General features: G+C 41.6%; 4 protein-coding genes across 6 annotated transcripts; 1 reads left to right on the top strand and 3 right to left on the bottom strand.

Annotated features, from left to right (window-relative positions):
* Positions 1 to 3,056: 3,056 nt before the first annotated feature.
* b4galnt3b (beta-1,4-N-acetyl-galactosaminyl transferase 3b) lies at positions 3,057 to 52,613 on the bottom strand. Of its 2 annotated transcripts, XM_041255311.1 has the most exons (21): positions 52,122 to 52,613; positions 38,925 to 38,977; positions 37,487 to 37,534; positions 27,015 to 27,110; positions 26,633 to 26,723; positions 26,018 to 26,118; positions 25,353 to 25,420; positions 23,176 to 23,251; positions 22,779 to 22,845; positions 21,917 to 22,048; positions 21,707 to 21,819; positions 21,326 to 21,426; positions 19,270 to 19,355; positions 18,514 to 18,602; positions 17,744 to 17,913; positions 16,304 to 16,566; positions 15,857 to 16,010; positions 15,267 to 15,339; positions 14,080 to 14,233; positions 13,267 to 13,393; positions 3,057 to 7,820 (listed from the first exon to the last, which is right to left on the bottom strand). In XM_041255311.1, exons 1-21 carry the CDS (start codon positions 52,252 to 52,254, stop codon positions 7,718 to 7,720), a joined length of 2,298 nt encoding a protein of 765 aa, XP_041111245.1. In that variant the 5' UTR covers positions 52,255 to 52,613; the 3' UTR covers positions 3,057 to 7,717. The 2 variants fall into 2 exon arrangements, with proteins under 2 accessions (XP_041111245.1, XP_041111244.1); XM_041255310.1 differs by having other exon boundaries at positions 17,744 to 18,602.
* Positions 52,614 to 72,053: 19,440 nt separating this feature from the next.
* On the bottom strand, positions 72,054 to 86,248 carry fkbp4 (FKBP prolyl isomerase 4). 2 transcript variants are annotated; one of them, XM_041255309.1, is made up of 11 exons: positions 86,108 to 86,248; positions 85,361 to 85,509; positions 82,689 to 82,833; positions 78,570 to 78,712; positions 78,137 to 78,257; positions 76,141 to 76,297; positions 75,657 to 75,747; positions 74,891 to 74,974; positions 74,107 to 74,292; positions 73,080 to 73,319; positions 72,054 to 72,757 (listed from the first exon to the last, which is right to left on the bottom strand). In XM_041255309.1, the coding sequence occupies exons 2-11, from the start codon at positions 85,454 to 85,456 to the stop codon at positions 72,671 to 72,673; spliced, it is 1,350 nt and encodes a 449-aa protein (XP_041111243.1). In that variant the 5' UTR covers positions 85,457 to 85,509; positions 86,108 to 86,248; the 3' UTR covers positions 72,054 to 72,670. The 2 variants fall into 2 exon arrangements, with proteins under 2 accessions (XP_041111243.1, XP_041111241.1); XM_041255307.1 differs by lacking the exon at positions 86,108 to 86,248 and having other exon boundaries at positions 85,361 to 85,759.
* An 89-nt stretch (positions 86,249 to 86,337) lies between these two features.
* On the top strand, positions 86,338 to 112,785 carry ddx11 (DEAD/H (Asp-Glu-Ala-Asp/His) box helicase 11). The gene is made up of 27 exons (XM_041255306.1): positions 86,338 to 86,431; positions 90,307 to 90,450; positions 91,115 to 91,336; positions 91,921 to 92,007; positions 92,343 to 92,494; positions 93,625 to 93,670; positions 94,023 to 94,130; positions 94,554 to 94,644; positions 94,989 to 95,194; positions 95,962 to 96,114; positions 96,698 to 96,744; positions 97,339 to 97,418; positions 98,079 to 98,123; positions 98,645 to 98,712; positions 99,142 to 99,180; positions 99,626 to 99,746; positions 99,998 to 100,132; positions 100,726 to 100,838; positions 100,988 to 101,060; positions 102,015 to 102,118; positions 103,320 to 103,469; positions 105,397 to 105,465; positions 105,769 to 105,869; positions 109,165 to 109,249; positions 110,325 to 110,400; positions 110,890 to 111,044; positions 111,367 to 112,785. The coding sequence occupies exons 1-27, from the start codon at positions 86,360 to 86,362 to the stop codon at positions 111,400 to 111,402; spliced, it is 2,778 nt and encodes a 925-aa protein (XP_041111240.1). The 5' UTR covers positions 86,338 to 86,359; the 3' UTR covers positions 111,403 to 112,785.
* Positions 112,786 to 112,903: 118 nt separating this feature from the next.
* On the bottom strand, positions 112,904 to 136,962 carry wash1 (WAS protein family homolog 1). The gene is made up of 11 exons (XM_041253937.1): positions 136,835 to 136,962; positions 127,056 to 127,206; positions 126,345 to 126,399; positions 124,699 to 124,850; positions 119,569 to 119,705; positions 117,715 to 117,847; positions 116,928 to 117,132; positions 116,223 to 116,387; positions 115,138 to 115,368; positions 114,534 to 114,602; positions 112,904 to 113,778 (listed from the first exon to the last, which is right to left on the bottom strand). The coding sequence occupies exons 2-11, from the start codon at positions 127,203 to 127,205 to the stop codon at positions 113,621 to 113,623; spliced, it is 1,455 nt and encodes a 484-aa protein (XP_041109871.1). The 5' UTR covers position 127,206; positions 136,835 to 136,962; the 3' UTR covers positions 112,904 to 113,620.
* Positions 136,963 to 137,508: the final 546 nt, after the last annotated feature.

Below are 137,508 nucleotides of genomic sequence, written 5' to 3'. Positions count from 1 at the left end.
TGGTCCACCTCCAAATGAAGCACCACTGCAGGGGAGAGGAAGAGGATGTGGAAAAGGCTGAGGGAGAGCTAGGGGAATTGGCAGTGGAGTTGTAGTTGCAGTAGATGTGGAACAGCCAAACAGAAATGATGTCATTGGATGCAATGGGAAGATACGTAAATGTCTGCCTGCAATGATAATTACCCGGACACTAGCATAAAACTGCAGTAGAGTGAAAATGTGTCCTGTGATGAAAATTATTTGAATGTGAATGTGTTCTGTTTTTATTATAGGTTTAGAGTCTGGAACCTCCTCCTCAAGGAAGACCCCAGGCACAGAACATAATTTGGTCTCTTCCTGGTGTTACTAGAGATGGGCAAGTGACATCCACCAAAGCTGCATATGAGCTCTTCATTACCCCTGATATACTGGATATCATTGTAAGACAAACAAATAGAGAAGCTAGACGTGTGTTCAAAGAGGGCAATGATGTACAGCCAGAAAACCAGAAACAGCGGACTGAGACAAATATTACTGAAGGAGTCGACAAAGGTCACCTGGAACCTCTGTCTTCCCTTTGGTCACAGCAAAATGGGCAACCCATTTTATCACCCGCCATTCCAGAAAAAAAAGATTCAAGAGTATCTTGAGATTCCTAAAATTTGACAACAAACAGACAAGACAGGAGAGAAGAACAACTGATAAACTAGCAGCAATCCGTTATGTCTGGGAAATGTTTGTTGACAGGCTGAAGAAGCCCTACATCCTGGGCAACCTTTCTGATATGACATGAACCACTTGTCCCGTTCCGAGGGAGGTGTCCTTTCAGGCAGTACATGCCCAGTAAGCCTTCAAATTATGGTATCAAAATGGTGGAACTGCAATGTAGCTACATCCTATTCCTTTGAAAAGTGACATGTATCTAGGTAGACAACCAGGAGACGACCTTTGTATGCTTTGTAATTCATTTTCTGTTAAACCACAGGCTTGCTATTTATCAGTTTTTTCATTCAGCCATTTAATCTTGTGCACATGGAGTGCAGTTGGAGCGTATTCCTTTGAATAGGGGTAGGACTGACAGTTATGTGAACCAATCACATGACAGACAAATAGTTAAACTATTTTTGCTCCTATGATGAGGTTCTAACAAATCATAGGTCGGAATTTCTTAGCACTGTCCAGCCTCTGAAATGACCATTCAGGGTCATATTGTTAGTTTGTGCAACATTGCATTCAGTTACTTTGTAGAGATCAGGAGCTCAAACACAATGACATATTTTAAGATGATACCTTATTTGGCAAAGGTTTAATAATTATCGGTACTGAACAGTTTTGTTTTCATAATGTTAATACAACAGGAACCCAGGAAGCCATGGTATGGCAAGTGTCTTCATTATATTTTATAGAATGCCTGCCTCTCTGCTCTTTTATTGGCTCCAACATGGAAAAGGCGGACTTCAGCCTTTGCATCCACCTGTGTGACTTTGTGCTGGGGGCTGGATCATCAACTGGGCAGAGAGCAGCTATAAGACCCTGTTTGTGCTCTCCAAGAGCTTCATTCAGAGCGAGTGGTGTAACTACGAGCCCTTCTTCGCCCTGCACAGGACGCTCACTATCCAGCAGGACTCCCTGGTATTCATCCTGCTGGAGCCTATTCTTGCAGACTCCCTGCCCAGGAAGTTCATGAAGCTACGGACCCTGCTCAGGCAGCAGACCTACCTGGAGTGGCCCAGGGAGAAGAGGAAACAGCAGGTCTTCTGGGCCAACCTAAAGAGAATGTTGCAGGAGGGCAATAAGTACATGGTAATGAAGAAAGCAGCAGTGGGGATAGCTGACTTGATGTCCGATCTTGTCATTGATTAAAGTTTCAGAGTCTTAGCACTTTATTCCGAGTTGCTAAGTGACTTGACAAAGTGGAAGGCTTTTAAATCATTTAAATAAATAAGTCAATCTGGGCTAAAATCTCAAAGATATTGACTTAAAAGTGTTAAAAAGCATGGGTGACTGGGAGTGTCTCACCTCAAAAATCTTTCAGATGAAAAAACTTTTAGAATCTAGTGCTTTATTTCCTATTTCCTGGTGCTGTTTTTTGTTAATTGTTTATCGCATTTAAGAAAATCTTTTATTAGATTTTAAAACAAACACAAGGCATTAAAATGTTGATAAAATGACTTCAAAACAGCACTTTATTATTTTTAATTGTTATTATGTATTTCTTAGACACCCTTATCCAGGGCGACTTACAATTGTTACAAAATATCACATTACATATAAGAGCAGTTATCAAGTACAATGCTGTCTGTATAGGTGTGTCTTGAGGAGGCATTGGAAGGTGGTCAGGGAAGGAGCACTCCTGATGTCCATGGGTAGGCTGTTCAACCACTGAGGGGCAAAGGTGGAGAAAAAGCAGGCTCTGGAAGCAGGATAACGGAGGGGGGTACAACTAATCTGCTGGTGGTGGAGGAGTGGAGGGGGTGTAGGAAGAAAGGAGGGAGCAGAAAGGTCAAGACAACGATAGGTGAGTACAAGAGTTTTACCTTTTCACAGTTAATTACTGTAACCAATAAATTTAAATGTACATTTTTGTTAAGATCTTTGCATCAACATTGATTAAAGATATTGGACACCAAAAGGAACACATTTGTCTTCAATGGGTTTAGAATTTAAGTTTTAGCGGGATTGAGACCACAAATCTCAGTCAAATCTCAGATACCTGATGACATACACAGCTGTAAAATATCCAAGACCTGGGAATTCCTTCCTTTCAGTGACTGAACAACATTAATGGTTAGTTCCATGTGTGTGTGCTAAATTACAGTAAGAAGTGCTGTAAATTAAACTGCTGGGTTTTCTAGAATTGTGAGCTATATATTATGAGTCCATGTTCGAAGGCTGGGACTGAAATTAGTTCACCTCTGGACCGTGTTAATCCAAACCCGTATGTTACTGTTTTAGTGTTTTATTGATGGTTGGACTGTCGTGTTGGTTTATCGGGTGTTTTGTAGTTCAATTATGTTGTAACGTGTCTGTGTTCAGTCGTCGTTGCGGTTTGGTTTTCGTTTAATCAGAAAGCATCCTTGTACTTCCAGGTTAGCCTTTTTATTTATTTAACCAGGAAAGTCCCACTGACTTTATCAAGGGAGACCTGGTCAATTAGGTGGCATACAATGCAAAAATCACAAATTCAAATGAGCACAACCAATGCCATACAAGTTAATCAAATTGCAAGAAACAATTCAGCAGCACCGGCCAAACCAAAGAAATTGTCAATTTTTTTTAACAGGACAGTACATTTCAGTTCTTCCTGAAGTTTACTCCAAGACCACGGAGCAAGCAAACTTAATGCCTTTTTCTTTCCAAGTTGCATATGGACTTTAGCAATGTATAACAGTCTGATATCTAGATTATAAGTACTACTAGAGGTAATTAGCAATTTATTAGGATCGTTTGGGTTTTTCTCAAGGACAGCCTTATAAACAATTATATAGCAGTACTTCAATCATTGTGAAGATAAAGAATTCAGAACAGCCAATCTATATAAATCACAAGGATGACCCGAGTAGCCAAGGCTGGTTATAGACCTCAATTCAGGATGGTGCAATGGATCTGCTTTTCATAAGACAATGGTAGTAGATGGTTTATAAATAATGTCACCATAGTCAATCAGAGGCAAAAATGTACTCAAGATCAGTTGTTTTCTAGTTTGCTCTCAAAAAAAGGATTCATGTCTATAAAAATAACCCAAAATTAAATTTTAGGGTTTTTTGAGAGCATATCAATAGGTGTTGTAATATTCAAATTCCCATCTAACCATACTTCCAAATCTTTGTAGTTATTCACTAGTTTAAAAACTTTGCCTGAAAGCTGGATCACTGACTATGGCTGATTTATGGCCTGCCTTGTACCACACCATCATATGCGAGCAACAAACTTAACAGAGACCCGAAACAAGTCAACGCTTTGTACTACCAGATCTAGACAGGGTACTTTGATGCTTTTAAATTACCAAAGAAATATGCATTTAAATCCTGTGAGTGAAATGTATTTCTGGAAGTTCTTTGCTGCAGTGTCTGTGTGCTAGTGTCAGTTAATAAGGATGAACAAAAAATATTATATTATCTTACAATCAATGGCATTCAATACACCCACACAAACTGGAAATGTGTATTTCTGCTTTAGCAGGTGTACATACAGAACACACAATGCTCCATTCACCCATATCAGATGTGACGTATTCAGTAGTTCTGTCCCAGTATTTAAATAGACCTAAAAAAAAAAAAACAATTTGTACCACCTATTTGTTTACATTTCATCTGAAAGTTATGGGAAACTGTTACTACAACTTGTTGCTAAGTTCATATGTCACGTAAGAGATACAAAGATGTCATGCAGCCTTGGTTCGGTCTGCTCAATCTCTATGAAATTACATCCTTATATATGAAGAGACACCCTACACTCGTGTCTGCCTGAGCCCACGGGGTGGCTGCTGGTAGGGTCTGCAGTCACTGAAGGTTTTGCCTCCCTAACCTGTGGGAGCGCCAGAGCCAATGCTCCATAATCTCCAGCAAAGATCAGCAAATTCAGAGAGCCAGGAACATGAACTCCCCTGATTTATATGACTCGCCCTGCACACTACGCGACTGTGCCTTTACCAGGGGAGACCTAGGGGACCCCTGTGCTCCCATGACTATGACTCACCCTGGGACTGTGTCTTTACCAAGGAAGAGCCTCTATGACTTACCCTGCGACTGTGCCTTTATCAGGGGAGACCTAGGGGACCCCTGTGCTCCCATGACTATGGCTCACCCTGCGACTGTCCCTTTAGTAGTGGAAACACTAGGGGACCCCTGTGCTCCCCTTACTATATGACTCACCCTGTGACACTGTCTTTACCAGGGGAGACACTAGGGGACCCCTCTGCTCCCATGACTGTATGACTCGCCCTGTACACCATGCGGTTGTGCCTTTACCAGGGGAGACACGGGGACCTCATATGCCAAGCACACTATTGCTTGGAGCCCAGTTCAAGGTTTTTAGACAATGAACCTCTAATACAGCAGAAGTCTTCTAATGACTTAAACAGAGGCACATTTTCAACCAGACTCCTCCTTTGAGATAGTAAAGCCCATCCCAGTGTGGAACAGTTTTAATTAATAAAATCATCTTTGAAACTGACTTCCTGTTTTATTTGATTAGCCATTCACGTTTGGGATTGCATTTTCATTTAAAAAACACAGGACAGTTTCTCTCATACTGCCTTGTATGTCCACAGCTCTTCCCTATTACAGTATCAACATATTTCCATTTCCTTTGCTTAATATCAAAATAATTTTGATCAGTGGAACTTCCTGAACCCTGTTTTAATACTACACACTGCAGCTGCTTGGACAGTCCCAGGCTGTCAGTCATTTTCCTTGAAATCTTTATTACATAGAAAACAAACACATAAAACGATTAATCAGTTTATATGACATTTAATTTGAATGCAAATTATGACTGCACACAAATACTCATTTTCACAGAAATTATACATGCCCAAGTACCAAAACTCAGCCCAAGCCCTGAGTATCCATAGAAACAGGTCACTGATACAGAATAACTTCTTGAAGCATCTCTTTAGAGCTAAAACACTCTTTAAAACAAAACAAAAGAAGATAGCCATGTTGTGTGAGGGGCTCCCCCTCACCTAGCTTGATTACAATGCTGCTGCCCCCACACTCAGACCAATTGCAATGCTCATCCAGCCAGACTGCAATGCTGCTGCTGCCCCCACACTCCCCTCACCCAGCCTGATTGCAATGCTGCTGCTGCCACCATACTCCCCTCACGCAGCCTGATTGCAATGCTGCTGCTGCCTCCACACTCCCCTCTCACCCAGCCCGATTGCAATGCTGCTGCTGTCCCCACACTACCCTCTCACCCAGCCTGATTGCAATGCTGCTGCTGCCCCTACACTTCCCCTCACCTAGCCTGATTGCAATGCTGCTGCTGTGCTTCCTGAATCATAGTGTGCAAGACTGAACTTTCTTTAAAACCCACTCTGTCTGTACTGCCTGATTCATAGAAGTGCAAGACTGATCTTTAGGCTCTGCGGGCACCATCCTGCTCAAGGCTCTGCTGTAAAAGCGGGTGGATCAGCCCTCACGCACTCCTAAACAGTGAGGCCTGTTGAACTAGCAGTCCTGGCTGTATCGGCTACAGCCCTTTAGACCTCAACAGAGACTGTAACTCATACAACCCAAGGCTTTTCAATTAATTTTATTAACATTTATTATCTGCATTATCAGAGCCCCCTTTCATTGTGCTGAACATTGTTTGGTTTTTTGATTGTAATTGAACTATTTAGTTTGGGAAATGGAGATTTAGTTAATTCCTCAATACTGACCAGTTCCTGTGCTGTAGGACATGTGGTCCAATTGCAGCTCGACTACTGCAGAGAACCAAGTGCACAGGAAGTAAATCTATAATTTGAAAAACTGCCCACTTTAATTGTATTCTGTGCTTAATCAATCAAAGGGAGTAGTACATCTTCACACAAAGTGTTTTCATAAATTACTTTTCTTAAAATAAAATACAAAAACATATTGGACAGTGTTTAGTTGCACATCATATAGATAGATAGATAGAGATAGATAGATAGATAGATAAATACAGAACACACAGAGCACATACAGAAACACAAGGGTGTGTGAAGTAAACACTCCCACAAGTCACTGCAGCAGTGTCCACGGATAGAACACAGTCTCTGTAGAGTCAGGTCATCTGGACAGGCATAGTGCAGGCCAGTCCTGTCAACAGGCTCTCCTTTCGGGGGAGACGCATTCACTGTGAAATTGACACTCACGTAGCGCTTGCACCAACCAATCGTTCGATTATTAAGCTCTGCATTTAAATCAGGTGCGGGTCATTGGTGTTGACTGGGCTAATTTAGCATTTCAAACAAGTGAAAAACAGCCGCTTTGGTTCGTGATGATGGCTGCTTCACTTAGACTGTAGAGAAGAGCGATCCACACAAACCCAAGCAGCTGCTTCTTCACTTGTTTCAGTCTGAATGGTAAATTAGCCTGATCGACAGCAAAGACCCTCACCTGTGGACAGCTTGATCCCAGTAATCACTTTGTGCCGTTCTACACCCATTAGGCTTTCTCCCAGTTCAGTACCACTAGCACCACAATTCATTAAAAAGGACCGTGTACTTGCAGTCTACATCTAGGTGTAAACAGTGCCAGTACCTTAGCAGGACCTCAGTGTTTATGTAGGACACTGTGATGGTGCAACAAAATCTCCTGCAGAATTCTAAGCATTCACGTTAAAGTAAAACGTCTGAGAGACTGACAACCATTGATGTAAAAAAGTTAGAAAGTGAACCCAAATAAATGTTCTTGTGCCATCACCTCCTTCCTATGTCTCCTAAATTTCAAGTATTCACCTTGAGCATTATTGAACTGTCTTAAATGACCCAGAGAAGACCCTGGGCTTGAGCATTTCCACCAGAGTCCAATGTGTCCACTCAGCTTCCAGGTTGTGCTGTAACTCAGTCACATGGGCAGAATGCAGATTCTCCAGCTCCCCAGTTTTCCCAGTACTCCCCTGCAAACAGCACACCAGCCACCGGTGCACCCCATCTATAGACAAGTCGAAAGCAGCATTGTTTTGTTTTTTTTTGTTTTGTTTTTTTGTTTTTTGCAAGGTTGAATCTGCAGTCTAAAATGTCTAACAGCCATCTGGTTTCCCTCAGTCAGGATCGTAGTCTCCGGTTCCACATCCCCCTCTTGCTGTGGAAGTGATGGAAGAACTTTCTCAGGTAAATCCGCTCCACGTCCAGCCCTGCCTGTACAATCCTGCAGGGAGGAGAGAGAGAGTGGGAGAAGCGCCAAACCAGAGACCAAACATAAATATTCAAATACAGTAGAATCAGAACTGCACCCATTTGTATCAGTATCATTTTTTTAAATCATATTTTAATCGGTGTCTCCACTTGCATGGCAATACCTCTGCCTAAGAACCTCTGCCTCAGCCTTGTTGTACTAAAAAAAGTGCCCCCAATTTAGCACACTGTGTTATTTGTGTCCCACCTTATAATGAGAACACTGAAGGATCACAAATAAATTGTGCAGATGACCTGTAGGGTCAGTATTAAATTACTGAGCTTTGGCTAGAAAGAATAGCACTTATACTTTGACTGATGAAATTGTAACAATTTTGCATAGCTTGCAGGAACTGAAATGAAGTTCAACGTTGTTTTGCAGGAAGCATGGGGCACAGGCGTGGACAGGATTTGTATGGCTTTTAGTGTGTGCTCAAGGCCTGAACCAAGGCTGAAGGTGTGTGAGTGAACATTATATATATATATATATATATATATATATATATATATATATATATATATATATATATATATATATATATATATATATATATATATATTTTAGTGCTGGGATGAACACAGGATTTTCATGTTCGCTCATAATTTAAAAATTTGTTCAGATAATCATTTGTTTTTCAAAAAGTAATAGAAGCCATTATATTGCTCTGAACGCAGGCAGAGACAGCATAGTAGCAGGGGCAGGGGGGCGTGGTCGTGGCCCTATAGGTTGTGTAGGACTTACTTTACCCCAGGGAACTTACTACAAAACAAAGGATACCAAATAGTTCAAGTAAAACATTGTTTTGTTTATTTCCAAAATAAATAGTATCTAAAGTTGACAATGCATGTTATTTTTATTTTTATTTTTTTCATTCCTTGCCATTGCCGTTTCTACACAGTAAACAGTGGCCATTGACATGTTTTCATAAAGTAATAACATGAGCTTTACTGGTGCCTTTTTGTAGCTGAACAAGCAAACGAAAACTGAAATTTAACTTTAAACACTTCAAATAAACAAAACGTGGAAATGGCGTTGTAAAATGAAGGGGAAGGGGACTGTTGTGGTTCGTTTAAATTACATTCCATATAAAAAGTCGCAACAAAATAAATACAGAGCCTATAAAAAGTCTACACCCCCTTTCAAAATGTTCAACTTTTGTTGCCTTATGGCCTGTAATTAAAATGGATTAAAATAGTTTTTTTTTTCATTTATCTACACATCCTACCCCATAACTTCCAAGAGAAAAAAAAAATTCTAGAAATTTGTAGAAAATTAATTAAAAATAAAAACTGAAATAGCTTGGTTGGATAAGTGTCCACCCCCCTTGTAATTGCAATCCTAAATGAGCTCAGATCACCTTCAAAATCACACACCAAGTTAAGTGGCCACCACCTGTGTTAAATTGTAGTGATTCACATAATTTCAGGACAAATTCAGCATTTCCTGTAGGTTCCCTCTGCTGGGTAGTGCATTTCAAAGCAAAGACTCAACCATGAGCAAAAGAACACCGGGACAAAGTTGTTGACAAGGTACAGATCAGGGGATAGGTATAAAAAAAAAAAAAAAAAAATCAGAGGCATTGAATAGCCCTTGGAGCACAGTCAAGACGATTATTAAGAAGTGGAAGGTATATGGCACCAGCAATACCCTGTCTAGATCAGGGAGGTTATGAAGAGGCCAATGGCAACTTTGCAAGAGCTACAGGCTTTTATGGCCAAGACTGGTCAAAGCGTACATGTGACAACAATATCCCAAGCACTCCACAAATCTTGCATGTATGGCAGGGTGGCAAGAAGGAAGCCATTACTCAAGAAAGCCCACCTTGAATCCAGTTTGAAGTATGCAAAAAAACACTCAGGAGATTCTGTAGCCATGTGGCTAAAAGTTTTGTGGTCTGACGAAATTAAAATGGAACTTTTTGGCCTAAATGCAAAGCGTTATGTTTGGCACAAACCCAACACAGCGCATCCCCCAAAGAACACCATCCCTACTGTGAAGCATGGTGGTGGCAGCATCATGTTATGGGGATATTTCTCATCGGCAGGGGCTGGGACACTTGATAGGATGGAAGGGAAAATGAATGGAGCAAAGTACAGAGAAGTCCTTAAGGAAAACCTGCTACCCTCTGCAAGAAAGCTGAAACTGGGACGGAAGTTCAACTTTCAGCATGACAACGACCCAAAGCACACAGCCAAAGCTACAATGTAGTGGCTAAGGAACAAAAAAGTAAATGTCCTTGAGTGGCCCAGTCAGAGCCCCAACCTGAATCCAATTGAAAATTTGTGGCATGACTTGAAGATTGCTGTCCATCAGCGCTCCCCAAGGAACTTGACGGAGCTTGAACAGTTTTGTAAAGTAGAATGGTCAAATATAGGTGTGCAAAGTTGGTAGAGACCTATCCCAACAGACTCACAGCTGTAATTGCTGCCAAAAGTGCTTCCATCAAGTATTAACTCAGGGGGGGGGGGGGGACTTATCCAATTATGATCTTTCAGTTTTATATTTTGAATATATAATTTTTCTCAATAAAAACTTTTTTTCCCCTTAACAGTGTGGAGTATGGTGTGTAGATAACTGGGAAGAAAAAAATCCTCATTTAAATGCATGAAACTCTGAGGCACTGACGCAACAAAATGTGAAAAAAGTTCAAGGGGGGGTGTAAACTTTCTATAGGCACTGTATATATAATATATACAATCTATATAAAAATCAATACACAACGTTTTCATGAAGTCAGGAACTGTTTAAAGGCTTTCCATAGAGAGCACTATCCGTGCGCACGTATAGTATGGTTTGTGTAGTTTTTTCTGTCTAAAACTTTAAAATAGAGGCACAAGAGCTGTTGTGTTGATTCTGTGTTTTTTAAATATTTTTTTCATATATATATATATATATAATATAAATATATTTCACAAATCTCACATATCACACAGAGCTCTGGTCCCAAAAGAACATTTCTAGAGACGGCAAGCCAGAAATACGCAGCTTCAGATCACAGTTAAGTTTTCTTTTTTCATTGTTTGCTATTTCTATCATTTTAAAGTGTGTTGAAATATATTTTGGAAATACAGTGGATTATTATTTTAAAAAGAAAGATTCGTGTCACCGATATACAGTTTTAATGTCAGAATCGGTGCAATGTTACTGTTAATAGTCCCAGGTTAAAGAACACGGTACAAAAGTGGAAAGGAAACCGTGTCACTGTCAAAACAATGTAAAGGATTAGGCAGTACATGAACACCACTGCAAACCTATTTATTATTTAGAAATCTGAAATGACGTTTTTTCATGTGGGACAAGTTTGGCAGTCATTGATTACATTTTTGCCTTACAGTCAAGCAATTTGTATTTGTGATTATGAGATTAATATGAACAATAGGTACAATAATATGTTTTATTTTTGGGTAATTCCATGCATACACTTGATCATATTAGAACAAAAACATACTTTGTGTTCAACCCACTTATTTCAAGTGACCATAAGTATTGGGACACATTCAAGTAACTTTCAGGGTGTAAAAGTCAGTATTTGGTTTCATATCCCTTTGAGGCAATAACTGCATAAAGTCTGTGACCCATTGAGCTCACCAAACTCTTTGTGTAATCATCCGAGATGCTTTGCCAAGCCTTTGCTGCAGCCATTTTGAGTTCTTGTCTATTCTTGGGGTGTTCTGACTTCATTTTTTAATTCAGCATGTAAAATGCATGCTCAATTGGATTCAAATCTGGAATTGACTTGGCCAGTCTAAGATTTGCCACATTTTTCTCCTAATGAACTCCCTGGTTGCATTGGCTGTTTGTTTTGGGTCATTGTCATGCTGCATGGTGAAGTGCCGCCCAATAAGTATGGAAGCATTTTCTTCTACATAAGCAGACAAAATGTTTCTGTAAACTTCAGAATTCATTCTGCTGCTGCCATCATTACTTACATCATCAATAAAGATGAGTGAGTCAAATTCCAGAAATGGCCATGCATGCCTAGGCCATGACATTACCTCCACCATGTTTCACAGATGAAGTGGTATTCTTTGGAGCATCTGCAGTTCATTTCTTTCTCCACACTTTAACCTTTCCATCACTTTGGTAAAAGTTTATCTTCGTCTCATCTGTCCATAAAACTTTGTTCCTGGCTCATCTTTGTACTTCTGAGCAAATTCTAATCTGGCTTTTCTGTTCTTGGTGCTGATGAGAGGTTTATATCTTGTGGTGTAGCCTTTGAACTTCTGCTGTTTCAGTCTTCTGCAAACTGTGGATTTTGTTACCTTCACCCCTTCGCTCTGGAGGCTGTTGGTGATTTCACTGTTTTAGGGTTTTCCTTGACAGTTTGAATAATATTTCTGTCATCAACTGCAGATGTTGTTCTTTGCCGTCCCGGTCTTGGCTGATTGATAATTATACCTGTGGTTTCTTTCTTCTTCAGTATATTCGAAATTGTTAATTTTGGTATGCCCAATTTCTGTGCTATGGTTCTGATTGAGTTTTTCTTTTCTTTCACCTTCAAAATTGCCTGCTTTTCTTTAAGAGAAAGTGCTTTGGTTTTCATACTGATTTGACTCTTATGAGAGCCTAATTACCCAACAACAAACACCTGACCAACAAGAGACACCTGTCAGCCAATTATCCCAATACTTTTGCTCCTTCAAAATAAACAGGTTCAACACTATCAATTTGTTTAATTGACCCAAGACGGTAGAACTGAATTGACTATTAAAAATGAAACACTTATCAGTCATGTTTTTTTTTTTTCCCCCAGGAGAAATGATTATTATCAGAGTTCATAGTGAAAATCCCAGTTTAGACTTCACTGTCCCAATACTTTTTGGAAGGCAGTGTAAATATCTATGCGTTTTCAAATAAAATACATGTCTTATTGCCTTGTGAAACAGTATGTTTAACTTGTTTACAGTGTTGTTAAGTGGCTTATGTATTTCCAGTGTGGCTAAAAAATGTTAAGTTACTTTAGCCACAGTGGCTAACTAAATGAAAGTCTTAGAGGGAACGTAGTCACACAGAGCTTTTATTTATTTGCCATTTTTTAAAACTGTCGCACAACTTCTGGTGAGACGGTAAATAAGTGCAAGGTATTTTTGTCATTTGTAGTGAATACGAACATCTGATTTTTGTATCTGAATACATGTCAAAAATATTCATTTGAATATTTGTCCCAGCATATTATATATATAACCAAACATTACTTTGGTGTTTCACGGTTCATAAAGGCCTTTGTTCCAGTCTTCTTGGATGACAACTTTGCACTACAGGAAAACCTGCACTGAGCCTTGGCTGAATAAAACTGCAAGTGCATGGATTCATACTCAAGCTCTGTATAAGTGAATGGATTGATACTCAACCTCCATTAAGTGAACGGATTGAGACTCTTCACACTGTATTCCTGTGCTGTCTTGCTCTTGCTGGTTACCTGTCCAGCAGCTCCCAGTCTTCTCCCCCCCAGCGATCCCGGAATTCCCTGGTGTTCATCCCACCCACAGAGTCCAGGTCCGACTTGTAGAGTCCCAGCAATCCGAATCCATTCACCTCCCAGTAACCTGCAAGCAGAGTGGACACAGCCTGTTACTTTACTGACCTGCTGCCCCCTGCTTGTGAAGAACATCAGCCTCACACGTGGGGCTCTGTTTTAATGATCTAAACAGTGACGGAGCTAAGCACCGCCGCTTTAACACTAATGATCTGTCTAGTGTTTTCCTCCCATTGACACAGTTGACTTCACTGCATATTAGGAAGACATGTTTGGATTTAAAATTCAGATCATAAAAATGAAGGCACATTTTATTAGAGTAATACAACTCAGGAATGGAAATAAGACTCCCGTTGCAAAGCAGTTTGACCCATTCCTGGTTTGGCTAGGAGTTTAATAGGACACACCTGAGCTTTTACCCAAGATCATTTTTTAAAAAGTATTGGTAAATATGTTTTAATGAATGAATGAATGAATGAATGATTAATCTGACTGGGTATGCTCAGAGCATTTATAGCATGCACAAAATGTTTCATAACAGTTTTAGACAAAACTTTTTAGAGATTTATGAGCAGGCATAGGAATAAGACTCCTATTGCATAGCAGTTTCACTAATTCCAGGTTTTACTATGACTGTGATTAGCCATAGTGCATAGGTAACAAGCTCAGGGGTGTCTTATTAAACAGAAAGGATCAGGCTGCTCAATAACAGGAGTCCTGTTTCCAGCCCTGATAAGCGTGTGTGATGCGCAGTACCGTCTGGCTCCTGTGCAGAAGCCCCGCAGTTCATGCGTAGGACTATGGGGGCGAAGACCAGCCTGCCCTCCACACAGTGCTTGCGGATGCTGTCAAGGATGGAGGTGGGGAAGTGGATGTGAAGATCACACAGGAACACGATGCTGCTGTTGTCCTGAGAGCAAAACACACACACACACACACACAGAAAGAGAGAGAGAGAAACAGTTGGAGAAACAAGATTGAAGCCCTGGTCTCCCAACAGCAAGGTGCTGAGTTGTACACTAGACCTGCCAGTGTGGGTTTAATACATTTTTTATGGAAATTCAAAACCAGAGCAGTCAGTATCACTGAAAACAACCCCATCCCCCGCCCACCTGCTGCACAACCATAGTTTGCACAGGGAAAATATGTGCACCCTCCCTTAGAAACTTAAGTAGTTTTCCTATGGATCCCTATGCATTTACCATAGGTTTATCAGTTTGCTTTACTATGCTTTATTGTGCTTTATTACAGTTTGCTATGCTTTTACTATGGGAGTATTTTATAAGGGTTAGTTTACTGTGGTCTGTTTTTTTAAAAATATGCTTCACCATACCTCTCTGTGCTTTACAATGCTTGGCTATGCTACAGCATGCTTTCACTGTCATTTAATACACACTGCGGCGCTCTTGCTGTGGGAAACCCCATACACATTTCTATTCGGAAACTGAAGAATGTCCTCAACCATAAACAGATTTCTCTAGATACTGTACACAAGAGAAGTCATAATTTACAATTGTGCACGGTTTTCAATTCTCCTTTACTGTTGATGTTACTGAACTACCCCCTGGTGATCAAACAGTGCATCACAATATCTGTCACAGACCCTCTCTCATCCTCCAGTTTTCATGATGCTCCAGCAATGTTGCATAAAATATGAATTACCCTGCACTTAAAAAGTGTAACAGGCCAAACCTGCTGTACAGAGCTGATGTTTCAACACTTCATTAATGAGAGTTCTGAACCCTAGGACTGGGTGCTACAGCAGTGCTAGTGTGAGTTTCTAAACCTGCTCAAACTTCTGGCTCCGGATCACAATGTTATTAATAATAACACTAATAATAACAGACTTCACTGAGAGGAGTTCTGAACCCCAGGATGCAGCAGGGCTAGTGCATTGCCGTCACATTGCCCCCTGGCTGGTGATTCCCGCCCCTCTCTCCTACCTGGATGAGATTGATGCCCGCCTGGAGGCCCGCAGAGCGTTCAAAGTTCCCCCCCAGCTTGACATACTGGAACCTGAAGCAGATAAACCAGTGACACCAGTTACAGCTGCATTCAGGTGAAAGCAACACAGCACGGAGCCGCAGAGGACAGCACAGCATTTAGCATTCCAGTTCAGATATAAAACAGTTTTTGGGCCTTCTTCAGGGATCAGTGCAAGATGTTATACTGTGTGTGTGTTTGTGTGTGTGAGAGAGAGAGAAGAGCCCATGGAGAACACTGATTAGGGAGTTGTTTCGCTGATTTGCTCAGAGTGGCTCAGTCACTTAACTTGATAACCAGTTTGAGTGCAGTCTTACACTGAAACAGAATGAAGCAAGTGTTGTGAGTATACACAAGATCAGAGTGCAGTTACCATTTCCAGGTCTCTATACAGGTCTGTGGCGTCGGGAAGCAACTTGTTAGACATGACGCTTTCAATCAATTTCTAAATATATTACTTCAATGAAAATGGATGGAATACAGCTGCTTGGATTCTGCGCTCCGCAGATCTCTAGAAACGTCTTGAGGAGCTGCCCTGCGTTTTCTGTACCTGGGCAGTGCTGCTCGTCTCAGTGCCCTCCCCACATCCATGTCAGTGCTGCTGTAGTCAGTGATGATCACGTTGAAGTTCTCGTCCCCAGTCTCTCTGTACAGCTCCTCCATGTCTGTGATGAACTGCTGAACCCAGCGAGCCTGGTCCTTCACTGTGAGAGAAACACATTCAACAGCTCCTCAACAGCCCCCCTCTGGCTACCTCTGCCCTTGTCTTTGAATCTCCCCCCATTCCTCTCTCTCCCACCCACTCTAGCTCCTCCCTCTGCCTCAGCCCCTCCCCCTGCCGCAAACCCACACCCTGCTCCACCCCCTACCTAAGGCGATCACATTGTTGCTAGGAGGTTTAACTAGATAGAAAAGTCAGAGGCAATAACACCCTCACTCAAACAGACTGCAGTGTAAAATTTGCAGGCGACAGTGTGAGAGGACAGAACTCACTGACCTGGCACAATGAAGTGGATCATGGCCTCGTTCCTGGGGGTCAGTCCCAGCGGCCGGCATAGCAGCGGCTCTTTGGGGAGTGGGGGGTGGAGCCGGGGGGAGCTCCCATGGGCCAGGGACAGGGGGTTCAGAGCAAAGACAAACTGCGAGAGGCGCACAACCCGCGCCCCACCCTCCAGCAGCTCCAGATCCAGCAGGTAGCGGCTGCCCTGGACCAGGTCAAGGCGCTTCTCCACATTCACAACACGCTTCAGAGAGTAGAGCCTGGGAGAGGAGAGAGGGGTCAGGACACTGAGATACCAATACATGAAGACAAGACAGGGAGTAGAGCCTGGGAGAGGAGAGAGGGGTAGAGAACACTGAAATACCAATACATGAATAAGAACCCCATTGCATAACAGTTTGATCCATTCCTGGTTTCGCTATGTGTTTAGTAAGACACATATGAGCTTGTTACCTGGACCGTCAAGTCATATGCCAATCTGTGTTTACTTGCATTCACATTGGAAATGCTATGAATTTTTCAGACAACATTGCTCTTATGAGAGTGTGGTGCATGAGGGTACAGTAGATGTTGCTGTGATAGTAAGTAGCAGATACAGTGAATCGCAACAATGAAACAAAATGTACAACAGTACTAGAAGCTCAAATTAAGTGAAACTGTGTGCGCTGGCTGGTGTCGCCTAGTTTGCAAGCCTCAACCTTTCCCATCTCTATGGCTAATAAATCCCAAAATAATTTTTTTTTAAATTTACAATTCAGATACGATTGTCATACCTTATGGTTCGAGTTTAGAAAAATCTCACAAAAACAGACAATAAATCAATCAGTACCAGTACCATTTTTGTTAAGTAGGCTTTCCAAGCCGATTACAAATATTACCAGTAAAACCCAATATAATGTTTTTTAAAAACGAGTACAACGTGTATTTGTGTCATTCTGGAGGAAAGCACACGTTGTTAGCGTTGTGTTTTGACTGATGCACATCTTTACACCTCTGCTTGCTCTTACTGATCTCGCCTGTAACTCAAGCCCCTTGAGGTCCTACCACGTCTCCCACTTAAGTTACTGTGAGTAACTGCCGATTACAGATTAACTGAATGTAAGAAGAATACAGTAGTTATACAATTCTATAGATTTAACAGGGAAAGAACTCATAGAAACAAGTTAGCAAAAAAGGCAGACTAGTGAAAAAGACAAAAAAAAAGCAAAAAATTCCTATAAACCAAGTGAAGAACCAACAACATGCGTAATAATTATATTTGTGTAGTTATGTGTTTGTTTGTCGGTAAAATGTGCTCCGGACCTTCACCTTGCTGTAACTAAGAATTTTGGACCTTCACATAAAATAAAAGAACTACCCCTGCTATAGGAGTTATTTCCATCTCTGTCGGTCTGACTTCCATCTCTACCCCCATTAACCCACCCCCATCCTCCGTACCCCTTGTTCCTGGCGTTCAGCTTCTCCATGTAGCTCCGCACCACCCCCAGGGCCTCGGTCTCGCTCAGGACCAGGTTCCCGGACACATTGCAATGCAGGTCCATCCAGTCCGAGCGCTGGCTGGCAAAGTCCAGGTTCTTCACATCGAAGGTCTGCTCCCAGTCCACAGCCTGGTCATAGAAAGTCGGGTTTATAAACGGCTCATCCCTGTAGTCCATCTGCTCTCTGTCCCCCTGCAGGAGGAGAATATCCTGGCTCTTTCCAGCGGCCCCTCTCATCACCCTCTTCTGCCTGGACTGCAGACGGCGCGCCCTGGCTGTGGGAGCGAGATCCTTGTGCTTGAGCCTCTGATTTACAGGAATCAGGGTGGGTTTCACCCCTGGTGCTGATGCTGCTGCTCTCCTGCTAAGCTTGTTTCGGGCTGAGACCCCATCTCCCCTGACAGAGTGCAGCTTACTCCTGCGCTTGGAGGTGTAATCATCAAAATCATCTCCGTAATCCAAATGCTTCGCTGGCTTGAGTCTCTCCTCTTTCACCGTTTCCTGCACCACCTCTCTCTGCTTCACACTCCGTCTCCTCCTCACTCCCTCCCCCTGCCTCATCCTTGTCCTCTGCCCTGGCCTCTGCCTCACCACCACTTGTCTCTCTCCCTTCCTCTGCCTCTCCAGCTTCCCCTCCTCACGCTGGCCCTGAATCCTCTGTCCAAGCCCCAGACTCTGCCTCCCCTCCCCTCTCTCCCTCTCTAGAACCCCCGGCTTCGCATCCTGGACCTGAATCCTCTCCCCTTCTCTCTCCCTCTCCAGGACCTCCTGATCTACATAGTCAAACAGCTGTTCCTCCGAGTCTGGCAGGATTCCTCCTGTAGAGCCGGAAAATAGAAAGAATAAAAAGTAAATAAAAATTAAAAGCTTGAAATCATAAGAAATAGATAAGAAATTAAAATATTACACAACACGACTCGGGTGTATTAGTAACAATAAAGGAACGTGGAACGCAGAACAACAGTAAAGCCAGCTGCTACAGCTTGCTTGGAACAGGACCATGCAGGGCTGGCATATACTCACTTGGGTTGGGGATTCTTTACACATGCTGCGGCTTATCCAGCCCATGCAGAGTACTGGTGCAGAACAAGTGGCTATGTGTGGATATATTATTTACACTTTACAGGATTTCTGTAACCAATCAAAAGCCACCATGAGAAGCACTCCATTAGACAGTTCTTACTTTAAGATACAGCATTAATGTGGCTGAGACTCCATGCACTCAACACTGATGTGTCTGGAAAAGACTTTGAATACATATTAAAGAAAGAACCTCACACTGCATACACCTTACTGTATAACTACTCCAGCTGATCTCTAGACAGAATCTGACATGCATACACAGTGATTCAGAACCTGTGCAACATAGTCGGAGCACCATGAACTTTATGCCAGCCCGTAACATAAGAATAATACAGCTTTGAGTAACTGTCAGAGGAGTAGATTACACACAGTGGGGGGGCAGCACCTCTTCAAAATCCTAACCTGGGCCACCCCAACCCGGCCAGCTCATCCTCCACTGCTTCGGATGCTTTGGAGGATCCATCCTCATGAATCTGGAAAATCCTAACCTGCAGGACCAAGCACAGAGACACCTTTGTTCAGAGATACACAGAGAACTGCTGAAATAGAACATGGAACGAGAGCATTGCCTTGTGGTGATGAACAGTAATGCATCTCAAAGAATCCACACTGCTCAATATGCATGCATGCAGCCAACACAACAGCTGGGAGAAGCTTCTAGAATTATAATATAATTGTATATTGTATTGAGATGGGCTGTGTGTACAAACCTTAATTAGAGCATCATGGGAATAGCCAATTCCATTTTTCAAAATGACCAATTTTTTTTTCTGTTTTTCGAAAAAAACAATTGTTTGTTCTGTTTTTACCAATTTATTAAGAATTAACAAAGCAATTTGAACATAAATAACACTTTTACATAAAAAAATCTATTTAATTTTTTTTTTCTATTTCAGTCCTGAGATACTGAAGTTTTCAGGAAAAATCTTTCTTAAAACAGTACGCTAGTAACAATGTACTATAGGTCAGTCAACAAATAAAGGTGTTTTGAAAAAACAGCTTATTTCCTGCATTACAATATACAGAAAAAAGGGGCATTATTACAAAAATATACAATTTTCATAAAATTACAAACTAAATACAACTTTGAGAACACCTCTCTCTCCCATCTGTAGTTTTATCTGCAACAACGCAAACCGGTTTATGCTGTACTTGCTGTAAAACTGCTTGCATGTGTTTCTCGTATACCCTGGACAGATAGAGTTGCCTTAGTTAGAGCAGGGCTCTTCAACTAGTTTTTTTTTTTTTTTTTTTTTTTTTTTTTTTTTAAACTGAAGGGGGCCAGATTGGTAAAAAAGTTAGGAGTAAGCGGGCCAGAGTATTTTACTCTGCATATTTTTACACAATAATAAATATTACATAACTTAATGTTCATATATTGAACAAGACTTACACATTTTACCATATGAATAGTACTTACAGATCAATAGAACAGTGGGAGAATTTAACGAATTATCATTACAAACATTAAAATGTATGTGACATATTAATGAACTGTTAAGTGTTATCAGTGCTTCTACTTTTGAGCTTCTAACTACTGTGCCCTCTGGATAAGTGTTTGCAAAAGCTCCTTGTTCGATTTTAAAATGCCTTTTCATATTGTATTCGTTAACTACTCACACACACTCATTGCACAATAAACACACTGGCTTTGCATTCGGTACAGTTGGCAAAATAAATAAGTATTTCTTGGTCCACCGATTTTTAAATCTACCTTTTCCACCATTTTCTGTTCTTACTACAGTAGCTAGAGTAGAGAGAGCCATGCTATAGCAACATGGGTAAAAACAAACTAAAAATCACTCTGTGTAAGTAGTATTATTAAGGAGTTAATGATAAGTTAGAATAATAAGATACAAAACTAAATGTTTCACCTCAACCACTGTGTCGTTTCTTTGTGTTGAGCAGGTGATGGAGTAACAGATTTGCGATAACTAAATAAATGAATACATCAATTCAATTACATTTTTTTTCTTTAGTTTTTTATTTAAATCGGGGGGAGGGGGGTGTTTTTTCAGGTAGTTTTCACTTTTCTGATACAACTCCAAAATTATTCTACAGAATAGAACTCACAAAACAGCTAGTTGCTTTTTTAAACAACTCGACACAGGCAGCGCCGCAAGAGAGACAGACAGTCCAACAGCGTAACACCCACAAAACCACCTGTTTTCTCGTTATCCAATGATTCAAATAATTCTGTTCCCAATACCTAATTCCGCCAGTGATTCCACGATAGTGGAAAATCAGTAACCCCATTTAATGTCTCCACGTTCAAAATATAATGAAACCTAATTTCAATACTACATAGTGCTCTAGTAGTATAGGGATGAGAACTCCATTCAACATTGCAGAGCTGTAAACTCATCAGTCCCTACATGTGTACCTGACAATGCTCATTGCACCCACCACTCCCTGGCACACTCTTACTCTCCATCTAACATTCAGGATCACACGGTACCTGTCTGAATGATAGGCGCTCCCGTGATAGAAGCACTTGTTTTCAGCCTCCATGTGTGCGAGTCTGGTGTAGTCGTTTGGGTAAATGTAGGACAGATGCACCTACAGAATCACAAAACAGAGGAGAGAGGAGAAAGGAGAGAGGAGAGAGGAGAGCTTATACAGAGCACATCTCAACCCTGACCTGAGCACCCCCTGCCTTCCATTCAGTCCTGGGCCTCTCTCAAGCAGATACTGAAAATCCTGTCAAGTTGTGTGGTGTTTCTTACATCCACCAGGGGCAAGGGAACAGGTGAATGGAAGCGCTCCACTATTCCAGCTATACTTTGCAGGTTGGACTGAAACAGGAGAAACATGTCAGTAGAGCAGAGTTTATACTTACAAAGTGCAACCCTTGGTAGCGCGACAGTGGGGAGCCCGGACTCAGGAGGTAGCTGGGGCTGTAGACACAGTCAGGGAGGACTTGCTCCAAGTGGGACTCTTTAATGAAGGGGACTAACGAGAGAGAGAGAGAAAAAAAACTGCAAGTGAACCCAAAATCTTAGATTATTGGCCATGCTGTGCTGGCAGTACTCTTCTCTCAGGGACTCACGCTGGAAGAAGGTATCCCGCGGCTCTGGCTTCAGCATCTCCACAGCGTGAGTGGAGTGCCAGACAGCTCTGCGGTGACTGGCGGGAGACTGGGGGATGTGCAGCACCTCATCCAGCAACAGAGAGGACTCGTCTACAAAGCAGAGAGCAAACACTGAGTCTCTCTATAAAGAGCCCCCGAGAGGTCTGAATCTCTCTATACTGTACTGCACCCTGGAGTCCTGCATTTTTTTCTGTCTCAGTATTGTACTGCACCACAGAGCCCTGCATCTCTCTCTCTATATTGCACTGCACCCTGGAGCCCTGCATCTTCTCTAAACTACACTACATCCCGGAGCCCTATATCTCTCTCTCTGTATGGACTGCACCCCGGAGCCCTGCATCTCTTAGTGTACTGTACTGCACCCCGGAGCCCTGTATCTCTCTATACTGCACTGCACCCCGGAGCCCTGCATCTCTCTATACTGCACTGCACCCCGGAGCCCTGCATCTCTCTCTCTATACTGCACTGCATCCCGGAGCCCTGCATCTCTCTTTGTATGGACTGCACCCTGGAGCCCTGCATCTCTCTCTATACTGCACTGCATCCCAGAGCCCTGCATCTCTCGCTATACTGCACTGCATCTCTCTCTCGGTATGGACTGCACCCTGGAGCCCTGCATCTCTCAGTGTACTGTACTGCACCCCAGAGCTCTGCATCTCTCTCTATACTTTACTGCACCCCAGAGCCCTGAATCTCTCTCTGCGCTGAGCTGCACTACACTGGGAGTGGAACTGACTCCAGCAGTAATCCGAGCCCAGCCTTTCTGTTCTAAATCCTCCCCGGTTCCCATTACCCTGCAACCCAGAGCAACAGAACTTACTAGTGTAGAGAGACAGAGCGATGGAAGAGATCAGTGTGAACTGGGAGCCTGCCTGCTTCAGCCTCCACTTAAAAGAAAAGAAACGCAGGTCAGTCTGAGCAAACTTAACAGACCAAACACAGCAAAGCTATTCACTTCAATTTGGCATTAGCTGTTAACTCATTAAGTGCCACTGTCTATTTGAGGACATGTCATTTTTAAGAGCATTTTTAACCATATATTTTAAGCATATCTACCTGTTATTTTAAGTTTCTCTTTAACTATATTGTTATGAGAATTTTGGGAACACGTAAAAGAAAATGTAATGTAGCAAATTACATAAATCCTTGTGTTCTGATTTTCAAAGAGAAATGAATTTGGTACTCAGTGGGTTATACTTTCATTGAAGAACGCTCACCGCTACTTCCACATGGTCTGTGCCTCCTCCGTCCTGCTTGTGGAGCACTTCGAAGTAGTACCTCTTCATCGACAGACTGGGAAGAGAGGAGAGGAGAGGTGAGAGCTAGACTAGAGACTCAGATCTCGGCGGTAACAGCAATGCAGGTCTTAATCAATGTTTTTATCCTGGTGTTGGTTTGTATTGTAAACGTCATTTTGTTCCAGGGGGTGGACTGTCACTACAATTCCATATGGGACTTTCAGGACAACGTGACGATTAACTCTCAACTCTGCAGACTAGTACAGAGGTCTAGGAAACAACTCCACTTTCAAAGTATTTATTTATTTCAGTAGAAGAAACTGACTTTTTTTATATTTCTGTTGTCTAAGTACTGAGATAGCTGGTATACATAGATACTGTGCGTATATCAAACCTTCTGCATCAGACTACAGAGCACTCAGACGACAACCGACATAAAAGACGATTATAAAGTCGAAGACAAATGCACCTCTCAAATAGTGCTGAAGCAGCAAGCTGTGTCCAACTTCGGACCCAAATTGTATTTTGTAAATCAAAAAAGGGTTAAAGTTAGGTTTACAGTTCTGGTTATACCATGCAAAATAATTTACACATTAAGTACATTGTAACTAATAACATTATAATTATGTGCAAGTACATATATATTTGCTAAGTAACTACTATGTAAATACACAGTAATTAGAGACACTTAATGTAAAGTGTTACCATGCTTTGCAATCCCTCATAGTTGCACTGTAACAGCAGAGATGGAAATAAGTCTTCCATTGCAAAGCTCTTTGATCCATTCCGGGTTTTACTAAAGGAATAATGCACAACAGAGTGTGTGTTGTGCTGGGATTACATCACGCCTCGAGTGGTTGGACACGAGGCCGCAGTTACAACACATAACCCTGAGTGCATTAATCTACTATACAATGGCTCATATTGTTTCATGTTTAAAAGTGATTTTAAAATTAGACAAATGTGGAAATAACATTCCAACCTCATAAAACAATTCCTGTTTTCCATTTCAACTGTTTAAAGTATTAACTATGACGTTCTAAAATGTTATTTCTGTTGAAAGTGGATTAATTACAATAGGACTTCTCAAGTGAACACAATGAACTCTGCATGTGTATTAATGTTACGGCTCGGGGGCGGTTCATTTAAGTGTCTGTTTAAGCCCGCTCTGAGCCCCAGGTTACTGCTTATGGCATATGCCTCTCTGGAGCTTTTTCTGAGGCATAAAATTGTAGAAAAACTGTATTAAGGTATTCTATCATGACCATTTAAGTCTATATTTGTGTTACTCTCACTCACCCAGTCATAAAAAAAAAAAACTTTGACTGCCCAGTTGGTTTGTTGTTTTGTGGATGTTTCATTTCTGTCAGATTCTATCTTGTCTAGTCCCTCAAAGTTGATCTCTAGGTGTCTTTTTAATGTTTTTTTTTTTTTTTTTTTTTTCTCTCATTGCGAGGTGCTGTCTGGTGTCCTGGCTGCTCTGTGTTTGAAGGCTCTTTGCCAAACAAGGTGTCCACTCTTGTCATGTTGTTTAAGGTAAAATTCACTTCAGGAGTTGTGTAATTTATTCTGTGTTACTGACAGTTGTGGCAGATTGATATGTCTGTCTAGGTTTTCAGTGAGGAGGTTGCCAGTACTAGATCCATGATGTTATGCTGGGATAAAATCATGGGTCAAGTGCAAGGCTGATCAATCACAGCTCAGGAATTTCTTGCCATTGTACAATATGAGTTTAATAAGAATCGCCCGAGCGTGATACCACCACACTGGCTAATCAAACTGCTATGCAATAGGAGTCTGATTTCCATCCCTGTATCAGCCACCTGTGCAATTGCAGTGTAATGAAGTGTAAATTACAAGAGTAACTTAAATAACTCGGTAATGAATATCGGTCTCTGAGTTCACTTGAGTTGTGCCAGGAAAAGATGAAACAGGTGATTCACCTCCAAGGTATTGAAACTCTGAAGATCTGATTGCTATACATTTACTGTACAGGCAGAGAGATCCGACTGCTATTCACTTAGTGTACAGACAGATCGGACTACTATTCACCTACTGTATAGACATATCTGACTGCTATTCACTTACTGTACAGGCTGAGAAATCCATCTGCTATTCACTTACTGTACAGACAGATCTGATTGCTATTCACTTACTGTACAGGCTGAGAGATCTGACTTGGATATTTTCCAAACTCCCCAGGGGCTGCCCACTCCCTGCCTCTCTGCAAAAGACAACAAAAACACAGAGATAAAGCCAGCAGGCACACCTAACCCATGTTTCTTTATAGTACAGCTTTACTGTGTAATACAGTTCACATCAAAGTACAGTGACTTCAATTCCTAAGAAAATCAAAACCCATTTAAAAACAAGATACAAGTCAAGTAAATAAAAGTACAATTTTAACATGGCTTGTTAATAAAAAAAAAAACTGTTAAGATGGTATTCCTAAGCAAGTGTTCAAGGGAGCACCATGCTAATTAAACAAACTGGAGTGTCAACTCAAGCTGTTTGTATTAAGGGGTGTATTAAGAATCGCCAATAGAAGTACTGAACACTGCTACAAGAACCAAAAGGCAGAGACGCTGCTTAAAATCTAAGAAAGGAAGACTGTAACTTGAAGCTTTTAAAATGAAACAAGCTATGGCTATTGGGGAGGGAGGGGGGGATGACTAATTTAACAGCACAGAATCTTTTTATAGATGTTCCCAGCATTTTAGATCCTGCTACATAACCTGAAGGGCATTTATAACTGTGTGTAAAGCATAAACTCTGATCAAGTTCATAGATTAACGAGAGGCTCGAGGAGGGTGTGCCGTACCTTCCCTACAAAGGCCAGCAGCTGCAGCTCCTCTGGCTTTTCGTTTCTACTGAGCCAGAACTCAGAGTTATCATCAGAGGCCACAGCAAACTGGAACTCCCCTGAAACACACATAGAACCCCTGGGGTCACGGTGAGGTCATGCATAGCTCAGAGGCCCTGGAACTCTGAGGTCATCTTCCATTGTTATACTGCTCTTACAATATCCATCAGTCAACACACACCCATTTTAAAAATGATTTTAAATGTAGATAAAAAAAAAGTGGCAGCTTGTTCGGGTTTAGAGTGCACTTTATTATATTTAACAAATAAACTGCAGTTTAATCTGCAGTCTTCCCATGCTTTTCACATGGCTGTAGTATACATTTACCATACTTTGCTATTCTTTACAATGCTTACCTATGCTTTGTTTTCACTGTGCTTTATTACACTTTGCTGTGCTATTACTACGGTGCATTTTTATAAGGACAGGCAGACCTCCTAATCTGTAAAAGCAGAGGATTAATTAATCTCATTAATTTCAGATCAAGGCTATAAAAGGGATAACGTGATGCATTTCAACCTCTACATTGTGTGGAGACTAATGGCATGACAGAGAGACAATGCCTGAGCTTACCCTCCTTATAGGGATGGATGTAGCCGAATATCCTCAATCCATAGTCTGTCCACCTCGGAGCCACAGCCAGCTTTCTCACCATCGTGCGTTTCTGATACAGCAAAGCAAGAACACAGTTGTAAGTTGTGTCTTACATATTTAATTACTTCATTCATATGGCCTAACCTAAAGTAGAACTGTACTTTCTTTGTTTCAACAGACAGCCGTGTTGTCTTGATTTGTGGCTCTGTTTAACTATCACAGCATTTAGAACAGGACAAGCTGACCAAAATAAAAGGCCTTGCTGATACAAATCCTCCTGAAACACAATATCCTGGCTCTCAATCAGCACCTTGTAATGCAGGGAGGCTGGCAGAGAGCGAGCGCGGTGTGTGTTACTCACATGGGGAAACAAAGGGAAGTGCAGGTTCTTTCTAAGCTGCTCCACAGAGCTGCCACACCAGTCTTCAAAGATGTGCAAATTGGCTTGACCTCTGAACTGTGAACAGAAAAAAAAAAAAAATCATCCCACCTGCACCACAATAGGGTCTTGTGACAGGGTCTTCCTCATGTCACGCATGTGGGTAGCCGCTGTTCAAGCACACAGAGAGACAACGGGGGTGAAGCTGAAAATGCCGGCACAGGCGTGCAGGTTTTATTAACAAATAAACAGAAAACGAAAGTAAAATAAAGGTGGTCATGTGACGTTACCAGCGATGGTAACGCACAGAGGACTAATACAGCAAACTGTACAAAGTGCAAAATAAAACACAGTACAAACTATAAATCAAAGGTGCTGTGAAAACGGCAGGCCTTGCAGCAGCCCCGAGCTATCTCCCGCGGATGTTTTTAACCTGACTGACACTCTGTCGAGACCCGACCACCTGCTGATTGAGCACCAGCACAGCCAATCACTTGCTGCCCTTCCCCTCAACCAAGCATAGCAGGCAGCAAGTCTCAATCGAGCGCCCGTCTGTAAACAATAACTCAATTACACAAATCAACTCCCAAAATGACACAAAATAAACCCATAATCATAATTGGATAAGTCTCCACCCCCATGAATTAATACTTGATGGAAGCACCTTTGGCAGCAATTACAGCTGTGAGTCTGTTAGGATAGGTCTCTTCCAACTTACACACCTAGATATGGCAATATTTGACCATTATTCTTTTCAAAACTGTTCAAACGCTGTCAAGTTCCTTGGGGAGCGTTGATGGAGAGCAATCTTCAAAAATTTGTGACATGACTTGATTGATTTAGGTCGGGGCTCTGACTGGGCCACTCGAGGACATTTACCTTTTTGTTCCTTAGCCAATTCAGTGTAGTTTTGGCTGTGTGTTTTGGGTTGTTGTCATGCTGAAAGGTGACCTTCCATCCTAGTTTCAGCTTTCTTGCAGAGGGTAGCAGGTTTTCCTCAAGGACTTCTTTGCTCCATTCATTTTCCCTTCCAACCTGACAAGTGCCCCAGTCCCTGCCGATGAGAAACATCCCTATAACATGATGCTGCCACCACCATGCTTCACAGTAGGGATGGTGTTCTTTGGTTGATGCGCTGTGTTGGGTTTGTGCCAAACATAATACTTTGCATTTAGGCCAAAAAGTTCCATTTTAGTTTCCGTCAGACCACAAAACTTTTAGCCACATGGCTACAGAATCTCCTGAGCGTTTTTTGGCATACTTCAAATGGGATTCAAGGTGGGCTTTCTTGAGTAATGGCTTCCTTCTGGCCACCCTACCATACATGCAAGATTTGTGGAGTGCTTGGGATATTGTTGTCACATGTACACTTTGACCAGTCTTGGCCATAAAAGCCTGTAGCTCTTGCAAAGTTGCCATTGGCCTCTTGGTAGCCTCTCTGATCAGTCTCCTTCTTGCTCGGTCATCCAGTTTGGAGGGACGGCATCATCTAGGCAGGGTCTTGGTGGTGCCATACACCTTCTTAATAATCATTTTGACCATGCTCCAAGGGATATTCAAGGACTTTGATGTTTTTTTATACCCATCCCCTTATCTGTGCCTTTCAACAACTTTGTCCCAGAATTCTTTTGAAAGCGCCTTGGTGCTCATGGTTGAGTCTTTGCTTTGAAATGAACTACCCAGCAGAGGGAACCTACAGGAACTGCTGCCTGAAATCATGTGAATCACTACAATTTAACACAGGTGGAAGCCACTTAACTTGGTGTGTGATTTTGAAGGCGACTGGTTACATCTAGAGTGGGGTGGACACTTATCCAACCAAGCTATTTCAGTTTTTATTGTTAATTTTCTACAATTTTCTAGAATATTTTTTTCACTTGGAAGTTGTGGGGTAGGATGTGTGGATAAATGAAAAAAAAAAAAAGCATTTTAAACTCCAGGCTTGTAATGCATCGGGTCGAGAGGTTAATATAGGGTGCAGCACACAAACAAGTAAGTCGTAACTTTTCTGGTTGCTCAAACAAAAAGCAAGCATACATACATATAATCAATTAACGCCCTTTCACACAGTATAAAACACACAATGAGCATTCCCTTGCTGTACAGCAAGATCCAGTTGTGCGCGCATACCCCTAAACATGGCCGCGCTCTGGAACCGCTCGACCCAAAGACCAGCTGAACCCGCTAAATCAGGTAAGGAAACACTTTATATTTAGTTATTGTAATACAGACAAAACAGTTAAAAACAACTGTTAGCTATTCTATATCACTGCAAACAATATATGCATCTGTGACGGAAACATGAGTTCTGGTGATGAATCTTCCTCCCGACCTGTGAGGGCGCTAAAGAACGAGAGGAGAAGTATCTGGAAGGGCTGGCCTGACAGTTCATTTCCGGGTCAGGAAAGTGGGTCAGCCTGGAAAGAAGCGAGACTCTGTTGTAAGACCGTATTGATTTGAAAGGTAAACGAGAGGCAGCTGCAAGTAATAAGGCAGCTGCAACCGTTTACCTAGCTATCATGCGGGATTACATATAGGGGCCAGGGTAACGCTGATCTTTTCCTTTGTTTGGGTAAAATGATCAGAGAGAGAGAAGGATTGAGAGAGGAGCTCTCAGTGTGTAGATATTAATTTGTGTTGTGTGTTATTGTGTTTGTCCTGATAATTGTCTGTTCTTCACTTGTAGACAGTTAAAGCACACCTCCGGAGCTGTCGAGTAGGGTCAGCACTGTCCGGAGCACCACTGTACTATCGTCACGAAGTACCGTTGTTTTCACTCAGCACCAGCACGACTGCACTCACCCAGGACTGGTGTGTTTGGTTTTTGTTCGGGACTGTGCCCAGTTGTTGTTATCCCCGCACTTTACACATTGTTGTGTATAGACGGGGATTTATTATTTAACGGTCACCAGACCTGGATTACAAATAAAAGCACTTTTCCACTGGATATCGTTGTCTGCCTGTCACTCCTGCATCGCATCACAGCTACACCTATTCCCCGCCACCAGCCACTTTGCTACAGCATCTAAAATAGCTATCACGTTTTAAACTTGGCATGACTTTATGTATATATTTGTATTTCAAATAAAACCTCACTCGCATACAGGCTGCACTCAACCCTTCTCAGGCACGTAGATCAAGTAAATATGCATTTTTAAATAGGTAGTAATTATTCAGCAACAGCATGCTATATAGTGACATGTAATACAGATATTAAAAGTCTATTGATTTTACTCCAGGACGGTAAACAATGATACGTGTGTGTTGATAGAATGCACTGTATCACATTTCCTCCTACTTATGTATTTTTGTCCTCGAAAATCCTGGACAAGAAATCTGCAGTTACATTTTAAGACCCAACACTGTAATTGATTTCAAAGCGGTATGGTTACAAGAACAAGTATCATCTGGTAATTCGTGCATTTTAGTCTCTCATGTCACTTAACCACTGGAGAGCCTGATGGTCAGTCTACAGAACAAAGTTCTTTCCAATCAGGTAATACCTGAGAGTATCCAGTGCCCATTCTATTGCCAGGCACTCTTTTTCCACGGTTGAGTACCTGGTTTCTTGAGGAAATAATTTCCTACTAATATAAATTATGGGATGTATATCACCTGGTTCTCCCTGCAGCAATACTGCCCCCAGACCAACCCCAGAAGCATCAGTCTGGACAGTAAAAGACTTCAAAGTCGGGACTTTGTAGAACTGGCTCCTGGCACAAAGACTGCTTAAGATCGTTGAAAGCTTTTTCACATGCTGTAGTCCAATTTACCTTATTCGGACTCGACTTTCTCGTCAGATCAGTGAGAACAGCTGCCCGGGAAGAGAACTCTGGTACAAAACAGCGATACCATCCTACTAGGCCAAGAAATGACCTCACCTGTCGCTTTGTTTTGGGAACAGAACTATTAAGGATGGCATCCCCATCTCCTAGGATGTAGCCAAGGTATTTAACCTCCTTTTGCACCAAAGCACTTTGGATTAATCGTTAATCTGGCTTGTTGAATGTGTTGCAAGATGGTGGACAAATGAAGGGGATGATATTCCCAGGTCTCGCTGTAGATCATTACATCATCGATATACGCAGCAGTGTATCCTTCAGCGTCCCAGAGCACATTGTCCATCAAACGCTGGAATGTCGCTGCTGCCCCATGCAACCCAAAAGGCATCACTGTGAATTGATAAAACCCAAACGGTGTGCGAAAAGCCGTCAACTCTCTTGAGGCAGGCTCTAAAGGAACTTGCTAGTATCACTTACATAGATCAAGCGTGCTGATGAACTTGGCCTTTCCCAGATGCTCAATAAAGCTCATCAATCCGGGGCATGAGATATGGATCAAAGCAGGGGATGGCATTCACTTTCCAGAAGTCTATGCAGAATCTTAGACTGCCTTCTTTCTTCAGTACCAACACCACTGGACTGTACCACTCGCTTTGCGAAGGCTCAACCAATCCCATATGATCCACCTCCTCCAGCTCTTCCTTCAATATAGGCAACAACCTAGCAGGTATTCGGTAACTAGCTTGCCTGATGGGCTCCTCCGTTTTCAGTGGAAGAAGATGTTGCACCAGATCTGGCTCTTCTTTGAACAGTCTAAGTGGGATATACGCCAGTACCTGCTCTTGTTGGGTTGTGGACAGATGATCAATCTCCACCTTGTGGCCTTGCTCTCCCACTGGAAAATACTGCTCTATGGGCTCCTCTTCCTCGGTAATAACTCTTGCAAACAGATGATATTTACACTCTCCCCCTCGTGGAAACCACTCTTTCATTAAGTTGATGTGGAAGGTCTGCTTCTTCCTTTGTCGTTCTGGCATATCAAACTCATAGGTAACTGGTCCCATCTTTCTGATTACCTTATAAGGCCCTTGTCACTTACCCAGCAAACTGCTCTCTTTGGTGGGCAACAACAATAGTACCTCTTGCCCTGGCGCAAACGTCCTCTTCCCGGACAAATGGTCGTACCAGCTTTACTGAACCGCTTGAGCTTTCTCCAGGTTGTCGTGAGCCATGCTGGACATCTGGCTGAATTTATCCCTCACCTGGAGCACGCAAGAGATCTCGCTCCGTTTCTGCGACATCTGCTCTCCCTCCCAGCCCTCCTTCAGTACATCCAAAGACCCTCTGACTTTCCTATACAACAGCTCAAGGGGTGAGAAGCCTGTTGAAGACTGTGGTATCTCCCGGTAAGAAAACAAGAGATATGACAGCCACTGATCCCAATTAGAACCTATATCGGAGACAAACTTGCGCACAATAGATTTCAGGGTCTGGTTAAATCTTTCCACCAGCCCCTTTGTCTAAGGTGTGGCCTTAACACCCTCAATTCCTAAAAGCTGATATACCTTGATGTAAAATTCATGCCCTGGCCTATAATTCTCACTGGGAATCCCCAACCTAGCAAACATTTGTACTAGCGCATTAGCAACTTGCCGTGCCTTTATTTGTCTAAGGGGAAATGCTTCAGGATATCTGGTAGCATAATCACCAATATAAACAGATTACCAGACCTACTTCTTTCCTGTAGGCCTACAATATATATTGCTATTCTAATGAAAGGTATATCTATAATAGTTAGGGGTATCAAAGGTGCTCTATTTCCATGGTGCAGTGAGCAGACACTCAGGGCAAGTTTTACAATACTCTATGACTTCCTGGTACATTTTGGGCCAATAAAAACGATCAGCTATCTTTGACAAAGTTTTAATATGACCTGCCCAAGGTATAGAATGCCCCATGTCCAACATCTTGGCTCGCAGGGAACTAGACACAACCAACTGCTCACCCTCGTTACTTTTCCAATACAAAATATCTTGCCTCAGGAAGTATGTCTCAGATTCTATCCTGTTTCTACTCAACTTATTATACAGAGGCTCCAAGGTCTTATCCACCCTCTGCAATTCTACAATATTAATGGGAATTTCATCCTCCCCCCTTAAGGTAGGTATAGGCAACTCTTCACTAAAATGGGTTCCCCTAAATTTGTCCCTACGCCTCTCACTTCTTTATTTTCTAGGTTGGACAAGTCCTAGGATATCGTTTGAGAATGGAAGTGCTTGCAGAAAATTGGCTTTGGACTCTAGTCTCTTACTACTCTTGCTCGTCTGTGCTCTAGTAACTACCAAATTACACATTTTTAATTGCTTTAACAAAACAGTCAATACAGGCACATCTTGTCCCATGACCACCAGATATGGTAAATCAGCTACAATGACCAATATTTCTAAATAAAGGTCTGCTGAAGGATAATGCTTTATATCTCCATGTATGTATTTTATTTGGACACTTCCATTAGAATTCCATAACTCCGTCGCAACACACTGCTCTTGCACCAGGGTCTGATTACTCCCTGTGTCAATCAAAGCCTCCCACTTCCTCCCATTAAGCCCAATGGTGACTACTGATCCCTGCTGGATTTTACTAGCATTATACCGCTGGGACCTAGGAACATAACACACATTGGTGGTTTTAGACTTTCTTAACAGACATCCTACCTTAATGTGCTCTTTCTGCCCACAATAATAGCACATGTATTTACTTTTATCAGGTTTTACAGGAGCACTATGAATCGCAGGGCTATTGTCAAGACCCATACCAACACCCAATCCTGCAGACTTACTCTGGACTGGTGTACCAGATTCTCTACTGAAGCGATATCCTTTGGACCCTCTTCTGGCAACCATAAAGGCTTCCGCAAGCTGTGCAGCCTCTAGGCCCAAGTTGAGCTCATGCTCCTTGACCCATTCATGGACCTCAAAGATAAGCATTCTGAGGAACTGTTCCATGATCAAAAGTTCTCTTAGCTCCTCCTTTGTACGGTCTTGTGGACGAATCCATTTTTCATACAGGTCCTTCAGTCGGGCATGCAACTCTTTAGGGGTCTCGCCTATCAAAACATTGGTTGCTCCAAAGCGTTGTCGGTAGGTTTCGGTGTTAATTTCAAATTTATGAAGCACGGCCTCCTTGACTATCATAGTCAAGCATGTCATTGATGTCCATGGCAACATATGCAGTTCTTACTTTGTCCATTAGCAAAAGCACAAAATAAATTGCCTAATCTTCTTTTGGCCATTTACATGCAATTGCTATGCACTCAAAAGTTCTCAAATAATGTTCAATGTCCTCATTTTCTATGTATTTTTGCATTTTAGGACCTCTCCAGCTCACCATTTGACTTCTTTCTGCTGACTGGCTGACTCATTGGTGTGTACATTACCCACTGCTGGACTCTCCCATCTGCTCCTGTCCACCTCCTCCTGTAGCAGGGTGAACTGACGTTGCAGCGTCTTCCAGTGCTGTTCCTGCAGAGACACTTCTCGCTCCATCCTTTCATATCTCACCTGCTGACTGCTCATGAAGCTGCTGAACATGACCAAGTCTCATCACTCCAGCCTCTTCCTCAGGTCAGGCTGCCCCTCTCGGCGTTCCTGATCCTGACTCGCCCGCCATCACAACCCTCTCTGTCGCCTCCGCCTGGTCGTCTCTTGTTTTAAGAGCCATTTTGTTCAACTTCTTGATTATAGTGGCCCCTACTGGCCTCTGGATCCCACCCTACCACCAATTGTAATGTATTGGGTTGAGAGGTTAATGTGTAGGGTGCAGCACACAAAGAAAGTCGTAACCTTTCTGGTTGCTCAAACAAAAAGTGAGTATTTACTGAGGCCTCAAGCATTTTGAGAAAATAATAAGCAGTAAACAAATAATACCAAAAAAAACAAAACTATTTGCAATTTGCAATATAAATTAAACAAAACAAAATAAAATTTACAAAAAAAACATACAAAAATCACTAATCTGATTTGCTTTAACAGACTCACACCAAGTACTCAACTACTTATATGGCTCTTTAAATAAATACATGCATGTCTATACAGGACCCCTATTGACCTAAACCTGAAACAAATGTATGATCTGCATTTCTTTTAATCATTATTAAAATTCATAATATCAATTAAAGCCCTTTCACACAGTATAAAACATTTACATGCAAACTAACCTCTCCCATTGCCTACAATGAGCACTCCCTTGCTATCCAGCAAAATCCAGTTACGCGCACAAACCCCTAAACATGGCCGCACTCTGGAACAGCTTGAAGCAAAGACCAGCTGTACCCACTAAATCAGGTAAGGAATACTTTATATTTAGTTATTTTAATGCAGACAAGACAGTTAAAAACAACTAACTTATCTATTCTATGTTATTGCAAACAATATATGCATCTAAAATAGCTATCATGTTTTAAACTTGGCATGACTTTTTTTGTATATATTTGTATTTCAACTAAAACCTCACTCGCACACAGGCTGCAACCAACCCTACTCTATTTCGGCAGTAATTATTCAGCAACAGCATGTTAAATAATAACATATAATACAGATATTAAAAGTCTATTGTTGATTTTACTCCGGGATGGTAAACAGTGATACGTGTGTGTTGATAGAACACACTGTATCACAAGGCTATAAGGCAACAAAAGGTGAACATTTTGAAAGGGGGTGTAGACTTTCTATAAGCACTGTATAGGAGTGTTGACATGAAGAACATGACTATGAACAGGACACAGGAATCAAGATAATCATTGTATTCACTTGTGGAAGAAAAGGTATATTGTACTGCTCCTGAGAGCCCTGTAGCTGAAATCTAAAGAAGAAAAAAACTGCAACGGCTGACTGTGCTACTGCCTGCAGATCACCGACAGATCCAGCCTTTGTTCTAGAGTTTCATAATCCCAGCATGTGTCAGGGTCCGTCAGCGAAGATTACACTGTCTGTCTGCAGCTGCAAAGCTAGGCTCGACTCAGGAGCTCAACATCACTGCGCTGTGTCCCAGGGAAAAACAAACCACCCACACACACAACTGAGAGGATCACTGTTAGACTAGCTTAATCTTTTTACACACTTGTAAGCGCCAGGGTTATAGGATATAACAAGCACAATTTAAAAAAAAAAAAAAAAACAACATCTGCTCTAAACTCACACACAAAGAACAGTAAATGCATGGGAACAGTTTGGAGATTCGGAAACAAACCTGTGCATTACAGAGTAGAAATAACGCTTAAAGCAGGTACAGCACCTGTGCACAGTGAATGGGACAGGGCACACTCTCTGATCTGTTAGGTGAAAGATCGCTGTTTAAAAATCAGGTATTCGGGTATAAAAATCGGGTTGAATTTACCTGCAACCTTTACCTCTGGAAGTGTCTCTAAATCAGTGGGAACACAAAGCCACTCTGTGACTTAGAACTTGGTTTCAGGAGACTAGGTTTCAGGCCACTGCATGGCACTCCAGGGGAGACTTGGGGATTTGATATAGGGCTGCTATGATTAAATCGAAAATCGATTTTTCAAATCAATTCCATTCCTCATTAGATACATCAATATAAATACTGGGTAATCGATTCAATAATTACATGCGTGCTCTTCTTTTCCTGCTCGTGTTAACTAGCATCTGATTTGCTGGTCCCATCCTACCAGCGAATCAGTTTTGAAAATGCTTTTTAAGTATGCCCCTGTGTGTATTCAATGTAAACAAACAAAAAAGCGCACCGCCTTGAAACCAGAGCAGGATGACAGGCTTGTATTCCTGGCAAACAGCTGTAAATAAATTGTGCACATTAAAGAAAACTGACTGTATATAGTGCGCAAGTCTTTTAAGTTTCAAAATCAACTGTTATATAATGAATATTTAACAATATTCAATAAAGTTAAAAAGCAAACAAAAAAACATCAGTGATGTATGCATGTTGTGGTAAGTAAATCAATGTATTATTATTATTATTATTATTATTAGGCAAGGATTTCCACCCTGTGTGTTTCCCAGATAGTGAAGATTAGGTGGTACAGTATTAACAAGATGCAGTATGTGATGCTGCAGCTGTCACTGAATAAAAAAAAATTTTACATTTTTTTTTAAAAAAGTACGGTTTTCATAAACTCACGTCTAGCTTATATAGATTCCACTTCAAAGTACACTCTGTTTAGAGTAAATATTTTAGTAACACTCCTGTAGTATGTTAAACTTGCTTTAGGCTTGTTGCGAATGTTTTGTTTTTTTTCTTCCCCTGATGCTACCAAGGCATAATTACCCCTCACATTAAATTGTTGTGCACAAACTTACTTAACTGCAATGATATTAAAATAATCACATCAGGGGGACAGCAATGGAGTGAAACTGATGTGGGCGGTACAATCACCGATACTTGCAGCATAGGAGAGCCCCTTTATTTTACTCTGTGTTTTCACAGCGACGGTCATTGTTTGGTACCCCTGTAATTAGAGGCACTGGAGGAGTACAGCACACTAAATGAAAGTAAACCACCGAAAACGGTAGTTTTGTTGAACCTCGTCTGGTCCCAGATATCATGATATAAAGTGAAAGTTCACGTGTGCTAGAGCATGGTGAGGCCTACACAGTGACAGCGACAGGGACAGGGAGAGGCCCACACTCACGCTACCTCAGGACTCCATCTCTGCTCCAGGTTCTTCCACTGAGTAGTGTGCGGCTCCACGGATGGACAGGAAGAGAGAGAGAGAGAGAGAGATATATTAGCATTTGCATATTTTATATAATGCTGCTTGAGAGAGCTAAATGAAATGTGTGCGCTCGGGCCCCGACTTGCTATAGAGCATAAGGAGTCCACCTATATAGAGAATACAGAGCAGATCGCACAGAATGGCTGCCGATGTATTCTTGAACATGTCCCTAAAGATGCACACTGTATACAGCATGTAATGTGCAGGCTGATTAATGTGGAGCTGCACTGTAAACAGCATGTAATGTGCAGGCTGATTAATGTTACCAGGGAACAACTCTATTCTATCCTTTTTCACTTTAAAACCTGAAGTTACTATTCAGGAAGAGTGCAAGGACAAAGGGCAATTTTCACTTGTAGTTTTTGCTAAATATGTTTCGTAGGATCCCACTGACCCTTAAAGCCCATGGGGAAAGTAAGGATGGAAATAAGACTCCCCTTGCATAGCAGTTTGATCCATTCCTGGTTTTACTATGTGTTTAATAAGACGCACCTAAATTTGTTACTGTGGATAATCAAGCTCGGAGTAAACTGCTATGGAATAGGAGTCTTATGTCCATCCCTGATATACATTTATACAAATATAAGGTGTTAGCCTTGTAGTCAGTGTTTCTTCACAGTCTGTTTCATATTCAATTAAATGCTGTAGACACGCAGCCTTGTAAACAATGTGTCAGAGAGCCCGCCCCTAAGTATAGTGTGCGCAATTTTTATCATTTGTTTGTATTAGTGTTATTTTTATCATTTATAGTGTATGTTGTGTTTTGTGCGGACGGACAAATGCCGTCCAATTTATTATTATCTGTTACGAAAAGCCAGTCTCAAAATAGTCACATGAATGGGGTTAAAATCCTCATTCATAAAAACCTTGTGGAGGTGGCCATCTCCAGAGTTAATTCATTGATTAATTGCTGCTAATCGGGAGATGGTCACCTGTATAAAAGCCTGCAGCTGTCTGCATCAGTTTGGAGAGTGTCAGGAGTGACCCAAGTTTGTGAAAGAGGATTTAAAAAAGTAAACAATTGCTATATGTGCTGACTAAAACCCAGCACGCTACTTGTTTGTTTCGTTCACTGCGGTTTTGTTATTGTTTCTTTGCTTGACCCTTGTGCCCTTTTGTTTGGTGTTCTGTACAAATTTTTATTATGTTTTATTAGTTAATAAATAAAACACTGAGCGCCATTGCGCTTCACTTTTGCCCAGCCCTTCACTTGTTTTGGGTCTGTTTCTGGTCTGACGTCACCCCTGTAAAGCAATCCTGTTCTCAACAGATACCTGCGCCAGTCATTTAGTAGACATGATGCTGGAAATTAAGCATTAACTAACACCCCCAGCCAGTGGAGGAGCTGTGGTTTCTTACCTCTCTGTGCTGCTGGTCTGACCGGACTTCTTTCTTCAGAAGCACAGGGTTCCCTGCCGAGAGACACAAGCAGCCTTCAGTTACAATCCAGCACAGTACAAAGCATTCTGCAGGTCAAGGGCATAGGCAACCTTAGAAAAACATCCCATAGTAAAAGCATAACAAAGCACAGTGAAAGCATGGTAAAGCATAGGCAAGGATTGTAAAGAATAGTGAGGTATGGTAAAGCACATTAATAAACGTGGCAAACCAAGGTAAAGTATGGTAAATGCATAGTATCCATGGGGAAAGCATGGTAAAACTGCAAAAAATAAAAGTAAAAATGGTATGGTAAACTTTTATAAGTGTAAAACTAGACAGGAGTAAAGATTTGCTGCTTGATTAGTTTCTTACATGAAGTTAAGGACATTGGCTCAGCTTCAACACAAAGTAATTTTAAAACTTTTTTTTTTTTTTTTTTAATAGATAAGAGTGCAGGCTATTTATGGATCAGTTTGCTGTTGGGTCGAATAACTAAGGCTGTATCTTTTTCACCGTTATCACGGATTTCATGATTTCTCTTAAATGTACCCATTACCGGGACCCTGTGAAAGTTCCAATTTCTGAATTTAAGCGTTTTCCTTATTGACACACTATCTATTACAAAGCCGGTTTAGTTTGCTTCTGGTAAATGAATGAACTCACACTGCATAGAGTTGCATTTTTTTAAATGTCTTGAAGCTGCATCAAAGATCGGAAATATTTCTGCTAACGATTGCTCTGCCCAGTACAGGGGGACATTTCATGTCTTATTTTTGCATGTATTTATGGCTGATAATTCACTGATTGTGAAAACCAAATATCTTTTTAAAAAGGTGTATATAAACAAAATATTTTACAATACAATTTAGCATTTACTCTTTTCAGGTAAGCATTTAAATATTTAGGAACATTTCTTCTATAATAACAGAAGAATGATTTTGGATTGCTGCAGCCGGAGAGGCCAGAGCCCTTTCAACACGCCTTGTCTCCTGGCCAGATCAGCAGCACCCACAACAGCAGATGACTTATGGCTGCTGGCCTTCAATCCAGTGTGGAGCTGCACAGCCCTTCTCCTTTAGACTGAGCAATCTGACTGAACTGAGCCCTGCAACATAATGTCTGCAGCTGAATGGTTTACCTACAACTGGTTTGTTTCCCTGAGAAACTTCAGTGTTTATATAGAATTAAATGTAACAAACTTCAGAGAAAATGAGCCATCTGTTTAAGAGAGTTAAGCTCTTCACATTCTAACCCAGTCTCCACTCCACTGCAAGTCTAGACTCGCATCACACAAATCAGTCTTATTCTTAGGAATATAACTTACGACAAGATATAATTACAAGAATGCAAAAAACCACACAGTGGATGGGAGAACAGGGCACGCTAAAACACACCCAGTAGCTTTGTGAAAGTTTGAGAGCGACTGATGAGGGACTGCAGAGGAGAGGCAGCAGTCCAGACGGGCTGCCACCCAGTCACTTTCTCCTGGCCAGAAGCCATCTGACCACCCCATTGTCACTGGAGCTCAGACACACACGAGGACAGAGCCCCCGTCAGAACTGGACTGAGGGATACCTGCAGTAACCTTCACCCTGTCTGATATGGGGACTCTCTCCTCCCCTACTCACACATGCACAGCCCTGCCTGCCTCTGCTGCAGAGTTCCAGGGGGCTGAGATGAAAGCACTGGAGCCCTAATTGTACAATATGGTGTGTGGCATCCTGGAGGCAGCCCTCCTCTTCATGACCCCCAGCAATTAAGAATTCCTCCAATAGCCCAGTTTTAAACTACTCGAGTAAAACTATAAAGAAATGGTACAAATTGTTTGTTACCATGGTTGGGTCAATTCATGTTTTTCAATAACAAGTTAACTTCCAGTTCCTTTTTAAAATCACTTCCCAATTCCAGTTTCCCTTTAATAAATTCCAACACGTCACTGATCAAAATTGCCTTCTCACAGTGGCAACAAATTACTTCAAATGAAGTTACTGTTTGTTAGTCAATTAAAATTGGCTTCCAAATGAAAGCAGTTGCACAAATACAACAATCATCAGGTCTCTAAAACATTGATTCTAATTCAAACTCCTTCAAAAGGATTTGATTTTAAAATGGGGATTGACCCCAATCATGTATCCTGTATTAATTATGAGCACCAAAATTAATTAAAGGTACTGAAATCAGACCCCAATCTTTTTTTCTTGAAGGAATAAAAACTATTTGAAACATTTATTGGACTTGCAACTAAGTTGCTTCATGTTTGTATTATAAATCATTAGCAATGTTTTAGTCCTACTTTAGCACTCAAGCTCATGTGTGGCCAACCGGACAAGCCCAGAAACGATCCTTTAATGTATTTTAACTAAAGGCTCCTGGTTTGGCCCCACTCAGAGTACTGCTATGGCTCACATGTTACTACACCCATCCTCAATACCACACAGCGCAGGCTGGAGTCACACTCTCAATACCACACAGCGCAGGCTGGAGTCACACTCTCAATACCACACAGCACAGGCTGGAGTCACACTCTGCCTGAAGGCTTTAGTTGAAAGGAATACTACATCGCTTTATCATTAACAATGTAGTAAATTATATCACAAGCACATTAATAGATTTAAATAGTAATAAGCAAGTGTTGTTACCATGGCATCAAAAGCCTCCAAGTGCCTCCAAGTTTGTTTTCAAAATACACTTTCCCTTGACTAAGGTTTGTTACACATACTGAAATGTTGGGAAGTTGACTCTTATGATCTACAATAACTACACCCAATATTTAACTTTTAAATTATCATTTGTGTTATATTATATACAGGTAGCCTTAGGGCTGGAGAGTGTGGAACAACAGCAGCTTCTCACCAGAACGAGAGAGAACACAATGCCTTTGTGTTTGTGGCAGATAGAACTCCACCCGAAGTCTTACATCTCTTGCATGTTTCAAAGTGTTCGGTGGCTGTCTCTAATCATCACTCTTTGCTGTGTCAGGGTCTGTCTTACAAAGAGTGCAGGAGAAACTACACTCAACATGATTAGAAGCAGCCACCGAAGACTTAGAAAAATACAGGTCATTAAATCTAAATTTAAAAAAAATGACAACATGTATTGATGTTTATGTAGATTGAAATGTTTCAAATGCTTTATTAAAAGCACCTTTATTAGTAGTGATGCATGGCTTAGGGCTGTATAGTGCTTTAGCAGCTGTTCACAATGTAACACAAATTTATTTTTATACAGCTCAAAACAAAACGAGAACTCACATGTACAATACACGCCAGCTACAACAGAATCCAATGTTTCAACCTGCCTAATGACAACGGAATAGAGTTCCACAAACTACACAATTGGTAGTTCTTGCAGATAGGATGGTCCTAATCCATGAAGGACCTATTACGGCGACTTTAAAATCAATTTGGTAGCTCACTGGCAACCAATGTAAGCATGGGTGTAATATGTTAAGAAAGACAAGTGTGAACAAGCAGTTTGGCAGCTGTTAAGCAGAGGTGAAACAGCTCAGAGGAGGGCTCTGTGTAAACAGAAACCCTGAGGGCTCAATAACATTTCAAAACACAGCATTCAATACAGTATCTACTGCAAGCTGTACCCAGAAGCACAGAGCGTGTTATAACCTGCATCACATAGCATGAAGCTGCATCATCCAAGACATGGGGAAAGACTTCTAGTCCAAACGCTTGTCATTGAATTGATCAGTTTTATTTTCACTTTAAAAGGTTCAGAATTCTGAGCCCACTGCCAAAAAGTCATTTTACTACCGTGGTTGAGAAGAAATGCAAACAATTAGGATTTGAAAACCCTGTAAACTCTTGACTCAAGGGAATCTTGATTTTTGCAGTTTTATCATTCAAAACGAAGCCAGCCTTCAGAGGGCTGGTTAATTCCAGCACGCTGACAAGACTCCCTACAGAGGTCACATTGAACTTGGTCTGTCTGCTCGGATAACGGAGCCCTCTGAATCCGGGAGCTCAGAGAGACACACCGGATCGCATTGCGCTGCGCTGCGCGACACCTGGTACTGGATCACCAGTCCCTGCTTCAGCACTTACGGGTTGTTTAAGTCATACCCTGTCAACGGGTTTGTGTCAAACCTGCAACCCCTCCCACATAATCACAGAACGTTTATCCTTGACAAATCTGCCATGATTGAAAACTAGAGTCTGCAACATACAGTTAATTAGACCGCTGGCTACCTCTAAATCAAGTTGAATTTTTCACACACTCTGCAAATAGTGCAAGAGAAAGTACACCCTCAACTTGATTAGAGGTATCCGCTGAACATATTAGAAGTCATTAAATCTAAATTAAAAAAAAAAAAAAAATGACAAAAACCCTGATATTAACGCACCTAATCTATTTTTATATGTTAAACCTGTTGTGGTTTAAATGTTTCAAATGCTTTGTCATTGACATCGAGTGCGTGATCTACACTCAGCAGAATTATAAGTGTAGCTGCTGCTAAGACTTTAAACTGTACTGTATTTAATTATTAATCTTGCATTGTAACCCTATACTGCCCTGTAAGTCATCTAGGATAAAGGCGCCTGCCAAAATAAATATATACACAAATTAATTAGGTTCCAAATTGGGAACGTGACTTCTGTTTACTGTATGTGCAGTTTTGAAAGAATCACATTTTAATTTAAAAAGAAAATATCGCCAGATATTGGTTTGCATTTCCTCTTTCATTTCACCTCAGCAGATTCTTCAGGGGTTTAAGCATGCCAGCAAACAGGGTATGGAGGTGGTGGGATAACTGAAGGGTCAGGATCATTTCACCCTTTAGAAAAACACTGACGTCCATGACGACCTGAAAGTAAGGTGTGTAAACTGAGATTTCTATAACCAGGTGTAGTACATTGACACACATTTGCTTTTGTGTTTCTTTGAGACTTCATATGGAATGAAAGCGAGGGTCAAATTTAATGGAATGATTTCATGAGCTAGAATCCCTTTAACAAAAGACCATGTATGTTCTTCAAATGCACAACAGAATCCAATGCAACAAGCTCAAATACTACTACCACTGGGTAGAAAATGAGGACATGTACAACACTTCATATGAAAGATCAGACTACTGTTTTGTAAAATATTGCAGTAAAAGCTGCTAAATTACAAGCAAATCAATACAGGTCATTACTGACTAAGTCAATGACAAACGCTTGGACCAAAAGTCTTTCCCATCTCTTTGATGATGCAGCTCCATGCTTTGGCTGGGGCGCTGGAGCCCCGACTCACCCGTACACTGAACTCTTATCAAAAGAAACATGTGCGCAGAGGGAAAAAGGTGCTTGTGTAGCGCACAAAGTTTAGTTGCAGTCATAGGCGAAGGAACAACAGGTGCTACGGCATCTAGAGACTCCAAAATGTGTCAGATCATGACTGCAGTAGGACTGCGGGAGAAGGACAGGTCATCCAGTTCAGTGGCAGACACCCTTTCACTGTTCACAGCCTTTACTGTGAAAAACAGATTACATTTAAAATGTGAACTATACAGAGAACTTGGATAATTAATTGAACAATGGAAACGTGAAGGCAATAATATTGTGAAAGGGGCTGCGAAAATCATATTTTCACCGCCAACAACAAATGCAATAAAACAACATAATTATTTCTGCAGGAGCCACTCTCCACAGCAAAGCAAAAACACTGACAGCTTTCAATGCAGTGGCTTTGATAAGCATACATAAAGACAGAACCAGCACAGAGAATGCTGAAAAAAATAAGGACATGTTTACAGCAAAGAATGAGCGCAAGGAAGCCAACTTTGGGCGCAACAGCGAATGTTTCTATATTAGTCATCTTGTAACACTATAGAAGACTGTTGAAACATTTGTTACCATTTCATGTAATTTGTGTCTGAAGCAATAGATAACTGTAGAACACTGACCCCATTCACACTTCCTGAGCTGGCTTTGGGCTGTCTCTGGGCCACCTCAAATTCCTTTTTCACAGTTGAGGTTTTAGGGGGCCTAAGAGCGTTCACATATGTGGCTGAAAAGGAAGCCTAAATTGTTGCATCTTATTTTTTGCAACACTGTTGGTACTGTACTTATTGCATAAGATACGATAAAGGCGTGTGTTGACAGTGCATTCAATTACTGTGGAAAGAAGCGATTGTGTTGTATCTTGCGTAAATGCAGCAAACATGACGTGTACAATACATTAATCACAATACAGATTATTATATTAATGGTGACTGAATGTGCAAAGTCGGATGCATTATTTATCAATATTTATATAATATAATAATTTTATATAATATATATTTATATTTACAATCTTAGCTACAATCTGAAATTTGTGTATATAATCCAAGATCCGTGGTGGGTTTATCTCTGGCCTAGCTATTCAGTATTTCCGAGAGTGCTCGGAAAAACTTGCAGGCACTCAAAAGGGCGAATCTGTTAGCCCTTTGCACCACAGAGATAACACGGACATAAAGGAGACAGCTGCTACTGCATGCAGCGCTCAATGAATATCAGACATTTGCAGAGCTTTTTGAGATGTTATAGTAATAAAATTATGACTTGGATCGCATTATTGAGAAGTTTGGTGCTTCAATATTTGACAGTTATATTGCTTTAATTATTTGTAGAAATACTGTATTCAAATTACTTTTGTGATACTTTTTGCGATAAATCTGTATTACAAAATACATCAAGTAGCCTATTGCATCTTACACTGATTTATGCTAATTTACCATTCCAAGTGAAACAAGTGAAGAAACAGCTACTTGGATTTGTGAGGACTGCTGTTTTTCTTAGACTCTGTGGAGAACGATCCACACAAACCCAAGCAGGGTTTCGAATGAGCAGATTTGTAAGTCTGCAGTGAGTGATTCAGCTCTTCCAGAGTGTGCAGAGAGTGATTCAGCTATACAAAATGTGCAGTGATTCAGCTATTTAGAATGTGCAAGTGATTTAGCTCTTGCAGAGTGTGCAGAGAGTGATTCAACTATTCATAATGTGAAGAGAGTGATTCAGCTATTCTGAGTTTGTAGACTGTAGAGTGATTCAGTTCTTCCAGAGAGTGATTCAGCCATTCAGAATGTGCAGAGTAATTCAGCTCTCCCAGAGTGTGCAGAGAGTGATTCAGCTCTTTCACAGTGTGCGGAGAGTGATAAAGTTCTTCCAGAACGCGCAGTGATTCAGCTATTCGGTGTGAAGAGAGTGATTCAGCTCTTCCAGAGTGTGCAGCAAGTGATCCTGCTATTCAGTGTGTAGAGAGTAATTCAGTTCTTCCAGAGAGTGATTCAGCTACTTGAATGTGCAGAGTGACAAAGCTCTTCCAGTCTGCAGAGAGTGAGTCTGCTCTTCCAGATTGTGCAGTGATTCAGCTATTCAGTGTGCAGACAGTGATTCTGCTCTTCCAGAGAGTGATTCAGCTATTCAGTGTGCATAGTGTGATTCAGCTATTCAGAATGTGCAGAGTGATTCAGTTACTCAGATTGTGCAGAGAGTGATTCAGCTCCTCCAGTGTGTGCAGTGATTAATCTCTTCCAGTGTGTAGAAAGTGATTCAACTCGTCCAGAGTGATTAAGCTATTCAGAATGTACAGAGTGATTCATCTCTTCCAGAGAGTGATTAACCTAAACAGTGTGCAGCTTGTGTGCAGAGAGTGATTCAGTTATTCAGACTATGCAGTGAATGATTTAGCTCTTCCAGAGTGTGCAGAGTGAGTGAATCAACTCATCCAGACAGTGATTAGGCTATTCAGAATGTACAGAGTGATTAATCTCTTCCAGAGTGATTAAGCTAAACAGTGTGCAGCTTGTGTGCAGAGAGTGATTCAGTTATTCAGACTATGTAGTGAATGATTTAGCTCTTCCAGAGTGTGCAGAGTGAGTGATTCAACTCGTCCAGACAGTGATTAAGCTATTCAGAATGTACAGAGTGATTAATCTCTTCCAGAGTGATTAAGCTAAACAGTGTGCAGAGTGATTCAGTTACTCAGACTGTGCAGTGAATGATTTAGTTCTTCCAGAGCGTGCAGAGAGTGATACAGCTATTCAGATTGTGCAGAGTGATTCAGCTCTTCCAAAGTGTGATTCAGCTATTCAAAATGTGCAGTGAGTAATTAAGCTCTTCCAGAATGTGCAGAGAGTGATTCAGCTCTTCCAGAGAGTGATTCAGCAATTCAGAGTGTGCAAAGAGTGATTCAGTTATTCAGAATGTGCAGTGAGTGATTCAGCTCTTGCAGAGTGTGCAGAGAGCAAGCCAGTTCTTCCAGAGAGTAACTCAACTATTTAGAAGGTGCAGAGAGTGATTCAGCTCTTCCAGAGTGTGGAGAGAGTGATTCAGCTCTTCCAGAGTCACTCAGAATTGTAGAGTGATTCAGCTCTTCCAGAGTGTGCAGAGAGTGATAAAGCTCTTCCAGAGAGTGATTCAGTTATTCAGAGTGTGCAGCGAGTGATCCAGCCATTCAGAGTGTGCAGTGGTGTTGCCAGATTCAGTTAGTATTTATCAAAACATATCAGTTTACAATGCTTCCTCTGCGCTTAACAAACCACACTGCACAGTTCTTTAAACTAATCTTAAACCGAGATAGACAGTAGGAAAAAAGTATCCCACGGGAAGAACAGGAGGAGATTACTAACAACTGAGAGCCTAAACTCCAAAACTGGAGTCAGACTCAAAGATACAGAGAGAAATCGATCCTCTAAGCAACAGGCAGAAAGAGATCTGAGCTGTGGCTCTGTACTGAAATGGAAGTTGGAACGGGCCGCTCAGACAGGGAGGGAGATCACAATGGGGGAGAAGCCACAATATATCCACATGCTCTGGTAATGGAATGCTTTGTGTTATATTTTATTATTTTCAGGGGAGGTGAAAATATTATCTTAACAGGCACAACTGGTTCTGTGAGTTTTCATAATTAACTAGAGTCACGTTTAACCAGCCTAATCACAAAGCAGACAAAGCCACCAATGCAAGCATCATGCAAGTTCTACTTTTGTAACAGGAGTCCCTGTTCTGGGTTCTGAGGCCTCGGCACATGAAACTGTAGCTCTAGGACTTACCTGCAAGATTCCCTGGAGAACACATTTAATTCATTTCTACAGCTCTTTTCATACCACAATATCTCAAATACCACCTTCATACACAAATACCGCCACCATGCTGTCTCAGAGACGTTAAAATTTTTTTTTAAAATACCCTTTCACACAGCACGAAATTGCACAATCTACGTTGGTATAATACCGTCATTACCCTTTCACACAGGCAAAGTGATCGTGTGAGTACAACTTTCAAACCTGTCAGTCAACAAATCGTTTACATGGTAATGGAAACAAAACAAACAAATAAGCAGAATACCATGGGAAAGCTACTTTAAAAAAAAAAAAATAATAAATTGAAGTGGGGATGCATTAATATTTTCATTCAGCCATGTGATACCAACTGCAATGTATTAAAAGTTGTAGGCTTGTCCACCATAAAGACAAGTTCTACCTATTGCATATACTGTCAACAGCTCCAATAAACTGCAGATGCGTTGTTTATATGTTTGTATATATATATATATATATATATATATATATATATATATATATATATATATATATATATTTAATTTTTTAAAGTCTGTTGTCTCACTTTACTCGCCCCCGATCACACTAACTGGATTTGTATAAGGTCTATGCTGCCAAAAGTGCAGCACCTGTTTAGTAGCTGTCACTCCTTAGAAATGTAAAGTTAACAATTCCTTAACTTCTTCAAATCTCCAATTACTACCTTGTTCTTGATCAGCCATTGTATTTGAAAAAAAATTAAAGTGTGTAACATATACGATAAAAAATACCCAATAGGTCTGGTATACAGTTACATGTGATGTTGACTTTCAGTCCACGCCCACGATAGCGCTTCAGCGGCGGTATAGCCTTTCACACAGGCAGTTATGACGGTTCAGTGCTGTCTCTGAACCACTGCGTGTTATGATGGTTCTCTGGCAGTACAGGCAATTCACACAGACCTCTAAGCAGCTTCAGTAGCGGTTCTGAACCGTCATCACTCCTCTGTGTGAAAGCACCTAAAGCGCTTTACATGTCAGTTCAAACAGAAAGAAGTCTGCAGTATCAAGAAATAGTAAAAATTATAAAACAAAAATTAAATTATATCAATAAATACACAAAATCTAAAAAACAAAACAAAAACAAAAAAAAAAAACAGGAAATATATAGTAATGACAAACTAAACACAAAATTAAGCAATTCAACTGAATAAAAATTATTCTATTGGTAAGTCAGGTTAAAAGGCTAACCTATAAAAAGTAAATATTTAATCTTGACCGAAGCAGCATCTCCAATTGAAAGGGAAATGAGCTCCACAATCTGGAGCCATTATATCTAAACCCACATGTACTGATGGAGTCTACTGCTTAAAGATAGACACATTTCAATGCCTTTGTAGTACACTACAAAAACACAAAACATTTCAACAATGTCTAAACAAAATCTTTGCCTTATTGATGCACTACTTCTTACACTGCATTTAGGAACTTGGCAGACATTTTTAACACAATAAAATGTGCCATCCCAGTAACCTGAAGACCCCTCTCCCCACAGTGCATCTCCACGGCAACATGACCATGCCCCTCTCAATAGAGCCACCATCCCCTCAATTATGCACAGAACAGAGGAAATCATCAGCCCTCTCAGAATCTCACTCCTGTCTCAGATCCCCCTCTGTCTGCATTGCTGTTTGGGAATGTTTTGTCTCCCTGGCCTATCCTCTTCCTGCGTTGCAGATATTAAGGCCCCCAGCTTAGATGGATTCCTGCCTGAGGATCAGTGCACACAGCAAGACACAGGACACTGTGTAAGCTTCACAGCTACCAGGCCTGCCTCCCCTGAGGATCAGCACACACACAGAGACACAGGACAGTGTGTGCGCTCAGCAAACAAGCACAGCCACAGCAAGCCATTCACACTGAATCTAGGGGAGAGGGAGGGGGAGGGGGTTGGGGGTGGGGTCACCACCAGGCATCCCATTTCACTGCAAGGTGTGAGGGGTGGAGTACAGTGGACAGGCCAGGTTAGAAACAGCAGTCTAGGATTACAAAGCAGGCAAAGAAAACATTATTTTTAACTGGCTTGAAAGCTAATGGGTTCCTTCTCAGAAAACTTTGACATCTGAATGAACCCACATCTTCCTGAAGCATCGTTGATGTCAGATCTCTTCAGGCTTGGTGTGCCTGCATCACAAGATTAGACGAGGAAAGGGTTTGCTTATTAACTTTGAAGGCCATTCTGCTTACAGTACGTCTGGGAAAATGTCTACATACATTTAACAATGCTCAACGAATTCCTTTGGGCAAACAATTTGACAAGAAGCATTTATCAAAGAGATGCTAGATCAGTCAAATTATTTTAATTGTTTCTTTCAGCATTGCTGGCGAGTGTCTACTAACTAACAGAAGCTTCATTGAGAAGCAGATGAGCTGCTGCTGAAGGTGATGGGGGTTCAGGCTTCTCCATCACAAACCTGTCCCTGTGAAAGAGGCTCTACAGCTCTACAGTGAGACGCCGATTACCTGGGTTGTGCAGGGAAGGACTCCACAATGGTTCCCTGTGAGTCTCCATCAGTCCGTCAGTGACACACACTAGAGCTAGGTTCAGTCTCAAGTGAGACTGTGCAATTCACAATAAAATGCATTTACAGTGTCATTGCAGTTGAACCCTGGCACACCTGTGTTTTTGTAATTACAATTGTAATTAACATATAATTGATAGATTCCAGTTCAATTAGCATTTATTTCTCATTCAATCATTATTCTTGTATTTTCAACCATGTTAAATGTGGGTAGTTGTTTATGTTACTTTTTAGTAGTTACTGCAGCATAATTGTAATTGCCCAAAATACCATTGGAATTGGAATTGCAATTTCAGCAAACAATTCTGCTGTCACTGTGAATGTAATTAATCCCTGGCCTGACACACGCAGCCCTGCCACAGCAGCACAAATACAAAACAAGGTTATCATCATCACCACCTACCTGCATTACAGGGGTGTGAATAAGACTCCTATTGCAGAGCAGTTTCACCCATTCCAGGTTTATGATGTGCTTCCTTAGCCACTGTGTGTAAGGGTAACAGGCTCAGGTGTGTCTTACTAAAAGCTCACAATAAAACCAGGAATGGATCAAACTGCTATGAAATGGGAGTCTTACTTCCATCCCTGCATTACTAAAAATGTAAGTGTGGTCAGGCACGAACAGGCACCTCCATACCACCCTTGATATGCTTATAACTAATTCGTTTATTTCTTTTTTATAACAATTGGATGAAGAGAGACAGACAGGCTGGTATATCCTTGTAATATCCACAGATTCTGAACTCAATAGAAATGGGGGTTTTAGACAGGCACCGTTCAACAAGAATTGGGGCAGAATTCATTACTAAATGGCTGGAGGCAATGAACGTTGCCCTTAGGTCAGGTGGTGCAGAAATGTGCCCGATATTTACATATAACATTTGTTGCAAGGAAGGAATTGCTGCAACTAACTTTACTGTAAATAAAAAGCATGCCCTAAAATGTATTGGTTCGGCGCATGACATTTACAACGGCAAGGTTGAATCCAAATGGCTTGGTAATTTTTCCCCCTATAAACAACCTGGCATTTTACCATGCTTTAGATTTTCACCCCTTACTTATCGAGCTTTACGCCTTCCCATGCTTAACTACACAGTGCTTTGCCATGCTTCCTTGCTTGCCTACGCTCCACTGTTATAAAAGCTAAATAGATTCCCTTGCGTTTAATTGAATTGACATTTTAGCACTTGAGGCTCAATCCCACACGTCCTTTAAATCAAAGGCAGAATGTACTGCTATACCCTTCTTATTTGACCCCAACACAGCACCTGTTCAGAACGCCTCAGAATGCATTTGCAACTTTCTAAGAACTTCTCCCGAAGACCAGCTGCCAAAAATCCAGTTTAAACTACCGCACGGCTATGCGACTAAGACAAACTCCACACCATGAAACATAAAAGCCAGCGGTGCCAGTAAGCTACTCCTAGCAGGGTGTAACTTTGTAAGTAAGGCACGTTTTCAACACATGCTTGACACGGTGCTCTATAAATGTTTGATAAACTTGCCCAGAGCAAAAAGAAATATTAACGCGAAAGAACTCAATTGTATTTGTTCTGTAATATGTTTTAATAATACTCACCGGTGTGTAGGTTCCCAGCATCTGTCGCCGCGTACTCTAGATATACAGCTAACAACCCCAACACCAGCACGCATCCAAAAAAGACGAATTTGAAATGTTTCTTCAGTTTCTTCAGTGGGAAGAACCACATCATGTTGGTTGTGAGTCCTTCTCAGTGTTTGGTGTTTAAAACTGGTTCACCGTTCTCTACGGTTGTATCACTTTTCATTTACGTTCAGCGGCGGTTACTCTTCATTTTGAAATCCACACGCGCAGTTCCCCTCAAGACGAACAACATTATTCCACCCGGGGAGGTTGAGCTCGAGCTGCACGCACTAGTATAACATAAATTATAACGCTGCTTTACTTCAACCATGTGGGGGCATCACTTCAACATTTCTTCTGGCGTATTATATGTTCATGTTCTATTTTTATGCTAGTGAAAAGACAATAAAAACTCCACAAAGAAGATAGAAGCCGCTGCAACAAGGTAATTATACTCCAAACGCCCAGTGTCTTTACCTACTGCGGGGAGGAGCTTAAAACGGCAACGCCTTTTCGTCAACTTGCTTTTACAAACTGTATTTCTTTCTTTCTTTCTTTTTAGACAAAGTGGCACAGGTTGCAACGCGCTTTAAATAAATAAATAAAATATGTTAGTTTTCGGTCTGCTTTGTGGTTGGACCTATCCCAATGTCCCGATGTGGGCCCCACTGTGTAATGTATAGTTGATATGCAGATTCTCTCTGCTGTCCTCTCTACCCGGCTCTTCTGCTCACTGCGCTTGCAATAATAAATTAGGCGATGCGGAGTTTGGATAATGCAACGAGTAACTTGCTTCAAATACATATTCAGAAGTTGTACCAAAACTTTGCTACAATGAAATTCAAAGAAAGATAAATGGGTTGTTATATTGCAAGTGTTTTGTGCTGCCAGATTGGTAGCTGCAAAATTAACTATTGATAGTAATATCTACCTAAATTATATATAATGTAAAATAAGGGCTACCAAATATACTGTATAATGTATGTTGAAAAAATACATACAATCATACAGATTCTAATATATTTTAGTATATATTTGTTATTCCAATATATATTTTGCAATATGTTAGCAATGACTCGGTAATACGATATACAACATATTTGTAATAGATGAACCCAAATATTTTATTTTCTTGTCATAATGGGGCACAAACACCTTAAAGAGGGAAAAAGTCTGCTCCTTTTGTTTTATCTCTGTGAGGTATTGAAAGGTTAACATAAATGTGTTTGGATTTTTGGTGTCAGTTTTGCAATAATAAAAAGAGCTTGAAATGTTCTGTCGAATATATATATATATATATATATATATATATATATATATATATATATATATATATATATTATATAAGGGGTTTAAAGTGTCCAAAAAACACCAAATTTCACAGTGTTGTTTTTGTGATACTGATAACATTTTACAAACAAAACAAACCAGACTTGTTTTTAAACAACACCAACAACATACTTTCCAGGATTTAGGTCTTCTGATTGTGAATTTTTACAATCACATGTGAATCACACCTACCCCCATTGGCACAAGAACACACTCTGAGTAAAGCAGAGGGAACCTGTGTCTTGAAACCTGGTTCCTGGAGATCAGGAGACCTAGTTTGAGGCCACTTTGCTGTATCAAACCCCAAGTCTCCCCTGGTGTGCCATGCAGTGGCCTGAAACCTAGGCTCCTGACACCAAGTAGATTTGTGTTACCTCAGCTTTAGGTGAGTATATTTTTCCAGTTTCCTCATTAACTACAAAAGACAATAACTCATCCACCATGCCTGAATTGTGTGTGAATGGGTTGAGGAGCATGACAAAGACTTCAGGCATCTTCTATTGCCACCACAGTCCCCCCTGTGAGGTATGAACAATGCATTCACGATCATCAGCCAACCAATTAAGTGAAATATTAATGACAGACTGAATTAACATCCCCCAGACACCTTCCAACAACTTGTGGAGTCTATGGCACGTTGTGTCAAATTTGATAGTAGGTACAAATCCTAATAAAGTGGTCAGGCAGTGGTTTGTGGTTCTACAAAAGATGTAGAAATAAAGCTGTCAGTTTATATGCCTTACTTTCTAGTCGTCTGTTACATGGTTACTTCTTGGGATCAAAGCATGTCACTGGCTGCAACAAATGTCAGTCATTAGAGGGAAGCAGCTGGTTGGATAATGACAGAAAAGAAGGCGTTGAAGGGGTGAGGACAGTTTTACCCTGTGGAAGACACTACAGGTGAAATTATAATAATTTTTTTACATTAAAAAACGGTCTTCATTCTATTGGTTGGCTTTAAACAACTCTGGGTATTAAGCATCTTAAAACTGGATGTAGCCATCCTCTAATTATAATTTCACATGTTCATAAATCATGTTTCACGTTCACCTTTAAAAGTAAGGAGTCTGCCAATGTACCCTGCGTGTGTACTTTCACCCATTTCATTACCATTGGCTTAAACCCCTTCCTGTTTTTGTGTTTCTTTTTTCTTTTAAAGAACTGAATCCCTACAGCAAGGTAGCGTTTCTAGGAGACAAGGGCGTTGCTAGGACACCACAGAACGGTGCAGGTGAGTCAGCTGTTGCTTCCTGCAGCAGGTGTACTGTGTCCATCCTTATAAAAGTTTACCACTGTAAAAGCATAATAGAAAAGAATAGTGAGGTATGGCAAAACATATTAATAAACATGGCAATCCTCCAGGGTAAATTATGTTAAGTGCATAGCATAGTATAATCATGGGAAATGCAAAAAAAACTGGGAAACTTTTATAAGAGCTGTTATCACATTTAATTTTGAACTCCCATTTCAGAAAGACTCCTGACTCTGGGCAATTCTATTCCACTCCAGGCCCTTTGTGGATGTACCGAACTGTCTCGTATGTATTGCTGTTACCCCCTATGCCCAGCCCTCAGGCCCTTTCTGTGGTTCTGAAGCAGGGGAACGGCTGACAACCATGATGTTTCTGGGATTGCAGGAGTGTGGAGATGCACTGCACAAAAAGCACAGTGTGAAGCATGCAGGGGTGAACTCCCCGTCCTCTGTGACTATGCTTCAATAAAAACCTCTATATTACAGTCTTGACGTCAGCAGTATCACAGGAACGGTAGGAGGAACTGTCATGTGTGAAGGATTTAACAGTCCAGGTTGCTGCACTTATAGACAAGGTGGAATCATTATGTGCATTTATACTGTAGAACATGGGAGTCAATGAAAACAAGTACCTGTATGAAATAAATAAGCAATTTATATCAAATAGATCACCAAAATAAAGTGACAGGTACATGTGAAAGGGTTTCATAAAAGTTACAAGGGGTCATAAACATGCTGCTAGTTTGATGTTTAAATGTCAACCATTTCATTCCTGAATTGTTTTTTGTTGAGCTTTAGAATAAACTTTATTGAGGATACATGCCTTGAAACAAGATGCCGTATTCCAAAGATAAACTGGCAATGGAAAAAAATGGGGCTTGAATTTCACTGATAAAATGATGACATATAAGTAGCGACAGCATGTGTGTAGACCAGCATTCACATCCGCAATCCTAACCAATTTTTTATTTTTTTTATGTAACACATTGAAACAAAATCTACTGAACAGGGATAAAGGGTATACTGTTTTTATAAAGCAGATCATCTCAGAATTGTTATACAGTATACTGTCACTATTTCAATGCTTCAGACAGCCGATTATTCGATTTTTATGTGAAAAGGTTTTTAATTGTGAACATTACAAGTACTTGCTGTTTGCATTTTATTACAGGAATTAATCCACAACTTCAAATCAATCAGAGTGGTAAGGTAAAAGTTATAAAAACATCTAACAATCATACTGTGAGGAATGCCATGTATAACATAAGAAAAAGCACAGGGAAAACTGCACAATGACCATGCTGAACTTTTGAATAAGGATAACGGCAGCTCTGAAATACAGCTGGGGTTCTGCAGAGTCAGAGTCAGTGTGTGAGTCAGTGTCAATATGTGAAAGTCAGTGTGTGAGAGACAGTGTGTGAGAGTCAGTGTGTCAGTGTCAGTGTGAGAGTCAGTGTGAGTGAGAGTCAGTGTCAGTGTCAGTGTGTGAGAGTCGATGTGTGTATCAGTGTCAGTGTGTGAGAGTTAGTGTCAGTATGTGAGAGTCGGTGTCCGTGTGGGAGTCAGTGTCAGTATGTGATAGTCAGTGTATGTGATTTAGTGTGTGAGAGTCAATGTAAGTGTGTGAGAGTCAATGTGTGAGAGTCAGAGTCAGTGTGTCAGTATGTGAGTCAGTGTCCATGTGTGAGAGTTAGTGTCAATGTGTGAGAGTCAGTGTATGATTTAGTGTCAGTGAGAGAGTTAGTGTGTGTGTCAGTATGTGAGAATCAGTGTCAGTGTGAAAATGGGTGTGTGCTAGTCAATGTGTGTGAAGTTGGTGTGTGAAAGTCAGTGTCAGTGTGTGGGAGTCAATATGTGAGATTCGGTGTGTGAGAGTCATTGTGTCAGTGTGTGTGTCAGTGTCAGTGTGTGAGAGTCGATGTGTGAGAGTCAATGTGTGTGAGAGTCAATGTGTGAGAGTCAGTGTGTGAGTGTTAGTGTGAGTGTCAATGTGTTTTAGCACCTCTGTCACTGGAATCACAACTCTGCCCTGAGACAGAGGCTTCCCCATTCAACCATTAGCGGCCCGTCGCTCCCAATGCTATCCATTGCTGGAGAGGGACAGGCTGCTTTCTTATTGCAACTGACAGGGCAATGGAGCCCAGGACAGATTGCATCGGAGTGGCACACGAGGGGCACAGGAAGGGCACTCACACACCAGCATGTCTGCACTGGAGAGGCACAGGAAGGGCATTTACACACCTGCATGTCTGCACTGAGCCTGGAAGATAGGGATGCACAAGCCCACTGATAGCTCAGAATTTACAGGCACTGGGATGGAGGTAGTGTGGTGTAGTGGTTAGAGCTGAGGGACTGGGAGGGATACAGCGTGGTCTAGTGGACTGCCAAACATTTACCTTAAATGGAACTACCAATCTTATTGTCCTTTGTACTGTTATATGTTTGTGTAGCTTCCCCTGCTTATGCGATACATTCACTGTGCTTTGCTATTCTTATTCATACTTCTGTGTGCTTTACCGTTCTTTACCCATGGCAAGCAGGTAGGCAGTCAGGCAGGCAGGGAGGCAAGGAGGAAGACAGGAAGGAGGGAGACAGGGAGAGAGGGGGGCAGCTGATCTAGAGACTGTTGACACTGTTTGTGTGTGTCTGCCCTTTACAAGCTGACAGGTGATGTGACTTTACTAAATGGAAGTTACAGCACCGACAGGGCTGTTAATAGAGCTTCTGCGGGCCTCAGTATAATCAGGACCCTTCTTGAATTTAAACAGCTGTTTTTGCATAAGTGGACAAATTTACTGTGGTAGTCTACATTAGGAGAAAGTTTACAAAGCCAAAGAGAAGAAGTGCATTTTCAAAACCTTTCCAAAAAAGAAACAGTATGTGTAATCTCACAAAAGCATTTTTCAGACTGATAACAACCGCTAGAAGAAAGGAGGTCAGCAGTTTGAACATCTATTTAAAAGGGCCATGATGCAAAACAAGGTCTGCTCAAGGAAGGGGCAGCAAAAGGTGAACTTCCCCATTTATAAACACTGTGGGGTTTTTGAAATCTGCACTGTTACGCCACCCTCTAGTGGTTGATCCAAATAACTGTAGGAGACTCGGAGAGCTCCTAATTGTACCTGCTGCTTATATGCACAAAATAGCAAGCCTGGGAAAGGTTTCCATACAAATCTTGGGTTGGGTTAAACGAGATCCACTGTGATCCAAACAGGCAGAGTGCAGAGACAGCTGTAAGTCCCACACTGTGAGGACAATCAATGGTCCACCAGCAATGATAGACCGTGGGCCATATTTTCAGAGCTCCTAAATTGAAAAATATAAAAACACAACCACAATGCCATAATAAATAAACAATACATTTAAATAATTATATCAGTCAACTGCTGTATAGTATTTACCAAAAAAAAAAAGCCGGTAAAACTAAACACCTACTTAAAACAGTAAAAACTTTATTATTAATTATTTTATTTTATTTATGTATTTATTTTGCATATTGACATACTCGGGTAACTAAACTGAGACACCACACTTTGGACCCCATTTATCAGCAAGTAAGAGCAAAGTAATTCCTATGCGTTTTTATTGGTTACACTTTGGGGTTCTGCTGTTCGTGGGGTACGGCTTGCTCATGAAATCTTTAGTATTTCTTCAAAATGGGGACGACATCCTATCAGCAGACTGCAAGATATTTTATGAGCAAGGGGGGGGTAAATGGGGCATCAAAGTTAACTGCTATTTTTTTAAAGGAGGAAAATCATGCAATTACAAGATGAACAAACACCCCAAGACTGCTAAAGAGAATTATATGTATTAGTCAGCACCTCTATATAGAGACGATCCCAAATAAGCAGATGTTAAAATTAAATGAGGCATTTGACACTACTTTAGTCACATTTTGTTCTAAATGAAAAGAAAAAACAATGAAATCACATCACATTATTATTAAAGATTAAATGCACCATTTAAAATACGAGTCATTTTTTTATTCCTAAATGAAATTAACCACTGGTTTTTATTTCTACATGAAATGAAAAATAATGAAACCTCATCTTATCATACGGCAAGGCACCTGTGAAGTTGACATGCCAACTTTCTTTGCAACATCAGCCTTAGAACGATAGGTTACGGCTATAACTCCAGTTACCTGAAAGAGAAGATAACTGCCAATGATATTTTTCGGATGTGCCTGCTTATCAAAGCTGCTGATAGGCCCCTCCGCGGAGTGACTTCCTCAGTCCCGCCTCACCGAGGTAATAAATAGCCACTGCGCGGAGACGTCAGTCTCGTTTGCATCAATTCAAAGAACCTTTGAATAGGTAGAACCTGGTAAATGTATGCAGGGTAGTCCAGCTAGCCGCAGTACGTATATCACCTCTGAAGAGGGCCCATGACGTAGCCACACCTCTGGTTGAGTGCGCGGCCACCCTCACAGGTGGGATATGCCAGCATTAGTATGCGCAGTCGAAACCGTGTCCACAAACATCATCCCAAACACACATACAGGAACTGCACTGACAGTGCCTGTAGCTCACTGACCCGTTTAGCAGAGCTGATAGCTAACAGAAAGGCTGCTTCATAGAGATATTTAATCTCTATGGTATCTACGGGTCCTTAGTGAGAGCTTCAATACCAAGTCTAGACTTCATTAGGGAAGGACTTCCTTTATATGAGGTCGTAACCGTCGAGCACCCTTTAGAAAACGGGTTGCCAGAATATGAGCGCCCGGGGATACTGAGTCGATGGGAACATGGCAAGCAGATATAGCTGCTAGGTACACTTTAGAATTTACCCGTCTCTAGTAGATCTTGCAAAAACTGTAAAATAATTGCTAAAGGGCAATACATGGGATCATGGCCTCCAACCATGCACCAGTTTTGAAAATATTTCCACTTATAGGTGTATAATGCTCTTGTGGAAGAAGCGCTAGCGTTCTGCAGTGGACTCACTACTTCGTCTGAGAGCCCTAGGGCAGACAGACTGTCCTGTTCAGGGGCCAGACCGACAGCAGGAGTCTGCCCGGTTCTGGGTGCCAGAGGGTGCCTTTTGCCTGGCAGAGGAGATCCACACACAGCGGGATCTCCCAGGGCTGTCCATGCAGCAGCTGGGCCACCAGGAGAACTGTCACTTTCTCTCTCCTGACCTTCTCGAGGAAGGCAGGGAGCAGCGGTATAGACAGGAAAGTGTATAAAGGCGGTTTGGGCCATTTGTGCGCTATGGCGTCGATGTCTAATGGACCTCCACAGCTGCAGAGGGAGAACCACAGGGGGCAATGGGTCATCTCTGCCGCGGCAAAGAGGTCAACCTGGGCTTCCCCGAAGCATTCCCAAATGCCCAGCACCACCTGAGGGTGCAGTTGCCATTCTGACAGGTGAGGACCCTCTCTGGGGAGGAGGTCCACCGCCCAGTTCACCACTCCCGGTAGTACAGCACAGAGGGACAGGAAATGCCTCTGTGCCCAGATCAGCAGTCAAAAGGTTATGCAGTGTAACCCTGGGGACTGAAGTCCTCCCTGGTGGTTCACATACACAACCACCGAAATGTTGCCCGTGCGGACATGGACATGTTTGTTGCGGAGCACAAGGAGAAAATGTTTCAGCGTTAGTTGGACTGCTCTCAGCTCTAGCGCGTTTACGTGCAGGCGTGTCCTGCTACCCGACCAGAGTCCGCGGATTCATCTGCTTTCACAGACCGCCCCCCAAACGAAGCTGGATGTGTGTCGTCATCGCTTGACGGTTGTAAATGACCCCCAACCTTACTCCTTTGCTCAGGTGAGGGGCTCGCCTCCACCAGCGAGGTGCTTTCCAGCACAGACGAGGCACAGACAGCCGAAGGTGTCTGTCGCACTTGGGGTGTAGCCGAAAGGCATTGAGCCACACTTGAAGCGGGTGCATGTGAAGTAACCCCAGTTGAATGGCTGAGGATGCTGCGGCTACCAGACCCAGTAGTTTCTGGAACAACACTAATTGCACTGTGGACCTTGGTTGAAACAGGGCCAGGCAGTTGCGAATAGCAGCTACCCCGTCATCCGACAGGTAGGCTCACATTGTACGGAAATCCAGCCGGAGACCCAAATAGACTTGTGATGAGTCAAAGGGGTTTCGGTCTGTGATTCAGCCTCCCGACAGTAGGTGGCATCAAACCAACTCGGGACTTCCCTTACCAAGATCTCGTGACCATGGCAAAAGTCATCTTTTGAGGGGCGGCACCTTGGTGAGGGGCGGAAGTACGAGTATGTAACTTCCAGCCACTGGAGTCAAGTGAAGGATAAGGACACGTGTCGGTTGGGGATTGGTGTTCCACTGACTACAGAGGCGGGACATTACATACTAAAGGGAACGTACTACTGTGTTCGGGGTTGGTCCGAAAGAAAAAGTAGGAGGAGTCACGGTGAAGGGAGATACTGATTTTGTGCAGCGGGTTTTTTTTGAAATACTAACATTTCTTTTGTCTTTTTTTTGTTTATGGTCACGACGAAGACAAATTAAAGACGTGTCATCAGTTTGTTTTGGATTTCACCCCTGCACTCCTTCCCTCACACCATTTTGTTTTTTTTTTTGTTATTTAATCCTTTTTGTGGTGTATAGAAAATAAAAATAAATTATTTTATTTCTGTACACATAAATTACTGTCTGGACATTCCATTTAATACACTCTCGCCTCACACGTGGTGTCAGAAGTGAAAATGGATCCAGCTACAGTTTTGACAATGTTTAGGGAGCAGGAGGAGAAGCGAGAGGAGAGAGAGACACGGCACCTGGAACAGCTCGCCCAGTTCTTGGGACAGCTGGTAGAAAAACTATCAATATCAACATCAGAGAGAGCGGTTGCCCGGATGTTTGCAGCTCAGCCTAATCTTCAGAAGATGACCTCGGAAGATGATCCCGAGGCTTTCTTGATTACTTTTGAGAGAGTGGCAGAGGCTGCAGAGTGGCCTAGGGAACACTGGGCCATGAAATTGGCACCCTGCCTGACAGGGGAAGCTCAGGCAGCGTATCGAGCCCTGACGGCCACGAATGCAGGGGACTATGTTAAAGTTAAAGAAGCCATTCTCTCACGCCTCGGGATCACGGAGGAAACATACCGGCGCCGTTTTCGGGAATACCAGCTGTCCAAGGGGATGCGGCCCCGGGTTGCGGGACAATATCTTTTAGATCAGTGCACCCGGTGGCTGCGGCCAGAAGAACATACACCCCAAGAACTGGTGCAGAAAATAGTTATAGAACAGTTTGCGTCTATACTACCGCCAGGGAATCGAGAGTGGATTAAGAGGAATAGACCTACCACTCTCGAGGATGCCCTCCTCCTGGCGGAGGCCTACGAAGACGCAAACGAAGGTGCCGGGTCAGACCCCACTCCTGCCCCTAAACTAACTCGGACCAACCAACCAATGAAGCCCAGAGGGGGTAACCGGACCTTCAGACCATGGAGGTCGAGGTTAGCCCCATCCTGGGCGAGAGAGAATCCCCCTAACCTGCCGGTCGCGGACTCGCAGGACAGATTAACTCCGTTGATGCCTCCTAACCAAGTGTGCTACCAATGTAATGAGCCTGGACACATTGCCAGGAATTGTCCAGTAATAAAGGTGGACCTGGCGACAAGATCCTGGTCAGCAGTAACAGGTAGGAACACTGGGGAATGTCGGGAGGGCCCTTATCAGTTAAGAGTACAGGTCGGGGGAAAGAGTACTTACGCATTTGCGGACTCTGGGTGTGCACAAACATTGATTCGGCAAGCTCTCTTGGATGGGGTAGCCTGGGAGCCACAGGGTAAAGTGGCTATCTCCTGTATTCATGGAGAAACTCGGGTTTATCCCACCACTAAAGTTAGACTTATTGTAGGTGATTATTCAGCTTGCGTTAAAGTGGCTGTAGCGCAATGTTTACCATACCCTGTTCTCCTGGGAAGAGACTGGCCGTTTTTTGATCGTATTTTAGGTCGGGAAATGGTCTTAGTTTCTACCAGGGGACAATTAAAGCAACAGGAGAAAACAATTGGCGAGATTTTTCCGTTGCAATCCGACCTGTTTAACCCTAAAATCCGCCCAAGAAAAACAAAAAGAGAGCGTCGGGTGGAAAAATATGAGGGAACTCTGAGACGACAAGGGGAGGGGTCTGACACAAAAGTAAACCAATCGCTTAAACGGCAAGGAAAGGGAGTAGGTATTCAGTGTAACCGGGGCTGCGAGGTTACTGAGGTGGAAGGTCATGTAATAAAAGACACTCCTCTCTGTGTACCTAGCCATTGGGACCGAGATATTGACTTGGGATATGAACAACAAAATGATCCCACGTTACAGTATGCTTGGAAACGGGTTAGATATATCGAGGGGAAGGATATGCAGGAAGGACAACCGGTGGTATTTCCGCATTTTTCTGTATCTGGGCACTTATTATATAGAATAACCCGGGCTCCCGGGACGGGACAGCTCGTAAAACAGTTATTGGTTCCTAGGCCTTTTCAGTCAGAAATCATGAGATTGGCGCATGACATTCCATTTTCAGGACATTTGGGAACTGAAAAGACTCAGGAACGAATTCTGGCCCGGTTTTTTTGGCCTGGGGTTTATGGTCTGGTGCGGAAGTATGTATCGGAGTGTCCTGAATGTCAATTAGCTGCCCCTAAGTCAGTTCGCCCCGCACCTCTGGTTCCACTTCCAATTATTGGGGTACCGTTTGAAAGGATTGGTGTAGATTTAGTAGGCCCTCTGGAGGGAACAGAGTCAGGATATCGGTATATTTTAGTAGTAGTGGACTACGCAACGAGATATCCAGAAGCTGTTCCCTTACGCTCTATGAATGCAATAGCTGTAGCGAATGAATTGGTAAAAATATTCTCTAGGGTGGGAATCCCGAAAGAAATTCTCACTGATCAGGGCACTAATTTTATGTCAGACTGTATTCAGCAACTATATAAATTATTGAAAATTCGTTCAATTAGAACCTCAGTTTTTCATCCACAAACGGATGGGCTTGTTGAACGATTTAATCAGACTTTGAAAAATATGTTGCGCCGCTTTGTAGATCAAGAAAAACGCAATTGGGCTAAACTGCTTCCCTACTTGCTCTTTGCAGTTCGCGAGGTACCACAATCCTCAACGGGGTTTTCCCCGTTTGAGCTCTTGTACGGTCGGCAGCCGCGGGGTATCTTGGATCTCATAAGAGAAGGCTGGGAAGAACAGTCAAAGGAGTCTAAAAATGTAGTAAAATACGTGTTGCAGTTACGCGATCGCTTAGAATTAGTCGGTCGATTGGCACATGACAATCTCAAAGCGGCACAGCAGAAGCAGCAACAAAGCTACAATAAAAATGCAAGAATTCGGAACTTTCGACCTGGAGACAAAGTGTTGTTATTGTTGCCCTCATCGGAATCTAAGTTGTTTGCTAAATGGCAGGGTCCCTTTCAGGTTATTCGAGCAATTGGTAAAGTCAATTATGAGATCCGACAGCCTGGGCGTCGGAAAGAAAGTCAAATTTATCATGTTAATCTCCTGAAACCGTGGAAAGAACGGGAAGTCCATTTTATATCTCCTGTACAGGAGGGAGAGGATTTTGGACCCTCAATTGAGTCAGAGTCAGCAATTGAGGTCCCGATGGGGGAACAATTAACTCCTGATCAGCGTGAAGAGGTAAGCAATCTAATTAAAATGTTCAGTGATGTGTTTTCTAACGTGCCTGGAAGAACGCATTTGATCGAACATGCTATTATCACTCCGCCAGGTCTAAGAGTTAGACAGAGACCGTATCGCATTCCAGAGAGTCGGAGAGATTCTGTTCGAAGGGAGGTGGAGTGTATGTTGAAACTTGGGGTAATTGAACCTTCCCGAAGTGAGTGGTGTAGCCCAATAGTACCAATAGACAAGCCAGATGGGTCACTACGATTATGTATCGATTTTAGGAGGGTGAATGCTATCTCCAAGTTTGATGCATATCCCATGCCTCGAGTAGATGAACTCTTAGACAAACTGGGGCAAGCTCGGTTTATTTCAACTCTGGATCTGACGAAAGGATATTGGCAAATTCCATTAACGAAAGCCTCTCGTGAGAAAACGGCATTTTCAACCCCAGAGGGTCTTTTTCAATTTTGTACTATGCCGTTCGGACTTCATGGAGCGCCTGCTACTTTTCAGAGACTAATGGACAGGGTTTTACAACCTCATCGAGAGTATGCAGCTGCGTATATCGATGATGTAGTCATTTATAGTTCTTCCTGGAGAGAACATTTGACTAGATTAGAAGCCGTCTTACAGTCTCTGAGGAGGGCGGGGCTCACAGCGAACATGGCAAAGTGCGCTATTGGAAAAGAAGAAACTAAATATTTAGGTTTCATAATGGGTAAGGGTAGAGTGAAACCGTTGGTTTCAAAAGTCCAGGCTTTGTTGGATTCACCGGTACCTACCACGAAAACCCAGGTGAGATCACTGTTAGGGTTGGCTGGTTATTACCGCCGCTTTATTCCACACTTTTCCACTATAGCCGCCCCTCTCACTGATCTCACTAAAAAGAACGCTCCAAATAAAATTAAGTGGAGTGCAGAGTGTCAGACAGCCTTTGAATCTATTAAAACTAATTTGAGTCAGGCCCCAGCATTAATAAGCCCGGATTTCAGCCGAGAGTTCGTCCTGCAGACAGATGCATCGCAGACTGGTCTGGGGGCGGTTCTGTCCCAGGAGAGAGATGGTATAGAACACCCGATACTATACATCAGTCGGAAGTTACTGCCCAGAGAACAGAGGTATTCGGTAGTGGAGAAAGAATGCCTGGCAGTGAAATGGGCAGTGGAATCTTTAAAATACTATCTTCTGGGACGACCCTTTGTACTCATCACAGATCACGCTTCTTTAAAGTGGTTAGACACGATGAAGGATTCAAACGCTAGGATTACGCGGTGGTACCTGGCGCTCCAACCCTTCGCCTTTCAAATAAGGTATCGTGCGGGTAAGTTACATCAAAATGCTGATTTTTTTTCCCGGGAGGGAGGTAAAAGGGAAGGGTTAGAGGTTTCCGAGTGTTCCTTCGGCTCCACTCTGAGGGGTGGGATATGTGATGAGTCAAAGGGGTTTCGGTCTGTGATTCAGCCTCCCGACAGTAGAAGGCATCAAACCAACTCGGGACTTCCCTTACCAAGATCTCGTGACCATGGCAAAAGTCATCTTTTGAGGGGCGGCACCTTGGTGAGGGGCGGAAGTACGAGTATGTAAATTCCAGCCACTGGAGTCAAGTGAAGGATAAGGACACGTGTCGGTTGGGGATTGGTGTTCCACTGACTACAGAGGCGGGACATTACATACTAAAGGGAACGTACTACTGTGTTCGGGGTTGGTCCGAAAGAAAAAGTAGGAGGAGTCACGGGTGAAGGGAGAGACTGGTTTTGTGCAGCGGGTTTTTTTTGAAATACTAACATTTCTTTTGTCTTTTTTTTGTTTTTATGGTCACCACGAAGACAAATTAAAGACGAGTCATCACAGTTTGTTTTGGATTTCACCCCTGCACTCCTTCCCTCACACCATTTTGTTTTTTCGTTTGTTATTTAATCCTTTTTGTGGTGTATAGAAAATAAAAATAAATTATTTTATTTCTGTACACATAAATTACTGTCTGGACATTCCATTTAATACACTCTCGCCTCACAAGACTGTACTCTGCACCTGTTTTAATTGGCTTTATGCATCGTTGAGGGTGAGACCAAGTTACGACACAATCGCTGTTTGGGCTACTGCTCCTTCCTGGGACTGGGAACAAATCAGCCAGTTGTCCAGATAATTCATCACCATGATCCTTTGCAGCCACCGTCCTTTTTTGGTACCAAGAAATTCCTTGTGTAGAACCTCTCTCTTCAAGAGGTGTGTTCTACAAGATGGAGGTCTTGTTTTTGAAGTAGTGTTTCTACCTCTTGTTTGATGGCCAAGACCTGGAGAAGGTCATTCACGGATGTGACCGTAATCCCTCGAAAGGGAGGAGGTCCTGAGTGGAATTTCAGTGTGTAGCCAGTGTGTACGTTGGCGAGAACCCAGGAGTCTGTGGTGCAATTGCACCAGTAGTGCAGATGGTGTTGTGCGAACGGGTGGGTCTGTGGCCGTGAGCCTTCAGGGCCCCTGCTGGGGCTGCTTAGGCTGGGACAGAGATTGCATGGGGAGTTCCCCCATCTTTGTTGCTGGCTCCTTGCTGCGGAGGCCTGGAGGCGTTGCCTCAGGTCGCCCCTTGGTGCCATAGGGATCAGGATAGTCTGGGTTACCATGGTATATGCCGGACACCACCCCCTCCCCCTTTCCCATGCCCATGCCCATGCCCATGCCCATGCCGAAGCATGAGAGGGGAGCGTCGCAGCTACCTGCCGGGAGGGCCCTCGCCCTGTGAGAGTGTTGCAAGATCTCTTCTACCACTGGTCCAAAAGTGTGGCCAGAGGAGATAGGCACATCTAGTAATGCAGGCTTATCCACATCTGGGACCCTTGCTTGAGACAGCCAGAGCTGTCTGCGCACCACCAACAAACTTGCCAGGTTCTGCCCAAGGCTTGTCCTTGGAAGCCTGAGATTTGTAACAACGTGCCCGAGACTGCACGTAGCTCTGAACTTAGCAGCTCGGGGAGGGTTACGGAGCACAGCATTCCATCCAGGCAGGCTGTTAAGAGGCCTCCTGTGTTTGCCAGACGCGTTACCTGCACTTCGGCGTGTAAGCCTTCTTAAAGTGGGCCTCCATGATCCTGCATTGGCCATCAAGGCATACAGGATCCTTGGATGGGTCTCCCACTGGGGGAGCTCGCACTAAGGCTGCTATGGTGGAGTCCACCGGAGGGAACTTTGTGAGCCCTACCGCCTTTGCTCCCTCTATGGAGGCAAGTGCGGCTGCACTCTTGGACACACTGGGCACTGAGGCCGAGTGTTGCCAAGAGGATTTGTTCAGCTTTCTTGAAGAGGGCAGCAGGTTTTCCTCAAGGACTTCTCTGTACTTTGCTCCATTCATTTTCCCTTCTATCCTGACAAGTGCTCCAGTCCCTGCCGATGAGAAACATCCCCATAACATGATGCTGCCACCACGCTTCACAGTAGGGATGGCGTTCTTTAGGTGATGAGCTGTGTTGGGTTTGCGCCAAACATAATACTTTGCATTTAGGCCAAAAATTTCCATCTTAGTTTTATTAGACCACAAAACTTTTTGCCACATGGCTGCAGAAAGTGTTTTTTGGCATACTTCAAACAGGATTCAAGGTGGGCTTTCTTGAGTAATGGCTTCCTTCTTGCCTCCCTACCATACAGGCCAAATTTGTGGAGTTCCTAGGATACATGTCACATGCATACTTTGACCAGTCTTGGCCATAAAAGCCTGTACCTCTTGCAAAGTTGCCATTGGCCTCTTGGTAGCTTCTCTGATCAGTCTCCTTCTTGCTCGGTCATCCAGTTTGGAGGTACGACCTGATCTAGGCAGGGTCTTGGTGGTGCCATAAACCTTCCACTTCTTATTAATCATCTTGACCGTGCTCCAAGTGATATTCAAGGCCTTTGATATTTTTTTATTCCCATCCCGATCTGTGCCTTTCAACAACTTTGTCCTGTAGTTCTTTTGAAAGTGCCTTGGTGCTCATGGTTGAGTCTTTGCTTTGAAATGCACTACCCAGCAGAGGGAACCTACAGGAACTGCTGAATTTATCCTGAAATCATGTGAATCTCTACAGTTTAACACAGATGAAGGCCACTTAACTTGGTGTGTCATTTTGAAGGCGATTGGTTACACCTGAGATAATTTAGGATTGCTATTACAAGGGGGGTGGACACTTATCCAACCAAGCTATTTCAGTTTTTATTTTTAATTAATTTTCTACAAATTTCCAGAATATTTTTTTCACTTGGAAGTTGTGGGGTAGGATGTATATATATATATATATATATATATATATATATATATATATATATATATATATATATAGATATAGAGGATATCCATATATTTTAATGCATTTTAATTCCAGGCCATAAGGCAACAAAAGGTGAACATTTTGAAAGGGGGTGTAGACTTTCTATAGGCACTGTATGTGTGTGTGTGTGTGTGTGTGTGTGTATATATATATATATATATATATATATATATATATATATATATAAAGATATATCCTATTATATTAAATAAAAGGTTTTTCAAAATTTTCTTTGTTTTAAGTACACAAAAAGTTTAAAAGAAAAAAAATCTTATTTTCAAGATGTTTTGGGGTAAAGTCCTTCAGCTGTTTAAAAGAAAAGCTTTTATTTTTTTTCGAAAAAGGGCTTTTGTCGACTTCCCGAAAACGAGGTTTGTATGGACTGTTATTTCTAAAAAAAAAAGAAAATTTGAAAAAATTTATAAAAAAATTTTGGAAAAGCATGTATTCGGATTTTGAAACTTGTGACGTCAAGATGTAAATATATATATATTAATATTTATATATATATATATATATATATATATATATATAATATATATATATATATATAATGTGTGTGTGTATATATATATATATATATATATATATATATATATATATATATATAATAGTACCACACACACACACACAGTTGTAGTACAATGTATAATTTCTGGAAATTTATTTTGTAGCAAAAGTTTTGCTTTTGTGGATGAGGAAAAAAGTTACAAGAAATAGAGGTCTACAATTATTTATTTCAGCATTTTTTTTTAAAACTCCAAAACTGCTAATTACAAAGTATTCATACTCTTTCATGCTATGATAGTATTGACTACAAGGGGCTAGAGATTTCAATATGATAATGCTGAACCTAATTCTAGAAAAGTTTAGAAAATGCTGGATTGTAGGTGAACATTCTTAAAGAGTATAAAATAGGTAGGCATGGGATGATTGCTATCATTACCAGTAAGTCAATAAGGGAAAAAGTAGAGCTATCTGAAGACATTAGGCAGAAATGTATTTACTGTCAAAGCTGAAGGAGGATACAAGATTTTAAAGCATTTGAGTATCCCAATTTTTAACTATTGTTTCTATTACACTATGTAACACAATTTTTGTTCCTGGGTAGTAAGTGTTATTTCCTAATTGCTTATGCCTCAAAAGTATAGAAAATGGCTATTATTCCCCACAAACTTTGCTTTTGTGACCAGGACAGTGATATTTCAAAATATCACTATTTCCAATGGGAAAATGGGCAAATGTGTGTCTTTTCGTTCACATAAAGTCAGAAAAAAAACAACATATGAATCCAAATTAACATGTATTTATACTAAAGTAATACAAAGATGACTACAAAAGATTTAGAAGTGAGTAGTTTTTCGAGATTTACAATTATACTATAAATACAGTATAATTGTAAATCTCGAAAAACTACTCACTTCTAAAACTACTCACTTCTAAATCTTATAATTTACAATTATACTGTAAATACAGTATAATTGTAAATCTCGAAAAACTACTCACTTCTAAATCTTATAATTTACAATTATACTGTAAATACAGTATAATTGTAAATCTCGAAAAACTACTCACTTCTAAATCTTTTGTAGTCATCTTTGTATTACTTTAGTATAAATACATGTTAATTTGGATTCATATGTTGTTTTTTTTCTGACTTTATGTGAACGAAAAGACACACATTTGCCCATTTTCCCATTGGAAATAGTGATATTTTGAAATATCACTGTCCTGGTCACAAAAGCAAAGTTTGTGGGGAATAATAGCCATGTTCTATACTTTTGAGGCATAAGCAATTAGGAAATAACACTTTGTTATCAAGAAGTACAACATTCCCTCTGTCTGGAAGAAAGAAGGTTCTTTCACTAGAACAAGTACAAGAACTGTGAGGAAGGTTAATAACAATCCAAGATATACTGCCAAAGATATTCAAAGTGAATTGACTGCAAGTGGGATGAAGTTTCCATTTCAATCATAGGTCGAGTATTGCATGGTGAAGGCCTCAATGGTCGCAGGTCAAGGAAAAATCCACTCTTAGGAAAACGTCACAAGGACACTTGCTTAAAGTTTGCAAAACAGCATTTGAATGATGGATATGAGTTCTGGTCAAAGGTTTTGTGGAGTGATGAAACAAAAAAAAAAAAATCGAGCTATTTGGTCACGCTGATAGTCATTACGTTTGGAGAAAGTCTGGTGAGGCATACAAAGAAAAGAACACCATACCTACTGTCAAGCATGGAGGTGGTAATATCCTTCTATGGGGCTGTTTTTACTCTAATGGCACAGGAAATTTAGTTCCAATACATGGTAAAATGGATTCCATAGCATACCAAAAGATATTGGCTAATCTGAAACCCTCCACTACAAAACTTGGTTTAAAAGCGCAACTGGACGTTCCAACACGACAACGATCCAAAGCACACATCAGAATCTACTTCAGAATGGTTGAAGAAGAATAAAATCAAGGTTCTGGAATGGCCTAGTCAAAGTCCCGATCTAAATCCGATTGAGAATCTTTGGTATGAGTTGAAGAATGGGCTGTGCACAAGAGAAGTCCTCTAAATTTGAATGAACTGGAACAATTTTGCATTGAATAATGGTCAAAAATCACTAAAGAATCATGCCAAAAGCTCATTGACAAATATCCTAATCATTTAAAAAAGGTTATTATTGCTAAAGTTACCTCAACTAGCTATTAATTTAATTTTCCTTGTCAGGTTATGAATACTTTTGAATTAGCATTTTTTGAGTTTTGCAAATAATAAATAATTGTAGATATCTATTTCTTGTAACTTTTTTTCCTCATCCACAAAGCAAAACTTCTGTACAAAAGATTTTTCCTAGAATTTGTTCAAGAATGTTTAGAAATAAGTTTCTATTGGCATATGTAAACTTTTGACTACAACTGTAAAAAATTTATATATATATATATATATATATATATATATATATATATATATATATATATATATATATATACATATAGCGGATCTCGTTTACATTTTCACTGCTCTTGTAATCCTTATACTGTAAATTTATAAGGTAACACTTTACATTGTGTCTAATTACTGCACATTTACATAGTCGTTAATTTACAATTACAATGTTATTATGGATAATTACAATGTACTTAATGTACACATTTTTTTGCACTAAACAACTGTATCAGACAAGGGTAAGGGTAATTAGATCACGCACAAAAATATACACATCAAGTAAGTTGAATGCATAATAACATCGTAATGATGTGTAAGTACACATGGATTTACTAAGTAACTACTATGTAAATACACAGTAATTCAAGACACTGTGTAAAGTGTTACTGTTTCTAACTGTTCGTTTGGCTGTCTCATTCAGTAGAGGCATTTTCTCTTGCACTCTGCTTCAAGTCCGTCATACAAACCGTGCAAGTGAAAATCCACTCTCAACTTTATTGGGTAACCGCTGAACACAGAAATAAGTCATTCAATCCTAATACAATACAAAAAAGCTTATTAATGCATTTAATGTGTTTATGTAGATTACATTGTGGTTTAAATGTTTCAAATGCTTTGTCAATGACATTCTGAGTGTGAGATCTACACTCAGGGATATTATCTGCTGCTGATAAGTTCCAATGGGGATGTGACTTATAGTTTGTATTGGGGTATATTAAAAATATAAAATAAAGTAAATCTTAATGTGCAGGCACATAGAGAAAAGGTTGTCTAATGAGCAAGCAATTCGCACTTCACAAATCAAATGTTTTATTATTTTTCCTTTAAAAAAAGCAACAAAAAAGTATTTGCTTCCACCGGTCTCATGAGAACCTTGTGTTCCACACCACAGATTCCCTTCCTGTGCAGGAGAGTCAGAGTGCAAAGCAACACTATTTTCAAGAGGGATGCTGAAGCTTCAAGCCCAGGCAGAGTCTTGCTGCTGGCTTTCTAATAGATCTGCCCTTTCTTGTGCCCTTTCTTCTTCCGACACAGGTCCTCTAACAAACATATGCTCTACAGTACAGGCGCTCCTCCCACATACAAGCTGCTTTTATTTTAAGGGTTCTGTTCGACCTCCATGCTGCCCTCCTCTGTTAGCCTGATCTCTGGCTTGACATCCTTCCCTTCCTCTGCAGCTTCTTTCTGTAGGAAAGAAACACAGGAGACAGAGTCAACCCAGCACTCACACAGCCTTCACTCAGGCGACAGGGTCAAACCAGCACACAACCTCCACTCAGGGGACAGGTCAAACCAGCACACAACCTCCACTCAGGAGACAGGGTCAACCCAGCACTCACACAACCTCCACTCAGGGGACAGGTCAACCCAGCACTCACATAGTCTCCACTCACGGGACAGGTCAACCCAGCACTCACGCAACAGGCACTCAGGGGACAGGGTCAACCCAGCACTCAAGAACACTCAGGCCAGGGTGCTGTTTGACCAGTGCCCCCTCCCCCCTCACCTTGGTGTCATGTGCTGCGAGCTTGGAGAACATGTTTGCGTAGAGCCGCTTGTCTTTCTCGTGCTGCTCTCTCAAGAACCGCTGACAGGCTGTGACCTGTGTCTTGGCTGCCTTGTTGTCCGGGTACAGCTGCACCACCTTTTGAAAGCCATTGCGCGCCTCCTCGAACTCCTTCAGAGCAAAGAGTGCCTCGCTGCGACGGAAAAGAGCCTTCTCATTGCAGCCATCCAGCTCCAGAGCCTAGGGACAGACAGACAGACATACATACAATTAGCACAACAGAGTCTTGTCATTGAGGAAGGGAGGGTGTGTAAGGCTCTGTGTGGAGGGAGAGAGTGAATGAGTGAGGGATTGAGGGAGTGTGTGGGGCGCTCTGTGGAGTAAGAGAGGGAGTGAGAGGGAGGGAGTGTGGTGTGCTCTGTGGGGAGGGAGGGAGTGTGTGTGTGGGGCGCTCTGTGGGAAGGGAGGGCGTGTGTGGGCGCTCGGTGGGGAGGGAGGGAGTGTGTATGTGAGGCGCTCTGTGGGGCACTCTGTGGGGAGGGAGGGTGTGTGTGTGTGAGTGTGGGGTGCTCGGTGGGGGAGGGAGGGAGAGTGGTGCTTGCGTGTGGCGGGGGGGGGCCCCGTGAGACACCCCTCTGTGGGAGAGGAGGACCCCTCCTTACCAGGGAGTGTCACACTCTGTGGGGAGGAGGAGGGTGTGTGTGTGTGAGCCACCCCTCCCTGGGGAGGGACAGTGTGTGTGCGGGGGGGGGCACTCTGTGGGGAGGGAGGGAGTGAGTGTGTGGGGCGCTCTGTGGGTAGGGAGGACGTGTGTATGTGAGGTGCTCTGTGGGGCACTCGGTGGGGAGAGAGGGTGTGTGTGTGTGTGAGTGTGAGTGTGAGTGTGGGGTGCTCGGGAGGGAGTGTGTGGGGCGAGCTCGTTGGGGAGGGAGGGTGTGTGGCGCTCGGTGGGGACGGTTTGCAGGAGTGTGTGGGGCGCTTGGTGGGGAGGGAGGGAGTGTGTGGGGCGCTTTCTGCACTGTGCTACCTTGCTGCAGTTCTCCAGGGCCTGCGTGTGCTCCTGTATCTTGATGAAGCACATGGCCAAGTTGAGGTGGGCAGCGAGCCGCAGGGCCCTGGCTTTCTGCTCGTTCTGCTCTGACAACCCGGACTCGTGATCCAGCCAGGAGACGATCTTCTTGTACTGCAGCGCAGCCTGCCTGTACTTCCCTTCCTGAGGGCAGACACAGAGTTAGGTACAGCAGTGCTGATGCTGTAAGAAACAAGGGACATGTGTGTCCCACAAATACAAACCATGCTAACTTTCTGATTTGTGCAATGAGGTGCACAAAACAGTTTTCAAAATGTACCTGACAGGTTGGCTCTCGTCATGCAAATTATCAGTTTCCGCCTCGTGATACCTGAAATTGCTCTCAAAATGTATTTTAAGAAGAAACCGTTTAAACAGCCGCTCAGTTCCTTGTGTACCTTAAGTAGTTAAACCATGAAATTATAAATAAAAATACAAAACAGGCAAGACACCACCACCTTGGGAACAGACTCAAAGAGGTGCTAAACAGTACTGTCTCACTCACATGGGAGCACCCTTAATTTTGACGCAAACACTTCTACCTTCATACAGACAATGCAGACTGCACTCTAATACAATCAAATAAACCCTCAATATTTATGCAAGCTGAAAGAGTGTTGCCACAAGGCTGCAATAAAGGAGGGAGCAGTAATACTACAAATTAGTAAGAGGCATGACTCATGGTATGCAGTGCGTATACTTAGTTTGCAGTGGTTCATGGTATGCAGTGCACTATACTCACTTTAAAGTACTGGGTTCCCTTTTCCTTGACAATGGGTCCTTGCTCCAGCTTCTCTTCTGTGCTCATTTCCCACGACTCTTTGGCCTGATTGGGGGGGAGGGGGGGTAGAAAATGTCTACTAAAATAAATTCCTAAGAGCAGGTATAAAAACACCTGGCTTCTTTGCAAGGCTGCTGCTGTGGGAAAGCTATTCGTACCTGAAATGACAGAGCCATCATCCAATAAGTGCGTGTGTGTGTGTGTGTGTGTATGTGCGTGTCCCTGTTGACACGCAGCAGCACTGTGTAGGCATCTCAAGGATTGAAGCCTTAATGCAAAAAACCCTTCCAAAGGAGTCTAGGAGTGACATACTACAGCATCCCCCCCATGAGCTCTAGAGGTGAGCTATAAATAAGAACTTCACCTACCAGCAGCCCCTGGAACTCCCTTCCTGTGAGTCAGAGTTCTAGAACTCCATCACAGAGGCAAAGCACAGGACAAGCTGAAAACAGTTTCTCATGTGAAGCTCTTGATTGGTTAAAAAGATTTCTTTACTATGAAAGGATTTCATCTACCAGTCTCAAAACTTTATTTTCACTGATACCACACCTTAGCCCTTTATAAAATTATGCTAACTTTCTTTTTTTGCAATGAGGTGTTTAAAATGTATTGACAAGTGGGATCTGGTCATGCAACTTTTCATCTTCCTCCTCGTGATACTTTTGTGCTTGAGAATCGAGTGGGTCGCTTGTCTGTTATGAGCAGCTCCCTCCCTCAACCAACCTACCTTCTCAAAAGAGACAAGCTTGACTTTGTAACTGAGCTCTGCGCCTGGAGGGATGTTAAACTGGGAGCTCCCTGCGTTGTCGAACCCATAGCTAGAGAAAACAAGACACAAACACAGCGGGATTATGGTTCAAATCTGTTCACTGTTGCATTGATAAGACTCCCATTGAACAGCAGTTTGATCAGTTTCTGGTTTTACTGTGAGCTTAATAAGACAAACCTGAGCTTGTTACCTCCACACTGTTGCTATTCAACCATATGATGATTTGACTTGGTGAAACTGCAGTGCAATGGGAGTCTTACTGCCATCGCTGATACACTAACCAACTGATCTCCTGTGGCAATGCAGCAAAGACGCTGCTATTAGTAATTTTAAAAGCATCCATAAAGCACAAATTAAAGAACCGATCCCCAAAACGTTTTGCCTAACCTCCCTCTTTGGCCCCCACTTCTTCCTCAGTCTCCCCTGTTTGCCTCCCTCTTACCTGGGTGAGAGCTTGATGATGGACTCCTCTCCTTTCTCCATGGACTGGAGAGCCTTCTCAATGCCTCTTGGGATCTCCAAGCTCTCCCCGTCTCCCACCTCAAACGTCAGCTCCCTGCGGTCAAAAACCTTCCCCTCCCACTCACCTTCCAGAGACACTGGAATGAACAAAATGGGTCAACAAACAGCAAGCACCACGAAACAGAAAAGGGTACTGCAATCACCATATAGACAAACAGACAGGCAATTAGATAGGTTCTCTAGATATGTGACACACAGACCACTATAAAAAGAGACATTCACTTCCTTATCTTGTTAGGTGTGGATTCTCTCAATAAGTCTCTCTATTGTCTCTTTTCCACTGCCTGGTGTTTCCACCAAAATCACTCGAGTGACACATGCAAGGACTGACAGCCACCTCTCCAAAATATCTAATTCTGATGCTTGACATAACTTGTGAAAACCTAGTTTTATGAAAACTGGATAAGAGGTTTTCTAAATAGTCGATTCTTGTTAATTCATTTAGCAATCGTTTATGGTAAATTACTTGTTCTAATTAGTACTGGGAAAAATATCCAAAAGGAATATTTTCTCACATGTATTCATATTCACTAGAAATGACAAAAACACCTTGCACTTATTTACCATCTCACCAGAATTGGCGTGACAATTTAAAAGACATAAAATGAAAAAGGTCTGTGTGATGTGACATTTAAAATATAAAAAAAACCCAAAACCACAGGATCAACACAGCAGCTCGAGCCTGTATTTAAATTTAGACAGTAAAATGCAAACAAACCATGCGCACACGCATAGTGATCTCTATGAAGGCTACCTGGATCAAAAAAGCATTGTGCTGCTTTAGAACAAGTCAGAATCTAACGGGACAGAAAAAAGGCAAGCACGTCACTCTGAAATGCCTCACTTAAACAGTGCCCAACTTGCTGGAAATGGTGTGCAGTGATTTTTTTTATAACAGATTGTATATATTATATATTTTTGTTGTGACTTTCTGTTATGTGGAATGCAATAAACGAGAACAAGTTTCCACTTCTCTTTTAATTGAAGTGTTTAAAGTTAAATTTCAGTTTTTATTTACTCGTTCAGCTACAAAAAGGCACAATTAAACCTCATGTTATTACTTTACGAAAACATGTCTATGGCCACTGTTTACTGTGAAGAAACAGCAACGGCAAGGAATGGAAAAAAAATAAAAAGATAAAAGCAGTGTCAACTATGCACTGTTTATTTTGGGAGTAAACACAATGTTTAACTAGAACTGCTATTTGGCATCCTTTGTTTAGTAGTTAATTCACTGGTTGTAAGGCCTACACAACGTATTCCTTACACCTGGGATAGTTTTCTACTTTAACCGGTAACATATTGTAACGTCTTGCTGTAAAATAAAAGGCACACACGTGGGCAACGCCCCCCTGCTGCTATGCTGTCTCTGCCTGCGTTCTGAGCAATACAATGGCTTTTATCACTTTTTGAAAAAGAACGAATACCCGAATGAACATTTAAATTATGAGCAGTTATCCAAACACAAAAATCCTGTGTTTGTCCCAGCACTAATTATAATACAAATTCATTTAACATAGTGCAAATAATTTTGCAGCACAAAAATGTGCACATTCCTTGCAGACAAAAGTGGAGGCGTTGTTTCTGTGGTTTAAAAATGCCTGTGATCAGAATGGGACAGCAACAACCAACTTTTCAATAAAATGCACAGTACTTTTAAATGTAAATACTTTTAATTATAATGTAATTGAAATTTCACTTGTGTTCCTGTAACTTCAACAAAAACTGACAGTATGCATTTGGCTTAGATAACACAATTTTTTTTTGGCTGGTCCCCTGAAATTCGTATTAATGAGAATTGACTGTACACGCAAAGCTTTGAAGAGTGTTTCAAACTGGATAATTTGACACCTGTTGCCTCCGTTTCAATGCCTGTTTTGGGAGTTCTCTGGGATTTAGCAGTTAGTTCCACTCACCCTCCACGATGGCGCCCTCATTGGGTTTGGTGTACTCCTCCCCCTTTGTGAGGATCCTGCGAATGATCCCTCCGTCCTCCTTGTCAGTGAGGTCCTCCCCCTTGAACTGAAACAACTCCACCTGGAGGATGGGAGAGGAAATGCAAGGGGGCTATTGCAACAGCTCTACGTGAGAATGTCAGTCGCATGCACACTTCTATTTATTTATTTATTTTATTTTTTAAAGTATGTTACCAAGGTACTGCCTGCTAGTCATTTATTTCTGCCCTCTCACCAACTTAACAAAAACACACACCAGATCCGAGATGGAGCAGGGTTGCAGGTAGTCTCCCGACTGCAACTCAGACCTCAGTGCTTGTAGTAAATTGCACTCCAGTGGACACGGCTCCCTTTTATGGCAGTGTAAATAACTGCAGCTCCGAGCAGCTCTCACCTCAAAGACCAGCGTCGAGTTAGGTGGGATTTTGGGTGGGTTGCCGGCTACCCCGTAGGCGTATTCTGGTTTGCAGATAAGCCGGCAAACTTCCCCAATCTTCATGGTACTCACACCAAGGTCCCAGGCTTTGATCACCTGCCCTGGAAACAAGAACACAAGCATTTTACTGAAGTACTTCCTCTGGAAGGCCAATTTATAGGAAACAATTACAATTAAAAAACGATTGAGTGCAACCAGCCAATCAGCTTTCAGATCTAGCGGGCTTCTATTTTGCATAGATGCCCGCTGGAACGTTGAAGTGCTTAACTGTGAATTATATTTTAAAATCAATCCGCGCACAAATACTGTTTTTTTCCCTTAATATTCTAATCTACAACTAATCTTATAACATAAAAAGCTACTTAAACATACTTTCTGAAGTTGGTCTAGAGACAAGGGATCTCATGTCTGTGACAGGATACCGTAATGAAGACTCAATTCACAGCAAATCAAAGACACAATTGGTCCACAATTCTGTCATTGGCTGGATCCAAACAACACTCTCCCTCAAAATCAGCCAGTCAAACTCCCAACCCAGTTTCAGTTCTTTCAGCACCAGCCAATCCACTCCCTGCCTGCTTGAATGACGCCCCGCCTCCAACAAGTTTGCCGGCTTATCTGCAAACCAGAATACGCCTACGGGGTAGCCGGCAACCCACCCAAAATCCCACCTAACTCGACGCTGGTCTTTGAGGTGAGAGCTGCTCGGAGCTGCAGTTATTTACACTGCCATAAGTGTTGAATTTAAATCAAGGGAAGTAATGTTAAAACTGTACAATGCACTAGTAAGACCTCATCTTGAATATTGTGTGCAGTTCTGGTCACCTCGCTATAAAAAAGATATTGCTGCTCTAGAAAGAGTGCAAAGAAGAGCGACCAGAATTATTCCGGGCTTAAAAGGCATGTCATATGCAGACAGGCTAAAAGAATTGAATCTGTTCAGTCTTGAACAAAGAAGACTACGTGGCGACCTAATTCAAGCATTCAAAATTCTAAAAGGTATTGACAGTGTCGACGCAAGGGACTTTTTCAGCCTGAAAAAAGAAACAAGGACCAGGGGTCACAAATGGAGTTTAGAAAAAGGGGCATTCAGAACAGAAAATAGGAGACACTTTTTTACACAGAGAATTGTGAGGGTCTGGAATCAACTCCCCAGTAATGTTGTTGAAGCTGACACCCTGGGATCCTTCAAGAAGCTGCTTGATGAGATTTTGGGATCAATAAGCTACTAACAACCAAACGAGCAAGATGGGCCGAATGGCCTCCTCTCGTTTGTAAACTTTCTTATGTTCTTATCTTATTTATGTTCTTAAAAAGTTTTCGAGTCAGACTCAATACTACATGCACTATTCAATAATTATACATGTCCAAATAAATTATAAAAGTAAGACCTCAATAAATAAATATTTATTGAGTCATTTTAATGTCAATAATAATAATAATAATAATAATAATAAAATAAATAATAATAATAATACTAATAATAGTAATAATAATAATAATAAAAGTTCTCTATGTGTATGCAGTTTTTCTATTCCAATATTCTAATTATTCTAAGGGACTATTTTCCTCAGTGGAATGCTACCTGGCAAAATATCAGAAGTATAAGGTAAATATAGGTTTTAAAGTTTTTTTTAAGAGAAAATAAATACATTGTTTTCTAATAGCAATAGAGCCCTCTCGATGCAGGCTACCGTGTGGTAGATGACCTTGACTTTCGTTAGCGCCCTCGCTGCTCCAGTCCCCGTCATCTACCACACGGTAGAGCCTGCATCGACAGGCTCTATCGCTTAATTAGAAATACAACGTAATTCCACATGTGCCATCTTAATACTGTGCGTAATTCCACATGTGCCATCGCTACAGCCAAAGATTCAGCATCTCCCTATACAATTAAGTCGAACGAAACATGCTTAACATATTGAATTTAGTGTTCAATGGTATATCGATACCTATGGTATATCATGATACCAAACTCCTACGTTACCTAATATCGGGCTAAAACAAATATAGAAGTATCATGGTTTTGAGATCGGTACCAGGTTTTTTTTATTTTTATCTTTCAGATCGCCACCCCTGATCTCTTTGCTGAAGTTCACTTTGACTGTAGTTTGTTCCGTTCTTTTAGTTTAAGTGAATCCCAGTGCACATTACTTACAAAAAAAAAAAAAAAGTCACAGCAAAGGCAACACATAACAGGAACACACTGATCAAAATTGATGCTTGTTTAAATCATCACTACAGTGCATTTGCTAGAAAGTGCAAAAATATAAATTTGCTGACATGTCATTAAAACTGTTTTTTGGATTTGTATTTTAAGTGCATGTAATGGGATAGCTGTGAAACTCCTGTGTTTTGAATTGCATGCACGAACGGTGGAAAGAGCAGAAAGAACATAGACTTCATTGCCAGCATATCAGTTTCCTTAACAGGATCAATGTGACGCTTCACCTGCAGAGGAAAGCATGCCTAAAGCTTCCGAGTCACCGCCAGACGTTTACAGGTTTAACGTGAAACCAATAAAAAGTACTTACGTTTTATTATAGTAGCCATAGTGGTTGTCTTTTGTCTACTTTCTTTGCAAGATTTCTAACGACCAAACGATCAAGATTTCTAACATCCTCTCACTAGTAGAATGTTCTTAATATGTTTTAAGGTGCACTGGGGCGTTGTTTTGACAAGACATTTGGCTTGAATACGCTTACGAGAATTCTGTTCTAATAATAGCATGTAAGAGGAAGGCATCAGTGGCCCATTTCATTTGTTTTGGAAATGTAGCATTAAATACAATGCTAAACTTTGAATTGTTCCCTACTGAATTGCATATGTTAGCAGTGTTTTTAGAAAGGCAGTTCGCCAGAATTACTTTTTTTTAATCCGCTAAACTAACTTTACTAAATTTGGAAGTGGCGATTTTCAAAATATCCAACACTATAAAATTGTAAAATCAACGTATAGTGTTTAAAATGAAGGAATACAACGTTTGTGTGTATTCCCTAATGTAACACATTACAGCGTTTGTTTAAAAAGAAATGTTTTACAATGTACATGAATCAATCAGGCTAGTCTAGTTTTGCATTGTACTTGTTTTACTTTCTAAAAGACTTGAACAGTATAGATTCATGGATGCGTTATGCTATATGTGACTTTTTAAAAACATAAGAAATGTTACAAACCAGGAGGTCCATTTGGCCATTTTCCTCATTTGGTTGTTTATTGATCCAAGCAAGAACCTCATCACGCCATTTCTTGAAGTATCCGTGTAAATCAGCATCCACAACAGTGCTTCATTTTTTCACTCCTTGCTCACATTTGTAGAGCACTTCTAAGATAACCATGTATGAAACATCTGGCCTGGTTATAAAAAGTGTGCTTCAAGGAAAGTATTTGTGTTATTTTATTATATATAAGAACGAACGGATTCCTTGTAATTGGAGTATAATATATATTTTAATATCTACTCATGTATTGGAAATCATAACTGTAAGAGCAAACATTCCACCATGCTGCATCATTATTAACTGTGTATTAGCCTATTATGTACTTTCCACTTGCAAAAAAAAGTTATTTAGCAGCCATTTATCATTTAATGGATATGAGACCCAAATTATCACTATAGCACTGAATATCACGATACTGTGCATGGTATCATATCGAACACTAACAACTACACACTGCTTTGTAGTTTTCCCATATATTTAATGACAAACTAACAAATTGAAAAATGTGACATTTCGAAATCTAACATGAAATATTGTACTACTATTATGGCTTCTGGTAGACTGTTACGATATCATTTCATAGTTTGATTATGTTGAATAAAATATCTAAACAATGTTCATGTAGTTTTTTTATTATTATTATTATTATTGTCTCAATCCTGAAATGATAGGTGACGCAAAGCTTTTGTCCATAGCTGCATGTATATCTGTTTTAGAATGGGTACAGGACCTCTGCTTTAACCCTTCATCAGCTCTAATGTGAGCTTCACTACGTATCAACAGCTCCGCCACAATCCAGATTGTGCGCTTGCCAAATTAACCTCCCCAGCCTATTGGATCACAGCAATGGACCTACCTTTCCCAAGGACAAAAGTGAACTGCTCGTCCCTGTCCCGGCTGGAGTCAAACTTGGTGCCGTCCAGCAGTGTCCCCACGTAGTGAACGCTGACCTTGTCCCCAGTCATGGGGGTCTCATTGCCCACCCCCTCCTTCAGAATCACCTGTTACAATAAAACCATTGGGGAGATTTAAAAAATAAAAAAAAAATAAATAAAAAACAGAAAAGAAACTAACAAAAAATAAATAAAAAGTGTTTAACAGTGTTCAATATGTCTTCAAATACACACAACCAAAAGTTATGAGCTACATATTCCAATACAGCCCGCGTACATTTAAATATATACTGTGCCATGAAAAAGCATTTGCCTCCTGTCTGATTTTCTGCATTTTAGCACATTTTTCACACTGAATTTGTTCAGATTTTTTGGGGGGTTGTACTAGTATATAGAGGGAGTCAGAGAAAAAAAATGACACCAAAGTTTGGTGCTGCTGTCATTTGTTTGGTGTGCAAGGTAATGAAACATGCACTCTTAAGGTGTGGAATAGTTCTTGCCCCCTCCCTAGTTAACTCAACCCAATTCAAGGGATAATTAGGATCAGCTGTTTGAATACTTTGGTTAACAATCAGACCTGATTTGGGCCAGTCCTGCCCAATGTAAATCTGACTAACATTAGCCCTTACCATCAGAATGAAGTTGTCAGCACACGGGTTCTAGAGGCACATCATGCCACGATCAAAAGAAATTCCTGAAGACCTCCAGAAAAAAAAGTTGTTGATACCTATCAGTCTGGAAAGGGTTACAAAGTCATTTCTAAGGCTCTGGGGCTCCACCAAACCACAGTCAGAGCCACACTGTCCAAATGGAGAAAGTTTGGGACCGTAGTGAATCTTCCCAGGAGTGGCTGTCCTGCCAAAATCTCTCCAAGAGCAAGGCCTAAAATTGTCCAGGAAGTCACAGGAAGGACCTGGTTGACTTGCCATCATGAATTCTGCTCTGTATCAGAGAATTCTACAGGAGAATGTCAAGCCATCCGTCCATGAGCTGAAGCTGAAGTGCAGCTGGGTCATGCAGCAAGCAAGCAAGACAATGATCCAAAACACACAAGCAAGTCTACATCAAAATGGTTGAAGAAATTTAAAGTTTTGGAATTCCCTAGTCAAAGTCCAGAACTAAACCCCATTGAGATGTTGTGGCAGGACCTGAAATGCGCAGTTTATGCTCGAACACCCACAAATGTCACCGAGTTGAAGCAGTTCTGCATGAAGGAGTGGGGCAGAATTCCTCCACTGCGCTGTGAGAGACTGATCAATAACTACAGGAAGCGTTTGGTTGCAGTTATTGCTGCTAAACGTGGCGTAACCAGTTATTGAGTCTAAGGGGGCGATTACTTTTTCACACGGGGGCATTGTGTGTTGCATAACTTTCTTTAATGAAATAAGTATCAACATTTTGTGTTATTGGTTCACTCAGGGTCCCTTTTATCTAATATTAGATTTTGGTTGAAGATCTGATAACACTCAGTGTCAAAAATATGCAAAAATGCAGAAAATCTGACAGGGGGCAAATACTTTTTCATAGTACTGTATGTATTGCGCTAAACCCTACATGCGTCATAAATATGCCAACAATATCAATCTATTTTAAAATCACAAAAACAGGAACAACACCTCAAGCTGTGTCTGCCAATCATGAAACAGACAAAGCCTGATAGTTTGCATGATTTACACCAGTTTCTAATGAAAACACAAGACAGTAAACCACACGAATAGAAAATAATGGGGGTACCCACATTAGTTTTGTATTTCATTACTGTGCGCACCACAAACGTGTGGTAAGGAGAATGCATCTTAAATGTACTGTAGTCCTACACCGGTCTACTACATGTTGTTTAGTGAAAATGAAGACAGGTGTATCCCCCCCCCCACCCGAGTTCTTGAAGCATGCAATAGAAAATGATAATGGCAAACAAGCCCCACGTCTCCGTTTTCTTTACGCCTGTTGCGAGTATATTTGACTACACATAATTATATATACAGACATTTAAGAGATTGCATTTCAGCAATTAAAACAAGCTGTATGTATACAAGCATTTAAGAGGTTGCATTTCAGCAATAATTAAACAAGCTGTATTTTATTACGACACGCACTGCAGACTCTGCATCCCTGCGTAGAATTATAAATTGAGGCTGGTACTGTACTAATTTAATAACATGTTCGTGAGTAGGTGTTGCACTCAGGTGCACTGCACTGTCACCGCCTGGACTGCAATAGTGCGGGCCCTATTGCTGACTGGGGCTATCCTGATTATTTTTACTAACACTCAAGGCACTGGGTGCTGGACAAGTGGGGTTTTCTGGCCTAGAGCTTGTAGGCTCCGCGTTACACACATGAATGATTCCCCGTGCCATCAGTTTTTGTTTTCCCCCGATGTAGTACACTGGGTACAAGTTGAAATGCACGTGTATACAGAACTTAATATCATGGTCCATTTTATTGTTTTTCTTGCAACCGAGTCAGGAGCGTTTTCTGTTTGTTTCTTCTAACAACGCAGTGTTAGAAGAATGAGCTAACAATCTTTCAATTTGAACTGGGTGAATAAACACTATCACACTGATGCAGATGCACACTTGTACACATGGCCTGTAATCTTTCTATTATTAACACCGCAGAGCCACGCAGTAATTACCTTTAACAGTCCCTCATCTTTCTTTGGAGTGAGGTCTTCTCCTTCTATTGGTATTGCCTGGTGCGCCTCTTCGCTTTTCACCTCTTCTGCAGTCATTGTGGTATATATTGTTTGTGCAGTTTGATATCCTGAAGACAGCGAGCGCAAGACTGAGAAAGAAAAAAAAACCCTGGATCAGTCGAATCCCTCGTTATTATTATATGCTGAAACTTTGTTGCCCTAACAATGCAACGTTTACAATTCACAGCTGCTTTGCAAACTGGTGCTAGTAGTACTGTGGATCTGTGCGATTAATTAGGCACAGCGCTGAGAACGGTCAATGCAGTCAATCCGCAGATGGCACTTGCGTGTTGTCTGCAGGGTGCTCTGCCAGTTGTACAGAACTGAAATCGCTTTCTGGAAGCGAAAAGGCAGAGAACTTTCCAGACATTGTGCTGTACGGTTAACTCGCTTTCCGTAGGAGGCCAGGCACAGAACTTTCCAGAAATAAAGAACAACTGCATGGGCTAGGGAACGTTTCACAATTGTGGGGAAAACTAAAAAAACGTAAAAACGTGTTTTAGTGTGAGAGTACTAAAAGTGTATGTGGTCCAAATCTTAAAACTTTATAATGTTTTTGGTGGCTCACATAAAAACAACATTTAAATGCAACACTGACACAAATAGGCCATGTTGTGTGTTAATTAAATACATTGGTTGCAAGGGTTATTAGGAAATAATATTTTTTAGGTGGGATCTGTAGCCTACCTTTTTGACGGTAACTTAGTTTACTTGATTTAGTCAGCAAATCCTCTAGATTGTTTTAATCCATACAGTGTAGAAATAATAATAATAATCGGCGTGTGTGCGTTGCCCCGGCTGCAGTTCTGAGTGTTGATCCTCTACTGAGTCGCGATTGGCTCTTCTGGCACCATAAACTCTCTCCGAGCTGTGATTGGTTGGCGGGTACCCCAAAGCTTTCTCTTTGTACCCGCGCTTTTTGCAAAAAAGTGTCTCTGTATGGGTAGAGGGTCTGTGTATAATGTAAATAAAAGAAACCTTATCCCAGAAGAGACGTGCCGTACTGTTCGGGTAAATATACATTCATATCGGCTTGATCGCATAAATCGTGTCGTTTTCTGCCTTTCGGTCGGTATGTATAAATCGGGAACACGTTTGCTTTTAATATTTTTTAAGTAACACACAGCGTTGTACTATTTCAAAACCAATCTAAGAATCGATTATTTTAAACAAGGTTTTACTCATGTAAAAAACAGAGCAAAACACTGTAGTACGGTATTTAAGTCTGTGTTTTGTTGAATTGTTAACCAATCGTGCCATAAATGGCCGATCTTACCTTAATGCTGCGAGTTTACCACATGTATACATGTATAATTATATATATATATATATATTATAGATATATATATATATATATAGTTTGTATATATATATATACTATATATATAATATAATCAAAAAACAAATGGAATTTCGATACAAAATTGTTAACGTTAGATAAATTTTCCAGGTACCGGCGAAAAACCGGGTAAACTGATTAATAAAAGATGTGTTGACAGCTTCGAAAAACTTCGAATTTCAGTATGTCAGTGAAATAATTTTGTAATCCTTTTGTGTACATAAAAAAAAAAAAAAAAAAAAAAATTTTTGTACACTGCAGTTATACCTCCTCTATATATGAGAGAGAGAGAGAGAGGCTTCAGTGAGTTGCATGAAAATAATTCCATCTAGGGTTTATGGGACCTCATAAACTAAGAGACAGGTCGAGTAGTTTATGAACTGTCACAAATCCCAAGTTGAAATTATTATTAAACTCACTGAAGCCTATCTATCAATCTATCTATCTATCTACATACAGTGCCTTGCAAAAGTATTCAGAACCCTGACCAATTCTCTCATATTACTGAATTACAAATGGTACACTGAAATTTCGTTCTGTTTCATATTTTATTTTAAAACACTGAAACTCAAAATCAATTATTGTAAGGTGACATTGGTTTTATGTTGGGAAATATTTTTAAGAAAAATAAAAAACTGAAATATCTTGCTTGCATAAGTATTCAACACCCACACATTAATATTTGGTAGAGCCACCTTTCGCTGCAATAACAGCTTTAAGTCTTTTGGGGTAAGTATGTACCAGCTTTGCACACAGTGTCGGAGTGATTTTGGCCAATTCTTCTTGGTAGATTTACTTCAGGTTGGTTGGACGACACCTGTGGACCGCAATTTTCAAATAGTGCCACAAATTCTCAATGGGATTGAGATCAGGACCTTGACTGGGCCACTGTAGGACATTCACCTTTTTGTTCTTGAGCCACTCCAATGTTGCTTTGGCCTTGTGCTTGAGATCATTGTTCTGCTGAAAGGTGAATTTCCTCCCAAGCTTCAGTTTTTTAGCAGACTGAAGCAGATTCTCTTGCAGTATTTTCCTGTATTTTGCTCCATCCATTCTTCCTTCAATTGTAACAAGATGCCCAGTCCCTGCTGATGAGAAGCATCCCCACAGCATGATGCTGCCACCACCATACTTCACTGTAGGGATGGTGTGTCTTGAGGCAAGGGCAGTATTAGGTTTGCGCCACACATAGCGCTTTGAGTTTTGGCCAAAAAGCTCCATCTTGGTCTCATCTGACCACAAAACCTTTCTTGGCAGTGCTTGGGTGGTGTGATGCAGCTTCCACTTCCTGATTATTGCTCCAACTGTGCTCACTGGGATATCCAAACACTTGGATATTATTTTGTACCCTTTCCCTAATCTATGCATTTGTCTAACTTCTGTAGAATGGGCTCGGGCTCGGGCTCGGGCTCGGGCTCGGGCTCGGGCTCGGGCTCGGGCTCGGTCTTCATTTTCCTTCAGATTCACAGCCTTACCAATGATCCTTCAACAGTGGGGTTTTTATCCAGAAAATGTGACAGCAACTTTAATGGTTCACAGGTGGAGGCCAATGGTAAGGTAATTGTGTCCTCGTTTGGGCAATTTCTTTCATCGGTGCAAGCTGGGAGCTTCCACAGCACAGGGGTTGAATACATATGCAAGCAAGATATTTCAGTTTTTTATTTTTCTTAAAAATATTTTCCAACATAAAACCAATGTCACCTTACAATAATTGATTCTGAGTTTCAGTGTTTTAAAATAAAATATCCAACAGAACGAAATTTCAATGTACCATTTGTAATTCAGTAATATGAGAGAATTGGTCAGGGTTCTGAATACTTTTGCAAGGCACTGTATATATAATTTTATAATACATGGATATTAGTGTCTAATAAAAAAAAAGACAATAAACAAATTTTAAGGTTAAAATTTCAAGTGGATTTAATGACTAATAGCGTACATTAAGTCAATATTAAAGAATCTTAAATATAATTTTCTTTAAGATATTTCAGGTACAGTGAATTAAACTGGCCTGCAAAAAATAACACATTTCTAGGAAAATTTGTTTCAATGGGGTGTGCTTTTTTATTTTATTATTAGTCGCAGTCAGAGTAGAACATTTTTGTCTCTCGCTTGGTTGGTTGGTGCTGCTGTTGGTGAGGGATGAATGTAAATTTTCAGAGAGACAGGAATGTCTTTAAATATACAAATGTACCAGCTTTACATCAATTTTTTTTTAACGTATTCTCATTTTGGTCATCATAAAATTATGACATTTTGACCTCACTGTGATATTATGCCTTTTTTCGAATAGCTCAGGTTGTACATATAGCCTTCATCCGTGTGTGTGTGTATGTGTGTGTGTGTATATATATATATATATATATATATATATATATATATATACACACACACACACACACACACAGATACAGACGAGCCTGCTTTATATCGTGATATAAAGCAGATCAGGATATAAACCAGGTTTCATGTTTGCCTTTGATGGTAAACAGAAAGAAAGAAAATCGTGAATGAAAGAGCAGTGTTTTAATACTCTACATGTAGTCGTTCTTTACATTTAAACAAATGCATATAGTTTACTACAGGACAAACACATCATGTATCATTAACTGGAACGAAACAGTTTGTGTCATTATCTAAAAAAGGCATGAATTGTTGACTGATGAGAGCCACCAATACTTGGTGTTTTTTTGTGTGCATTTGTTAAGACTGACTGTTAAAATTTGGTGACGTTGGTGTTTTATAACTGAACTGTATCCCGTTAAGACCGCACATGCAGCATTTGACAGGCTGCGCAAAATGTCAGTTTATCAGTCGAGATGATTATTGGTTGTTAGTTGCGTTGGAAATTAATTATATCCTGTGGTTACTTAGTAAAGCCCGGCCACGCAGCATTTGACAGGCTGCACAAAACGTGACAATAAGCGGGTTTGTGAAATGATATTAAAAGAGGTAATTTCTCAAAGAACCAATGGTGCATGGTGAGTGGATAATAAACTGGGTATGATATGAAGCGAGGTGATAGAAAACGGGTTTATCTGTATGTATTATTTTTCTCCACAGCACTATTATTATCAATGCAACGCAGAACTAGGAGCATGACTATAAATCTGTCTGACAGTGACATAAAAGGGATGAAGCTTGGGTCCCAACCAGCTTTGGGATTAGACACAAACTGGATTGTCAAGAGTAGATCAGAAAAAAAATGAATAAGCAGACATTCGAGTTAAGGTCTTCCTTGTTAAATATCATCTGTATAAAAAACAAACAAGCAAACCCAGTGGTATTGATAACGGGCTGCTGACGACGTAGATCTCTCCACCCCCCCCAGGCCCCCCATGGGCAAAAAGCTACTGCTTTTCTTACTGCCGTGTAACGAAACAGAGGTGTACGGGCCAAACAGACACACTGTTGACAAACTGGTACGTCAATGTGGTCTCTGAAGCAGAGCAGTGTAAAGAGGAAACTGGCCTGACGGACAGACACATGTTGGATTCCGTGTGTTTTTCAAGGAAACATTAAAGAAGGCACATTTGTTTCTCCACAGACAGTCTTTTCCAGGATGTCTGACGCTTCCCTCCGCTTCCCGTTTCCATACCAACCGTATTCCATCCAGGAGCAGTTCATGGAATCCTTGTACAGTGCTTTGGATCAAGGGAAGATTGGGATCTTTGAGAGCCCAACTGGGACGGTAAGGGCTCATGTCAACATAATGCAGCCCAGAATACAAGTGATCTCCTATATCATATTATTAGAGAGAGCGCATTAGAGTGGCTCTTAGACAGTGCTCTTGGAAGGTAGTTAGGACAACTCATAATTTAAAATCAACATTTTATTATAGAAGAAACTGTTGACGTGCGCTTGTATTGTAGTGGTGAATTAGCTTGCTTATTGCACTGTGTTTTACCTGTCATCTGGCACAGAGGCAGTTTGACTGGCATTTAAAAGGACAGTTTTTCAAAGACTCCAATTACAAAAGCATTGGACTCAAAATACCCAAACCACAGTCATGTCACAAGTGCTTCACATACACTGACTGGTTTAAAGTGGCCACAGTCTGTGCCGTTCCCTTGAGCTTGCCAGCAGTACTAGCTGCCCTGATACAGGGATGGGAATAAGCCTCCTATCGCACAGCAGAGTCTCCCATTCCAGGTTTTACTGTGATCCTGATTAGCCCCAGTGTATAGGTAACAACAAGCTCAGGTTGTCTTATTAAAACAGTAAAACCAGGGATGGACCAAACTGTGCAAGGGAAGTCTTGTTTCCTTGTCTGTGGTGTAAGCTTGCCTACAGTACAAGACTGTGTGCTGCCTGCTCTCCTACAGTCCTGCTCAAATCCTGGGCTCTGATTGCAGGGGAAGTCTCTGAGTCTGATCTGTGGCGCCCTGTCCTGGCTGCGGGATGAGGAGGAGCGCAAGAGGCAGGAGGCGGCTGTGCTGCTGGCTGAGCCAGGGGTCTCTCCCCACAAGCAGCCCTCCTCTGCCAGCCGGTGCAGCCCCCACTCCCCCAGCGAGCCAGGCTGGATCACAGACTTCGTGCAGAAGAAGGCAAAGAGGGACCTGGTTGACAAGCTGAAGGTAAAGAGGGGTTTCTATGGTCAGATCTGCAGGGGATACTGGATTTGCACATGCGTATGTCACATCGAAAGGGGTTTAACTTGCTGTCAACATTCATGTCAGTTCTTGAGATGGAAATATTCAAATCCTGTTCTGGAATGTCAAGGCTCTATCTTGGGTACCAGTGGCCTCCGTTTCATCCCTTATAAACACTTCCTATTACAAAAGCATAGCAAATAGTAATTAAGTACAGTGAAAGCATAGCAAAGGATAGGTAAGCATGCTAAAGAAGTGTGAGGTATAGTACAGCATATTAATAAACATGTCAAACCAGGGTGCATGATGGTAAATGTATAGTATAACCATGGAAATGATAAAATTGCAAAAATACCATGTTAAAGTTGTATAAGGGATGGAACTTTGCAAGCACATTTGTTTTCAACATACACTATATGTCTATACTATAGTTGCATGTTTTGCCTACTGTATATTTACAACATGTTAAACAGACACTGTTGTATTCTCACCAGTTGTGTACCTTTTCTTATAAAAGGCTGTATGTGTGCATTGGGGAGGCTCTTATCTGTGTGTTGATCTTCCCTCAGGAGGAGGAGCTGAGGAGGAAGAGGAGAGAGGAGCGCCTGGAGCAGATTAGACACAACACAGGGTTGCATTATGCAATGAAACGCAAGGTACAGTAGAGTATAGTAATGAAGAGCAAGGTACAGTACAGTAACAGAATGAAGAGCGAGGTACAGTACAGTAACACAATGAAGAGCGAGGTAGAGTAACACAATGAAGAGCGAGGTAGAGCAAGGTACAGTACAGTAACACAATGAAGAGCAAGGTACAGTAACACAATGAAGAGCGAGGTACAGTAACACAATGAAGAGCGAGGTACAGTACAGTAACACAATGAAGAGCGAGGTACAGTACAGTAACACAATGAAGAGCGAGGTACAGTACAGTAACACAATGAAGAGTGAGGTACAGTACAGTATAGTAAGGGAGCGGGACTCTGTTTCAGAAGAGCGATGAAGACTTGGAGGCTGTGCAGCTGCTCCAGCGCAGTCAGGAGATGATAACATCAGAGGGGGGCGGGCTGGAGGACAGGGATGAGGAGGAACTTATCGTGGCAGAGTACGAGAGCGACGATGACACAAAGAAGAAGCAGAATAGGTAACCAGGGGGCAGAGTCTGGAACGGACCTCAACAGTAACACCAAACAACACCATACAGGAACATCACACAGGAACACCACCACACAACAGAAACATCACACAGCAACGCTACACAGCAACACCACACAGGAGCACCACCTCACAGTAAAACCACAAGCAGCAACACCATACAGGATTCAGTCACTGTGGATTTCAATAACCATCATTCCACATCACTGTGCAGTCTTGTTATTTTTGCAAAGTGCTTTACTTTAATCACTATTAACCAGACTTGGGACTAATATAGTTGTATTTGATATTTTATTTGTAAACACCACCTATTTCAAATAGTTGAACTATTTAAATAGAAATGCTTGAATAAATCAATTTTGTTTTTAAATATTCAAATATTAATTGTACAAAATCAAATCTTATTTGAAAATATTACATTTTTTTGCAGAAAACAAATACTATTTGAAAATACTTAAATATATGTACGTTATTTGACAAAAATATATCTTCAGCTATTCCCAAATAGTTAATGCATAATCAAAAACTAAAAGTTAATTATTACCCTAAATGTATAATTATGTACCAAGCCTTGCAATTACCACATGGTGGTTGAGGATTTCAAATTTCTGCAATCTGTATTTAATTATTTTCAAATAATAATTACTTTTCACAAACCACATTTATAACTGTATTTGTCCGAGGTCTGCTATTAACCAACTCTGAAGGAGACACATTTGAATAATCACATTATGTGGCTGGATTCACAGACCTGCTTTGCATTAATCTTGTCTCTCCTGAGGTAGAGAAATTCCTCCAAGGCTAGAGCTGATCGGACTTCGTAAGACAATTCTGTGTAAAAATGATTCTCACAGGGTTTGGCAAACTCCTGCTAAAAGATGCATTATGTGGATAGAATTAATTAGCTATCTGTTCAATACTAACCCCAAAATGTTTTGTTCTCCTTGTTTTAGGGTCTCATTTTATCTGTATTACTACACTGCAGGGACTTCATGGGAATGTATTATTATTAATAATAATAATAATAATAATAATAATAATAATAATAATAATAATAATAATAATAACCACTGTTCTGGTGTGTGGAAGCGACATGTTAAACCTTCCCATGTTTCCCAGCTATGATGATGAAGACGATGATCTGGAAGAAGAGCATGTGACCAAGGTTGGTAAAGAATGTTTCTATTACACATTGTAACACACCTTTACTGGAGCATGCTGTACACCTCTATGTTTATTTATTTATTTTTTTAATTTAGTGTGCCCAATTATTTTACCCCCGATTTTTACCCAGTGCTGCTTCTGGAATCCCCAACGAAGACTGACTACTTCACACAGCCAGGACACAAACCTGTGCTCCATGACTGTATAACTCACCCTGCACACCACACAGCCATGCCTTTCCCAAAGGAGCCACTCCTACTGTAGCTGCCTGTAGTTGAAGTAGAAAAGCATGGACAATGATAACGATAGGAATATTGACAGATGCCTCCCTAACGACTGTCTTTGATCTTTAGATATATTACTGTAGTCGGACTCACTCCCAGCTCTCCCAGTTTGTACACGAGGTCCAGAAGAGTCCGTTTGGCAAAGACACCAGACTGGTATCACTGGCATCTAGACAGGTACGGCTCCCAGCGATGCTGTGCACTGATCCACTGGAACTGAGGGGAACATTCAGACCGGGAGGTTACGAGGGGACGGCGGTATGGAACATTGTGCTGCATGAAAGGATCTTGGTCCTAAAAGGAGTTGACAAGTTGAACTTAACAGTACAGCACAAAAAACAGGACACAGTTGGAAATTAAGTGGAGATAGACTTAGGATAGAGGATAGGAGACACTTCTTCACTCAGAGAGTGGTGAGGGGATGGAATGGGTTACCAAGGGTTACTTGGCCATGTTGTTGATGCTGAATTGCTGGATTCCTTTTAAGACCTGACTTGACAGATTTCTGAGATCAATCAGCTGCAAGGTGAGCATGTTTAGCAGAGTGTTTCTTCTTGCTGTTTTCTGTTTTAAAGCTCCATGCTGTTCTTGCTCTTGTAGAATCTGTGCATCAATGAGGAGGTGCGGCAGCTCGGCTCTGTGCAGCTCATCAACGAGCGGTGCATGGAGATGCACAAGAACAAACAGTCAGGTGAGCAGGGCTGGGCGGGACACCATGGAGATGAAGAACAAACACTCAGGTGAGCAGGGCTGTGCGGGACACCATGGAGATGCAGAACAAACAGTCAGGTGAGCAGGGCTGTGCGGGACACCATGGAGATGCAGAACAAACACTCAGGTGAGCAGGGCTGTGCGGGACACCATGGAGATGCAGAACAAACACTCAGGTGAGCAGGGCTGTGCGGGACACCCTCATAAAAAGATGGTTCAGAGTTTTTGGAGGGCCTCCATTGGCCCCATATTGTACAGCGAGGGCCCCTCTCCTGTCTGACTAGCCCCGGTCCCTCTCCACCTCCCACCCTCCCCCCCCTGCAGAAAGGAAGGCCCCTGAGGATGAGGAGCCCCGGAAGCGGAGGGGCCAGAGGAAGGCAGTGTGCCCGTTCTCATCACCCGCTGCGATGCAGACCCTCCGAGACCAGGCCCTGGCGCAGGTGCGGGACATCGAGCAGCTCGTCACGCTGGCCAAGCAGAACAGAGCCTGTCCATACTACGGAGGCCGCCTTGCCATCCCTGCAGCACAGGTTAGAGGAGAAGCATGCTCTTACTACAGGGGCTCCTCACCATACCTGCAGCTCAGGTGGGAGGAAAGAGGAGGAGCATACTCTTACTATGGGGACTCCTCCTTACTATCCCCACAGCACAGGTGAGAGGAGAGAGGAGGTTATCTTAATATCTAAAGGTCAAATATCTTAAGCCTTATATTATTAATGAATAGTTTATTTAATATGAATGATTAAATATCAATGACAGGTCTTGAACAATGGTAAATGTTAATAATCAAATTACATTTTATTAAAACAATAATATCCACGGTTACTGGCAGTACAAAAACAAAACAGTTTATTGCAACATATTTCTTTAGACGCAAAGTCTAGCTTTAACAGTTACAATTGATCAGTATGACCTGCACTGTGGAATTCTCTTTACAGACAAAAACTAGAGATTTCAAATGGTCCAAGAAATTCAATGCATTGCCCAAACTCTTTAGTTTTATATAGGTACAGCTCTGGCATTAAGTTACTCCAGTTGCTATGCATTTTAACACAGTTTAGTTTAATTCCTAATATGTATAAATCAAATGTGTTATGCTACATTTGAGATCATTCTCTTTACCGCTCGAGGGCCCTGCATTCACTACTTGATACTGTCAAGATTACAGGATGCATTTCCTACAGAATGTTCCTATGAAAACAGGATCCATTGGATCTTAACTTACAGAGAATAGGGTGCATAATCACTGCCTTTTACACAGAGCCAACATTGCTGTTCATTGTAACCCTGCTTTTAGCTGGTGGTGCTGCCCTATCAAACTCTGCTTCACGAGTCAACGCGCCGCGCCTCAGGGATCAAACTGAAGGACCAGATTGTGATCATCGATGAAGCTCATAACCTCATTGACACCATCACCTGCATCCACAGTGCTCTGGTCACTGGTGCTCAGGTACTGGGCAGGGAGACCAGGGGGTTTTACATCCTTCAACCTCAGCAGTGCATTAGTGACGAGAAGCCTCCATCTGTCAGTGGGATCTTCCACAAGTTTAACCTACAACAGGGGTGGGCGAGTGCCCGGCCATGCCAGTTGTTGCTGGTGAGCTTTACATGGTTGGACCGGCTGGACAAAACAGAAAATTTAGACTGGGCTCTTTACAAACACTGCAGGGATGTGTAGCTTTGAAGGTATGCAACAAATATTCAACCCACACTTACAAGGTTAACATGATGAAAGCACCTTTTATAGTTTTCAAAGGAGGACTGCAGGGTTGCAGTGAATATGTATTGAAGTCACTTCTCAAGAATGGCCAGGAGAATAATTGTTTTCTTCATAGATTAAATGAGTCCTGAGCTGCACCCCAGTTACGGAACAGTGAGCTGGACCCCAGTTACGGAACAGCGACTATTTATTCAACAGGAAATACTTTTGCGGAGTTGCCGTGTTCAATATGGGTTTCGTCTGTGTGTCAGTGTCTGTATAATACAGTATTACATTTTTTTTAAATATACATTTTTTAAATTGTATTTTTCAGCTCTGCTGTGCTCACTCTCAGCTGACCCAGTACATGGAGAGATACAGGTAGGAGTCTGTCTGTCTGTCTTTCTCTTTCCATGCCTGCCTATCTGTCTGCTTGTCTGGCTTGTATTCCTCTCCCTGCTCTGCTGAAATCCAAACTCAGGAGCTCTGACCTTTTGCCCGCATACCTCTCATTCTGCCAGCATCCAAGCACTGCCGCAGTCAGATTAGGAAATATGCCCCTCAGGGGCCTCTCCTCTCAGACCTTTCCATCCCTCTCATCATCACAACAGTCTCAAGTCTGAGACGAGGGGTATCCTGCACAGCTACAGAACAAATACATTTTGCTTCACAAAAACAAATTAAACCTACTGAATAATGCTACATTTAATATATTGAAATACATACTGCTTCGTAGTTTTCCATATACTTAACAAAAAACTGACAAATTGAAAAATGCGACATTTCAAAATCTAACATGAAATACTGTACCACTATTATGGCTTCTGGTAGACTGCAATGTCATTTTGCAGTTTCTTTGATTACATGATGCAACTTCAGTGAGTTCAACAAGAAGGCACATGATGGAGCACACACAGTAGTTTTGTCACGTAGCTTATGTAGCTTAATAAAACTAAACTGTTGTGTTTGTTCCAGGAGCCGACTGAAAGCCAAGAACCTGATGTACATTAAACAGATCCTATATGTGCTGGAGAGCCTGGTGCGAGTGCTGGGAGGTGAGACAAAAACAATAAGCCCTTTGAGTCCTTCAGCAGAGAGACACACTGCAGAGCTGTGATCATTCAACAGGGAGACACACTCTGCAGAGCTCTGTGATCCTTCAACAGAGAGACACACTGCAGAGCTCTGTGATCCTTCAACAGAGAGACACACTGCAGAGCTCTGTGATCCTTCAACAGAGACACACTCTGCAGAGCTCTGTGATCCTTCAACAGAGACACATGCTCTGCAGAGCTCTGTGATCCTTCAGTAGAGAGACACTCTCTGCAGGTCTTTGTGATCCTTCAACAAATGCGTGCACACACACAAAAAGTCATCACAATCCTTCATTAGGAGCACACACAGACAGACACACACTCTGTGTCCTCACAATCCATCAAGAGGAAAACACACATGCTCCAGGTCCTCATAACCCTTCAGCAGGAGCACACCACACTAACACACACACATAATCCTTCCAGCACTATAGAGGTCTGAACTCAAATGTTGTTCATTCTGAAACATCAGATCATTAAGACTTATTCTAGGATGATTGTCTATCAGTGGTTACACAACACTGACACTCACATACTGAATTGTATTTATTTATTCATGTTAATGCATTTACCTCTGCATCAAAATGTTTGATACTGGCTTTTTGTTTTCTTGCTTTAAAGGCAAAGTTGGACAGAACCCCAAAACGCAGATCATAACGGAGCCAGGTAAGATAAGACTTGAGGCTTCTGGCTGGTTTCAAACATGTAGAATAAATTGAAATGTGTTTAATACTCCTGTTAAACAGAATCTTGCACCTGTGTCTCAAACTCAGGTCTCACTCCTGCAGTCACCCTTTTACTCTGTATCAGTCCTGTGTGATTGATTAACAACACTGTCTGAATATAACATACAGAGCAGGGCTTTGATCCACTGCGGTACAGACACTAGCTCTGAGTCCACTGTGTTCAGATTAGAGGCCCTGCTATCCACTGTGTTCGGATTAGAGACCCTGCTATCCACTGTGTTCGGATTAGAGACCCTGCTATCCACTGTGTTCAGATTAGAGGCCCTGCTATCCACTGTGTTCAGATTAGAGGCCCTGCTATCCACTGAGTTCAGATTAGAGGCCCTGCTTTCCACTGTGTTCAGATTAGAGAAACTCTCTTTCACTGTAGGTGATTCATGTTTTCAATGTGCAGTAAATTGGTGGAAGGCAGATTTATTTGATTTTCTCCCCCTCATGCAGGGACGGAGCTGCAGTCGATCAATAATTTCCTGTTCAAGGCGCAGATTGACAATATTAACCTGTTCAAGGTAATGTTCACTGCCATCTCTGCACGGGGAGGTGGGGGTGGGGTTGGATTGAGTGGGGAGGAGGTGTACTTTGAGTAACAGCATTGATGAAGTGGACTTTGCTATGCAGATTTACCACTTGAATGTAGATGCATTATCGGGCATCAGTGTAAAGCAGCTGTCTGATGCAACTAACCTGTCAGTATGCTGAGAACAGCAAGTCAGCCTCGTACAAATTTATTATTCCAGCGAGAGTATTGCTGTCATCAAAATCACATTGATCAGCTTGTGGACTGAAACTTGTGTGATGGAAATGCTTTTAAAGAAAAATGAGTTGATTTCTAGGACTGGATTTGTAAGCACCCGTTTGAGCGTGCTTCACTGTGACAGGGTAACACACAGATCTGACGGCATGGTCGTGATGCTTCATTGTCTTTGTATTTGGAACAGGTTCAGCGGTATTATGAGAAAAGCATGATCAGCAGGAAGGTAAGCTTACTGAAACAGGAAGCACTCCCTTACATGCATGAGGGCACTCGCTGAAACATTCCTCTGTTTGATGGAGGTATTGGAACTCATGAGTCCTGGAGAAGCTAAAAGCAGTTCCTTGTGTGATTGTGCTTGTTTCAATACACTTTTTAAAGAATGGCATTTTTTAAATGCATAGATCATTCTAAACTGCTTGCAGTGTATCTGGTGATGTCACTGAGTGTGTCTGTCAGAGTGTAGTAATGTCACTGAGTGTGTATGTCAGAGTGCAGTGATGTCACTGTTGTATGTGTGCTGGCAAAGTGCAATGATGTCACTTGTGTGTGTGTGTGTGTGGCTGGCTGCAGTGATGTCACGTATGTATATGTCTAACAGTATGCAGTGTGTCACTGATTGTGTCTTGCACTATGATACTTAACTCTCCCTTTCTTTCCCTTCCATGCAGCTGAGTGGATTTGTAGAGAAGTTCCAGGGGGGCACAGTCCAGCCCATCAACAAGGAGAACCGCTCGACTGCGGGGCTTGAGAGATTCCTGCAGTCCATCAGACCCGGGGCTGCCCCCGAGGGTGAGTCTGCACCCCCTGACCCCTAAACCTCAAAGACGTGACACGCTGCACCCCCTAATACCTAACCCTTAAACACCTGAAACCCTGCACCCCCTAACCCTTAACCCTTAAACACATGGATTCCTGTCCCCACATGTTAGAGTTTGTCATGTTGCACGAAGGCCTCACAGTCAGAAGCCAGGCTCACAGAATGAGCTGACGATGCTGAATTCTTAGGCTGGCTAAGTCTCCCTGATATTCCCTTTTTGCAGTTCCCTCTCCAGACCAGACAGGGGGGATGGAGGATGGGCAGCCCAGCATGGCCTCTCCCATGATGCAGATAGAAGGGTTCCTCTTCGCACTGACTAACGCCAACAAGGACGGGAGAGTGGTGCTGCACAGGCAGGGTAGGGCTGGAGGAACCGCAGTTAGTGGAGGGAGAGGGGGAGGGGGGGAGTATTGCAAAAGTCTACCGGAAGCCATAATAGTTGTACAGTATTTCATGTTAGATTTTGAAATGTCACGTTTCAATTTTTTTCAGTATTTCGTTAAGTATATGGAAAACTACAACATGTTATGTAATTCAGTATGTTAAGGTAACATTATTCAGCTTGTTTCATTCGACTTGATAAGGCAAAATGTGTTAATTTTGTAGAGTGATGGAAAACTTTTGACAATAGCTGTATGCAGGGATGTTTTATATATGTCATTACATAGTGAACTGATTAAGACCTGGAAGGGGTTTAAATTGGTTCCATTAAGTATTTTAGAGTGCAGGTGGAGCAAATACCAGAAGGGCTCCAGCTCTGTGCTTGGTAGTGCTGCCCCTATCCCTGCCTCCCTGATTTCCTGCCCGTCTCCCTGACTGCCTCCCTGATTTTCTCCCCGCCTCTCTGCCTGCCTCCCTGATGTACTGCCCTTTTCCTGCCCCTCTCTGTGCCTGCCTCCTTGATTTACTGCCCTTTCCCTGCCTGCCTGATTTCTTCCCCTGTCCATGCAGGCTCGCTGGCTCAGAGCAGCCTGAAGTTCCTGATGCTGAACCCTGCTGTCCACTTCTCCGCGGTGCTCCAGCAGTGCAGAGCCGTGATCATCGCAGGAGGGACCATGCAGCCGGTGAGTCTCCTGCCAGGGCCACCTCGGCACTGCACTGAATCCAGGGGACAAGCGTGTGAAAATTGTCCTGGATCTGTGGTGGGGGAGCAGCACAGTAGGAGCTCCTCAGTGTGCGCCGCAGTCCAGATCTCACCTTGTTTCTGTTCCAGGTGGCTGATTTCAAGGAGCAGTTGCTGCTGTCTGCAGGGGTAGGGCCGGAGCGCATTGCAGTGTTCTCTTGCGGTGAGTCCTGATGAGAATATGGGAATGGATCTTGATTTGAACTACTTCACACAGCTGTCCTGTTTCTTTAAGCAGCTCCTGGCTGCGCACTCTCTCTTTCTTTCATAAGACTGCTGCTCAATTCCTGCCTGTCTTCTGTCACCCCCTTGTTGTTTACAGCCCCTTGTTCCTACGTCTCCTTCCTGCCTCATGTCTCTAGTATTATTATTTCTGTCTCCCGTTGATGGTCTGCCTGCACATTCACTCGCTGTTCTGCCTGTTGGGTCTCAGTGTCCCACGGTGTCTGGTGTGTCTCATAATTTCTCTCTGTGTCTGGCAGTGTCTCCTACTGTACATAATAACATAGGAAAGGTTACAAACGAGAGGAGGCCATTCGGCCCATCTTGCTCATTTGGTTGTTGGTAATTTATTAATCCCAGAATCTCATCAAGCAGCTTCTTGAAGGACCCTAGGGTGTCAGCTTCAACAACATCACTGGGGAGACCTTTGCTGCTGCAACGGTGTTTGCCACTCCTATTTTTGTGTTGCCTGCAAATTTAAAAAGTTTGTTTACTATACCAGAATCTAAGTCATTAATGTAGATTAGGAAGAGTAGACCTAATACTGATCCCTATGGTACTCCACTGGTTACCTCGCTCCATTTTGAGGTTTCTCCTCTAATCAGTACTTTCTGTTTTCTACATGTTAACAACTCCCTAATCCATGTGCCTGCATTTCCATAAAATCCCTACTGTGTTCAGGACTTTGCCAAAAGCTTTCTGGAAATCCTAAATAAACCATGTCATATGCTCTGCAATTATCCATTGTCGATGTTGCATCCTCAAAAAAATCAGTGTCTTGGTGTCTGGAAGTATCTCATATTGTTTCATTGTGTCTCATAGCGTCCCAAGGTGTCTCATAGTGTCTCGCAGTGTATTTGTCTCACAGTTTTCTCTTCTCTTCCCTCACTTGCAGGACATGTGATCCCACCAAACAATATTCTGCCCATCATCCTGTGCAGCGGCCCCTCAGGGCAGCAGCTGGAGTTCACCTATCAGAAACGGGACACTCCCCATATGGTAGGAACAGAACCACTGGGTCTGCACTGCAAGAGGCTGCCACACAAATGCATTAGAACTCCAGTCCTTTAGACATAGGGGTGGAAAAACAGTTTAAACTGAATCATATTGACAATGTTTGTTACCAATCCTTCAAGAACCCCTCCAATAAGAACAGTTTTTTTTTTTCATATATTACAAAGCCATATTACTATATATATTAGCTGCAGCAAGAAGTGTTTTCTGCACAATTCTGCGGCAATGACTTTTTAATGAAAAACGTGTTAATGAGTATAAATAAATAAGAAAAAATAAGTCGGTTAGTCAAATTTGTGTTTTTTTTTTTTTATTAAATCACATTACTAAAATCTGAAAAAAACCCAGAATAAACATGTTTGCCATATCTTATGGAAATCAGAGAAGAAAAAAAAAACACATACAATAAAGCAGAGAGTTCACTTTTTTTCACAAATGTTGTAATCCCAAGTAATCGGATAATATCTAATATAGTTCGCCGCCCCTTCCTTTTTGAGCATTCATGTTACTACACCATCTACAGAAACGTGTATATTTCCATATATAATTAGAATGACATCTTTCAGGACCTGCAACACAGGGAGTTTAAGCAAGGTCCTAATTGTTTTTCTCTGACCTTACACATAGGAGTAACAGAACAACGCTTCTCTTTGAACTTGCGACTAAACTATGAAATCCTTTTGTAAAATAATAATAATAATAATAATCTTACCTTATTTCGTTCTTCAGTAGCCACTGCTTGTCTGTCCATGGTCGTTGTCTTCTGCAGATGACAGATGCATTTTGCATTTGTGCTCTATCTTTTGCCGTTATAGTCGGTGCTAACTTAGTTTCCGGAGCTCACCAATGGCCTCTCCATGACTGAACTAAGGTTCGCACTGAAACCCTGCCACACTTCTCACTATACAAATAGCGTGTATGCGCTCTGGTGACATATACAGTGATAGTAGGGAGCAAATGTTTGAGTTTGTTTTTTTTCAAAAAATAAAAAATTCTGCTAGAGAGAGCAAATTCCCATTTTTCCATGGTCATATAATATGATATGACATCTGTATTCAGAAATGCTAGAGACACTGACAGTATGTCTATTCAGCAGTGTTTTATACTGTAGTGTTGGATGCTGAAACTTTGTCCTGTGCAGGTTGAGCTCCCGGAATCCCGGAGACTAACCAAGCTTTCCTCCTAGATGGACGAAACGGGCCGGATCCTGTCTAACCTGTGCAACGTGGTGCCGGGCGGTGTGGTCTGCTTCTTCCCCTCCTACGAGTACGAGAAGCGGGTCCACGCCCACTGGGAGGAAACCGGGCTCCTCGCTCGCCTCTCTGCCAAGAAGAAGGTACAGAGCTCCAGACTCTGTGTGTCCCAGGCTTTCCCCTGTACAGAGCCCCAGACTCGCTGTGTCCCAGGATTTCCTCTGTACAAAACCCCAGACTCGCTGTGTCCCAGGCTTTCCCCTGTACAGAGCCCCTGACTCACTGTGTCCCAGGCTTTCCTCTGTACAGAGCCCCAGACTTGCTGTGTCCCAGGCTTTCCTCTGTACAGAGCCCCAGACTCACTGTGTCCCAGGCTTTCCTCTGTACAGAGCCCCAGACTCGCTGTGTCCCAGGCTTTCCCCTGTACAGAGCCCCAGTTAGAGTAGCTTTCACTCTTCCACCTCTGGATGCCTGGGGCCATATTAACAAAGCAGTTACTTCAGTCTTCTATTTTTTGAAAGAGGGAAAAACACATAATTTTGTATTACAAAACTAGAATCAAGTTACATACAGTTGTAGTCAAAAGTTTACATACCCCAATGGAAATGTATAATTTCTAGAAATTTCACGAAAACAAAGAATTTTAGGACAAGTTACAAGAATAGATATCTACAATTATTTATTTCAACAATTTTGTTGTAAAACTCTAAAAATGCTAATTCAAAAGTATTCATACCCTGTGATGCTATGATAGTATTGTCTACAAGGTGCTAGAAATTCCAGTATGATAATGCAGAACCTAATTCTAGAAAAGTCTAGAAAGTGCTGGATTGTAGGTGACCATAGGTAAGTAAAGGGTTAGGCAAAGTATGATTGCTGTCATTACCAACAAGTCAACATGGGCAAAAGTAAAGAGCTGTCTGAAGACCTAATAAAATTTTGCTGGAGAAGGATACAAGAAGATTTCCAAGATTTGAGTATCCCAATTTCAGCTATTGTTTCTATTATCAAGTACAAGACTCATGGTACTGTCACAACGCTCCCTCGATCTGGAAGAAAGAAGGTTCTTTCACCAAGAACAAGTAGAAGAATTGTGAGGAAGGTTCATAACAATCTCAGATTGACTGCCAAAGATGTTCAAAGTGAATTGGATGCATGTGGGATCGGGGCTTCCATTTCAACCATAGGCCGAGTATTGCATGGTGAAGGTCTCAATGGTCACACCAAGGAAAACGTCACAAGGACAATCGCTTAAAGTTAGCAAAACAGCATTTGAGTGATAGATAAGCGTTCTGGTCAAAGGTTTTGTGGAGTGATGAAACAAAAATGTATCTGTTTGGTCATGCTGATAATAGTTACGTTTGGAGGAAGTCTGGTGAGGTGTACAAAGAAAAGAACACCATACCTACTGTCAAGCATGGAAGTGGTAATATCCTTCTGTGGGACTGTTTTTCCTCTAATGGCACAGGAAATTCAGTTCCAGTGCATGGTAAAATGGATTCCATAGCATACCAAAAGATATTGGCCAATCATCTGAAACCCTCCGCTACAAAACACTGTTTAAAGTGCAACTGAACGTTCCCACACAACAATGATCCAAAACACACATCAAAATCTACTTCAGACTGGTTAAAGAAGAATAAAATCAAGGTTCTGGAATGGCCTCGTCAAAGTCCTGATCTAAATCCAATGAGAATCTTTGGTATGAGTTGAAGGCTGTGCACAAACCATTCAAGAGCAAGGAAACTTTTGATTTGCACTTTATATTGAGGAAGTCTAAACTATAACCGGTACAAATTACCATTACTCCTTTAATTTTAATAATAATTCTTCAAGGTATCCAAGGTTTTAAAATAATGTTTCTTGCCTCTGATATTAATCCCTCCCCCTGTTATTTGCTGTATTTTAATCTGCTGCTTCCTGGTACCGAATCACTTCCTTTGGTTCAAACTCCCTGCAGTGGTCTGGCTGCAATCAGACCATGTGACCTACAGCACAGGAATCAGCAGTGCTGGATTAAAGGGAATAATAATGCCTTGGTTTTCACTCCCGTTTCTCGTTCCCTGGTAGATTTTCCAGGAGCCAAAGAAAGCCAGCCAGGTGGAGCAGGTGCTGGCGGAGTACTCCCGATGCATACAGGTGAGGAGGGCATTTCAGTAACCAGAACTCACACTGAAGTGAGTTCTGTGTAGCGGGCAACACTGACTCTGTTTATTTTGCCCGAGCGCATATACTATACTTCCTGCCCCTAATGTTTTGTGGAAGACACTAGTTGTATAGGGCGGTAAATCACTGCTTACTGTATCGTAATCAATGTCTCTAAATACCATGCTGATCGAAGTAGTTTAATTAGGAAGCAACCCTCGGTTGTCAAACAGCACAATGAGAGTCTTGCCAGGGCTGCTGATGTCATGGGGTCTCTATCTGTTTGTCTGTCCACAGCGCTGCAGCCAATCCACCGGCCCCCTGACAGGAGCTCTGCTGTTCTCAGTGGTTGGAGGGAAGATGAGTGAGGGGATCAACTTCTCAGACGACCTGGGCAGGTCAGTGCCCCCCTGGAGTGGAGGAGACAGGCTGGGAGTCGCAGTGTAGCACAGTCGTGGATCAGAGAATCTGTGATCTTAAATTCATACATTTGAGGCAGCCTGGCCCTGTGCAAGGAGTTCTGTTACAACCAGGTCTAATCAGATGGTTTTTTATCAGCTACAATATTATGATTGAGACAAATATATATATATATATATATATATATATATATATATATATATATATATATATATATATATACACACACACACACACACACTGAGTGTACAAAACATTAGGAACACCTTCCTAATATTGAGTTGCACCCCCTTTTGCCCTCAGAACAGCCTCAATTCGTCGGGGCATGGACTCTACAAGGTGTCGAAAGAGTTCCACAGGGATGCTGGCCCATGCTGACTCCAATGCTTCCCACAATTGTGTCAATTTGGCTGGTAGTGGATCTCCTCCGAATAGCTCGTTCCATCTCATCCCACAGATGCTCAATTGGATTGAGATCTGGTGACTGGGCAGGCCACTGCAGTAAGCTGAATTTACTGTCATGTTCGTGGAACCATTCCTGTAAATCCTAGCCTTGTGGCATGGGGGATTATCCTGCTAAAAAAATCCATTAGCAGATGGATACACTGCTGCCATGAAGGGATGCACCTGATTGGCAGTGATGTTCAGATATCCTTTGGTATTCAAACGTTGCTCCACTTTTATCAAGGGGCCCAATGTGTGCCATGAAAACACATCTCACACCATCACACCACCACCACCAGCCTGCAGTGTTGACACGCGGCATGATGGATGCATGTACTCATGTGGTTTTCTCCATACCCTAGTCCTCCCATCAGCGTGAAACGGCAGAAACCGGGATTCATCAGACCAGGCAATGTTTTTCCAATCCTCCAGTACCCAGTGTTTTTGTTCCTTAGCCCACTGCAACCGCAGTTTCTTATGTTTTGCTGAAAGAAATGGAACTCTGTTAGGTCGTCGGCTGCCATACCCCATTCATGTCAAGTTACGACGAGTTGTGCATTCTTTTATGGGTCTTTTGGCACCAATGTTGTATTGGACTGTCAGTTGACTAACTGTAGCCAGTCTGTTGATCTACACAATTTGTGTCAGCCTCCTTTGGCCTCTTTCATCAATGAGCCGTTTTCGACCACTGGCCTGCCGTTGGCTGGATGTCCTTTGGGTGGTGGACCATCCTTGATACACACGGGAAACTGTTGAGCGTGAAAAACTCAGCAGCGTTGCAGTTCTTGACACACTCAAACCTGCACGCGTGGCATCTACTACTATACCTCGTTCAAAGGCACTTAAATTTTTTGTCTTGCCCATTTACTTTCTGAATGGCACACATACACAATCCATGTCTCAATTGTGTCAAGGCTTAAAAATCCTTCTTTAACCTGTCTCCCCTTCATCTACACTGATTGAAGTGGATTTAACAGGTTACATCAATAAGGGATGATAGCTTTCACCTGGATTCACCTCATTAGACTATTTCATGGAAAGAGCAGGTGTTCCTAATGTTTTGTACACTGTGTGTGTATTTTTTATATATATATAATATACAGTGTGTGTGTGTGAACATAATTTAGATCTTTTATTTAACATATAATCAAAGAAACTACAAATTGATATCATCTGCCAGAAGCCATAATAGTAGTACAGTATTTCATGTTAGAGTTCCAAATGTCACATTTTTTAAAACTTTTGTCAGTTTATCGTTAAGTATATCGAAAACTACAAAGCGGCATGTAATTCAGTATGTTAACGTAATATTATTTAGCAGGTTTCATTCGACTTTATGAAGCAACATTTCTTAATTCTATATGGTGATGCTAAAATTTGGCAACAGATGTACAGTCAAAAGTTTGAGTACACTTGCTGGAAACTAGTTTTTTTTTATATAATTGACAATGTTTTACGTCGTGTATGTTTTTGTAAATACTTGAAAATGAAAACATGTGTTACAATATACAAAACAAAACATAAGGAGTATCAAAGCAGTGTTCAAGAAAATTGAAAATTGTCTCTAAATCGCAAAATAGCCACCCTTTGCCTTAATAACAGCCTCACAAACACAAGGCATTCGGTTAACAAGTTTCAGCAGGAAATCACCCGACGTGTCTTCCCAGCTCTTCTGCAGCAGTTCCAAGAGATGTAGGGCACTTGTGGGTAGCTTTGCTTTGACTCTTCTGTCCAGTTTGTCCCATACAAGTTCTATGGGATTGAGGTCTGGAGACTGGGCAGGTCAGGTCAGTAGATTGAGTTGCTCACTTTCCTTCTTCGCCAGATAGCACAATTTTGAGGTGTGTTTCGGGTCATTATCTTGCTGAAGAATGAAGAACTGCCCAACTAGCCGTAATCCTGATGGTATGGCATGCCTCTGAAGTATGCTATGACAGCCATTCTGGTTGAGCTTGCCATGGACTTGGTAAAGATCACCAACTCTGTCACCCCCAAAGCAGCCCCAGACCATGACACTGCCTCCTCCATGCTTGACAGTGGGAACCACACATGCAGAACTCATGCGCTCACCCTCTCTGCATCTTACAAATACTCTCTGGTTGGACCTAAATATTTCAAATTTTGACTCATCGGTCCATAAAACCAACTTCCACTCCTCAAGCGTCTAGTTTCTGTGTTTTTTGGCCCAGGCAAGACTCTTCCTCTTATTCTGCACTCTTGCCAATGGTTTCTTTGCAGAGATTATTCCAGTTAGGCCAGCTTCACACAATCTCTTATGAACAGTTGATGTTGAAACATCTGTACTTCTAGTAGCATTTAGCTAAGCTTGTATTTCAGGGGCAGTTAAGCGCCAGTTTCGCAGACTTGTGACTCGAATGAACTTGTTCTCTGATTCTGAGGTCACCTTTGGCCTGCCTGACCTTGTTCGGTCCTCATGAGTGCCAGTTTCTTCAAAACGTTTGATGGTCTTGGCAACGTTCTTGCGATTTGTCTTTAAGAAATGAAGGTCAATCTTTAAGTAATTACAGACTGACCATTTCATTGAAATTGACAAGATTTACATTTTCATTTAAAAGTTAAATTTTCGAATGCAATTCACTTATGATTATCAGCTTATATAAGTACACGTATCATATAATGAAATATTAAGTGTTTATAGACAAGTTTATACAGTTAAAAGCATAGATAATCATGAAAAACCTGGTTTCAAGCAGGTGTACGCAAACTTTTGACTGGTACTGTATATGTGCACAAGGCTGGTATTTAGCTGTGTCTGTCTGTTGTCGGTACAGGTAAATCAGTGCAGTTATTTGCTCTATCTCTCTGCAGGTGTGTTGTCATGGTGGGGATGCCATACCCCAATATAAAGTCCCCTGAGCTGCAGGAAAAGATGGCCTATCTGGACAAAACCATGGTGAGTAACAGGCTGGGTCAAACATCCACTCAGATAACCCTCCCAAGTGTGTTCTGGTTTGCCTTTATAAAATGGCTCTTTATACCGCGGAGCAGGATAGAAAGTGGCACGGTCACGGCTCCCATTTGTCCCATAATGCCATTTCACCGGTACTCAGATTCTCATTATAATGGAACACAGACTGTAATTAAAGAGACATGATAAGGGTTTGCTCTTACAAACATGGGGAGTACAGTATTACTGTACAGTAAACCCTGAATGAAAGATAAAAGGACCCTGTCACAGAGACGGCCGAAGTGGGCGGCGTCAGAACCAGGAAAGGTAATGCAATACACAAAACACAGGACGGATGAAATGAAATGATGAAGACGCCTGTTGGCGCCGGTTTAATACAAAATAAAAGGTTTAACAAACACGAAAAACACAGGACACGGCACTCTACGCCAAAATAAATAGACAAACAAAAACAGACTAAACTTAACAAAACGGTGCACGGACAGACACTGACAAACACGGTGAGCGGATACTTTCTCCTCTTATTATTATTATTATTATTACTACTACTACTGCTGCTGCTGCTGCTGCTTATTTCCTCCGTCTCCAATCCCGTTCTCCGCTCACCGAACACCCAACCCCCAGTATGTGATAACGTGCATCTATATATACTATTGTGCTGGGATTCAATTACCAATTAATTATTCACTTGAATCCCAGCACGTGAATTAATAAAGTGCAATTCCCCGTGCTCACATATTACTACATTTTACTTGCACGTGAAGTGCTGTGCAATCCTCGTGCCTAAATACACATATACATTTTTTAAACACTCGTGTTACACAGACCCGTTTATATCCCGTGTACCAATGTCTATACACCAACATTTAAACACACCACACGCAACACATAACAGATAATATACACAGGGGCGGGCACTTTGTTACAGACCCATACTGGGGGCATGCCGAATGCTCAGTCCAGTGAGCACAGTTTTTTGAAGGTTTGCCTGTGAATGTTCAGTCCATTTGTCTAGTAGAAAGCCATTTCCTTTTCATATGTTGGTTTTGCTTCTGTTCAGCCCAGAGTAGGAGGTGTGAGTCCAGGGAAGGCACTGATTGAAAATCTCTGCATGAAGGCTGTGAACCAGTCCATCGGTAAGAGCACTCACCCTCCCTTTGTCAAACGTGTTTGCTCATGTGGTGTCACAAAGGTATTGCAATGGTATGCAATTCATGCATGCAACCAATTCCAGCACCAAGGAATCTTATCTGTGCAATAACATTGCTTTGAAACCAGCAAGAACCCTGTTGCTGTATTTATTTTTTCTGAACTGATTTTATTTGGAATATGTAAATGTTTGTTTTAGGTTTCTGGTGTATCTGCTAAACAATAAAATTATGCATAATAGGTTCTTGTGAATTTTTAAATCTGTATTTAATTATTGCAAGAAAGTGCATGAATCCTGCTTGTTTTCGGCAGGGGGGGGGGGGCATCCTTGAGCATGAAATAAAATCCCATGGTACACAGCCACATAGTCACACATTTATTTCTACAACACAGCAAGCATTCAACCAAGTAACACAAGGACTAGGATAGCCAGACCCTCCAGTTCTGAACTGAATAGTAACCCCTCCCTCTCCCAGGCCGAGCGATCCGTCACCGTGGCGACTATGCTAGTGTCCTGCTCCTGGACCAGCGGTACTCCCGGGCCGGCCCGCTCTCCAAGCTGCCCCAGTGGATCCGGAACAGCACCCAGGTGCAGCCTGCCTTTGGCCCCGCCTTCGCCGCACTCCGCAAGGTGAGCCCGGGAGGCTGCCCCACTGCAGGGCATTACCCTTCTCAATGTGCAATGTTAGGAGTCTACTAAAATGCAAAGAAACAGCAGCGGCCCCACTAGATGTACCTGTATCTTATCCAGTTGTGTATCCACGTGCATGTATTAACTTGGGTTCCCACCGATTTGTTGAACATATCCAGACCATTACCCATGCAGTCCCTTCCTGGGGGCTGTACTGCTGATTTTCAAAATGTATTCTCTCATCTGCTTACATTTAGTGTGTGCTCCCAGTTTAGCGCCTCACATTGGCCATTCTCTAACAAAGTCTTCTTCTGCCCAACAGTTCTTCATGGAAAAGAAAACCCTTAGTAGATCGTAGTGGCTCTGAGGAGCCTCAGCGAGGCAGGACCACGAAGGCAGCTAAACATGGACTTGCTGCAGTCTGGCTATTTTAATAGAGGTGTGGTTGCATGACAAACTACAGCCACCTAGAGCTTGCTTTTGAGGTGCAGGTTTAAGCTTGTTAGTTATTGTGCCATGTAACCTGTCAGAGGTAAAGTACAGGGACTGTCGCAGCACAAGCCATGCCCTTTTCATACAGGACATCACATTGTCCACTGTTTCAAAATGCATGCTGGTTACCAGTCTCAGGCAGTTAAGCTGTTAACATGCATGCTGAACACACTTCAGTGCAGCGTAGGACATCAAGCCCTGGCATCCCCTTCAGTCAGGGAGTGCATAATTCTACCCTGTTCAGTTAACTATCGATGTATCTGTTTTATAATGCATATATGTTTTTTTCAAAGTTTTGGCAGTGCAACTTGTCAAGCCCCGCAGAGCTCACAGAAACTCTTAACGTTTCTCAAAATTGAAATAAAAAGAAATTGTGACCAAAGGGGACGTAATCAGCTCAATATCCCGTATTGCCAAACTCCAGGGTATTTAAATCTTGTAGAGTACAAAAGCAAGACAGAGGTACCTTCAAAGTGTTTTGAAGGCAGGCCCCACGGTGACTTAAGAATTTGAGCAGGGCTGCCTGTAGACTGAGTTTGTATCTTTAGTATAAATCAGTAAAATCCAAGGTTCAGTTAAAAAAATAAATAAATAAATAAGTGTAATTCAGAATAAACTGGAATAGAGGAACACTATGTATACTTTTAGGAACTTCAGTGGAAAATAAGTCTGCCCATTATTGGATCTGCTTTTTTAAATGGTCTAGTTTGATACTTCTTTGCACAACAGTTAAATTGTTTTTTATAAATACTGATTTTAGTATGTTGGAATGTTTTTTTTTTTTAAGTTACTCTGCCTTTGCAGTTGTTTAAACAATGTTTGAAAAAATAAATATTTATCTATACAAGGCTCTGGCCAAACGTGTTGCATCAACTAGAATTTTAGGATTGAGAAAATATATACTGGTATAAACAAAATGTAGTTATTTTATTTAACATCATGTTATCAAAGACACTACAAATATACAGATATCGCAAAAGCTTACCGGAAGCTGTAACAGTAGTTTATGAAGAGACTTTATGAAGCAAAATTATTCAGGGTGATGCTAAACTTTTGGCCATAGCTGTATATCAGATGCAAAACAGTGCTGAGTGTTTATGTGATTTCAGTTTTATATTAAATACTTACATTTTGCCTCCAAACTGTGTTACTCCTCTTCAGTTGGGTCAGCCTTACACACTCAGACTGGGATCCACGTTGCTCCCATTCTCCCAGACCAGTGCTTCTCGGCAGGGACCAGTAGGAGGTTTGTCTAAGCACTGGAACTCTAAGCATGTAGAATAGGCAGAAACTCAAGAACTCCTGTCACTCACAAAAATGCATTTTTACTTTATTTTTTTAACACACACACAGAACAAAGACTTGTGTTCTTTTTAATTATTTTATTTCTGTCCATAATTTTGTAATGATCAAGACTGGTTTGATCTGGGTGAGTTTGCAGACCATACTGTGCTGTGTTGAGCTCACAGGTGTGCAGAACACGGCCTGGAAATTAAGTCATGAGTATCAGACAACAACTACACACACACAAACTAATACTCCAGTTTGAGAGCAGCACATGCTCAATGACTTAATACGGGTAGAAGAGGGTCATTGTTTCTGTGCTGCTGAAAATAAAGTTTCTGTGCTGCTGAAAATAAAGTTACCGCAGCTGTTTTTCCAGTATGAGAACCACAAGCCGAAATCCACATGGCTCTACATAGATACAGAACAGACACTAGTGAAACATTAAAAAAGAGATACTGGAAATAAGCTTACGGATAGAGCTGTAATAAAAAGGGTCATTAATTTTCTGAGCACAATAAATTAGGGCGGTTAGTATTGTTGAGGTTTGTCACTAGACAGAAGTGATCAGGAGTTTAGATAATTTAATGGAAATGTTTAAAAAACGCCCTTGGAGGCTGCTGTTTAGGGGAAATCAGGGTCTTTTATTTTGAAATAGACCTTTATACTGAGCTGCGTTGTCAGTTTGCTCATGGCTTGAGCACTCATTGCGGTTACTGTTTGTGCACTGCTAGTCCCGGTTCTGTTGCCCCACTGGTAGCAGGCTAGTCTGTGGGAATGTGCAGTCCTTGCCGCTGTGGCTATGCCTCCCAGTCCCCCTCGTCCTCCTCCCCTGTGTTTGGCTGCTGTGGCGCGGGGAGGGGCGGAATGGCGTCGGACATCCTGGCGAAGGCACTGCCGGAACTGGCCGGGGCGTCTCCCCCTCCCTCCCCCGTCACCGGACCCTTCCCAGAGATCCCTTCATAGAGGAAATCGCACAGGTTTACATCACACACTCATTTCAATTTAAACAGGAAATCATAATTTACACGTCAAATCTCACCACATTTACACACACAATTTAGTCTAATTTACACACAAAATCACATCAATTTAGCACAATCTAATCCTATTTTTTTTTTTAAACATGGCATATCGGTAAAACATTTTTCTTTATTGAAATTTTAGCACAATTTATAAATTAACACAATGTTATAGCAAACACTAGCTAGTGCTACACTAGGTTACAGAAAACTGTTTGCAAGCCATGCTTTTAGACTGTCTTGTACTTCCTGAGTCACCAGTGGATGAAATGGCCCCCACCCAGTCAATGACTTCTTTACGGTCAATAGCCAATCAGCTGCTTCCCTCTATTGACTGAAAAGCTTTCAGCCAGTAACATGCTTTCACCCAGAAGACACTGCTGAGGTGAAATGACCCAGGAAGTAGAAGTTCAAGAAGAAAACCCAAGAACAAGGCATAGAAACTGAAAACTTCCTTTAACCTAAAGTAGCACCAGAGATCAGGTTTTAGAATGAAAGCACATGTGTATCTTTCAAAACTGCACATTTTAGTATGTAGCTAATGGATGTGCAGACTGAATAGGGTTTATAGAGTTATTTGGATATCTGCAATCACTTTAAGGGAGAGTGGGGGAGGGGGTATCATGAGAGTTATGCCCTCTTGGCACGGAGCACCTCCTATATTCTGAAAACAAAGCAAACAGCACTTTACCTTTCCTCCTCAAGGCCAGCTTATTGAAGAGATCAGACATCATGTTCCCGCTGCTCACTGTGGATGTCACTGAAACGCAAGAAGACAAACCCTCGTGTTCAGAATGAGAGGAGCTCGCATTTAATTTATACAGTGCCTTTCATACAAAAAGCATCTAAAAACTGCACAACACAAAGCAAAAACATTTACAATAAAATACATCTGTATTAGGATCTCAAAGTATATCACACACAAAACTGCCAACAATTAGACCATTACATTAAAAACAATCTAATCAAGAAGATTTTGAAAACAGCAATTAAAGAGATAATAAAAAAGCGGTTAATTAATTGTTAAAATAATAATTGCATCAGAAAATCAACACTCTCATCTCAGTAGCTTTCAAATTTCAGTCACAAATATTACTGTCAATTTTCAGATTGAGGAAGTGTGTGATTCAGCTCAGACACTTAATCACAGTGGTACTCACTTGTGATTCCTTCATTTCCAGCCAGGTTCCTATTGACTACACTGAAGCAACACCCCTCCATGCACTGTTCAGGGTCAGACTGGTATGTGCTGGACTGTGCTCCAGTGTGCAGTGTCCACTTGCACTTTGCCCTACCTTGCTCCTGCTCCTTCTGCTTCTTCTTCTCCTTCTTCCTCTCTTTGACGTCGCGCAGTTTGGCCTTGCCAATCCCGCCGGCCTCGCGGATCGACTCCAGGAGGCTGGCCCTACCGTCCGATGGCTTGAGCACCTCCGATGGTGTGCCCCTCACTGGAGCTGGGGGGGTGGGGAAGAGCATGGGGAACTGGTAAGCCAGCAGCACAGGGTCAATCAGGGCCTCCTCACACTCTTTATTGTTTAGAATAAAAATCAGGAAGTAAACCAGTTTGCATATTTAAAAAAAATCCTATTCTGGTTATTTTGCAAAAAATATGAAATACTTTAGCGCTGCACAAACCAACTATTTGATTATTCGTATTAATCTATCCAAAGAAATCAGAAGCTGGCAATCAGGCGAAGGTCACTGGTGTTGATTGGGCTAATTTACCATTCCAAACTGAAGAAACAGCTGCTCGAATTTCTGATGATTGCTGCTTTTCTTACACTGATGAGAACAGCAATCCACACAAATCCAAGTAGATGTTTCTTCAATCGTTTTGTTTGGAATGGTAAATTAGCCTGATAAACACCAATAACTCACCTGTGGAGAGCTTATCAGAATAATCAAATAATTTGTGCAGCTCTACATTGTATATAATACACAGTAGCTCTTAGACAGCTTGTCATAGCATGTACGGTCTTGGGGATTATCTTTTGCCACAACAGACTCGTTTCAGATCAGACTTCTCGGCACAATTTCAACTCAATACTTAAAATTCTTTTCTTTTTTTACTCTCTTCAACCTGATCAAACAATGCTCAACAGGATTCAGAGCTGGAGAGAGACAGTAGTCTGTGGACCAAGAACCTTGTGTTTAAACATTAAAGCAAAATCAATTTACTGAATGCACCTGAGAGAAACCAAAAATCATAAAAATTAACAGAGGGTATCAATATGTTTGGTAATAAACTAATTATTTATTTATTAGTCTAATTAGGGAAGGATGTTAAATGCTGAGACTTTAAATACTGGAAAGATAATGAATGCATCTCTGAGCCATCCTTGTACCCAAGCTGATCTCTCACTGCACTGGAGACACGTACCTGCTGTGGAGGGCTGAGTGTTGGGGATAGGGGGAGGCGGAGGAGGGGCTGGGGGGACTCCCAGGGGGGTCCCTGCGATAGGGAGGGGGGCTTCAGGAGGAGGAGGAGGAGGAGGAGGAGGAGGAGGTGGAGGAGGGGGTGGGGCTGCTTCCCTGAAATGAACATCTGGAAGAAAAAAAAAAATTAAAAAATGTAACAAAACACACATTAACTTTCATCCTTCTGTTCAGAATCAAGCAATAACATTCAGATGTCATCTATCTCCGAAAAAAAGAGATTTCCACATCTACACATGCTGTAGCTCGTTCTAATAAAATAAAATACAAAAACTGTTTTAATATATTGGTGTACATGGTGTACAGTATTTTATAAAAGCTAAAAATAAATTAAAAAAATAGAATAAAGGCTAAATATATTATAAATGTTAAAAGTATTGTGACAAAGGTATCACGAGAAAGAAAAAAAATATTTCCACAATAAATAGCAGGGCAGCCACCACAAGCTGTTAATCAACCGTTTGACATCCCTTGTGTTGATCCAAACAGTTCTGCCTATTTGTTGCACCATTAAGTTTTATTTGTAAGCTGCAAAGGGGGCTCTGGATGTATTTTTCATTGGGTGTAATTAGAATGAAACACACGGTTTCCAAGCAGTACAGGCCAATGCGATCGGTGAGGGAGCTCCGCTCCCCTCCCAGTCCAGTACCTGGGCCACTGAGCTCCCCTGCCTCGGCCCCAAAGGAGGGCAGCTCTGGGATGCTGCTGGCAGCTCCGGAGGGCGCAATGCCAGGCCCCAGGTCAGCGCTGTAGCTTAAATCATCCGCGATGCCAGGCAGGTCGGGGAGGTAGGAGGGCACATCGATCTCTGGCACCTGGCCCAGGTCCGGCACGTAGAAGTAATTCTCTGCCGTCTGAAAGAAGCGAGGGGGAAAAGCAGCTTGAAATCAGCTGTGTAGAGACACGTCTTATTCTGCATCCTTTTTTACCCACAACATACAAAACTGCTGCTTCACGGGTTCTTGTCACTGTACCTTGATATGTCACTGCATGTCAAATGTAAAATAAATGAATAATTAAAATATAAATACTATAAAATACAAACTAAAATGAGTATGTGCATATAAGGTTTCAATGTTTAGTCTTTTAACAAAGTTAACATATTGAATTATACACCACTTTGTAGTTTTCCCATATAATTAACGAAATACTGAAAAACTTAAAAATGTGATATTTCGAAATCTAGCATGAAATACTGTACTACTAATGGCTTCCAGTAGACTTTGGCGATATCACTTTGTAGTTTCTTTGAGTCAATAGCTGCATAGGTAACAAACTCAGGTTTGTCTTATTAAAGTCATAGTAAAAACAGGAATGGATCAAACTGATGCACTGGGAGTCTTATTTCCATCCCTGCATACATTTTTGTAATTATTCTGAAGACCCAATTAGCCCAGAGTGTTACAGAATGTTTGGATGCTCCTCAGTTTCGGTACCTGTCTCTCCAGCTGCTCTCTCTTCGTCATGGACAGCGGTGCGTCGAATGGCTTCTCCTTCTCTGTCTCCAGGGTGTTCTGTGTCTTTGTCACGGCCCCTGCCAGCGGGTCCAGGAACACATACTTCTTATAGCTGGTGAAACAGAGACAGGCCTGAGGTGGTGACTGCAGGCAGTGTAGCCCAGTGCTCAGAGGGAAAGGACAGGGTGAGAGGCTAGGCGCAGCTCAGAGCTGGGGTGGGCATTGTGACCTACTGATAACAGCGGAGGGCTAAGAGACAGTGTGAGCACACTGCGGGACTGGCATGCAGTGTAGTACAGTCAAGAGATAAGGGTTTATAGACTTGGACGCAGTGTGTTCTAGAAGTTAGGGTTAGGGTTAGGGTTAGCAGAAGGACTGGGAGGGAGGGAGGCAGTGTGGTCTAGTGGTTAGAACTGAGGGACTGGGAGGGAGGCAGTGTGGTCTAGTGGTTAGAACTGAGGGACTGGGTGGGAGGCAGTGTGGTCTAGTGGTTACAACTGAGGGACTGGGAGGGAGGCACTGTGGTCTAGTGGTTAGAGCAGAGGTATTGTGAGGCAGAGCAGCCATGCAGAGAAAAGGATTAGGAGCATTGCGTACTGGATTAGGCTGGAAACCAAGACCGAAAATCAGCTACACACGGTAAATGCAAAAACAAATTCACCGGCTCAGCATCAAACAGAACAAACTAAAAACCAAGAGAGTTGAAATGCATTTAGCAACCTCTTAATTTAAATTAACTGAAAAGGAAGACAACCAAAAACCACAGGGTGAAATATTAGTATTAAAATGAGGCCATTAGCACTGCGGAGACAAGATTAGCAAGCTCATTTAATGGGAGTCACAGCCCCTCTGCTACGGGCTGTGAAATGATCTGCTCTGAATCCTCTTAAATGAGGTTTACTGACAAACTACAGCACTGCAAATTCTGAGGAAGCTAACAGCTTTGGAAACATACTGACTGGAATTTGAATTTCAAATAACAACATGAACTGAACCATCTTCTAATGGTCCAATTAATTTAATGTAGCTTAATATCTTAAACACTGAACATTATGTCATGTATGATTTACTAAACAAATCTACATTAAGATGAGCAGATTAGCAATACTGCTTTAAAAAGGAACTTGTCAACAATTCTCTTGTTTGGTGTCTTTAAAACACTCATTAACCTCATGTGTACAATCCAATTACATAAGTAAATATCACTGCATTTTACTTAAAATAATACTTTTTTTGGTGCTTGAAAACCTATATACAGAGAATATATATTTACAGAGTAACTAACTTTTTGTTATGAAGTACATGTACTTTAGTATTGGATAGATCTCCTTGTATTCAACACAGTACCTATTGTCTGGGATGTTTATCAGAATACTTTTTTATGCACTGGTTCAAAAATATATTGCATGTTTAAAACTACTTTTATTTCATCTTCTTGAGGCCGAGTTCAGGGTGGAACCCTGCTAAAATCTGCACTAAACTGGTTAAGAAAACATTTCCCCTCCACGGTTACTGCCTGGATCTCTTCCATGAGACCCAAGGCTTGGATTCAATACTTGGAGTTTAAGTTAATTGATGGACTTAAATTAACTTTTATCCAATTAGACAGAATTTGAAGAATCCACACTTTTCAACAAATCCACAGGTGAAATGGGTTAAAAGAATCACACCAAAAATCGTGTACTGCTCTGATCTGCTGGGAATCAGCGTTGATTAGGGGTGTGAGGATTCACTGCGTATCAATGAATCGCGACTCTTTCTTTAAATGATGCATCGCATTGTAATAGAGGTACAAGACCAAAAGCACAACATAGCTCATTGTATTTTACTCACAGGTTCTCTGTGGTGTTGAAGAGAAGCAGGGAGCTGACCGAACTTATGTTTCTGGGCAGGCCTCCCAATCCTTCCTCTGTCTCATCCTCCGAGCGCCTCTTAGTGTTTGCACACACAGGGAAGTACATCAGCTTCTCCTGGGAGGGGGGGGGGCGACGACACAGGCCAGGATTCAGATTCATATTCAAGGGGCAGCATTGTTAGAAACATAAGTTAATCACCATGACCTACCATCAACTGTATGCAAATAAATAATGACCTGTGACAGACAGTGAATGAATCCGAGTCAACAATCTCCATCTCAACCTGTGAGGGCACTGTATAACAGGAACAGTGTGCCCCGGCCTGGAAGGTTTGACTGTTCATTCCAGGGTCAATTGGAAGTCGGCCATCCAGAAAGTTGGCGGGGTTACAATACCAAAAGTCATCTCTTTAATGTGGTAGGTGATGTGTTAGTGATGGATTGAATGATATACGTGATTGCACTCGCTACCGAAGGGGGTGTGACTGAAGGTTTATCAGGGGATGTGGCCAAGCAATCTGTCCTTGGGTATGGTTACAGAAAGACCTATAAGGACGAACTCTGTTTATTAAAAAAAATACAAAAAAAAAAGTGTGTTGTTTTGCCTGTGTCTACTTATACTGTTATTTGTCATTATAGAAGGATAACCTTTGGGAGCTGTAGCTAAACCGCCAGCAAACAAACCTGGACTACACTTCACCATTGTACACAAATAAACCTGTAAATCACCACTTTCACTAACAGCACTCACTCTGGACTTGTGACCGTGTTGTGTTTGTGCGTGTCTTGTTTAGTGTATTATTATTATTTTGGGACTGAAATACACAGAATATGGTTTTAAAGATTGTACGTAGCAAGTGTCATTAGAAGTAGACTCTCCTCAAAGTTCGTCACACACCACGTACGCCCACTGTAGGAATTGTGTACTGCAAGAAAAATTAAATAACTAAAGCTGCTTTACAAGTAATCAATAAAACTCAACAGGGTGTACAGTCGATATGGAATACCCCACTGTTCTGCAAAGCTGTGTGCCCTCATTCATTACGCAAACATTTGCATAGCCTGTACTTATAAAACAGATAAGCTATGCAGGCGGCCAGCTGTGTCTCATTTGTAGGGCAACTGTTTCCACAGCAATCATTACAGAGTGCTCCTTGTCCTGCATGTCCCTGTGTCATCACCAGTCCTATGTGCTTAACTCAACAGCAACGTGTGCATCCTGCGTCAGTAAGGATGCACTGTGCATCACATCAAGGGTCACACTGTCAGGCATTGTGTTTTTTCAAATACGACAAAAAGGTATTTATACACAGAAAAGGCTGATGTTCCTAAGCTATGAGAATTATGAAGGCATATTATAGCAAGAAGCCTTAATAACAGACTCACTGCCTGTTTATTTTCTAGATGCTGGTTAGTGATGTTCTTTTCCTGTTTCTATGTTAGAAAGGATTGAATTCATGGAGAAAGTGTGCTGTTTACTGTAAATCCTGGAGCTGAGGGCTTAAAATGTACGACTGGATGGAAATAACAATTAAACATTCTCAATATACAGCAAGCACTTTACACTGGGTTGAATAAACTTTATTGGAAATGCAGATTTACCCTCAAGTTTCTGAATGGCAAGAGAAGCTTGCACACCTTGCAGTAACTCGCTCTACAGATGTAGGCACGCTGCTCCTGATGTTAAAAACAACAGCGCCCTCTTTCCAGGGCGTACAGAGTGGCCTCATCAATAAAAGATGGGCTGTCAGAGTGCATCTCCATCTACACACTCTGCAGAGCAAGGGTACACGCTCCCACACTCTTGCACTGTTGCAGGCTCAGCAACTTCCACTTTGTTTTTCATTCATTATTTACCAGGGCACTTTTTCATGCGGGTCCTGCCTCCCTCCTCCTGCAATATGGATGAGCCTGGGGCAGCTGGGAGTCTTTATTGAGAGAAGCAGCTGGAAATCTAGGAGGGCAGCTGGCCTTCAGTGAGTAAGGGCAGAAGCAAAACTCATTTGATTCTCCCTTTGAGCTGCGGACACATAACAAGCACTTCAAAAGATCCTTGTTTGATGTACAGCTATGGTACAGTATTGCATCACCCTATATACTTATCTAATTTTGCTTCATAAAGTCGAATGAAACCTGCTGAATAATGCTACGTTAACATGTTGAATTACATACCGCTGTGCAGTTTTCCATATACTTAACGAAAAACTGACAAATGAAAAAATGTGGCATGAAAACACGATTTCCGAAAAGACGTCACAAATCTTGACACGTTACTCAATTAGAAGTAATCTAAAGATGTTTTTGCTATTACTAAACCAACCAGCTTCTTCCTCTAATGACAATGCTGAGGTAAAATGACTGAGGGAGTGGAACAGTAACAGACTTCCTGAAAGTAAGGCTTGCAAACAGAGCTTCCTTTAACTGCGTATAGTACCTATTGTGACAAATTCACACATTTTTAAGCTCTGTTACCAGCTCTCAAGATCACCCTATAAAATGGCTATCACTGCTATTTAAAATATTATAATTCAGGCTTCAGATTTTTGGTTTTAACCAATAAAACACCCCAGATACAAAAAAATGAAATCAGTGGACAGCCAATAAACACTGGAAAACACAGGAAAAACTGTGGAAATGGTTAAACAATTCACGTTGACTTGACCCTTTTCCCATTAAAAAATAAAACCTACTACAAAAATAATAAATACATAAGAACATAAGAAAGTTTACAAACGAGAGGAGGCCATTCGGCCTACCTTGCTCGTTTTCGTTGTTAGTAGGTTATTGATCCCAGAATCTTATCATGCAGCATCTTGAAGGATCCCAGGGTGTCAGCTTCCAAAAACAGTTGGGGAGTTGGTTCCAGATCCTCACAATGCTCTGTGTAAAAAAGTGCCTACTATTTTCTGTTTTGAATGCCCCTTTGTCTAATCTCCATTTGTGACCCCTGGTCCTTGTTTCTTTTTCAAGTTGCAAAAATCCCTTGGGTCGACATTGTCAATACCTTTTAGAATTTTGAATGCTTAAATCAGGTTGCCGCGTAGTCTTCTTTGTTCAAGACTGAACAGATTCAATTCTTTTAGCCTGTCTGCATAGGACATGCTTTTTAAACCCAGAATAATTCTTTGCACTTGTTCTAGAGTAGCAATATCCTTTTTGTAGCGACATGACCAGAACTGAACACAGTACTCAAGATGAGGTCTTACTAATGCATTGTACAGTTTTAACATTACTTCCTTTGATTTAAATTCAACACTTTTCACAATATATCTGAGTATCTTGTTGGCCTTTTTTTATAGCTTCCCCACATTGTCTAGATGAAGACATTTCTGAGTCAACAAAAACTCCTAGGTCTTTTTCATAGATTCCTTCTTCAATTTCAGTAAATCACATTTTGCTGCTTGTCAATGTCCCGCCTTCCTGACTTGCATCTACCATTGATTAGTTCTGAATACTTTCAACCCACCCCAACTACTGAGTGCCAGTACATTCCTATTGGAGACTCCGCTTTGATATTTAAAATGAGATTACAATCAGGATGGAGGTTTGTTAGCGGGATTTAAAGCTGTATTACAGTTAAGATATGGAGAACTTAAAATAGAATTGTGGCGAAATGTACAAAAATGCCTACACACAAAAACCCCAGAAGAATGTGCCCATGACCATAGGGATTTCGTTGCTGAAAACAGCAAAGGAAAGAAGGTATAGTTTAAGATGGCAAGTACTGTCGAGTTACTACTATACATATTTTGACAGAAATAAAAATGCTCAAGCATTTTGAAAAGTAATCGGAAACACTACTGTCACACAGTATATCAAAAACGAAAGCCCCAACAAATAAAACGATTTACATAACATTCGAAAATAGCTAAAAATAAGCACCGAAAAATATAAATTAATAAAACCCGAAAAACAGAAGCCCTAATTTTAACTTTAAAAAAATCTTTGCATAAAGTGGTTTGTTTTAAATAGGGGTAATTACCCTTTTGTAATGGTTAACATAGATAAACAAGTCTAGTAAGTAACAAAAGTGTTAAAATCAACACAAAAGTATTCAGTTAAATCAGCAGCCCTTCAACTAGAATCTGAAGTATTTAACAGCTCAGCATGCAGTACACAAAGTCAACACCAGATGACAGTACCAGACAGTAATCCCTGCATTCTCACTGCATGTTCTGTTTTTGGACTGGGTTAAGAGAAGTTTGTTCAGAATGGATTCTGATGCCTGAATGAATGTGAAGTCTGAATGATTGTGAAGTTTGAATGCATTCCGTACACTCTCCCCATCAACTGAGCGGGTATTACATCACGGCTGCTTGAATTGTATCAGTGAGCACAAGTGCTCCTTTTACTTCTTCAGAAGCAAACATCAGGGGGCAGGGGTTACTTCAGGGGGTAATTAGCCAGTTTCCAATCAGATGACTGAGGGAGTCGATTTTCAGGCAGAGACAGATGAACTGTGGATTACACCAGCATCCACTGGGGCTAAACTGAGCCAGATTCAAACCCAGACTGGTGACTCACTGTGCCACCTACAGCAGCACCTCCCTCATCCCCTATGTTAGGACCTGAAAGATGGACTTGGTTCAGAGAAACCTATACCACAATACCCCTTATAAAAAAGATTCCCATAGTGAAAGCATAGCAAAGTGTGATAAAAGCACAGTGAAAGCATTGCAAAGAACAGAGTGGTAAAACATATGAAACAGGGTAAACTATGCTAAATGCATAGTGTAACCATGGGAAAACTGCAAAAATACCATAAGGTACCATACCATACCATAAGGGACATGGAAAATGGTGTATAACTACATGTGCTCCTTTTTCTGCACAGCACAGACCAGACAGAAAGTCCTGGCTGCTTCGTACTTAGTGTTTAGTTAATTACATTGTTATTTAACAAAGCTTGTGTGATAAATTGACTACAGGTACCATACCATACCATAAGGGACATGGAAAATGAAAACAATATTTCAGTAACTGAATTCCTTGAAATTAATGACAGTTTAAAAAAAGAAAGAAAAAAAGAATAGCGACTTGTTGACTACATGTGCTCCTTTTTCTGCACAGCACAGACCAGGCCAGACCTGCCGATGTGTTTTGTGTACCTGCAATGCCTGCTCATCCAGAGGCCTGTGCTTCCCCTGCACCTTGTAGCGAGGGCGCTTCTGAGAGCTGGGGTCTGCAGCACCGGAGAAGATGGAGGAGTAATCCTGCAGCCTCTCAGTGTGTCTTAGCAAGGAGAGTCTTGTTTCCATCCCTGTATTGGCGTGTCAAATATTTATTGCCACTTATTTAAAATTTACACTACATTAAATTCAAAGTAAGGCTGCATCTCCTCTTTCATGAACATTAATAAGGAGAGCAGGTGTAGGGACACTGGTGCCCTGACTTAAATGCAATGCAATTTCAGTCGACCAAGTCTCTTCACCCTGATTCTAATTTATCCTGCATGTATAAAAAGCACAGTTCTGAGGAAAATGGAACTTCCCCTGAATTAAGCAGGTGTCACTTTCAATAATGTCTCACTGTGAAGTCACCGGTTCACAAAATGCTATTAGAAAACAGGATAATCTGAGGTAGCTTTCAAATCTCATCCTGTTCTGAACTTGGTTTTCATCCATATTTAATGGACACACTCAAACTATTCATTACTCTTTCAGAACTTTTCTAATTTACTGGCACAGTGAAGCATTTGCTGTATCTCATTTTTTAACCATAACTTTAAACACTTGACTATAAAATACACCCATAAGCTTTATAAGAAGTACCAAAAAATGAACTGAAGAAATTATAAACACACAATTATAAACACTTCATCAATGTGCACGGCTATGATTTAAAATCATCACCAATGTACACACGTATGTGTGCATTTAGCTCTAGAAGCAACAGCGTGGCCAAAAGATCCACCAATCCTTTCAGATCTTCCACCAGAGAGAGTCATCTCCCTGTCTCTCAGCAACCAGCTTCACTCATGTGCTAACCTCATTTGTCTCCATGGAAACTTACCCAAATGCTTTTTAAAAGCTTCACATCCAAATGAGGATTAACGTCCCTGTACACAAGCCAACATGAAATTCTGTACTAAAGCAGATGAAATCAACCATCACAGGGATGGAAATAAGCCTCCATTTCTGGTTTCACTCGGAGTTTAACAAGACATACCTGAGCTTGTTACCTATACACACTGTGGGTGATCAAGCTTGAAGTAAAACCTGGAATTGATTAAACTGCTATGGAACAGGAGTCTTTTCCATCTCTGCATCAACTAACCCCCCCCACCCTCAAATAAAGAATATCACTCAAGGTGTCAATAATGTAATTAAAATTAGAGGCTACTGAGAACACTTAAAAAGGAATGATGTATGAGGAATTTATCCAGGTCAGATTCACACTGGGTTTAATACCGTAGCATCCCTGCTCAATCACTGGAGGTGGACAGGAAGCAGCACATTCCTGCACCACACAGAACACACATCCCCTGCCACTCAGACACATTGCGGCTCTTCTGCTACAAGTACCAAGGGGTCTTCTATGACCATAGAGGGAGCAAACAGGCATGACCTAGGTTTACAATCTGGATACATGTGTAACGAAGCACAGCACCCCTGAAATACTGGGGTGTTGGTCTGGATACAGGTTAGATTGTTCCCAGCAGAGCTGCTGTGCCAGCCCTGGCTCAGCCCAGCCCAGCCTCTACAGAACAATCCTGAGCTACAGCACTTCCACCCACAGCTCCACTCATGAGTACCAATCCCAGCCAGCACCTCCTGAAGCAGCTGTTTATCCTGGTTATCCATACACACCTGCAGGGGAGCCATGATCAGTTAAACATTGATCACCACATAGCTTTTCTTTTATATTCATATTAACAGTGCCCCTGGAAGAAAGCGCATTTCCTATAATTAAATTCCAGACAATTTCTCATCCATTTCTATTTTCCTCTGAAAGCATAATTACGGTGCTGTGTGTCTAAGTGGAGACAGTCAAGTGTCATTGCCTCAAATCAGCGACAGGAATTCTGAGCAGCTCCAGGATTTAACCCTAGCAGGGCCCAGGCTCTACAGCCAATGGAGGATCAATAACATATACTGCAGCGAAGAAAATAAGACTCCTATTGCTCAGCAGTTTTATCCATTCCAGGTTTTTCTATGAGCTTGATTAGCCAGTGTGTATAGATAACAAGCTCAGGCGGGTCTTATTAAACTAAAACGAGGAATTAATCAACATGTTATGTTACTTATTCCCATGCTTGTACCCTGCACAGTGATCCATTCTAAATGTTAAAGCAAAATAATTAAGTCCTGGTGATGTCAGTCAGGACAGCAACCCCTGTACACCACATACAGAATGCATTTAGTAGGTACATCAGAAACCTTAAAAAAAAACCAAAACAACAACTGCTTAACTGTATATTGAAACAACATTCTGTAATAAAAGGTGCGAGCAAGAGTCAGTTTACAGCGCTGTACCTGGCAAAGATGTCACAGGAGATTGTCTCCAGGTACTGGAGGGCGTCGGCTATCTGGTGAATGGCCTCCTCCCGCCGCAGGTCTGGCTGGATCAGAGGCACGGAGTACACCTGCCCCTCCAGGAAGCGCTTCGGACTCATTCTGCAAAGAAAGAACAGGGTGAAACTGACAGGCGCACATTCCTGCCTCTGCTGAAAATACAAGAGCAGAACAATGTGCAACATCCTCAACGAACAGAGCTAGGCATGTGCTACAGGCACATGAATGGGCCGCTGGTCTATACGGATGCAAAAAGGATCTTGCTATACCAAGGAAGCAGAATGTCCAAAATCTTCGGGGCACTAAGCCAGGGTGGGCCAGTCCTGGTTCAGAGAAAACCTGTGTTAGCATTATTGTGGGGGGCAGGGGCGCAAGAGAAAGCCTGTGTGAGCATTGTGGGTTGTAAAGTGGATATCAGCACTTTTAAAAACAAATTTTACATTTATTTACTGCAAAAATGTAAAATATGCCTCTCGTTTTGAGTGATCTTTTTCTGTATTAAATATATTACATATTTTTGTTAAATTCTGGGCAAAGTGCATTCTGTTTTTATTTTATGTTATAAAAAAAACTTAGTCAGCATTAGTAATGTAAGTTACCCTAAAAAATTGTGTGTAGAATACACACACGATGGAATTGGATACTGCAATACACGTGAGTCATACTGAAGTGTTATTCTGGGCCTGTGATCAGGCCAACAAGACAAAAAATGTATTTGACTTACTAGGCTACCATACTTTACATATCATTTGATAGGGGAGGGATTGAATATCACTGCAGAATCTTTTTTTTTTTTTTTTTTTATCATCATGTGCAGTCACAAAGACGGGCATTTCTTTATCAAAGGCACGAGACCTTTTAAAGCAGAACACAAACAAAATCATCACAGGAACTTGTTTACAGCTAAGAATAAAAAAAAACTGTAAATCCGATATATTTGAGTTACTTACATTAGAACACACATATGCAAATATAATCTTTGCCTCACAACCAAATCCTTCAGCATACACCATTCTGAAGCCCTGCTTTATACAAAGATATACTTGGACCACTGGACTGACATGTATATGCTACATATTCCTGCCCCTGCTGTATTGTCAATACTAGATTAGAGCTGCTGGGATCATAGAAAAAGTAGACGAACATGAATTGTACCCACAGCACGTACAGTGGCTTGCGAAAGTATTGACTCCCCTTGGCATTTTTCCTATTTTGTTGCCTTACAACCTGGAATTAAAATGGATTTTTTTGGGGGGTTTGTATCATTTGATTTACACAACATGCCTACGACTTTGAAGATGCAAAATATTTTTTATTGTGAAAAAAACAAGAAATAAGACAAAAAAACAGAAAACTTGAGCGTGCATAAGTATTCACCCCCCCAAAGTCAATACTTTGTACAGCCACCTTTTGCAGCAATTACAGCTGCAAGTCTCTTGGGGTATGTATCTATAAGTTTGGCACATCTAGCCACTGGGATTTTTGTCCATTCTTCAAGGCAAAACTGCTCCAGCTCCTTCAAGTTGGATGGGTTCCGCTGGTGTACAGCAATCTTTAAGTCATACCACAGATTCTCAATTGGATTGAGGTCTGGGCTTTGACGAGGCCATTCCAAAACATTTAAATGTTTCCCCTTAAACCACTCGAGTGTTGCTTTAGCAGTATGCTTAGGGTCACTGTCCTGCTGGAAGGTGAACCTCCGCCCCAGTCTCAAATCTCTGGAAGACTGAAACAGGTTTCCATCAAGAATTTCCCTGTATTTAGAGCCATCCATCATTCCTTCAATTCTGACCAGTTTCCCAGTCCCTGCCAATGAAAAACATCCCCACAGCATGATGCTGCCACCACCATGCTTCACTGTGGGGATGGTGTTCTTGGGGTGATGAGAGGTGTTGGGTTTGCGCCAGACATAGCGTTTTCCTTGATGGCCAAAAAGCTCAATTTTAGTCTCATCTGACCAGATTACCTTTTTCCATATGTTTGGGGAGTCTCCCACATGCCTTTTGGCGAACACCAAACGTGTTTGCTTATTTTTTTCTTTAAGCAATGGCTTTTTTCTGGTCACTCTTCCGTAAGTCCAGCTCTGTGGAGTGTACAGCTTAAAGTGGTCCTATGGACAGATACTCCAATCTCCGCTGTGGAGCTTTGCAGTTCCTTCAGGGTTATCATTGGTCTCTTTGTTGCCTCTTTGATTAATGCCCTCCTTGCCTGGTCCGTGAGTTTTGGTGGGCGGCCCTCTCTTGCCAGGTTTGTTGTGGTGCCATATTCTTTCCATTTTTTAATAATGGCTTTAATGGTGCTCCGTGGGATGTTCAAATTTTCTGATTTTTTTTTTATAACCCAACCCTGATCTGTACTTCTCCACAACTTTGTCCCTGACCTGTTTGGAGAGCTTCTTGGTCTTCATGGTGTCGCTTGCTTGGTGGTGCCCCTTGCTTAATGGTGTTGCAGACTCTGGGGCCTTTCAGAACAGGTGTATATATACTGAGATCATGTGACAGATCATGTGACACTTAGATTGCACACAGGTGGACTTTATTTAACTAATTATGTGACTTCTGAAGGTAATTGGTTGCATCAGATCTTATTTAGAGGCTTAATAGCAAAGGGGGTGAATACATATGCACGCACCACTTTTCCGTTATTTATTTTTTAGAATTTTTTTAAACAAGTTATTTTTTTCATTTCACGTCACCAATTTGGACTATTTTGTGTCTGTCCATTACATGAAATTTTACATTTTCAATTTTAATTCCAGGTTGTAAGGCAACAAAATAGGAAAAATGCCAAGGGGGGTCAATACTTTCGCAAGCCAATGTACAGCACGACAAGATGTCAAAATATGTGTGGCATGCACTGTGCACAGATGGACAGGTGACACTGCATAGCCCCACATCCTGATACTCAACAGCTTGGAAAAAAAGTCCTTAACATGGCAATTGAGTTTGCAGTTCCCTGGATATCTAAAAATGCCTCGGCAGATCGTTATCCACGTGAACAATAAAAGCAGAGAAACAAGTCGAGCAAGTGTCTTTCTGAGCTGACCCGGGCGTGCTCCACATCAGAAACACACCCCACTGTCGTGAGAATGGATGGGGTGTTCAGGTCAGGATTGAGTGTGAGGGGAAGGGGATGAAGCTCTCCTGACCCCTGCTCTATCACACAATACAATGTAAACATTCTTTGTGACCAAGAAGCTGGATTTGAAACAGCAGTATTGCATTAAGCCACTGCACCACCCAACTCCCAATATTACTAGCATTTTAAAGCATGGTCTTTAAAGAGGGTGCCTGACAGCGTCTCCATCTCTGCATGAAGTAGAATATAATTGGTATTGACTGACAAGCCACCATTTCAAACTTCCAGTACTTCATATAATGAATACAATTTTCAGCGTATTGGCATTTGTGATTTGTAATTAAGTGTCAGTGAATTCCATCAGTGTATAAAAACACACTTATTAGCCTACCACAGACTGAATCCATCATTTAAAAGTTCTTTAAGAAGTGTTTACTCAAATGAAAGGGGAGAGCTCCCTGGAAGGACTCAGGAATACTCAATTTAATTTGTTGCACACACAGTACAGTACCTGCAGCTTCAACAGAAACTGGAGCAGGAGAGGAAACAGCATATCATTCTAGGCAAATGACAGGGTAGTCAGGGCAGTGTGGACAGACAAGTAAACAGGCTATGATCTTCATGAAGCAACAGATTCATTAAACCCCACTTACTAGTATTACAGTATTTCAGCCTACATCTAATACCGTATACTGTAAACTGAGTCCTCATAATGTCAATTTGAACAGGCATGAGGTTTTCTGGAGCAAGCACTGTACCTGTAGGTATTTTCTAATGCTTGATTAGATAAAATTGCTGGTGAAAATTCATAAAATATGCAATGCAACTGTTGATCCCCTCAATGCAATTATCATTTTATTTCTATGTTAATAGTCTATTACACCCCCACACTGCCTTATCCCAAACTAACTGGTCTCCTGGGTCATTCAAAACAACATGAGTCAACACAGGCTCGGAAAGTTTCCTCTTCAGAATCACACTGTCTACAGCATGTGGTTGAAGGTGTTGAGAAACAAACACATCCAGTTATTTTTGGCCAACTGTACTCAATAATGTTTTCAATGACAGTTCAGCTGTAGAACCATCATGCTGTGCACCATTCAGCTTCCATACACCAGGTCTGCCCTCAGAAGCCTGGAGATGCGGAGGAGCTGACACACAATGTTACTGCAGAGGTCACACACAGTACTATCATGGATACCTGGGTATTGAGGCTGTCTGTGGAGGACTGAAACATAACCATTAAAAAAAAATTATAAATAAAGATCAATAATGTGACCTGCTTTTTAAAAGAATCAAACCTGACTGTCAATTACTTAGCATTGAATGAACACAGAAGCCAAATGTATAGCATACTGTACATCATTAACTAGGATAGGGGAGGACTGGGGAACATAATTCAACCAGTACTGTATGTACAGCTATAGTACAGTATTTCATGTTAGATTTCAAAATCATATTTGTCATATTTTTCAATTTGTCAATTTGTTTTTCGTTAAGTATATGGAAAACTACAAAGAGTTATGTAATACAATATGTTAACGTCACATTATTCAGCTGATTTCATTTATCCAAATGAAGCACAACTTGTTAATTCTATAGGGTTATGCAAAGCCTTTGGCAATAGCTGTAGAGTAACCCAGGAGCATTATTTACTTATTTATTTATTTAAAGTGAAGTAATCAACAAAAGCACAAGCCTGCACCTACCAAGCACACTAGCTTTGGAAAAGTTTTGAAATGAAACACCATATGGGAAAAAAAAGTAAAGCAAATTTTCCACTGCCTGATGTAAAACCTTGCAAATCTGGCCACTGCCTTGCACCTCAATGGTATTTAATGTATCACCCTGATTATAAAGATATATTAAAATAATTTCAAACTGCTGTAGGATTAAAATAATGTAGAGCCGCCCACGGGAGACATGCTGCTCTCAGAAGTCAATACAGTATTTAACCCTTTATGAGGCCCCAGTAAGCCTGTGCATGTGTTAAGAGCTCAGCACATCTCTCTGTGTTACTGTGATTTAGAGCAGCATTTGTGTCCTCCATTGGGGCCTATTAAAGGATCCTTTAAAATGAATATGGCAGCTATGAAAAAGGCAACTGTGATGGATGTAGCTGTGTAAACTGAGCATTAGCCATGTGAATCTCATTCCGCGTTTGATATACAAAATTCTTTAAGCCTTTTCTGTGGGACCGCAGTATATGCAGAACGGTGATAGATGATCAGATGATGATTGGCATGGTGCTCTGTACAATACAGCTGACAGCCCCTACAATCTGCAGGCAGGATCCAGGAAGGTAAACAGAGCAGAGGACATGTGGGGGTGCGTTTCCAGACACCAGATCGAAAATAAAAAGCTTGCAACAGTATTTTAAAATCAATTATTAAGGACACTGTGAGTCAATGAACTACTGGAGTAGTTCTCATTACCTGGGCAGGAGTTTGGATACAGCAGATAATCCCGGACCTCTTCATGCATTATTCTGGAGTTTCTTCCAAAGAGCCGGGATAGAGTAAGTGGAGTCGGCTTTTAAAACCGCAGTGCTAAGAGAAGTTTGCTCAGTACAGTAAGTGCTCCGGCGCTTGTACCAGCTGTAATTGGTGTGCCATTGACAGGCACTTAAAACCGTGCTAGCAGTATAGCTGAATTACTAGCAATGCATGATGAGATCCCCGCTGTACAGTGGCTCTGTAGGGCAATGTGAAGATCAAGATACTGTAGTAGTAAGGGAGGCCTCAATTGTGCTCAATGCAACAGAACTGAGCAGTTTGCATTGCACCACAGAGACCCATTTAAAATGTGCTCAAACAGTGGTTACTACACAGCATAACAGTGCAGGTTAAAAGCAACAGAAGAGAATTCATAAATGACTCTCTGGCATTAGAACCATACCCTGTATTTCTGAGGCTCGGCATACTAAATTCTGATGGGCATGACCAGTTTTCAACCCAAAGAGAGACTGGGCATGTATCAAATTGTACCAAATTCTGACATGAATCCATTTCCATAGGTTTATATTAGACAAAGGCCAGCTACTGCCTACTGTGTCACAACAAATTCCAAATTCCTTCAATTAATGCCAACATTGCCCTGATAGTACTTTATTACTATTTTTTTTTTTAAATAAATTTTGTAAATTGGCAATTATTTGACTATTTTCTCCCAATTTGGCATATCCAGTTATTTTTTAGGCTCAGCTCACTGGGCTATAGGGTGCATCCTGCACTCCACTCGGGAGCCCCACCCAGATAGTATTTTAACATGCTTTGTTTTTCTCTAGCTAACTCTGCATTAGGAATTGAGTCCCAATCCTAACTGGGCCAGAACGAGTTCCAGTGCAAAGTGGATCGTCTCTGCTGCCAATAGAAACAAATGAGACTCATTTAAAATTTGGTTGCAGTGCCAGATGGAAACAGAGCATCATTCATTTTACCAAGCTGTAGCCACAGCCTCACCAAGTACTGAGTAGTTGCAGTTGCTGCACTCGGCAATCCCCACTTCTGCCTACACACTCAAGACTGCAGCAGGAATTTGCATCATCCAGAAATCTCATTACAAATTGATCAGGCAAGTTTCTTTACTGCATGCTGTAGGGCGTTCTCTCAAGTGTAGCAGTGATTGCTTCCCCAGGGAGCAGCAGCTTTGAGATTCTGATGTGCTCAGGATTCCTATAGAAACATACAGTAGCAGCTCTTTCCCTGGCCCGGGCTCTGTTAGAATGCACAGTGGGCTGCTTGTCAGGGTTTTGTTTTAACTGGGACCTAAATATTCCTTTTCATGACTGGCTTCCAATTACACATGCAATAACCCTCATGGCTCTGGTGAAATGTGTTAATTATTGTGTGTAAATCTTGACAGCGGAGCACAACACAAACTAGAACATGAGGGGGATGTCATCCGTATCAGATCGAATAGTTTGTAAACTTAAGTAACAAGGACAGACAAAAAAGACCTGCATCATTGACATGACCCAAGGTAAAAAAAAATAAGGTAGTGAAGGGATTCATTTTCACTGGACACCACTTGTAATGGAACACCTCCTGTTATACAGCTTTTTCGAGACCATAATAAATATACCGCTGTGTAAGAACTGTGAAGACACTGTAAGAAAGCCACAGGTCTTTATCTTTAGGTTAAAACAAAGTAAAACACTGGTACTAAGGGAAGCCAACTACAATCCAGAGGATGCCAGAAAACAGTTAGGTCCTTAACCAAACAGTCACACAATCCCAATATGGCTGCCACCTTAAGTCACAGGTCAAAGAGCAGAGCGCCATTATATTTTGCCATTATATTTTCCCACAGCACTGTAAATATGAAGTTGGCATCTCAAAGGGTTTGAGATATTAGTGGTTGATTTAGCGGTTGTGGCTGCAAATTTCCACACTGCACTACAGTAAAACAAAGCATTGTATTAAACTCCCCTGTGGACTGCAGTTCTTCTTTGAAATGAGTCACACACTAGGATGCCCAAAGGTAATCTCATTTCTGTTATCACAACCTTTCAATTCCGACGGAGGGAGGTAGAGGGAAATTATGCCAGAATTAATTCCATTTCTAGACTTGCACCCCTGGAAGCCCTCAGATGAAGGATTCAGCAGGTAATATATGTGAAAATTATTTGATATTTATTAATGGCATAAACTTTGCTACTTCCGTCCTCCTACTCTCAAACATTCTAATTATCATTTCCTTTGAGAGCACGACATAATTATTCTGAGTGAATTGTGTTGAAATGAAATGCCATCTCTAACCAAATTAATTACACAGTGTCTTCAGACTATATTGTAGTTATGGAGATGCACAAGCTAGGAATATCTAAAGGATTAGTGCCATGCAGTGGACCATATTTATGTCCTTTGACACAACATGCAAATGAATGAAATACAACACAATGAATGCATTAAAAACATTCTGTTTTCATTTACATTTGACGTGGCTTAAATTCAGCTGGAGCTGAGCTCCAGTAAATATTTCACACCTTGACTTCAGCGAGAGGCTGTACTGTAGTGAAATCACAAAATGCAACTTCACTACAAATAATTATGAACATTAATTTTCGAGGACTGCTGCATTTTACTTTCATGGCAAGTATTACAGGTGAAAATATTTCCATACAGTCTATGGAGAACTGCATAACAGGAGTGTGACTTCACCATCTGTATGTCTGGCCTTCCTTTCTCTGGTCATACTGGTATTATGTGTGTGTATATCATGTGCAACTGGAAATGCGCTAACTGCTGTATAAACCTGACAATGTATTTGATTTGTTTCAGTGATTGAAATAAGTCACTACTATCGGCAGACCTGGAACAACATATCGGTTTGGTTGCCTAAGAATGTAAGAGCTTAACTAAACATTATAACGAACTTAAGTACTTGACTGAATACCCTGTGAAACGATTTAGTACACTGTCAGCATTAGTTTATGAAAACCTTTTTTATTTTCTTTATAGTAATTTGTGAATCTAAAACTGGGATTGTAACACCTGTATTTTTATTGCAATGCAATTTACTTAATGTGTTGGGAATCAAAGACCTTCTTTGAGGAAGTTCATTGCTGCACTTCACAGGTTGATTCACGCATTTGTCTTTTGGAGTTTTACATATTTTACGTTTTAAGTTCTACTTAAATGTACTTGTATGTAATTTCCTAGTTGGCTACTGAAACAGAAAAACAAAAGGTTTAATAAATTATTATAAAACCTGTCGAACAAATTGCTTTTTTTTTTTTTTAAAGATGTGCTTGGGACGGTGGCGGGAGATATTTCAAGTTAACTTAATCTGCAACGTTTTAGGAGGCAAGATCAATTAAAACGCTCAAATTAAGCAAATTATTTGTTCAATTAACAAGGGTTTTATTAAGCAACTGAGAAACCCGAAGACACCGTGTTCTCCCCGAGGACCGGGTTTGCGAAGGCTGGGAAAGCCGATTCGACGCCTACACCAATAACTGAAGAGTCGTCAAATTAACATAGAAATAGAAAAAAAAAAAAAATCGGTGAATCGCTGGTGATGCTGTAGTCAGTGTACAAGTGCGCACTTGGGTAACCAAGCGTTAAACTTAGGAAGTGATAGCAGGTGACTGTCATGTGAGTAGTATTCAAAGTTCAAGTGTAACACTTTTAAACATACTGTAACCCTCAAAGCCACCATACACAATCATTAAACAAATTATGTAATATTCATGCAAGTGGAAACGTAGTAGCTTACGTGTACATACATCTATCTAAATTTATAATATTAATGCCAGTGAAAACATAATATGTAATACGTACATGCTCCTCTGCGTATTACGCAAATAACAGACACGCATTAAATTGCAAATGAGAGGTCTTCTAACATTTTAGTTACAGACGGCAGCATAACGTCAGGAAAAACAAAAAAACTAACCACCAGAACACATTTATAGAAACGTATAAATGCTTATCCTTCTCCCTCCCATTTCGCTGTCTTAACTCAATCGAGCAACCCCTTTCGCCCTGTGCTAGGGCCATCCCCAGCTCGTACTCTCATCTTTGGAAATTCCCAGGCTTAGATACATCTTCCAGGCCCGTTAGTCTAATGTTTTTACACCATGTCGCTTGTAAACGCTATCTGTTTTAAAATATAAATGCTATTGTTTAATAACCTACTCCTTCCTTACCTTTCGGTCTATTGGTATGTAGTCGCGTTATTTGACTTCCCCTTCCTCCAACTCTGCGCTGTGTTTTGGTTAAATTGACAACCAGTTTCTGCAGATTCCGCGTGGTCTTAGCGCCTGCCGTGCAGTATTGAACCGCTCTCCCCCCACTCAGGCAGGCAATGTCTCCTCTCGGGACATGGGATGAGAACTGAGTGTGAAATGAGACAGGTTGTTTTAATAGCTTGTGAACAGACTTTGATATTCCTGTGCTCATCCATGGGACAAACAAAACACCACCCATGATTCACATCAACCCACAGGGGAAAGAAAGCCTGATACACATAACAGCTCTGCTTTTTATCGTTTTTCTATTCCTGAACATACACCTTTCAAGACCATTGCTGTTTGGAGGAGTGATAATAACCTAACCTTCAAGACCAATTCCCTTACCTCCTATAAGCCCCAGCTATCTTATCACTAGTTGACCTCTCATCCCTTTGTGGATGCTATTGGTATTTTTTTTTACCCACTTTATATCACAAAACAAATGTTCCACTTTCCTCTGGATCGTCACGGTTTACAGTTTGTCCCACGATTTCAGTCACCTTTTGTTTGTACCAAAGATAAATGGTATTCATCTATTTCAAAGCTGTTGGCGGGGGAAGCTGATGCATGATACAGACACATACTGACAC

Source organism: Polyodon spathula, chromosome 7 (assembly GCF_017654505.1).
Source record: "Polyodon spathula isolate WHYD16114869_AA chromosome 7, ASM1765450v1, whole genome shotgun sequence".
Taxonomy (NCBI): domain Eukaryota; kingdom Metazoa; phylum Chordata; class Actinopteri; order Acipenseriformes; family Polyodontidae; genus Polyodon; species Polyodon spathula.
The sequence above is the reverse complement of the archived record's forward strand: the minus strand, read 5'-3'. Positions and strand labels throughout refer to the sequence as shown.

What these genes read in the sequence shown, in the direction of transcription:
- b4galnt3b (XM_041255310.1), bottom strand. Translation starts at nt 52,254, where the DNA reads ATGATGTGGTTCTTCCCACTGAAGAAACTGAAGAAACATTTCAAATTC. An exon ending in ACTTCCCTTTGTTTCCCCAT is followed by an intron (nt 26,724 to 27,014) that starts GTGAGTAACACA and finishes TTGCTGTATCAG; the next exon opens with AAACGCACGATGGTGAGAAA. An exon ending in GACTGGGAGCTGCTGGACAG is followed by an intron (nt 7,821 to 13,266) that starts GTAACCAGCAAG and finishes TCCTCCCTGCAG; the next exon opens with GATTGTACAGGCAGGGCTGG.
- fkbp4 (XM_041255309.1), bottom strand. Translation starts at nt 85,456, where the DNA reads ATGACTGCAGAAGAGGTGAAAAGCGAAGAGGCGCACCAGGCAATACCA. An exon ending in ATCATCAAGCTCTCACCCAG is followed by an intron (nt 75,748 to 76,140) that starts GTAAGAGGGAGG and finishes TGTTTTCTCTAG; the next exon opens with CTATGGGTTCGACAACGCAG. An exon ending in AGCTTGTCTCTTTTGAGAAG is followed by an intron (nt 74,975 to 75,656) that starts GTAGGTTGGTTG and finishes CCCCCCAATCAG; the next exon opens with GCCAAAGAGTCGTGGGAAAT.
- ddx11 (XM_041255306.1), top strand. Translation starts at nt 86,360, where the DNA reads ATGGGTAGAGGGTCTGTGTATAATGTAAATAAAAGAAACCTTATCCCA. An exon ending in GCACAAGAACAAACAGTCAG is followed by an intron (nt 94,645 to 94,988) that starts GTGAGCAGGGCT and finishes CCCCCCCTGCAG; the next exon opens with AAAGGAAGGCCCCTGAGGAT. An exon ending in AGTGGTGCTGCACAGGCAGG is followed by an intron (nt 100,133 to 100,725) that starts GTAGGGCTGGAG and finishes CTGTCCATGCAG; the next exon opens with GCTCGCTGGCTCAGAGCAGC.
- wash1 (XM_041253937.1), bottom strand. Translation starts at nt 127,205, where the DNA reads ATGAGTCCGAAGCGCTTCCTGGAGGGGCAGGTGTACTCCGTGCCTCTG. An exon ending in CACTCAGCCCTCCACAGCAG is followed by an intron (nt 115,369 to 116,222) that starts GTACGTGTCTCC and finishes TAAACAATAAAG; the next exon opens with AGTGTGAGGAGGCCCTGATT. An exon ending in GCAGAAGGAGCAGGAGCAAG is followed by an intron (nt 114,603 to 115,137) that starts GTAGGGCAAAGT and finishes CTTGCGTTTCAG; the next exon opens with TGACATCCACAGTGAGCAGC.